The sequence below is a fragment of the Salvelinus alpinus genome, chromosome 17, assembly GCF_045679555.1.
Source record: "Salvelinus alpinus chromosome 17, SLU_Salpinus.1, whole genome shotgun sequence".
Taxonomy (NCBI): domain Eukaryota; kingdom Metazoa; phylum Chordata; class Actinopteri; order Salmoniformes; family Salmonidae; genus Salvelinus; species Salvelinus alpinus.
In genome coordinates this window covers 45,078,276-45,212,624 of record NC_092102.1, presented here as the reverse complement: position 1 = coordinate 45,212,624, position 134,349 = coordinate 45,078,276, and the positions used below count along the sequence as shown (strand labels likewise).

The following is a 134,349-nucleotide window of genomic DNA, read 5'->3' as shown; positions in this document are numbered from 1 at the left end:
ATCAACACAAAGTTGCACAACTCAAATAATTTGCCAAACAACATTTAGAACCTTGTTGTGGAATGATACAAATAACAAAAAAGTCATGATGTTGACATTTCATGCTTCTCACCTGACCAGGTAATGTCACAAGGACGCAGCCAACTGATATACACTGCGTGTACAAAACATTAGGAACACCTGCTCTTTCCATGACATAGACTGACCAGGTGAATCCAGGTGAAAGCTATGATCCCTTATTGATGTCACTTGTTAAATCTACTTCAAATCAGTGTAGATGAAGGGGAGGAGACAGTTTAAGGAAGGATTTTTAAGCCTTGATTCAATTGAGACATGGATTGTGTATGTGTGCCATTCAGAGGGTTAATGCGAAAGACAACATATTTAAGTGTCTTTGAATGGGGTATGGTAGTAGGTGCCAGGCGCACCGGTTTGAGTGTGCCAAGAACTTCTTCGCTGCTGGGTTTTTCACGCTCAACAGTTTCCCATGTGTGTCAAGAATGGTCCACCACCCAAATGACATTCAGACGACTTGACACAACGGTGGGAAGCATTGGAATCAACATGGGCCAGCATTCCTGTGGAAGGCTTTTGACACTTTCTAGAGTCCATGGCCCGACAAATTGAGGCTGTTCTGAGAGCAAAAGTGGTGCAACGCAACATTAGGTGTTCCTAATGTTTTGTAAACTCAGTGTAGTTGAAGATAGCAAGAGTAGCGGCTACACTTATCCTAAACCATTTCATTATACACAAACAAATAACTATCATAAAGGATGTCAAACAGTTTGTCACAATGTTTCTCTGGGTTTATCGGATTTAAAAACGAGTCATTCCTTCATGAAACGGAACGTTTGTGTCCTTAAAGCTCCCGTAGTCGCCATAATTGTCAGTATGTCTTATCAACATGAAGCTATTTAAAACAGCTGCAAAAGTATTTGCACACTTGGACACCTGCCAGCAACGATGGAGAGTGCTGCACAGAGAGTTCACATTGATGACAAAGTTGTGTGTGTGTGTGTGTGTGTGTGTGTGTGTGTGTGTGTGTGTGTGTGTGTGTGTGTGTGTGTGTGTGTGTGTGTGTGTGTGTGTGTGCGTGCGTGCGTGCGTGCGTGCGTGCGTGCGTGCGTGCGTGCGTGCGTGCGTGCGTGCGTGTGCGTGTGCGTGTGTTTGTGTGTGTGTACATACTCTGAACCCTGTATCATGGTGGGGACCAAGCGGACTGATGATCTAATGTTCTGGCAAAAAACTGCATAAATTAACTAATTCAATATGACCTAGACTCAAAGAAGATAGTGAAGTGTTTTTCTCTCTCCCCTTCATTATTTACGTGTGTACACATAGGAAAGAGGAAAGAACACTTGCTTCTCTGTTCCTGTGGGGGGGAAAATACATTTATTATTCTCAGCAGAAACCTACATTAATATATTTCTTGCTTCCATTATTCAATTTGGGAAGAGAAGCAAAAACCTTTGAATAAGGGGGCCTAGAATACCCTCAAGGGGGCCTAGAAGACTCTCACACAACAAAGATGATTTAATTGGTATGTTTGCCACATCAAAGATTAGACAGGATAAGGAATAGGAGAGAGAGAGAGAGAGAGAGAGAGAGCGAGAGAGTGTGTGTGTGTGTGTGTGTGTGTGTGTGTGTGTGTGTGTGTGTGTGTGTGTGTGTGTGTGTGTGTGTGTGTGTGTGTGTGTGTGTGTGTGTGTGTGTGTGTGTGTGTGTGTGTGTGGATGGGCCAAGAGGGGGCTCTGAAGAAACCTGTATCAGATACTCACTGTAGATGGCTCATGGATGCATCTATCAAATCAAATCAAATGTTATTAGTCACATGCGCCTAATACAACAGGTGTAGACCATACAGTGAAATGCTGACTAACGAGCCCCTAACCAACAGTTTATCGTTTATTTAAAAAAAAATATGAATAAGAATAAGAAATAAAAGTAACAAGTAATTAAAGTGCAAAAGTAAAATAATAATAGTATCTCATAAGCCTATATCCATTAAGAGTTGTTTTTATTTTTTATTTGAATGAAGAGATGTATAGAATGAAGATATGTATAGAATGAAGAGATGTATAGAATGAAGAGATGTATAGAATGAAGAGATGTATTGAATGAAGAGATGTATTGAATGAAGAGATGTATAGAATGAAGATATGTATTGAATGAAGAGATGTATTGAATGAAGAGATGTATAGAATGAAGAGATGTATTGAATGAAGAGATGTATAGAATGAAGAGATGTATTGAATGAAAAGATGTATTGAATGAAGAGATGTATAGAATGAAGAGATGTATAGAATGAAGAGATGTATAGAATGAAGAGATGTATAGAATGAAGAGATGTATTGAATGAAGAGATGTATTGAATGAAGAGATGTATAGAATGAAGAGATGTATAGAATGAAGAGATGTATTGAATGAAGAGATGTATAGAATGAAGATATGTATTGAATGAAGATATGTATAGAATGAAGAGATGTATTGAATGAAGATATGTATAGAATGAAGAGATGTATTGAATGAAGAGATGTATAGAATGAAGATATGTATTTGAATGAAGAGATGTATTGAATGAAGATATGTATAGAATGAAGAGATGTATTGAATGAAGATATGTATAGAATGAAGAGATGTATTGAATGAAGAGATGTATAGAATGAAGAGATGTATAGAATGAAAAGATGTATAGAATGAAGAGATGTATTGAATGAAGAGATGTATAGAATGAAGAGATGTATTGAATGAAGAGATGTATTGAATGAAGAGATGTATAGAATGAAAATATGTATAGAATGAAGAGATGTATTGAATGAAGAGATGTATTGAATGAAGAGATGTATAGAATGAAGAGATGTATTGAATGAAGAGATGTATTGAATGAAGATATGTATAGAATGAAAAGATGTATAGAATGAAGAGATGTATAGAATGAAGAGATGTATTTGAATGAAGAGATGTATTGAATGAAGAGATGTATTGAATGAAGAGATGTATTGAATGAAGAGATGTATAGAATGAAGAGATGTATTGAATGAAGAGATGTATTGAATGAAGAGATGTATAGAATGAAGAGATGTATTGAATGAAGAGATGTATTGAATGAAGATATGTATAGAATGAAAAGATGTATAGAATGAAGAGATGTATAGAATGAAGAGATGTATTTGAATGAAGAGATGTATTGAATGAAGAGATGTATTGAATGAAGATATGTATAGAATGAAAAGATGTATAGAATGAAGAGATGTATAGAATGAAGAGATGTATTTGAATGAAAAGATGTATAGAATGAAGAGATGTATAGAATGAAGAGATGTATAGAATGAAGAGATGTATAGAATGAAAAGATGTATTGCCTTAAAAAGGCATGTAGCCTCTACCCTATAGGAACATTTTCCCTATTGCCGACGTCTGTAACTTCAACTCGTTAATTAGACACAAAACAGTGGAGGGCATCAGGCTGATTATGATGGACGAGCATGGAAAGAGGAGTGACAGTGCTGATGTTGACGACACCACCCACCTCAGACACCAGCCTTAATAGTCCTCATTAGTGACAGCCACTCTCAAGGCCATTGTGCACAGCAGTTGAATCTGTTAGGAGGAGGGAGGAACGGGCAGAAAGGACAGATCTCAGAGAACCACTGTAGACAAAGGACTGAGTCCGTAAGGTCCTTGGCTCTGACTCCTGTCTGCCAAACCCTCTTCATGGTGTGACACATACACTATCACCCCCCCCCCCCCCCCCCCCCCAAACTGGGACAGAGCTCCTGTCAATGCTCTATGGAGTTTCAGTAGACGGAGAGGAGACTTAATGTATAATAAAGGGAAATGCTGGGGATTTTAGGTCATTTAGTGAAGCAAAAGATAAATGTCTTGTGGTTATGTTGTGTAATCTGTATGACTAAATGCGTGGAACAAGGATAGGGATGTATAGTACTGTACTTCCTCCTCGGTAGAAACGACTGTACGTCAGTGACAGGCAGTTCCTCATTTTTGCGGGTTCCATCATTTTATGATCTTTAGCTGTTTTATCTCTCACACCTGGACGCCTAAACATTGGACATTCTTTACAAATATGTGAGAAATACAGTGCTTGGAAAGGTCAAGAAGACACAGGGTTAAAAATACACAGTATTTCCTTACTGTTAAATATCATGCTCAAACTGAGACAGATTTCCAAGTTAGTTCCTTTCTTAGGCAACACAACTACATCCAAAATGAATGTTTTCCACACCACATCCAGTCGAGGACCAATAAAACACTTGGGGGCCTAGCTATTGCAATGCACCTTAGCCAGATGATTGTGTATTCAATGATTTCCAGTTAACTGGAGGGAACCTCATCACTGATCCCAGGTGACCCGGAGCCAAGGAGCTGGACAACACTAAGGAGGAAATCCTTCAAGGCCCTCTGTGGAAACACAGTGTGGTCACTTCCTTCAACTTGGCTGTTTCTTTTAACCCCCGGGATGTGACTGGACATGTTTCTCACAGACAACAGTGTTTTTATTTTGGTTCCAGAGAGCTGCCCTCGCATGAACCAGCCCCGCCCGCATCTCACAAATACGTAATTAGTTGGGTGTTGTGATAAGAAGATTTATGTATCTCTTCCTGTAGCTCATAATTTTGGGCCCTCAACGATGGTTAGTGGGTTTCAGGACAACACATGATTAGGGGCGGGAAGGTAGCCTAGTGGTCAGAGCATTGGGCCAGTAACCGAAAGGTTGCTGGATCGAATCCCCGAGGTAAAAATCTACCCCTGAGCAAGGCAGTAACCCCCCTGTGTGCTGTGGATATTGATGTCCCCCCCCCTCCTCTGTGATTCAGAGGGGTTGGGTTAAAATGCAGAAGATGCATTCAGTTGTACAGTAATGAATATGTAGATTTATGGTTAATGGCTTGTAAGTAAGCATTTCACTGTACAGTGTTCTGTTGTATTTGGTGCTTGTGACAAATATGATTTGATGTCCAAAACAATGTGAGAAAAGTTCATTAATTTTAATCATATTTCATACTCATCCTGGTATCCTGATTTCAATGAATAGGAGTCCTGAGTTTGTAGAGAATGCAATCAAGGATAAAGGAAGACAACTCATTGACATGAGGGGGAAACAAGTCTAGGTGGAGTAAACTTTTCCCCTGAGTGTTTTTCACAAAGGCAATCCGTTTTCATTAGAAGTGAGAGGAGGAAAGGAAGGATGAATACTTTCCATTGTAGAGATATGATCAGGGGCAGGGCATGGACCAAAACAAGTCAAGCAAAGCCTCCTGGCTGGCTTGGTAGGCTGTGGTAGGCTCCAGCATTCCAGTCTGATCGGGTTTTCTATCAGCAGGCATCAGCAGGCAACATCAGTCATAGGCATCCGCTGTAATCTGGCATAATGTAATCTGGCATAATGTAATCTGGCATAATGTAATCTGGAATAATGTAATTTGGCATAATGTCATTTGGAAAATCATAATGTTTTGGTACGTATCTAATTGGACCTCTTTTGATGTGTGTGACCTGTTGCTCCCTTGTCTACAGTGCCTTCAGAATGTATTCATACCCCTTGACATTTCATATCCCTCCACATTTTGCTGTTACAGCCTGAATTCAAAATGTCCTCACCCATCTACACACAATACCCCATAATGACGCAGTAAAAACGTGTTTTTAGAAATGTTTGTAAATTTATTGAAAGTGAAAGAAATACACAAATATCTAATTTACATAAGTATTCACACCCCTGAGTCAATACATGTTAGAATCACCTTTGGCAACGATTACAGCTGTAATTCATTCTGGTTAAATCTCTTTGCACACCTGGATTGTACAGTACTTGCACGTTATTATTATCTAAATTCTTCAAGCTCTGTCAAGTTGGTTGTTGATCATTGCTAGACAGCCATTTTCAAGTCTTGCCATAGATTTCCAAGCCGATTTAAGTGAACACTGTAACTAGGCCACTCTTGAACATTCAATGCTGTCTTGGTAAGCAACTCCAGTGTATATTTGGCCTTGTGTTGTATGTTATTGTCCTGCTGAAAGGTTAATTTGTCTCCCAGTGTCTGTTGGAAAGCAGATTGAACCAGGTTTTCCTCTAGAATTTTTCCTGTGCTTAGCTCTATTCTGTTTTTTTTCCGTAAAAAAAACTCCCTAGTCCTTGCCGGTGACAAGCATACCCATAACATAATGCAGCCACCACCATGCTTTAAAATATGAAGAGTGGTACTACATAACACTACTTTATATTCAGGACATTTCTTTGCCACATAATTTTTTTCCGTTTTACTTTATTGCATTATTACAAACAGGATGCATGTTTTGGAATATTTTTAATCTGTAACGGTTTCCTACGTTTCTCTCTGTCATTTAGGCTGGTATTGGGAAGTAACTATAATGTTGTTGATCCATCCTCAGTTTTCTCCTATCACAGCCATTACACTCTCTAACTGTTTTAAAGTCACCATTGGCCTCATGGTAAAATCCTTGAGAGGTTTCCTTCGTGGTTGAATCTGTGTTTAAAATTCACTGCTCGACTGAGGGACCTTATAGATACTTGTATGTGTGGGGGACAGAGATGAGGTACCCTTTTTTTCCAATTTTCGCTTATAATGACATACCCAAATCGAACTGCCTGTAGCTCAGGACCTGAAGCAAGGATATGCATATTCTTGATACCATTTGGAAGGAAGCACTTTGAATTTTGTGGAAATGTGAAATTAATGTAGGCGAATATAACACATTAGATCTGGTAAAAGATAATACAAACCAAAAAACATGCATTTTTAATATATTTTCTACCATCTTTGAAATGCAAGAGAAAGGTCATACTTTCAGATAGGAGTCTAGGTGTAATTTAGATTATGCCCACCAGTTGTAGCAGTGTGTGTGCAAAGTTTCACGGATCCAGTGAAGAATTACATTACTGCACAATATTATGTATCAAGTCTGCCAGGAGTTTGCCCAAATGTGCCGAATTGGTCAATTGATACATTGTTACATAACTATAGAGAGCATGCAAAATGCTATGGTAATAAAACATTTAAGTTTACACACTCCCAGGAATGTCATACATGATGGGATCATTAGCTTCCCTACAGAAAATACACTAACCTTTACACATCTAGACGGCCGGGCCGGGTGGGTGTGGAGCCAGAGACAGTGGTGGGGTCATAGTGTAGAACCCAGTTCCTACATTTGAACATAAAGATAGATTTTATCAAACAAAACTATGCTACATTTTATCTCTGGGACCCTCAGGATGACAAATCAGAGCAAGATTAATGAATGTAAGTACATTATTTACCTTCAGAGGTGAATGTATCAAACCAGTATCCATGATAAAAGTTTTGTTGTTGTACACTCTCCTAAAACAATATAAAATACCATGCTCACTGTAATAGCTACTGTTAATCGGACACTGCAGTTAGTTTAACAATAATTTAAGCTTTCTGCCCATAAAAGACATGTCCATGTCCCGGAAAGTTGTCTGTTGTTTACAACGTCATTCTAGTCACATTAGCGCACGTTAGCAACAACCGTCCCGGTTTAGGGACACCCATCCCATAGAGGTTTTAAACACCATTACTGCACAAAGAGTGAGTCCATGCAACGAACTATGTGACTTATTAAGTAAATTTTTTGCTCCTGAACTTATTTGGGCCATAACACAGGGATTGAATACATACTGACTCAAGACATTTAAACTTTTCATTTTGTATTAATTTGTAAACATTTCTAAAAACATAATTCCACTTTAACATGATGGGGTATTGTGTGTAGGCCAGTAACAAAACATCTTCATCTAATCCATTTTAAATTCAGGCTGTAACACAACAACATGTAGAATAAGTCAAGGGGTGTGATTACTTCCTGAAAGCATTGTACCTGTGGGGTTGTTTTTATCTCTCTACTCAATCAGACCTTAACCGATATTTATACTGCTGGTTTCCTTGTGTTCTCAGGCTGTGTAGCCGGGTCTGAAGGCCAGGACGCTGGTACTCTGTCACAGCTGACAGCTCTTCTCTCTGTGGGCTTCTGTCTGACTCACAACCCCCTGGTTTTCTCCTTCTCTTTGTTCTTCCCTGGTATTTATAGCACGTGCTGTAAATGCGGGTCAAAAGTAATGCCTTTGTTTTGATGTTGTTTTTATTGCATTACATAATCACAACACTTTTCTTGGATATCAATAATCTAATTCTTGGAATCTATAATTATTGGGATCTAGCATAAATCGTGCACAGTTTTTGTAACACTCCTGCTTCCTTAACACCAAGGAGTCTAATTTGTGTCAAAACATACCACAACAAGCAATTATTGTCCAGGAACTATTATTGAGCATGAAGAAAAAATAACAGTAAGTTACAGTAACCCAGAGCAGAGAGATAAAACCGGTCAGACAAGAAAAAAAACATCAACCCACAAACCGATGACAGACTTGACACAAAACAGACAGACTCTCAGGCAAAACAGGGATACAGTCCACACTAGAGCTGAAGAAACAGAATATTTGGTTTGGGTTTCTAACATGTGAGCTGAAAAGAAAATGCCCCAGGAGCACGCGGGCGTCCCGGAGAACCACAGAGAGTTCTTTAGGGTTTTATAATAGCAGAGTTCTCTTACCTTCACACACTGGAATATGACAGAATGGAAACATTGACACACAGAAAACACACAATCCCATATCCACCCATTTAAAAACCAAAAACAAGTTTAACAACATGAGGAAACAATGTCAAGGGCTGTGGTGGAATTACCCTTACCCTGACTGACAGTCCCCTCACCCTATCACCAACCACCATCCCCTGTCCAATCCCCCTCCAGCAGAGGCGGGACTGCATCTCCTTCCCCATCCTTAAATACCCACACCTGTCACTAATCAATGTGGCAGAACCGCTAGTAAGGGTTGGTTGCGTTCCACGAGGTGATTGGATGCTGAGTCGGAATCAAGCAGCGCGTCGAGCAAATTTGGTGAAGACGAATGTTCTGAGTGGACAATAGTAGTATCGAAAACTGGAACAACAAGGGAAATTGTCTAAAATTGAAGTGGAGGATACGTGTGTGAATGATAATGAATCACTTCTTGTTGGGAATCGTTTCTTGAGTAAGAATGCATATGTGGGAAACCCGTTTGAGGTGTCAAATATTGTGAAGTATGCGCTGGGAAAAGCGGAGTCTATCAGAGTGACCAGGAGTGGTCTTATTCTGATTTATTGTATTTCTGAAGAACAGAGGAAGATTGCAGTGGGCCTCAAAAGAATCGGAACAACAGAAGTTTTGTATTTTGAACTTCGGAGTAGATCACCCGTCAAAGAAGTCATCTCAGGGGTGACAATGGATGTTCAGGTTGAATACCTGAAGAGAATTCCCGGTGTGGTTGGTGCCCGGCGTCTGTCCCGCTGGGTGAATGGAGAAAACGAAGAAAGCCTGTTGGTCCTGTTGTTTTTTGATAAAGAGCAAATACCTACGCATGTGAAACTTGGTTATGTAAGATACGCTGTAAGAGCTTTCATCCCCAAACCATTGCAGTGTAAGAATTGTAAAGGATTTGGCCATGTTTCCGTAAGGAGCTACAGAGGGTAGTGCATACAGCCCAGTACATCACTGGGGCAGAGCTTCCTGACATCCAGGACCTCTATACCAAATTACCTTGACTGACCTGTACCCCCACACATTGATTCGGTACCGGTACCCCTTGTATATAGCCTCCACATTGACTCAGTACTGGTATCCCCTGTATATAGCCTCCACATTGACTCAGTACCGGTATCCCCTGTATATAGCCTCCACATTGACTCAGTACTGGTATCCCCTGTATATAGCCTCCACATTGACTCGGTACCGGTACCCCCTGTATATAGCCTCCACATTGACTCGGTACAGGTATCCCCTGTATATAGTCTCCACATTGACTCGGTACTGGTATCCCCTGTATATAGCCTCCACATTGACTCGGTACCGGTACCCCCTGTATATAGCCTCCATAGTGACTCGGTACCGGTACCCCCTGTATATAGTCTCCACATTGACTCGGTACCGGTCCCCCTGTATATAGTCTCCACATTGACTCGGTCCCCCTGTATATAGTCTCCACATTGACTCGGTACTGGTACCCCCTGTATATGGTCTCCACATTGACTCTGTACAGGTACCCCCTGTATATAGCCTCCAAATTGACTAGGTACTGGTACCCCCTGTATATAGTCTCCACATTGACTCTGTACAGGTATCCCCTGTATATGGTCTCCACATTGACTCTGTACTGGTACCCCTGTATATAGTCTCCACATTAACTCGGTGCTGGTACGCCCTGTATATAGTCTCCAAATTGACTCAGTACCGGTATCCCCTGTATATAGTTCCACATTGACTTGGTACCGGTACCCCCTGTATATAGTTCCACATTGACTAGGTACCGTAACACCCTGTATATAGTCTCCACATTGACTAGGTACCGTAACACCCTGTATATAGTCTCCACATTGACTAGGTACCGTAACACCCTGTATATAGCCTCATTATTGTAATGTACATTTATTGTGTTACTTTTGATTCGATTTTTTTACTTTAGTTTATTTATTAAATATTTTCTTACCTCTTTTTCTTGAACTACATTGTTGGTTAAGGGCTTGTAAGTAAACCTTTCACGGTAAGGTCTACACCTGTGTATCTGGCGCATGTGACAAATAAAAATATTTGATTTTGATTTGATTTAAGTGTGTGCAGATGAACTGCAGTATACTGTAGAACGGTGTGTAGAAGGACGACAGTGTTGTAAATGTGGTGGGGGATCATGATCCTGAGTTCCTGGAGTGCCCTGTAAGGGCGGAGGAGATGTGGCAAAAGTTAGAGGTCAATTAAATGTCCTATGCGGAGGCGATATTAAAAGAATTGAGAAAAAAAGTGATGCTAGTGAAGATATGGTAGTGGATACACCACAGCATGTATGTAGTAAATGTCTGTTAGACAAAATAAACCCTGTGTGTTTAAAAGGGTGAATTGTTGTTGCGTTCATTGCCACAGTTATAAATTGTACAGCACAAGTCTCAATGAAATCATAAGAAACTGGATATTGTTGTGGCTGCGGCAGAAAGGTTTTTGGGGACTTAAGGATTTTACATCTGAAGACTTGCAAAGGGGTACTGGCGCCAGAAGACCCGGCCTCCCAGGTTCCCCTTGAGCCCGTGTAGGGATCAGATCTGGTAACAGGCCTGCTTGTCGCTGGGGTTAAAGGTCAAGGTCCTGTCAGTTTAGGGTCAGGCGATCAGAGTTGCGACAGATGGAGATGTACAGTACAGCTGGTTGGCAGCAGGTTTCCCACTAGAGCCTTCAGACATGCGGAAGGGGACCTGAAGACAAGTACGGTTATGAAGATAGTTATGGGTAAAGATCTACATGCAGAAGGGGACCTGAAGACAAGTACGGTTATGAAGATAGTTATGGGTAAAGATCTACATGCAGAGGGGGACCTGAAGACAAGTACGGTTATGAAGATAGTTATGGGTAAAGATCTACATTGCTACAATCTATGCTTGCAATCTCAACTAAAGTTTAAAAATATATATTTAGAGGTGCAAAACATAAAAAAACAGAAACCCATCAATTACATTTCTAGATATTTCTATTGAACTTGAGTCCGTGATTCTTATCATAATTATATTTGCATAAAAGGTGACAGTAGATAATAAGAAGCCTACAAAGACTGATACATGTAAAACAACTAAAGAGTATGCCAGGGTGACATCTGACAAGAGCACAAATCTGTGCCAAAACAAACTAAATAAGATAAATGTTTAGATTTTTTTCCCTCTATTTCAGCCACACGCCCCTCTGTGCCTTCCCTCCACTTCCCTTCTCTCTCCAGATAACCAGCTGCTTCTCCATCTGAGTCAGAGCAGTGCCCCAAGAGAGATGGAGGGAGCGGATTGGTGCGACTAGACGCCTCAGGTCGGAGGTCAGATCTGCATGCGCCGGGGATCTTTGTGTTCGATCTCTGTGATGTCACCTAACCCCCAAGCACACTAACACACTCCCCCTCAAACTGTTGATCTGCCCTGACACACACACACACACACACACACACACACACACACACACACACACACACACACACACACTCATTACTGAGTCGTTCAGCAGAGACAGGGTTCAGAACCCAAGGGACTGGGCCGTGGTCACAAAAGGGGCCCTGAAAAATATATATAATGATCACCCCCCTCCGTTATCGTTAACCCCTCCCTCCCTCCCTCCCTCCCTCCCTCCCTCCCTCCCTCCCTCCCTCCCTCCCTCCCTCCCTCCCTCCCTACGTCCCTCCCTCACCAGAACACACAATCACCCACTCCTCTCTTTCACTCTCTCCATCCTTCTTTAATCTAGGACAGATGATTCCCTGTGTGTGTGGCAGGAGTAAGGTGCTGCCGTGGTGACCCCATGCATAAGAGCACTTAACCAAATCATGAATTATGAACCATAAAGAAATGAATAATAGATCAGAGATAATGTCTTTGTCCTGAAGCTGAAGAGATAGGACTGTAGAGATAGGACTGCAGAGATTGAACTGCAGAGATAGGACTGCAGAGATTGGACTGCAGAGATAGGACTGCAGAGATAGGACTGCAGAGATTGGACTGTAGAGATAGGACTGCAGAGATAGGACTACAGAGAAAGGACTACAGAGACAGGACTGCAGAGATAGGACTACAGAGATAGGACTGCATGTGTTAGAGGAAGCAGATGGTTTACCAGGCAGAGGCAGGGGTGAGATAGGAGAGAGGGACCAGAGGGAAAGTAGACCAGCTGTGGGAAAGAGGAAATGGGTAATGAAGGCTTGGTTCATGGGACTGTCCTAACTGCTTCACAGGAGACAGTCCCCCAGGAGACAGTCCCACAGGAAACAGTCCCACAGGAGACAGTCCCACAGCAGACAGTCCCTCAGGAGACAGTCTCACAGGAGACAGTCCCTCAGGAGACAGTCTCACAGGAGACAGTCCCTCAGGAGACAGTCTCACAGGAGACAGTCTCATAGGAGACAGTCCCTCAGGAGACATTTACATTTACATTTAAGTCATTTAGCTGACGCTCTTATCCAGAGCGACTTACAATTTGGAAAGTTCATACATATTCATCCAGTCCCTCAGGAGACAGTCCCATAGAGCAGGGTTTCCCAAAGTCGTTCCCCACGTTTAGTTTTTTTGCCCATAACAATACACAGCTGATTTAAATAATCAAAGATTGATGATGAGTTGATTATTTTAATCAGCTGTGTAATGCTAGGGCAAAAAAACGAAATGTGCACCGGGGGGGCAGGACCGAGTTTGGGAGACCCTGGACGAGGGATCATCATCACGGGATGATTTTACTCTTGAGCGGATGGTCGAGGGACCGGAACATAATTACTAATCATTTGAAGACTGTAAATTAACCCGCAAGAAGATCAAACAGATATTTTACTAAAATGTCATCATGTCATTCCTTGCTTACATTTAATCATAATAATAATAATTGATTGGAATAGCACTTTTCTACCAACTGAGATAGTCAAAGCGCTTTACGTAGTAGCAGGAAACTCACCTCATCCACCACCAATGTGTAGCACCCACATGGGGGAATCACAGCGACCTTTTTTTTGTGCCAGAATGCTGACCACACAGCTGAGTGATATATGCCAATTAGGAATGAGGAGATTAATTAGGTGGCCATGATGGAATTTTGCCATGACACCCCTACTGTACTCTTAGAGCCATGGGATTTTGAATGACCACAGAGTCAGGACACTTGTTTAACATCCCAAAGACAGCACCCTATGCAGGGCAATGTCCCCTTTACTGCCCTGGGGCATTTAGATCTCCTTAGACCAGAGGGAAGACTGCCCCTACTGACCATCTAACCTCCAACAGCATCTGGTCTCCATTCACGTGAAGCTGATTTCCTGGTGTTTTTACAGTCTTTAAAGTCCAACAATACAAATAAATAAATATCGATCTTTTTTTGTTTGCTTAAACAACATGGGGGACAAATAAAACCAATTAAAGCCCTTGGTTGGGGAACCCTGCCATTGACCAAGAAGGCTGTTTCACTCATGTATTCCTGGGGGAATTCACTATGCCAGTAACCAGTCCAACATGTGAACAATTTCATCATTGAGATACAAAATGAAGCAATTTTATGCAAAACATACAGTGGAAGTGTCTTTCCATTCTAGCCTGCATAGTACAAACCACCCTGGGCACTAGTCTGCCTTTCCCAACCTCCTGATCTCTCTCCAGGTCACCTGTCTCAAACCGTGATCTAACAACATTCCACAGAGAATTCTTGGTTATTTTCCAGCCTCTCATTTTCTCCTTTATGTGTGATGCGTGGGAGGTGCCAACATGTGGCTAGCATGTAACTATTTGTTTGAGTGTATTCAGGTTAATGTGAGGGTACATAGGTAGAGTGGCTGACTTTGTGTGAATATTGAATGCGATGAGTGAGTGTCTGTGTGAGTCTATGAGTGTATATGTTCTGCGTATTAATCGCTACAGTTGTACTTTGACACCCAGGACCAGTTCAGGACTAGATTAGGACCAGTTCAGGACCAGATTAGAACCAGATTAGTACCAGTTCAGAACTAGATTAGGACCAGTTCAGGACCAGATTAGAACCAGATTAGGACTAGTTCAGGACCAGATTAGGACCAGTTCAGGACCAGATTAGAACTAGATTAGGACTAGTTCAGGACCAGATTAGGACCAGTTCAGGATCAGATTAGGATCAGATTAGGACCAGATTAGGACCAGTTCAGGACCAGATTAGAACCAGATTAGAACCAGATTAGGACCAGATCAGGACCAGATTAGGACCAGATTAGGACCAGTTCAGGACCAGTTCAGTAGGTTTTAAATCGAGCCCCTCTGACACAGAAACGTAAATCCACACACACACACACACACACACACAAACTCTATTTTTAGAATGGATATTGAGTCTCTATATTTAGTGTATATTTTTTTTGTTTTTTTGTCCCCTTTTGTCCCCAATTTTCGTGGTATCCAATCACTAGTAATTACTATCTTGTCTCATCGCTACAACTCCCGTACGGGCTCGGGAGAGACGAAGGTCGAAAGCCATGCGTCCTCCGAAGCACAACCCAACCAAGCCGCACTGCTTCTTAACACAGCGCGCCTCCAACCCGGAAGCCAGCCGCACCAATGTGTTGGAGGAAACACCGTGCACCCGCCCCCCTCGGTTAGCGCGCACTGCGCACGGCCCGCCACAGGAGTCGCTGGAGCGCGATGAGACAAGGATATCCCTACCGCCCAAACCCTCCCTAACCCGGACGACGCTATGCCAATTGTGCGTCGCCCCACGGACCTCCCGGTCGCGGCCGGCTGCGACAGAGCCTGTGCGCGAACCCAGAGACTCTGGTGGCGCAGCTAGCACTGCGATGCAGTGCCCTAGACCACTGCGCCACCCGGGAGGCCCCTTTAGTGGATATTAAGTCTCTATTTTTAGTGGATATTGAGTCTCTATTTTTAGAGTAGATATTGAGTCTCTATTTTTAGAGTAGATATTGAGTCTCTATTTTTAGAATGGATATTGAGTCTCTATTTTTAGAATGGATATTGAGTCTCTATTTTTAGAGTAGATATTGAGGCTCTATTTTTAGAGTAGATATTGAGGCTCTATTTTTTGTGGATATTAAGTCTCTATTTTTAGAGTAGATATTGCGTCTCTATTTTTAGAGTGGATATTGAGTCTATTTTTAGAATGGATATTGAGTCTATTTTTAGAATGGATATTGAGTCTATTTCTAGAGTGGATATTGAGTCTATACTTTTAGAGTGGATATTGAGTCTCTATTTTTAGAGTGGATATTGAGTCTATTTTTAGAATGGATATTGAGTCTATTTCTAGAGTGGATATTGAGTCTATACTTTTAGAGTGGATATTGAGTCTCTATTTTTAGAGTAGATATTGAGTCTATTTTTAGAATGGATATTGAGTCCATTTCTAGAGTGGATATTGAGTCTCTATTTTTAGAGTGGATATTGAGTCTCTATTTTTAGAGTGGATATTGAGTCTATATTATAATTTTTTTCTCCCAACATTTATTCTGTACATACAGCAACAGTGGCATACCAGTGACCCCCCCCCCCCCCCCCATCACTATAATTGTGGCGTCCTGGGGCCTGTGGTGGCATCCTGACCTGTGGTGGCATCCTGACCTGTGGTGGCATCCTGGTCTGTGGTGGCATCCTGGTCTGTGGTGGCATCCTGGTCTGTGGTGGCATCCTGGCCTGTGGTGGCATCCTGGTCTGTGGTGGCATCCTGGCCTGTGGTGGCATCCTGGCCTGTGGTGGCATCCTGACCTGTGGTGGCATCCTGGTCTGTGGTGGCATCCTGGCCTGTGGTGGCATCCTGACCTGTGGTGGCATCCTGACCTGTGGTGGCATCCTGGTCTGTGGTGGCATCCTGGTCTGTGGTGGCATCCTGGTCTGTGGTGGCATCCTGGTCTATGGTGGCATCTTGACCTGTGGTGGCATCCTGGTCTGTGGTGGCATCCTGACCTGTGGTGGCATCCTGGTCTGTGGTGGCATCCTGACCTGTGGTGGCATCCTGGCCTGTGGTGGCATCCTGACCTGTGGTGGCATCCTGGTCTGTGGTGGCATCCTGGCCTGTGGTGGCATCCTGACCTGTGGTGGCATCCTGGTCTGTGGTGGCATCCTGGTCTATGGTGGCATATTGACCTGTGGTGGCATCCTGGTCTGTGGTGGCATCCTGGCCTGTGGTGGCATCCTGGCCTGTGGTGGCATCCTGACCTGTGGTGGCATCCTGGCCTGTGGTGGCATCCTGACCTGTGGTGGCATCCTGGCCTGTGGTGGCATCCTGGCCTGTGGTGGCATCCTGACCTGTGGTGGCATCCTGGCCTGTGGTAGCATCCTGACCTGTGGTGGCATCCTGGTCTGTGGTGGCATCCTGGTCTGTGGTGGCATCCTGGTCTGTGGTGGCATCCTGGTCTATGGTGGCATCTTGACCTGTGGTGGCATCCTGGTCTGTGGTGGCATCCTGACCTGTGGTGGCATCCTGGTCTGTGGTGGCATCCTGACCTGTGGTGGCATCCTGGCCTGTGGTGGCATCCTGACCTGTGGTGGCATCCTGGTCTGTGATGGCATCCTGGCCTGTGGTGGCATCCTGACCTGTGGTGGCATCCTGGTCTGTGGTGGCATCCTGGTCTATGGTGGCATCTTGACCTGTGGTGGCATCCTGGTCTGTGGTGGCATCCTGGCCTGTGGTGGCATCCTGGCCTGTGGTGGCATCCTGACCTGTGGTGGCATCCTGGCCTGTGGTGGCATCCTGACCTGTGGTGGCATCCTGGCCTGTGGTGGCATCCTGGTCTGTGGTGGCATCCTGGTCTGTGGTGGCATCCTGACCTGTGGTGGCATCCTGGCCTATGGTGGCATCCTGGCCTGTGGTGGCATCCTGACCTGTGGTGGCATCCTGGCCTGTGGTGGCATCCTGACCTGTGGTGGCATCCTGGTCTGTGGTGGCATCCTGGTCTATGGTGGCATCTTGACCTGTGGTGGCATCCTGGTCTGTGGTGGCATCCTGACCTGTGGTGGCATCCTGGTCTGTGGTGGCATCCTGACCTGTGGTGGCATCCTGGTCTGTGGTGGCATCCTGACCTGTGGTGGCATCCTGGTCTGTGGTGGCATCCTGGTCTGTGGTGGCATCCTGGTCTGTGGTGGCATCCTGGTCTATGGTGGCATCTTGACCTGTGGTGGCATCCTGGTCTGTGGTGGCATCCTGACCTGTGGTGGCATCCTGGTCTGTGGTGGCATCCTGACCTGTGGTGGCATCCTGGTCTGTGGTGGCATCCTGGCCTGTGGTGGCATCCTGACCTGTGGTGGCACCCTGGCCTAGATCGTCAGTACTTAGAGGGTGCAGAAAGAAACACCAGTGACTTTTCAACATTCCTGCCTCACTTTAGAGCAATTCAATACTTCTAAGTAGATTAAACCTGATTCATTTCCACCACATTTCCTTCGCTGAACCCTTTTAAAAACAAAGAGTGACAGAATGGGGGGTTTGTCCTGTAGATTCATTGGGATAAAGTTAATTAGAACATTGCCCCAGAACCTCTGGTCCCTTCTCCCTGCATTGTGTCCCAGGTGATTAGTCAGAGGCGCAGGACACTCTCCGACACCCAAAGGAAGTCCCCCAAACTCTGAGGCCATGCACAGAATGGACCCTATACGCTGCCTTGGCAACGGCCACAATCCTGCAGAGACCAACTCCCCCGGAATACTAAAGACTGAAGAAAAAAAGTCCCTGGCAAGTTCAACTGCTGCTTTTTACTTAAAGACGAATATGGTTGATTTGGTGCTGAAGTTTTATAGCTCTAAAGATCGTCTATTTTTATTGACGTGTGATGTAATACGATGTAATGTAACGGCACGTTATTAAAAATCTATGAGAAACCGTAGGCTAATCTGATACGGAGCAAAACCACATTCTGCAGGCCCACTGGGCACAGACATCAAATTCAACGTCTATTCCACGTTGGTTCAACGCAATTTCATTGAACTAACGTGGAAACAGTGTTGACTCAGCCAGCGTGTGCCCAGTGAGGGAGCCACATCCAGTAGAACCGAGGACACTATGCTGTGCACTCAGGCGAGATGCTTAAGATGCTTAGGTAGATAATACGTATAACTGCAAGCTAGGTTACTTGCCCTGGATAAGAGTGAATGTGCCAAGTACACAAATTAAACTGACAATGTTATCGTGGTGCACCAGACGTTCCCTTCCGTTAGTGCATCAGTGGAGAAACAGAGAGAAAACAAAGCAACGCACGGGGATCAGGAACTAATCCATGTCATCACTAGCGGCTCCGTGGCACGCTGGTTCATCGTTATCGGGGACACACCCCCTCTCCTCTATGGCACGCTGGTTCATCGTTATCGGGGACACATCCCCCTCTCCTCTATGGCACGCTGGTTCATCGTTATCGGGGACACATCCCCCTCTCCTCTATGGCACGCTGGTTCATCGTTATCGGGGACACATCCCCCTCTCCTCTATGGCACGCTGGTTCATCGTTATCGGGGACACATCCCCCTCTCCTCTATGGCACGCTGGTTCATCGTTATCAGGGACACATCCCCCTCTCCTCTATGGCACGCTGGTTCATCGTTATCGGGGACACATCCCCCTCTCCTCTATGGCACGCTGGTTCATCGTTATCGGGGACACATCCCCCTCTCCTCTATGGCACGCTGGTTCATCGTTATCGGGGACACATCCCCCTCTCCTCTATGGCACGTTGGTTGATCGTTATCGGGGACACATCCCCCTCTCCTCTATGGCATGTTGGTTGATCGTTATCGGGGACACATCCTTCTCTTCTCTATGGCACGTTGGTTCATCGTTATCCAGGGACACACCCTTCTCTTCTCTATGGCACGTTGGTTCATCGTTATCCAGGGACACACCCTTCTCTCCTCTATGGCACGTTGGTTCATCGTTATCCAGGGACACACCCTTCTCTCCTCTATGGCACGTTGGTTCATCGTTATCCAGGGACACACCCTTCTCTCCTCTATGGCACGTTGGTTCATCGTTATCGAGGACACATCCTTCTCTTCTCTATGGCACGTTGGTTCATCGTTATCGGGGACACATTCCCTATCCTCTATGGCACGCTGGTTCATCGTTATCGGGGACACACCCCCCTCTCCTCTATGACACGCTGGTTCATTGTTATCGGGGACACATCCCCCTCTCCTCTATGGCACGCTGGTTGATCGTTATCGGGGACACATCCTTCTCTCCTCTATGGCACGCTGGTTGATCGTTATCGGGGACACATCCTTCTCTCCTCTATGGCACGCTGGTTGATCGTTATCGGGGACACATCCCCCTCTCCTCTATGGCACGCTGGTTCATCGTTATCGGGGACACACCCTTCTCTTCTCTATGGCACGCTGGTTGATCGTTATCGGGGACACATCCTTCTCTCCTCTATGGCACGCTGGTTCATCGTTATCGGGGACACATCCCCCTCTCCTCTATGGCACGCTGGTTCATCGTTATCGGGGACACACCCTTCTCTTCTCTATGGCACGCTGGTTCATCGTTATCGGGGACACATCCCCCTCTCCTCTATGGCACGCTGGTTCATCGTTATCGGGGACACATCCCCCTCTCCTCTATGGCACGCTGGTTCATCGTTATCGGGGACACATTCCCTATCCTCTATGGCACGCTGGTTCATCGTTATCGGGGACACATCCCCCTCTCCTCTATGCACGTTGGTTCATCATTATCCAGGGACACATCCCCCTCTCCTCTATGCACGTTGGTTCATCATTATCCAGGGACACATCCTCCTCTCCTCTATGCACGTTGGTTCATCATTATCCAGTGACACATCCCCCTCTCCTCTATGCACGCTGGCTCATCATTATCCAGGGACACATCCTCCTCTCCTCTATGCACGTTGGTTCATCATTATCCAGGGACACATCCCCCTCTCCTCTATGCACGTTGGTTCATCATTATCCAGGGACACATCCCCCTCTCCTCTATGCACGTTGGTTCATCATTATCCAGGGACACATCCCCCTCTCCTCTATACATTACTATCCCCTGTGAAGCAGCGCCAGGGAAGCAACAATCCCAAAAAGAGCACACAGCAACAGGGAAGAATAAGGCAGCAGAAGGAAAACAAACATGAACCAGCCTCGGAGTGCCCACGATGGGAATCTGACCCACTTACCCATTTTGCCTCAGGGCTTCAATGGAGGGGACGGTCCTGTGCTGCCAGGGCCATGGGAGCCCGCGCAGAGCACAAGCTCTACAGCAGAGACGAGACAGCCCAGCGAGTCTGGGCATGTAAGTGCCACCATGGCAGCCTTGGTTAAAGCTGCTCCAAGAGATAGGCTGGGCCTCCACTCTCCTTCAACCCACATACATGAGCAGGAGAATGTTCTGTACAGTCTGATAAAACATCCTGATTCCCATGGCTGACTGAGGAAGCAGACTACACTGATGCGTGGAAGAAGATCAATAGCCCATACACTGACTACAGAGCCCTGATGTGTTCTGTCTCTGACTATAGAGATCTGATCTGTTCTGTTTCTGACAATAGAGCCCTGATCTGTTCTGTCTCTGGGATGCTGCCGACCCTGACTATAGAGCCCTGATGTGTTCTGTCTCTGGGATGCTGCCGACCCTGACTATAGAGCCCTGATGTGTTCTCTCTAGGATGATGCCGACCCTGACTATAGAGCCCTGATGTGTTCTCTCTGGGATGCTGCCGACCCTGACTATAGAGCCCTGATGTGTTCTCTCTGGGATGCTGCCGACCCTGACTATAGAGCCCTGATCTGTTCTGTCTCTGGGATGCTGCCGACCCTGACTATAGAGCCCTGATGTGTTCTCTCTGGGATGATGCCGACCCTGACTATAGAGCCCTGATGTGTTCTCTCTGGGATGCTGCCGACCCTGACTATAGAGCCCTGATGTGTTCTGTCTCTGGGATGATGCCGACCCTGACTATAGAGCCCTGATGTGTTCTCTCTGGGATGATGCCGACCCTGACTATAGAGCCCTGATGTGTTCTCTCTGGGATGATGCCGACCCTGACTATAGAGCCCTGATGTGTTCTGTCTCTGGGATGCTGCCGACCCTGACTATAGAGCCCTGATGTGTTCTCTCTGGGATGATGCCGACCCTGACTATAGAGCCCTGATGTGTTCTGTCTCTGGGATGCTGCCGACCCTGACTATAGAGCCCTGATGTGTTCTCTCTGGGATGATGCCGACCCTGACTATAGAGCCCTGATGTGTTCTGTCTCTGGGATGCTGCCTACAGTGTTTTCCATCAGCTTCTCCTAAACGGAGATAAAAAAAATAAGCTGTGATAATTTGATGCCTGCTGGATATAGTGAACATTACACAATGTGTGATGATGAGGTGTCGTTCTGCCCCTGAACAAGGCAGTTAACCCACTGTTCCCCGGTAGGCCGTCATTGTAAATAAGAATGTGTTCTTAACTGACTTGCCTCGTTAAATAAAGGTTCAATTAAAATGTTCACGAAAGAAAACAAGTGATAGACGACAATAACAGATGAAAACCAAAAAACTGTGTGCAGGTTGGAAACCCAAGGGCTTATACAAAAATCACACCGCAAAATATATATATATATAATACATAAGTAGAAAAATAAAAAGGTTTGTTATAACAAAACCCACTAATTATAAATGTATAAATAAACCGATCCTGCTGGATAACTCTCTGACGTAAACAGATAGTCCATCGTATTCACTCTCTCAAACAGGAAGATGACACAAAACACTATTCTGGAAGCGAAGTGAATAAAATAAAAGCTGTATTTTTAATGAATAAAGGACCAGATAATGGAGACCTTCAGAGCGTTGCTCTTATAGCAGCCGTCACTCTGAAGAGACATCAGTAACCAGTGGATTGATTATCCATTACCTCGTTACATGTCAGAGGGGGGTGGTGGAGGGACAATAGGGGCATCGACTTGGGGTTGGGGTGGATGTGTGCACCGTCACGGCATGTACTTAATTTTCATGAATGAATCAAGGGGACATGTGCCGCCTTGTTTGGGGGTGTTTGTTGGAGGGGTCCACGGCCTGTGACATTTATGTCAGCTCTATGTCTTGTCCTCCCAGTTATTATGGTAATATCCTCCCAGTTATTATGGTAATATCCTCCCAGTTATTATGGTAATGTCCTCCCAGTTATTATGGTAATGTCCTCCCAGTTGTTATGGTAATGTCCTCCCAGTTGTTATGGTAATGTCCACCCAGCTGTTATGGTAATGTACTCCCAGTTGTTATGGTAATGTCCTCCCAGTTGTTATGGTAATGTCCACCCAGCTGTTATGGTAATGTACTCCCAGTTGTTATGGTAATGTCCACCCAGCTGTTATGGTAATGTCCTCCCAGTTATTATGGTAATGTCCTCCCAGTTATTATGGTAATGTTCTCCCAGTTATTATGGTAATGTCCTCCCAGTTATTATGGTAATGTCCTCCCAGTTGTTATGGTAATGTCCTCCCAGTTATTATGGTAATGTCCTCCCAGTTATTATGGTAATGTCCTCCCAGTTATTATGGTAATGTCCTCCCAGCGTAAAAATACCTCAATAGAATTGTATTTATTCTTATTTCACCTTTATTTAACCAGGTAGGCCGGTTGAGAACAAGTTCTCATTTACCTGGCCAAGATAAAGCAAAGCTGTGTGACAAAAACAACAACACAGAGTTACACATAAACAAATGTACAGTCAATAACACAAAAGAACATTTTAAAAATGACTCAAGTAAAAGTGAGTCACCCAGTAAAGTACTACTTGAGTAAAAGTCTAAAAGTATTTGGTTTTAAATATACTTAAGTATCAAAGTAAAAGTGTTAATCAATTCAAAGTCCTTATATTAAGCAAACCAGACGGCACAATTTTCTTGTTTTTCAATTTAAGGATAGCCAGTGGCACACCAACACTAATTTACTAACAAAGCATTTGTGTTTAGTGAATCTGCTAGATTACAGGCATTAGGGATGACCAGGGTTTTTTCTCTTGATAAATGCGTGAATTATAATAACCAATCAGTCTGTCATGTTCCACCACAGGTCGAAATATAAAGCTGATCATCCACTTCAGTTGTAGCCATCACACCACCGTTTGAGAAAGCTTGTTTAACTAAACATTAGGACTCATTCCCAATATCTCTCATGGATCCGCCTCAGTCTTTCCACGAAACCCAGAGAAATACAAATCTCAGTAGCCTAATCTTCCTTTCCACAACTGGAGCTCTGTGAGTACTGTTTTTTGGTCTCTGACGGCCTCCTTAAGTTAATATAATGCCAACAGAAAAGGCCTATATCCATTTTAGACCTACTTGATAAACCTACAGCGCTTCACCGATAATCCAAGGCGATACTATTGATTCTGAAGTTATGTACATGCTGCCACCTTGTGTCTAAATGTGGTAACCACAACATTGCGGGACCATTGAGTAGCTATAGTCTGAATTCAAAATAACCACCTTCCCCTCGCCGCTCCATTTTTGCGTTCATTTGCACAAGTGTCCCAAAGCTGAGGAAGGGTTAATATCGTGTAAAACCCCAAGGGGATTTGGCAATTTAAATGTTATGCTCGTTTTATTAGTTAAAATTGGGAACATGAATTGCATCATTCAATTCACGAGTTTGCCCCGAAGTTGATGGGTTTATTGATCCCATCGCAACTATCTGGTCATTATCGGAGTTTCGTCAGCAACACGTGACAACGGAAAGCCCTCGGAGCAAGTTAGTAGGAGCGGGGGGTTGGTAGGAGCGAGAGGGGGGGGGGGGGGGTAGGAGCGAGGGGGGTTGTTAGGAGCGGGGGTTGGTAGGAGCGGGGGGTTGGTAGGAGCGGGGGGGGGGGGGGGTTGTTAGGAGCGGGGGTTGGTAGGAGCGGGGGGTTGTTAGGAGCGGGGGTTGGTAGGAGCGGGGGTTGGTAGGAGCGGGGGTTGTTAGGAGCGGGGGTTGGTAGGAGCGGGGGTTGGTAGGAGCGGGGGGGGGTTGTTAGGAGCGGGGGTTGGTAGGAGCGGGGGTTGGTAGTAGCGGGGGGGTTGGTAGGAGCGGGGGGTTGGTAGGAGCGGGGGTTGGTAGTAGCGGGGGGTTGGTAGGAGCGGGGGGTTGGTAGGAGCGGGGGGTTGGTAGGAGCGGGGGTTGGTAGGAGCGGGGGTTGGTAGGAGCGGGGGGTTGGTAGGAGCGGGGGGGGGTTGTTAGGAGCGGGGGTTGGTAGGAGCGGGGGTTGGTAGTAGCGGGGGGTTGGTAGGAGCGGGGGGTTGGTAGGAGCGGGGGTTGGTAGTAGCGGGGGGTTGGTAGGAGCGGGGGGTTGGTAGGAGCGGGGGGTTGGTAAGAGCGGGGGTTGGTAGGAGCGGGGGGTTTGTGGGAGCGGGGGGTTGGTAGTAGTGGGGGTTGGTAGGAGCGAGGGGGGGGGGGGGGGTTGGTATGACAAAGTATGACAATTGGGTACTTTTTCCACCACTGCTGAAAGGCATCCAACTACATACTGTATATTTATTCAAGTCTACCATTGCAGTCAAATATACTTAGTCCTGTGCCGGTGAAAGATTGGCAAGCAGATTGAATGTACTTTTATATATACAAACCATGAAGATATTAAAGAAGCAGTAAGAGTGTTTGTCCAAGTAAGGTGGACTCTGATGGTTACGTAATGTACCAGCAACAACTCTGTTTATCAGAGGGAAGTTACTCTTTAACAGACTGTCTGAATCCATTGCACTGCTCTGTGTTAATATGGATTGAAAACCTACTACTACTAGACTCTAGCTGTTAGTACTTCTGTCATTTCTTTACCGTGTTCTGCTGAAATAGGTTGGTCAAATGTGCTACCAAAGTGGGTATAGTTGATGCTAACATTGACCTAATAAAGCAACCTGGCACATTCGCCTGCAGTTTATAAATATTTTCATGCTGGTCAAGTGAGAGAGAGAGAGAGATAATGACAGAAATACAGACAGAAAGACAAGTGCCTCTGAGTTAAGAGCTGCTGTCTACATTTGCTTGTCACTCCCCCTCCTCTCCCCTCAGCGCCCACACCGTTGGTTGCCCTCCTGTGGATCACATACCAGCAGCCGAACAACTGTCAGGGGTAATGGTGGTTCGGGTCCTAAACCTAAATCAGGTCTGAACTTGAGCCCATCTTGTCTCTTTCCCTTTTTCTAACTCCCACTCTTCCTCCTCAAATACCGAGGTTCACATCTCACTCTTTTTCTTACCCTCTCTCGGTCTCTCTCGGTCTCTCTCGGTCTCTCTCTTTCAACCTTTCACACGGTCTCTCTCGGTCTCTCTCGGTCTCTCTCTTTCAACCTTTCACACGGTCTCTCTCGGTCTCTCTCGGTCTCTCTCTTTCAACCTTTCACACGGTCTCTCTCGGTCTCTCTCGGTCTCTCTCTTTCAACCTTTCACACGGTCTCTCTCGGTCTCTCTCTTTCAACCTTTCACACGGTCTCTCTCGGTCTCTCTCGGTCTCTCTCTTTCAACCTTTCACACGGTCTCTCTCGGTCTCTCTCTTTCAACCTTTCACACGGTCTCTCTCGGTCTCTCTCGGTCTCTCTTGGTCTCTCTCGGTCTCTCTCTTTCAACCTTTCACACGGTCTCTCTCGGTCTCTCTCGGTCTCTCTCTTTCAACCTTTCACACGGTCTCTCTCGGTCTCTCTCGGTCTCTCTCTTTCAACCTTTCACACGGTCTCTCTCGGTCTCTCTCGGTCTCTCTTGGTCTCTCTCGGTCTCTCTCTTTCAACCTTTCACACGGTCTCTCTCGGTCTCTCTCGGTCTCTCTCTTTCAACCTTTCACACGGTCTCTCTCGGTCTCTCTCGGTCTCTCTTGGTCTCTCTCGGTCTCTCTCTTTCAACCTTTCACACGGTCTCTCTCGGTCTCTCTCGGTCTCTCTCGGTCTCTCTAGAGATGTTTTTCCATTTCCTCTTCACTGTTAAAGCAACTCTTTTCTAAGACCCTTCGTTCTTAAAATAAAACTGACCTAAAGTGACCCTTTCTGCATTCCAGAGGCTCCCTGTTTCTGTCACAGTGGAGTTCTCTGTAAGATCTGTGAAGGTGGAAAGGAGAAAATGACTAAAGAGAGAGTGAAATATATATTTTACAGTGCAATCCTATCCCTGCTCTAGTCTGCCAGTAGTGTCACATGCTTTCTCAGATTGTTTACTTGTACTGGTTTAGTCTGTCTAAGCTCTCACACACCCCCTCCCTGCCTTCAGCTCTCACACACCCCCTCCCTGCCTTCAGCCCTCCCATTTTCTCACCAAGAACCAAAGCTGAGACACGGCAACAGTGCGCCAAAGCAGGCAATCGCTGAAGATCGGGTGAACTTTTTTGTCCATATTGTTTTTCTCAAGGTCCACTCTCTCAGGACAAATGTGAGTACCCGATGATTTCAGAACCTTTAGGGTCAGAGAGGACTAGCTATTTGGGTCAGACAGGGGCTGGGTTGGGGGGGTATTTAGACCCTTGGGAAGGTGAGAGGGGTATCTAGACTTCTAATACAGAATGTGCAGACAGAGACTTCTACAAACAGACAAAAATGTTTTTAAAGGTATGAGCATTGGTACTATTCCTCGTCAGGCTGTTGAGAGAGGAAAAATGATTGTATTAATGGTATGCAATACTGTATTTGGATACAAATAATTGTAATCTCTCTCAATGCCTTTTGAAATGATGCATTAGGCTATTAGACGACCAATGCCCTATGTGTTAACTCAATTCTCCACAAGTTTAATTTGTAAACATTTGTGCTTTAAAAGACAGACGCAACTTCATATTTGGAGAACAAATCACACTGTACTCCTTGATAAAAATATGTCTGCACAAAGGATTTTGCATAAATGTCTCAAAGTGTGTCTCATAAATGTGTAATGGTCCGTGTCTGTTTGTCTGTCCGTCTGTGTGTGGAGGTCATTTAGATCCTGCTGATGTTGACCAACTGCCAGTTTCCAAAAATGTTCCTGGCTGGGCTGGTGTGTGTGTGTGTGTGTGTGTGTGTGTGTGTGTGTGTGTGTGTGTGTGTGTGTGTGTGTGTGTGTGTGTGTGTGAGAGTATTACTCTTGCAATACAAATAAATCTCCTAAATTAGCTGGTATTCCCAGCCTTTCTGAATCCTCCCCTGGTTTTAGTTTAGTCTAAGACTGGAGTGTAATTAAGGGCGCTTTCCCATATCCCCTGTATGATCCAGATCCTGGAGCGTTCGGTACCCTGATCCGCGCTATAAAGCATATATGAAACGTAAACTAATCCTGGACAATGCCTGGTCTGTGGATCCAAGATTTAGGACCAGGGTAGCAGGTAATGTTACCGGCAACACGTGTCGTGAACTTTTAAAATACAAAGATGCAACACAAGCGATATTCGTTATTTTCTGTTGGTCATTAAACTTTTGTTAGCCAGTTAACTTTAGGTAGACATACTATTAAATAGCTAAAAATACAAAAAAGTGTTCAAATAAGGGCAAAGGTGCGACGTGGACAGTATGTGAAATGGAGACCATACTAGAGATCTGGGGAGATGAGAGTATCAAGGCGGAATTGTCAAAGAAACGTATGGGAAACATTTGCGAATGTATGGGAGCAAAAGGCTATTTAAGCAATGCAGACCAGTGTAGGACAAAGATTTTTGTTCAATTTCAGGCAATGAACAGTTCGTCATTTGAAATGGACGATTCCTTCCCCAGTGGTAAATTGACAGTAGGCTATGCATAGCAATGGTACACTGTACGTTAACGTGCGCTAGCTAGCAAAACATTATAACAACGTTAGGCCAAGTAACATTAGCCTGTGATTAGTCCACTGATGATGCACATATCCATTACACTACGGTACGTAGGCTATGCAACGCAATGATACGCAATGATACACTGTTGAAATGGCAATGGTGCAACTGTAAGTTTCCGGTAGCTAGCTAATAAACGAATAACATTAGGCCGTGTAACGTTAGGATAGGCTTTGAGTAGTCCCATTGATGATGCACAAGTCCATTGGATTACTTAAATATGTTGTTTTTCTAAAACATAAAAAACAAGACTAAGCCAATTCAATATTTTGTTCATTTAATTATTTTTTTTTCTTTAAGTCTTGGCTGATTTCTTTTGATTTTTACATGATGTCAAGCAAAGAGGCAGTGAGTTTGAAGGTAGGTCTTGAAATACATCCACAGGTACACCTCCAATTGACTCAAATTATGTCAATTAGCCTTTCAGAAGCTTCTAAAGCAATGACATAATTTTCTGGAATTTTCCAAGCTGTTTTGAAGGCACAGTCAACTTAGTGTATGTTAACTTCTGACCCACTGGAATTGTGATACAGTGAATTATACGCGAAATAATCTATCTGTAAACAATTGTTGGAAAAATTACGTGTGTCATGCACAAAGTAGATGTCCTAACCAACTTGCCAAAACTATAGTTTGTTAACAAGAAAGTTGTGGAGTGTTTGAAAAACGAGTTTTAATGACTCCAACCTAAGTGTATGTAAACTTCCGACTTCAACTGTACGTCAGAATGCTGTTCATTGACTATAGCTCAGCATTCAACACCATAGTACCCTCAATGGTCATCATTAAGCTCGGGGCCCTGGGTCTGAACCCCGCCCTGTGCAACTGGGTCTTGGACTTCCTAACGGCCGCCCCCAGGTGGTGAAGGTAGGAAACAACATCTCCACTTCGCTGATCCTCAACACAGGGGCCCTACAAGGGTGCGTGTTCAGCCCCCTCCTGTACTCCCTGTTCACCCATGACTGCGTGGCCACGCACGCCTCCAACTCAATCATCAAGTTTGCAGACAACACAACAGTAGCAAGCCTGATTACCAACAATGACGAGACAGCCTACAGGGAGGAGGTGAGGGCCCTAGGAGTGTGGTGCCAGAGCGAATTTAAGAACGGACCACTTCGCTAAGCTATGAATGACGTGAATAATCAAGTCAACAAACATTGGGTAGTTAGTTAGATAGCATAAAGTAAATATACTGGCAAGTTCAATGTACTAGTAGTCAACATACCCGGTATATACTGCTGTGATGTGGTTCATAAACAAATTGTCTGCCAACATATCGTGTAACGTAACTTATTTTGAAAAGTCATTACTTTATTACATTGCTCAACAGCTTCTTAACATTTGTCATAATTAGTTAAAGCAACAAATTTGTATCCTCTCTCTTCGGTCTTCGGCTGCATAATTTCCGCCATTTTCTTCACATCTGAAAATGTTGTGAAGCCACGCCCATTTTCTGAAGAATTGTATTATGGGCCCTAAAAGCACGGAAATACTGTCCATTGCTTGTATACTTTGTATTTTGGTGACTTTACTATGTCATCCGGGAACTTTTGGCATGCTAACTATATCCATACTATGACTAATAAGCATACTACAAACTCAATTTACGTCACATTTACAGTTAGTGCAGCTAGTATGAGTATTCGAACACAGCTCTTGTGTGCCTATGCTACTATATCATAGCCTCTCTTTCGCAAAGTTAAATGTTTGTTTTCTTTTTTGTAAACCCACATTAAAAAATACTACAGTTTACAATAGAATATTACAGCACTTACTATAGAATTCTGCAGTAAACTGTAGTACACTGTAGAATACTATACTACACACTATCCCTCGATCATGTGTAGTAATTACTATATAATGTTGTAATATACTGTAGAATACAATAGTAAATACTACAGTATACTACATACCACAAAACACCACAGTAAATACTACAATAATGTTCACAAAAACACTACAGTCCGCAAAAACACTACAGTAATTACTATGGTATATACTACAGTATACAATTTGCATATACCCCGCCCATTCCTCTCCCCCATATCCCAATTTGTGTCACCCATAAGTGAGAAACCTACTGTACATGCCAAGTATAGACCATATATTGTGTTCCCTACAGGCTACATTCAGACCTCAGTCTTATCTACCTACCTACAGGTTATGGAAAATGTGCTCTTTGAGTATTTTGTCCAGTAGGGTTCCTCAAGGACAAGCCCCCACTGCTATGTCAAAGACAATAAAACAAAAATGCAACAGTAATGTCCACAAAAACACTACAGTAATTACTATAGTATATACTACCATTTTTTTTCTTACTAGAGTATTTAGACTGTAGTAAACTATAAATACTACAGTATACTACATTTCCGTAAAACTACAGTAAAATACTACAGTATCCACTTTAGTGTTTTTGCGGACTACATTAGGATTTTTTCATGTGGGAATGTACCTCTTCAGAGTCATTGTATATTTTGTTTCATCCCTTGCTGCTGCTCTAATGGACTTCTTACCCCCCAAAAAACTACTTAAGTGGTACCTTAAAGTATTTTTACTGAAGTACATTACACCACTGCTAGAAACAAGGGGTAGCTTAACTAACCCTTTGGCTCAACTTACCCCACTCTCCCCTAGCGTAGTTACTTAGCCTAACTTGCTTTGCTTTGAAGTCCCTAAAGAAGCTAGGCTTTTCCATCAACCTTTGTTTTTACGGCATTGCGCAGAGGATACGTTTTGGCTTATTGTTAAAGTACCTGGTCACTTTAAAATGAAAGAGGGAGCCTCCCCAGTGAGCAGAATTACATTGAAATGACCACTAAAAGACATATACGCTGAAAATCCATTATTTTTTGTTACTTGTTTCTATGGACAAATTTCAACCACTCATACGTTACCTTTGATCTACTAGTCAATAAAGAAAGCATTATATAATATGTATTATTGCTCTTACCTGTCACATGCACTTATGTTAGCTTTTTCAAAAGCTTTACAACTGATAATGATCATGTTAAAATGTATTGCACTAACAGACAAAAAACAACAGCGCCCTGTTGTCTACTTCTCAAGAATGTTATGGATTTTGTTGTTGTTGTGCTATGCGTGTAATATGTGGTTGTTTTATCTACATTTAGTCGAATGCACTGACTGTAAGTTGCTCTGGATAAGAGCGCCTGCTAAAAACCCAAAATGTAAATGTAAAAAAAAAATGAACACTTGCAAAGCACACTGGGTATTATTCTAAACAAGACACAGGTCTTGCTCCCCTGCTCAGACGTTGCTGACGCATACCAGATCTTAAAACGTCTGAACCAATATAGACGTCTATGTTTCACAAGTTTGGACAACAGTAGAGTACAGCAGAGCAGGGGTTCCCAAACTTTTTTACTCAGGCCCCCCTTACGCACAGTTTGGGAACCAATGCAGTCGAGCACAGAGTGCATTACAGTAAAGTACACGATTTAGTTCAGTACATTAGAGTTTGAAATAAACATAGACTATCTATAATTGGTTCACATTTGGACAGTAAAGAAAAGTAGAGTATAGTTCAGTACAGTAGGGTACAGTACAATAGAGTACATAATACTGTACTTTACTATGTTCTGTACTGTAATGTACTTTACTGTACTGTACTGAACTATACTCCACTTTTCTTTACTGTACTGTCCAAATCTGAACCAATTATAGATAGTCTATCTTTATTTCAAATGTTTTGTCCAGCCTGGACCGGATGTCTGTGGATGTTAAAATCAAGATGGACCAAATATCGTCGTCTTTTCAACGTCCATGGACAACAGCGTCAGACCATGCTCACTGGGTCCGGATGGAATGATCAGTTATGTAGAGACATTTTGTTGAGGTATAAATCTTGTTCTGTCTCTATTCCTCACCTGTCAGATGCTTCGCCTGACAGCAGGACGAGTGGGGTGCTTGCTTTCCAGGCGCGCCGTGGTGGGACTGACCAACAGTGGTGCGAGGATGTCAAGCCATAGCCACCACGGTATTCTTTGACGTTGCACTGCATGCATAATTGTCTGTAGGAAAAAACATTTATTTTCAGTATAAATGTATCCATTTCTTTTTATCACAATACACATATCCTAGTTTGTTGTGTAAAACCACATTTTATTCGAGCAAGTTGAATTTGAAATGGCATGGCCTACTGCGCCATTGCATGTATTATCAGCAGATGGCGTTGTTGGCTTTAAGTGGTGAATGGTTTTTACAAGCGCAAGGACCTGAGGTCTTACCACCCAGTGTAATGTCTACTTCTCTAACGTCTATAAACCTCTAAACCCCACCTTACAACTCCCTTTACCTCAGCCTCCCACTCACATAATCAATCATGTGCCCTATCGCTCCTGTACTGTAGAGGTATCTGACCAGGTGGACATGTCCCAGCCAATGTACTGGGATCGTCTGGACACTCCTCTGCCAGACAGAGCATGGATTGATGTCCTCGATTCTAAGGATAAGAGCCTGAAACAGAAGGAGAAGGGGCCATGGACTGCACTGTCCAAGGAGGAAAAAATCGCCTGTAATCCCCTCTCAATTCAATTAAAATAGCTTTATTGTGGCATGGGAAACATACTGAATGTTTACATTGCCAAAGCAAGTGGAATATGTACTGTCTCATTCCTTCTCATTTTACAGCTTTTCATCCTGCTAGCCTTAATATTTGTCCTTCTCTGTCCCAGTGTACAGGCTGAAGTTCAACCACACCTACCCCGAGATGAAGAAGCCGTCCCATGAGTGGAAGACTGTGATTGGTGGGATGTTCATCTTCTTCGGCATCACTGGTCTGGTGGTGTTTTGGCAGGGCCACTATGGTAAGAATTCTCATGGTTGATTGCTAAACTTGATAGACTTCCTCGAGCCTATCACACATGTTCTATCCTCAAAGCTGCTGTTCTCTTTCTCCTCTGTGTCCCACAGTGTACCCACCTCAACCTCACACTTTTGGTGAGGAGTGGCAGGCTAAGCAGATCCAGAGGATGCTGGACATGCGGGTCAACCCAATTGAGGGCTTTTCTGCCAAGTGGGACTACAAGAACAAACAATGGAAGTAAATGAAGTAAGGGAATAGACGGGATACTGTACTGAAATGAGGAGCGGTTGGACTTGACAACACCTTGAGCCTCTGTTTAGCCAACAGCCTCTCCTTCAAACGTAGTGGCAAGCTACCCATCTGAATCCATCCCCATACTGTTTAGCCAACAGCCTCTCCTTCCACCGTAGTGGCAAGCTACCCATCTGAATCCATCCCCATACTGTTTGAGTAAAAAATTACAAAAACGGTTTGCTTTCTTCTCTCTCCATCTATCTGAGAAAATATGTCTTAACAATATGGGCTGCTTGTCCTAATTTCTGCTTTAGCATTTCCAGTGGTATTGTGTCTGGTTTGGCCCTAAAGGAAGTGAGTATTGCGGGTTATACAATTGCCTTGGTGGTCCCTGTGGTTCAGATACACTCAACACTAACAAAAAACACAGCCTAGTATACTTTTGTTTTATCCCATAACTGTGAAACACATTAAAGACATGCTCTGATACTTTGGCTTTAAAAGACATGCACCGGTACTTTGGCTTTAAAGACATGCACCGATATGTTGGCTTTAAAGACATACACCGGTACTTTGGCTTTAAAGACATGCTCTGGTACTTTGGTGACAAATAAGTATTTTTTTTTAGACCTCCCACTTTGGACTGGATGTGTCAATGTGTAGTTCATACATGCATAATCTGAGCAACATTACTGTGTTACCTCAATTAGCCATGAAATCCATAGTTTGAAAGACTGTTTTCTAGAAGCTGTGCTGCACCATATTCCCTACATTTCCTCCCATGTGGGCGAGCCCCCAAGAAATTACAGTTTGAGCCAATGAGATTCAGCCCTTCGCCATTTGTGACAGCTTGCGAGACTCACCCACAGCAGAGGGAGAGAGAGCAATGGCGTGGTGCACGTACAGTTGAAGTCGGAAGTTTACATACACCTTAGCCAAATACGTTTAAACTCAGTTTTTCACAATTCCTGACATTTAATCCTAGTAAAAATTCCCTGTCTTAGGTCAGTTAGAATCACCACAAAATTTTAAGAATGTGAAATGTCAGAATAATAGTAGAGAGAATGAGTTATTTCAGCTTTTATTACTTTCATCACATTCCCAGTGGGTCAGAAGTTTACATACACTCAATTAGTATTTGGTAGCATTGCCTTTAAATTGTTTGACTTGGGTCAAACGTTTTGGGTAGCCTTCCACAAGCTTCCCACAATAAGTTGGGTGAATTTTGGCCCATTCCTCCTGACAGAGCTGGTGTAACTGAGTCAGGTTTGTAGGCCTCCTTGCTCGCACACGCTTTTTCAGTTCTGCTCACAAATGTTCTATAGGATTGAGGTCAGGGCTTTGTGATGGCCACTCCAATACCTTGACTTTGTTGTCCTTAAGCCATTTTGCCACAACTTTGGAAGTATGCTTGGGGTCATTGCCCATTTGGAAGACCCATTTGCAACCAAGCTTTAAATTTCTGACTGATGTCTTGAGATGTTGCTTCAAAATATCCACATAATTTCCCTCCCTCATGAGCTATCTATTTTGTGAAGTGCACCAGTCCCTCCTGCAGCAAAGCACCCCCACAACATGATGCTGCCACCCCTGTGCTTCATGGTTGGGATGGTGTTCTTTGTCTTGCAAGCCTGCCCCTTTTCCCTCCAAACATAACGATGGTCATTATGGCCAAACAGTTCTATTTTGATTTCATCAGACCAGAGGACATTTCTCCAAAAAGTATGATCTTTGTCCCCATGTGCAGTTGCAAACCATAGTCTGGCTTTTTTATGGCGGTTTTGGAGCAGTGGCTTCTTCCTTGCTGAGCGGCCTTTCAGGTTATGTTGATATAGGACTCGTTTTACTGTGGATATAGATACTTTTGTACCTGTTGCCTCCAGCAACTTCACAAGGTCCTTTGCACTTTTCGCACCAAAGTACGTTCATCTCTAGGGAAACAGAACCCGTCTCCTTCCTGAGCGGTATGACGGGTGCGTGGTCCCATGGTGTTTATACTTGCGTACTATTGGTTGTACAGATGAACGTGGTTACTTCAGGCATTTGGAACTTACTCCCAAGAATGAACCAGACTTGTGGAGGTCTACATTTTTTTCTGAGGTCTTGGTTGATTTCTTTTGATTTTCCCAAAGAGGCACTGAGTTTGAAGGTAGGTCTTGAAATACATCCACAGGTACACCTCCAATTGACTCAAATGATGTCAATTAGCCTATCAGAAGCTTCTGAAGCATTTTATGGAATTTTCCAAGCTGTTTAAAGGCACAGTCAACTTAGAGTAAGTAAACTTCTGACCCATTGTAATTGTGATACAGTGAATTATAAGTGAAATAATCTGTAAACAATTGTTGGAAAAATTACTTGTGTCATGCACAAAGTAGATGTCCTAACCGACTTGCCAAAACTATAGTTAGTTAACAAGAAATTTATGGAGTGGATGAAAAACGAGTTGTAATGACTCCAACTTAAGTGTATGTAAACTTCCGACTTCAACTGTATCTGCACGTACACTATATACACAAAATTATGTGGACACCCCTTTCAGCCACGTGCAGGTGTATTAAATCGAGCACACAGCCATGCAATCTCCATAGAGTAAAACATTGGCAGTAGAATGGCCTTACTGAAGAGCTCAGTGACCTTCAACGTGGCACCGTCATAGGATGCCACCTTTCCAACAAGTCAGTTTGTCAAATTTCTGCCCTGCTAGAGCTGCTCCAGGTCAACTGTAAGTGCTGTTATTGTGAAGTGGAAACGTCTAGGAGCAACAACGGCTCAGCCACGAAGTGGTAGGCCACACAAGCTCACAGAACGGGACCGCCGAGTGCTGAAGCGCGTAAAAATTGTCTGTCCTCGGTTGCAACACTCACTATCGAGTTACAAACTGCCTCTGGAAGCAACGTCAGCACAATAACTGTTTGTCGGGAGCTTCATGAAATGGGTTTCCATGGCCCGAGCAGCAGCACACAAGCCTAAGATCACCACGTGCAATGCCAAGAATCAGCTGGAGTGGTGTAAAGCTTGCCGCTATTGGACTCTGGAGCAGTGGAAACATGTTCTCTGGAGTGATTAATCACGTTTCACCATCTGGCAGTCCGACGCACAAATCTGGGTTTGGCGGATGCCTTGAGAACGCTACCTGCCAGAGTGCATAGTGCCAACTGTAAATTGTGGTGGAAGAGGAATAATGGTCTGGGGCTGGTTTTCATGGTTCCCTTAGTTCCAGTGAAGGGAAATCTTAACGCTACAGTATACAATGACAGTCTAGACGATTCTGTGCTTCCAACTTTGTGGCAACAGTTTGCGGGAAGGCCCTTTCCTGTTTCAGCATGACAATGCCCCCAAAAACAAATCGAGGTCCATACAGAAATGGTTTGTCGAGATCGGTGTGGAAGAACTTGACTGGCCTGCACAGAGCCCTGCCCTAAACCCCATCAAAGACCTTTGGGATGAATTGGAACGCCGACTGCAAGCCAGGCCTAATCGCCCAAGACCAGTGCCCCACCTCACTAATGCTCCTAGCTGAATGGAAGCAAGTCCTCGCAGCAATGTTCCAACATCTAGTGGAAAGCCTTCTCAGAAGAGTAGAGGCTGTTATAGTAGCAAAGGGGGACCAACTCCATATTAATGCCCGTGATTTTGGAATGAGATGTTTGACGCGCAGGTGTCCACATACTTTTGGTCATGTAGTGTATGCAATGTATTACATCATTTTCGGGACCACTTTTGCTCGTGAGCGCTACTTTCAGAACTACTGTCGAAAAAGTATACAGAAGTACCGGAGAATCCCTTTTAAGGCAGCATTTTCAGTTCTCACAAAAGGGAATTTCCACTATAAAATGGTTCATTGTAGCATTTATGTATCAAAAGATTATTACTCAATGACAACAAAAAAATAAAATCAAACCTTGTACCTTTTTGTGTGCTTTCCTTACTTGTAGTGATGATGCTCAGAGCCTCCGACCGTACCTGATCTTTAACTTGTTTGTCATCTATACTCTCTACTACAAGCATAATCTAATAATTTTCTACAGAAAATACTGCTATTCATTGCAATGTTAGGACTAATTTTAGGTAAGGGACAGCATCAAGCCTGTTAAGGCAGCAATCAGCAATTGAAAAACGAACAAAGCCTCCTCCCCATCCCTGTTTTGGTAAAAAGCTGAGGGATGGGGCTGGAGATATGTAACCACTCTCAAATTCATAGATGGATGCAAAGACTGCCCATCCATGATGTCAAAATTATAGTTTTAACCATGAAGTTATATATTGTTTGTTTACATTTACTTTGTTTATAAACATTGGAGTAAAATAAGCTCATTTTGGGTTCCGATGGGGCACGAAAGTTGAACTAAGCTCATGAGGCATTTATTTATAAGTTATATTCTTCAAGAATCAATGGGTGCATATTCATTTATAATAAAACCGATGTACAGTACCAGTCAAAAGTTTGGACACGCCTACTCATTCAAGGTTTTTATTAGATTTGACTATTTTCTACATTGTAGAATAATAGTGAAGACATCAAAACTATGAAATAACACATATGGAATCATGTAGTAACCAAAAAACGTGTTAAACAAATCAAAGTGTATTTTAGATTTCAGATTCTTCGAAGTAGACACCCATTGCCTTGACAGCTTTTCACACTCTTGGCATTCTCTCAACCAGCTTCACCTGGAATGCTTTTCCAACATAGTAAAATTAAAGAAAAACCTTGGAACGAGAAGTCTAGGCACTATTTAGATTTTGGCTACTAGATGGCAGCAGTGTATGTGCAAAGTTTTAGACTGATCCAATGAACCATTGCATTACTGCTCAAAATGTTGTCAACTGGGGGTGTTAAATGAATTTACAGAATAATATATTCATTTGGATGTTCTCTCCTTTAGGATCAAGTCTAGCTAACAGATTGTAAAGGGATAATGTGATGCTGCATTAGCAGTTACAGGATACGTACTGTTTGGCATAGCACAGGAAATTTTCGACCAACCTTAACTTGGCGATACTTCCACAATTCCCGACTTGGAAGACAACCAATGTCTTCTAAACATCCATGTCTAGTTGCAGGGGGTTTGTTTGACAATGTGTAAGTCGCATTCTTGTCTATTTCAAATCTTCGGTCATTGATCAAGACACATGAGTGTCATTACATGTGAGACTTTGGGGTGAACACTCACCCGTCTCAATCAATGAGAGAAGATTTTTTTTAAAGACAAGATGGCGGCGTACACATGGTTGGATTACTTCTAAATTCAAACGAATCCCCTGCAACTAGACACGGACGTTTAGCAGACATTGGTTGTCTTGAATGGAGTCTGGAATTGAAGTTGGTTGAAAATTCTGTCCTACTTTAACATGTTCAACAACTAGATCAAAAGTCATGAACGTTTGAGTTTTCCTCAAATGATGTCTTCTGGCCTTTTCCCCTCATCCCTCCCAAAATGAAAACTCTGAAATCTCTCCATGTTCCACATTGGTCTTTTATTCAGTTGCATGTAATCTAAGACATAGAAACAGACCATTAGACATGGCATTGTTTTCCTCCTTTACCCTCTCAATATTCTATTAGCAGTTAAAACCCAAAACATTAACAATGAAATAGAAAGTACACATCAATGCAAATATGGAATTTAATAAGGCAATTTGAAGGGACACTTTACACCAAATATCATAAATAACATCAAAGTCAGCTCGCTGTTTTTTTTTTAATGTTAGTAACTATGATACTATTCTAATGATGGTTTAAACAACTAGTACATAGTGTCAATGCTGCTTCAATTCATTCTTATGCCTCCTGCAAAACCTTTTCCATACAACACGAATGCACACACACACGGAGGGAATTTCTTCATGTGACAAAGATCACATTGCAGGAAAAGCCCGCAAGCAGCTTTTTGTTAGCCTGGTTTTGACAATTCTATAAGGAGTCGGCAAGAGAGCAGTAACAGACTGGCACCCAGGCTAGTGGATTAGACTGGCATCCAGGCTAGCGTTTTGTGGGGCACACACTAGAAACATATATTACTGTCTTGGAATGTATAATCAAATCAGGTCTGTGATGAAATGGTTCATGATCAGTTGGCAGGTATTCATCTATAGCAGGGCTCTCCCACCCTGTTCCTGGAGCAGCCAGGTCGTTCAAGTTTGGTGTCGAAATTGGACGTTGATCCACGTCCTAAAATGTTGGGAAGTGCCTTCAAAACCGGCCACTAGGGACAACAGTGAGCACTATTACCATCAAGTAGGCCTGGGTTTTGCCAGGGTGTTGTGGATGGCCAAAATCCCATGACTCTGGATCAGAAGGCTGTGTGTTCGATCCCAGTTGAGGACAATATCCCCAAACCTTAACACTTACCTTAACCATTCAGAATGAATCCCTAGACTGAACCCTTAACGTTTGGAGAAATGGAGCGATACACTTTGAAATTTGATGTTTGGAGCAACGTGGCCAGCTTCTTGCCTGGAGAGCAACCATCCTGCAAGTTCTCACTCCAACCCTGTTCCTGGAGAGCAACCATCCTGTAGGTTTTCACTCCAACCCTGTTCCTGGAGAGCAACCATCCTGTAGGTTTACACTCCAACCCTGTTCCTGGAGAGCTACCGTCCTGTAGGTTTTCACTCCAACCCTGTTCCTGGAGAGCAACCATCCTGTAGGTTTACACTCTAACCCTGTTCCTGGAGAGCAACCATCCTGCAGGTTTTCACTCCAACCCCAGCTGTAACTAACCTGATTCAGCTTATCAACCAGATAATTCAATTCAGGTGTGCTACATTAGGGTTGGAGTGTAAACCTACAGGACAGTAGCTCTCCAGGAACAGGGTTGGAGTGAAAACCTACAGGATGGTTGCTCTCCAGGAACAGGGTTGGAGTGTAAACCTACAGGATGGTTGCTCTCCAGGAACAGGGTTGGAGTGAGAACCTGCAGGATGGTTGCTCTCCAGGAACAGAGCCCTGATCTATAGTATATTCATAAGTAAAGAGAAAACCTTGTCCCCAGAGAATCAAATAATATGGTGTTCTTGAGATATCAAACAGAAAATAATTAGGAGAGGAGAGCATCAAGATCCTAAGCAGGGTGACGGTGGACCTGAACAAACTGTTGTTAACTAAATACTCTGGAGGGCCCGGTACTGGAACTAAATACACTGGAGGGCCTCGTACTAGAACTAAATACCCTGGAGGGCCCAGTACTGGTACTGGAACTAAATACCCTGAAGGGCCCAGTACTGGAACTAAATACCCTGAAGGGCCCAGTACTGGAACTAAATACACTGGAGGGCCCGGTACTGGAACTAAATACCCTGAAGGGCCCGGTACTGGAACTAAATACCCTGAAGGGCCCAGTACTGGAACTAAATACCCTGAAGGGCCCAGTACTGGAACTAAATACCCTGAAGGGCCCAGTACTGGTACTAAATACCCTGGAGGGCCCAGTACTGGTACTAAATACCCTGGAGGGCCTAGTACTGGTACTAAATACCCTGAAGGGCCCAGTACTGGTACTAAATACCCTGGAGGGCCCAGTACTGGAACTAAATACCCTGAAGGGCCCAGTACTGGAACTAAATACACTGGAGGGCCCAGTACTGGTACTAAATACCCTGGAGGGCCCAGTACTGGAACTAAATACCCTGGAGGGCCCGGTACTGTAACTAAATACACTGGAGGGCCCAGTACTGGTACTGGAACTAAATACCCTGGAGGGCCCAGTACCGGTACTGTAACTAAATACACTCGAGGGCCCGGTACCGGTATTGTAACTAAATACACTGGAGGGCCCAGTACCGTAACTAAATACACTGGAGGGCCCAGTACCGGTATTGTAACTAAATACACTGGAGGGCCCAGTACTGGTATTGTAATTAAATACACTGGAGGTCCCGGTACTGTAACTAAATACACTGGAGGGCCCGGTACTGTAACTAAATACACTCGAGGGCCCGGTACCGGTATTGTAACTAAATACACTGGAGGGCCCGGTACTGTAACTAAATACACTGGAGGGCCCAGTACCGGTATTGTAACTAAATACACTGGAGGGCCCAGTACCGGTATTGTAACTAAATACACTGGAGGGCCCGGTACTGTAACTAAATACACTGGAGGGCCCGGTACTGTAACTAAATACACTGGAGGGCCCGGTACTGTAACTAAATACACTGGAGGGCCCGGTACTGTAACTAAATACACTGGAGGGCCCAGTACCGGTACTGTAACTAAATACACTGGAGGGCCCAGTACCGGTATTGTAACTAAATACACTGGAGGGCCCGGTACTGTAACTAAATACACTGGAGGGCCCGGTACTGTAACTAAATACACTGGAGGGCCCGGTACTGTAACTAAATACACTGGAGGGCCCGGTACTGTAACTAAATACACTGGAGGGCCCGGTACTGTAACTAAATACACTGGAGGGCCCGGTACTGTAACTAAATACACTGGAGGGCCCGGTACTGTAACTAAATACACTGGAGGGCCCGGTACTGTAACTAAATACACTGGAGGGCCTGGTACTGTAACTAAATACACTGGAGGGCCCGGTACTGTATGAGCTGCTTGGAGGGTGTTGGCAGTCGGATAAATGTTTCCTGATGAAACCCAAGTTATTAAATCTGCAATTGAGAAAAGCAGGCAAAAAAAACATAAGATTTTAAATCAACAATATTAAGCAGGAAATGCATAGCAAACGTGGGGTAAATAAACTATAAACTAACAGGGCTTTGACATAAAATAAAGCATATAAACGTTGACATGTCTCTAAAGTTTAACACAGGTCTGCTACACTGTTCAAATAAAATGTGGAAAAACCACAGCAAGTGAGACCTCATTCCAGTTTTGAAACGCAGGACACCGCTGCAAAGTCTCAAAGGCTGGGTTTACAACCGTCTACCGGTCACACAAGAGGAGCCCTACTTCCCTAGGACGCCGTTCCCTGAAGCAGAGGGTCAGAATGTGGGTGGGGCGTTGCACCCGTCTCGCCTCTCTCCTCCCACCCTCCTTCTCATCCTCCTACTTCCGCCTGAATGAAGCTAACTGACAGCTCACAGAGCGTGACACTATGAAAACGCCAGACTACAAACACCCTCCTGACTTACTGACGCTGTGTTTAAATTAAAGACGTTTGGAAACCAAGGAATCGTTTTCCTCAGTCTCTGTCGACTAGGTTTGACAGGTGTGCTCTGAACAGCAGGTTGAGTGACGCACGCCATCAGCTGATGTGACAGGAAGGAGATCAGAAATGAATGTGCCACGTGTGAAAACTAAGGCAGACAGAGGTGGCAGGTTGAAGGGGTCCGACCTTGAAGTTGGCCTGACAACATTTTCTCATGTCTTAGATCTATCTATATGAACGTCAGAAGTCTCAATCTGTAATCTCACTAAATAAGGTTTCTGCTTCATTCATCTTCAATCTTATTAGCTAAAATGATCACAAGGTTGTGTTGTAAGTTTTAAATACTGAACGTTTTCTCCAACTGAGCCTCTATCCCCAGCAGCTAGATAAATAATCTTCGTCACTGGCTAGTGGTTTGTTGTGCACGTTGTGTGTTCTGTGTGCCAGGTATTTGACCACCATCACAACAGGAAATGATCACGTGGGTTTTAATGGTAAAAAAAAATACAAAATAAAAACAAACCAATGAACAACACACGACAAATTAAATTACCTCACTAATTTCAGGCCAATGCGCCTAATATGATGCGCTAGCTTGTTTCTGAATCACTTTTACATTTGTAAAAACTAATTAATACAGCAATTGGAGAAAAGGTCAACAGGAAAGAGTAGACAAAAGGAAAAAGAGGAAGGTTTGGCCCAAGACACTTCTAGATTCCTCCCTCCATTTTCTTGTGTTTTAGGGTGTTGCAGGGAGGTCTTTGATGAGGGTAACATAAGTGACCATCACGCTCTCTTCAACAGTTTGTCAGAGTCCTCAGTGTATGGTGGGATGTAAGATTCAAACATAATGTATTTTCTTGGAAATTAAAGGAGAAATAAGAAAAGTCAACCAATTCCTTCATTTCCCCGCCTACAAGATGGCGTCTGTTGTGGCTGTCGTCCTCACAGGCGTTTCTGAGCGAAGAGTGACCCTACGACGACTCCTGTGACCAGGGTCATCCCCGCCAGAAGCCACTTCTTAAAGCTCTCCTGAGACTTCCTGCTCTCGGCTGCAGCGTCCATCCCAAAGATCTCTGCAAACCGGTCCTGGAGATAGAGAGAAGGGAGTTGGTGAACAAAATGAGGTATAACCCAAAACAAAACCTAAAATGACTATACCTTTATTATATAATTCACTTATTTTAAAATCAGAGCCAAATAAATGTTTCCAGCACGTCCACAACAAGAAAACCTCCCTGTGTGGAACAGCAGTAACCCCCCTGTGTGGAACAGCAGTAACCCCCCCCTGTGTGGAACAGCAGTAACCCCCCCCTGTGTGGAACAGCAGTAACCCCCCCCTGTGTGGAACAGCAGTAACCCCCCCTGTGTGGAACAGCAGTACCCCCCCCCCCTGTGTGGAACAGCAGTAACCCCCCCTGTGTGGAACAGCAGTAACCCCCCCCCCCCCCCTGTGTGGAACAGCAGTAACCCCCCCCTGTGTGGAACAGCAGTAACCCCCCTGTGTGGAACAGCAGTAACCCCCCCCTGTGTGGAACAGTAACCCCCCCATGTGTGGAACAGCAGTAACCCCCCCCCTGTGTGGAACAGCAGTAACCCCCCCTGTGTGGAACAGCAGTAACCCCCCTGTGTGGAACAGCAGTACCCCCCCCCCCTGTGTGGAACAGCAGTAACCCCCCCTGTGTGGAACAGCAGTAACCCCCCCCTGTGTGGAACAGCAGTAACCCCCCCCTGTGTGGAACAGCAGTAACCCCCCCCTGTGTGGAACAGCAGTAACCCCCCCCCCTGTGTGGAACAGCAGTAACCCCCCTGTGTGGAACAGCAGTAACCCCCCTGTGTGGAACAGCAGTAACCCCCCCATGTGTGGAACAGCAGTAACCCCCCCATGTGTGGAACAGCAGTAACCCCCCTGTGTGGAACAGCAGTAACCCCCCCTGTGTGGAACAGCAGTAACCCCCCCTGTGTGGAACAGCAGTAACCCCCCCTGTGTGGAACAGCAGTAACCCCCCCCTGTGTGGAACAGCAGTAACCCCCCCCTGTGTGGAACAGCAGTAACCCCCCTGTGTGGAACAGCAGTAACCCCCCCTGTGTGGAACAGCAGTAACCCCCCCTGTGTGGAACAGCAGTAACCCCCCCCTGTGTGGAACAGCAGTAACCCCCCCCTGTGTGGAACAGCAGTAACCCCCCCCTGTGTGGAACAGCAGTAACCCCCCTGTGTGGAACAGCAGTAACCCCCCCTGTGTGGAACAGCAGTAACCCCCCCTGTGTGGAACAGCAGTAACCCCCCCTGTGTGGAACAGCAGTAACCCCCCCCTGTGTGGAACAGCAGTAACCCCCCCCTGTGTGGAACAGCAGTAACCCCAAAGTGAATCCCTTTCACTGTTGACATTCTCCTCACCATCAGGGTCATCTTGAGCCCACCCCTTCCAGTAAATCATTTGAGAGAACGTGCCAGAACGCTGACATAAAGGTCTGCACTTCTGGCTACAGCCACAAGAGGGAAGAAGCTCACATTGGATGATTCATCCGATTCCATCTGGCACTGATGTTCCGGCTGGCTGAGGTTGTTTTCAGTGCAGTGAGTGAATAGTGGACTTAACTGGCCAGTAAAACAAATAGTTCTCAAACAATCTAATATCAAGACTGATGACTATATAAACCAAGTAGTTGACATTTCTATTTGTGTAACCTTCGTAACTTAACATTCAGATGGTCAGACAGAGAGTCTTTGTCCCGCTGCTGGAATGAAAGTAAGATAGAGTCATTCCAGAGACATTCCAAACATGTTGCTTTGATTACAGATGGGTGGTGTGCACATCTCCCACACCACTCTCTTCCTTCCTCTCTAACAGGGTGATACCGTCATCACTCATTCAAATACAGAAGAATACTTAACAATGGAGCCGGGAAGACGGAAGCACAGAAACAGCATTAAAATAGCCAAGACGGCTGTGTTTCACTTAACAGGATTTGTGACTGACGTCATAGCTGTGAAGGTGTCTGGTAAAAAGCGGGGGCGGGGCATGGCAGGGTCAGATAACAGCACACTGGGCACAGGCGTCAATTCAACGTCTATTCATCAGTCCTGAAGACCTCAGCTAGCTAGCACTGCCAGAGACAGACACTACTGTTGGCCTACAGATAAACACTGCCAGAGACAGACACTACTGTTGGCCTACAGATAAACACTGCCAGACAGACACTGCTGTTGGCCTACAGATAAACACTGCCAGAGACAGACACTGCTGTTGGCCTACAGATAAACACTGCCAGAGACAGACACTGCTGTTGGCCTACAGATAAACACTGCCAGAGACAGACACTACTGTTGGCCTACAGATAAACACTGCCAGAGACAGACACTGCTGTTGGCCTACAGATAAACACTGCCAGAGACAGACACTACTGTTGGCCTACAGATAAACACTGCCAGACAGATATAATACTGTAGACCAGGGGGGGGCGACTCCAGTCCTCGGGGACCTGATTGGTGTCACACTTCGGCCCCAGCCCCAGCTAACACACCTGACTCCAATAATCACCTAATCATGATCTTCAGTTTAGAACGCAATTATACTGAACAAAAATATATAAACGCAACATGTAAAGTGTCAATCCCATGTTTCATGAGCTGAAATAAAATAAAAATAAAATGAGCTGAAATAATCGTTTCATACGCACAAAAAGCTGATTTCTCTCAAATGTTGTTTTACATCCTTGTTAGTGAGCATTTCTCCTTTGCCAAGATAATCCATCCACCTGACAGGGGTGGCATATCAAGAAGCTGATTAAGCGGCACGATCCTTACACAGGTGCACCTTGTGCTGGGGACAATAAGAGGCCACTAAGATGTGCAGTTTTGTCACACAACACAATGCCACAGCTGTCATGTTGAGGGAGCGTGTAATTGCCATGCTGACCGCAGGAATGTCCACCAGAGCTGTTGCCAGAGAATTTCATGTTAATTTCTCTACCATAAGCCACCTCCAACTTAATTTTAGAGAAATTGTTGCACGTTGCGTTTCTATTTTTGTTCAGTATAGTAAAAAAAATTGCTGTGTTTGCTAAGGATGGGGATAAAGTGTGACATGACTTCGGCCTCCGAGGACTGGAGTCGCCCCTCCCTGGTCTACAGTATTATGTCTGTCTGGCAGTGTTTATCTGTAGGCCAACAGCAGTGTCTGTCTCTGGCAGTGTTTATCTGTAGGCCAACAGCAGTGTCTGTCTGGCAGTGTTTATCTGTAGGCCAACAGCAGTGTCTGTCTCTGGCAGTGTTTATCTGTAGGCCAACAGCAGTGTCTGTCTGGCAGTGTTTATCTGTAGGCCAACAGCAGTGTCTGTCTCTGGCAGTGTTTATCTGTAGGCCAACAGCAGTGTCTGTCTCTGGCAGTGTTTATCTGTAGGCCAAACAGCAGTGTCTGTCTCTGGCAGTGTTTATCTGTAGGCCAAACAGCAGTGTCTGTCTCTGGCAGTGTTTATCTGTAGGCCAACAGCAGTGTCTGTCTCTGGCAGTGTTTATCTGTAGGCCAACAGCAGTGTCTGTCTCTGGCAGTGTTTATCTGTAGGCCAACAGCAGTGTCTGTCTCTGGCAGTGTTTATCTGTAGGCCAACAGCAGTGTCTGTCTCTGGCAGTGTTTATCTGTAGGCCAACAGCAGTGTCTGTCTCTGGCAGTGTTTATCTGTAGGCCAACAGCAGTGTCTGTCTGGCAGTGTTTATCTGTAGGCCAACAGTAGTGTCTGTCTCTGGCAGTGTTTTTCTGTAGGCCAACAGCAGTGTCTGTCTCTGGCAGTGCTAGTTAGCTGAGGTCTGACCCTCCCTGCAGAGTAGACCTACTGATACAAACCCACTGCAATGAATACTGTATATTACACCCATAGTGTTCACATTCATCACTCAATGATTCCGGTGCAAACACTGTCCAAACAAACCCACCACAGCCAGACCAAACTACAGTAGGTGAAGTCTGTAGTCTGTCTGCAGAGTCTAAGGAATGTCAACATGTAAGGCTAACTGTAGACTGTCTGCAGAGTCTAAGGAATGTCAACATGTAAGGCTAACTGTAGACTGTCTGCAGAGTCTAAGGAATGTCAACATGTAAGGCTAACTGCAGAGTCTAAGGAATGTCAACATGTAAGGCTAACTGCAGTCTGTCTGCAGAGTCTAAGGAATGTCAACATGTAAGGCTAACTGCAGAGTCTAAGGAATGTCAACATGTAAGGCTAACTGCAGTCTGTCTGCAGAGTCTAAGGAATGTCAACATGTAAGGCTAACTGCAGTCTGTCTGCAGAGTCTAAGGAATGTCAACATGTAAGGCTAACTGCAGTCTGTCTGCAGAGTCTAAGGAATGTCAACATGTAAGGCTAACTGCAGAGTCTAAGGAATGTCAACATGTAAGGCTAACTGCAGAGTCTAAGGAATGTCAACATGTAAGGCTAACTGCAGTCTGTCTGCAGAGTCTAAGGAATGTCAACATGTAAGGCTAACTGCAGAGTCTAAGGAATGTCAACATGTAAGGCTAACTGCAGAGTCTAAGGAATGTCAACATGTAAGGCTAACTGCAGAGTCTAAGGAATGTCAACATGTGAGGCTAACTGCAGAGTCTAAGGAATGTCAACATGTAAGGCTAACTGTAGACTGTCTGCAGTCTAAGGAATGTCAACATGTGAGGCTAACTGCAGAGTCTAAGGAATGTCAACATGTGAGGCTAACTGCAGAGTCTAAGGAATGTCAACATGTAAGGCTAACTGCAGTCTGTCTGCAGAGTCTAAGGAATGTCAACATGTAAGGCTAACTGTAGACTGTCTGCAGAGTCTAAGGAATGTAGGCCAAACAGCAGTGTCTGTCTCTGGCAGTGTTTATCTGTAGGCCAAACAGCAGTGTCTGTCTCTGGCAGTGTTTATCTGTAGGCCAACAGCAGTGTCTGTCTCTGGCAGTGTTTATCTGTAGGCCAACAGCAGTGTCTGTCTCTGGCAGTGTTTATCTGTAGGCCAACAGCAGTGTCTGTCTCTGGCAGTGTTTATCTGTAGGCCAACAGCAGTGTCTGTCTCTGGCAGTGTTTATCTGTAGGCCAACAGCAGTGTCTGTCTCTGGCAGTGTTTATCTGTAGGCCAACAGCAGTGTCTGTCTGGCAGTGTTTATCTGTAGGCCAACAGTAGTGTCTGTCTCTGGCAGTGTTTTTCTGTAGGCCAACAGCAGTGTCTGTCTCTGGCAGTGCTAGTTAGCTGAGGTCTGACCCTCCCTGCAGAGTAGACCTACTGATACAAACCCACTGCAATGAATACTGTATATTACACCCATAGTGTTCACATTCATCACTCAATGATTCCGGTGCAAACACTGTCCAAACAAACCCACCACAGCCAGACCAAACTACAGTAGGTGAAGTCTGTAGTCTGTCTGCAGAGTCTAAGGAATGTCAACATGTAAGGCTAACTGTAGACTGTCTGCAGAGTCTAAGGAATGTCAACATGTAAGGCTAACTGTAGACTGTCTGCAGAGTCTAAGGAATGTCAACATGTAAGGCTAACTGCAGAGTCTAAGGAATGTCAACATGTAAGGCTAACTGCAGTCTGTCTGCAGAGTCTAAGGAATGTCAACATGTAAGGCTAACTGCAGAGTCTAAGGAATGTCAACATGTAAGGCTAACTGCAGTCTGTCTGCAGAGTCTAAGGAATGTCAACATGTAAGGCTAACTGCAGTCTGTCTGCAGAGTCTAAGGAATGTCAACATGTAAGGCTAACTGCAGTCTGTCTGCAGAGTCTAAGGAATGTCAACATGTAAGGCTAACTGCAGAGTCTAAGGAATGTCAACATGTAAGGCTAACTGCAGAGTCTAAGGAATGTCAACATGTAAGGCTAACTGCAGTCTGTCTGCAGAGTCTAAGGAATGTCAACATGTAAGGCTAACTGCAGAGTCTAAGGAATGTCAACATGTAAGGCTAACTGCAGAGTCTAAGGAATGTCAACATGTAAGGCTAACTGCAGAGTCTAAGGAATGTCAACATGTGAGGCTAACTGCAGAGTCTAAGGAATGTCAACATGTAAGGCTAACTGTAGACTGTCTGCAGTCTAAGGAATGTCAACATGTGAGGCTAACTGCAGAGTCTAAGGAATGTCAACATGTGAGGCTAACTGCAGAGTCTAAGGAATGTCAACATGTAAGGCTAACTGCAGTCTGTCTGCAGAGTCTAAGGAATGTCAACATGTAAGGCTAACTGTAGACTGTCTGCAGAGTCTAAGGAATGTCAACATGTAAGGCTAACTGCAGAGTCTAAGGAATGTCAACATGTAAGGCTAACTGCAGTCTGTCTGCAGAGTCTAAGGAATGTCAACATGTAAGGCTAACTGCAGAGTCTAAGGAATGTCAACATGTAAGGCTAACTGCAGTCTGTCTGCAGAGTCTAAGGAATGTCAACATGTAAGGCTAACTGCAGTCTGTCTGCAGAGTCTAAGGAATGTCAACATGTAAGGCTAACTGCAGTCTGTCTGCAGAGTCTAAGGAATGTCAACATGTAAGGCTAACTGCAGAGTCTAAGGAATGTCAACATGTAAGGCTAACTGCAGAGTCTAAGGAATGTCAACATGTAAGGCTAACTGCAGAGTCTAAGGAATGTCAACATGTGAGGCTAACTGCAGAGTCTAAGGAATGTCAACATGTAAGGCTAACTGTAGACTGTCTGCAGAGTCTAAGGAATGTCAACATGTGAGGCTAACTGCAGAGTCTAAGGAATGTCAACATGTGAGGCTAACTGCAGAGTCTAAGGAATGTCAACATGTAAGGCTAACTGCAGAGTCTAAGGAATGTCAACATGTAAGGCTAACTGCAGAGTCTAAGGAATGTCAACATGTAAGGCTAACTGCAGCACAGGAATCAGCAGCACTCTGAAGTCAGCCAAGTGGTTAGAGCATTGGGCCGGTAACCGAATCCCTGAGCTGACAAGGTAAAAATCTGTCGTTCTGCCCCTGAGCAAGGCAGTTAACCCACTGTTCCCCGGGCGCCGAAGACGTAGATTATGGCAGAGATGGTGGGTTAATGAATGCATTCAGTTGTACCACTGATTAGGTATCTCCCTTTCACTGAGAGGTGAAGCCACAGAGAGTATCGCTCCCTGTGAGAACACCACGAAGGGGAATGACAGGAATGGTGTGGGTGTAGAAAATAAAGATGGCGGTTTGCAATGACACAACAGATGTGTTAAAGCATATCAAAATAAAGAATGAGTGACAGGTGAAACCAAAAGCCTTAAAAAAAGATATATAATATAATACTTCCCCTCTCCTGAACAGCCTCCCTGAAAGAATATTAATAAAATACATTTGATTTTTAACACACTGGCTCATCTTTCTACCGTATAATCTAGGTTCATCTTCAATGTCTCTGCCCAGGTCTGTCTCAGCTCTACACTGCTTCCTGTGGTCTGTAATCATGGCAGGCAGCAGCATAATACTCCACCCTGTAGTCATCCGTGCTTATTGATCTCCGGAGGTCTCATGTGTATTCTACCTGCCCAGGCATGACTATACCACACACCCCGACACAGTCCACATACTGTAGAACCACACCGTTCTAGTGAACTGGGGTCTAAATGTTAAAATGACTGGTAGTAAATCACACAGGCACATTGTAATGTTTGTCATTCTCCATGTCTGAGTGGTTCTGTCTCAGTCCCCTGTGAGATACCTAGCCCTAAACCTACTCTCACTCCAGTGTTTTCCACTTGTTCCCCAGAGATGGCAGGTGCTAAGCAGCAGCCACTCTAAGATGTTCTCCAGCCTCTGTTTAAAATAATAAAATAAAAAATGTAATCGATAGCTGAAGAGAGAAGGGATGGAGAAGTCCGTGGGGCAAAGGAAAAAAATTAACCATTTCATTATACGGTTGCCACGGTTACCAGAGAGCAGCTGATCGGTGTGTCTGATAGATTATCCAAAGCTACATGGCTGGGAGGAAAGGACCAGCAACACCACCGGCCCCTGAGTCAGTTCTAACAGGTTACCCCACTGTGTTTCACCACCATCATGACCTCTAACAATGTCTCCTTAGTGAAACACTAAGTCAGAATACTTCTCTTTTCTTCTTCTCTTAATCAATGAAAAGGGGCTATTTTAGAGAATGTAAGCAATATTTAAGATCGTTTTGAGGTTTAGACTAAAGTGTTTCTCTTCATAATTTAGAGCCCGTAGGTCCCCAGAGAGAGAATCTGAATTGACCAGAGCCTTTCAAAGAATTCAGCCTCAGCTGATCTGGGCAGGTCTATTTGAATAGAGGCCTCAGCTCAGTTTGGCAAGCTGAAAGACAATACGCAGAGGGAACACAGTTACCAAACAGACTTGAAACAATGCTACTTGGGGAGTGTTCCATTCAAATGCAGAAAGGAATCCAGAATGTTCAGCTAGCCTAGTTCTGTGAATTACAGAATACTGGCATAGCCCTGGGAACACAGAAGCCTCTGAATAGAACTACAAAACAAAAAAGGCCAGATTCCGCTTTAAACCAGCCCAACGAAAGATAATGGAAGGTTGCAAAACCCCTTGGTCACACTGGACGGATTTCCTGTCAAACTCTGCATTCTTCAGTGATGACGCAGGACCTCTAGATTGTATCATTCCAGTACTTGAGTAATAAGTTATCACCTCATGTCTCAGACATGCCTCTCTGATGTTAAAGTCTGACCTTTGCTGAGTCATAAGGAAAACACTGGATGTGTTGTGCTTCTGGGGCAAAAGTGCAATTCCACATCAGTACGTCTTGTTTGTTGAGTAAACTCAGATAAACAAACTGTTGCGTTAGATTACATTTTTGAGTGACCTCAAAGGACAGCTTTTAATCTTTACCGCTGGTCAAACATGTTGAATATTACTCACATTGACCACAGTTGGACCTCTTATCTGCCATCGTGATGCACACAGGCAGGGCAGGACTAGGCTAAAGTTGACAGCTAAGACACTGCTCCCAGTCCCACCCTCAGAAAACAACTCCTCATGCCTGTCAGCAGATCATCCCATAGGGCGGCGCACAATCAACCCAGCATCGTCCAGGTTTGGCCGGGGTAGGCCGTCATTGTAAATAACAATTTGTTCTTAACTGACTTGCCAAGTTAAATAAAAGGTTCAATAAATGTAAAAGAAGGTCATATGACAACTGGCACAGAGTCATCCTCCAGAGTGTGAAGGTCGGGCTTTGAGCCAAACCATAGAGCACCGGGACACTGCAGCATGGGGAGGGGTTAATACACCTGGCAAAGCCCTAGAGCACCGGGACACTGCAGCATGGGGAGGGGTTAATACACCTGGCAAAGCCCTAGAGCACCGGGACACTGCAGCATGGGGAGGGGTTAATACACCTGGCAAAGCCCTAGAGCACCGGGACACTGCAGCATGGGGAGGGGTTAATACACCTGGCAAAGCCCTAGAGCACCGGGACACTGCAGCATGGGGAGGGGTTAATACACCTGGCAAAGCCCTAGAGCACCGGGACACTGCAGCATGGGGAGGGGTTAATACACCTGGCAAAGCCCTAGAGCACCGGGACACTGCAGCATGGGGAGGGGTTAATACACCTGGCAAAGTCCTAGAGCACCGGGACACTGCAGCATGGGGAGGGGTTAATACACCTGGCAAAGCCCTAGAGCACCGGGACACTGCAGCATGGGGAGGGGTTAATACACCTGGCAAAGCCCTAGAGCACCGGGACACTGCAGCATGGGGAGGGGTTAATACACCTGGCAAAGCCCTAGAGCACCGGGACACTGCAGCATGGGGAGGGGTTAATACACCTGGCAAAGCCCTAGAGCACCGGGACACTGCAGCATGGGGAGGGGTTAATACACCTGGCAAAGCCCTAGAGCAAGGCTCTGTTCTGCCTTTAACTTCTCCTGCTCAAATAGCTAGAGTACTATGTAGCCATAAAGACTGGTGACTGATTACAAACAACAACCCACACTAAGCAACTCTGCCATTCACGCCTCTTTAAACACTAGAGGGGACTACGCAGGCCGAGGCTAGAGGGGACTACGCAGGCCGAGGCTAGAGGGGACTACGCAGGCCGAGGCTAGAGGGGACTACGCAGGCCGAGGCTAGAGGGGACTACGCAGGCCGAGGCTAGAGGGGACTACGCAGGCCGAGGCTAGAGGGGACTGCGCAGGCCGAGGCTAGAGGGGACTACGCAGGCCGAGGCTAGAGGGGACTGCGCAGGCCGAGGGGACTACGCAGGCCGAGGCTAGAGGGGACTGCGCAGGCCGAGGCTAGAGGGGACTGCGCAGGCCGAGGCTAGAGGGGACTGCGCAGGCCGAGGCTAGAGGGGACTGCGCAGGCCGAGGGGACTGCGCAGGCCGAGGCTAGAGGGGACTGCGCAGGCCGAGGCTAGAGGGGACTGCGCAGGCCGAGGCTAGAGGGGACTGCGCAGGCCGAGGCTAGAGGGGACTACGCAGGCCGAGGGGACTACGCAGGCCGAGGCTAGAGGGGACTGCGCAGGCCGAGGCTAGAGGGGACTACGCAGGCCGAGGCTAGAGGGGACTACGCAGGCCGAGGGGACTACGCAGGCCGAGGCTAGAGGGGACTGCGCAGGCCGAGGCTAGAGGGGACTGCGCAGGCCGAGGCTAGAGGGGACTGCGCAGGCCGAGGCTAGAGGGGACTACGCAGGCCGAGGGGACTACGCAGGCCGAGGCTAGAGGGGACTACGCAGGCCGAGGGGACTGCGCAGGCCGAGGCTAGAGGGGACTGCGCAGGCCGAGGCTAGAGGGGACTGCGCAGGCCGAGGCTAGAGGGGACTGCGCAGGCCGAGGCTAGAGGGGACTGCGCAGGCCGAGGCTAGAGGGGACTGCGCAGGCCGAGGCTAGAGGGGACTACGCAGGCCGAGGGGACTACGCAGGCCGAGGCTAGAGGGGACTGCGCAGGCCGAGGCTAGAGGGGACTGCGCAGGCCGAGGCTAGAGGGGACTGCGCAGGGAGACGGCTAGAGGGGACTGCGCAGGGAGACGGCTAGAGGGGACTGCGCAGGCCGAGGCTAGAGGGGACTGCGCAGGCCGAGGCTAGAGGGGACTGCGCAGGCAGAGGCTAGAGGGGACTGCGCAGGCAGAGGCTAGAGGGGACTGCGCAGGCAGAGGCTAGAGGGGACTGCGCAGGCAGAGGCTAGAGGGGACTGCGCAGGCAGAGGCTAGAGGGGACTGCGCAGGCAGAGGCTAGAGGGGACTGCGCAGGCAGAGGCTAGAGGGGACTGCGCAGGCAGAGGCTAGAGGGGACTGCGCAGGCAGAGGCTAGAGGGGACTGCGCAGGCCGAGGCTAGAGGGGACTGCGCAGGCCGAGGCTAGAGGGGACTGCGCAGGCCGAGGGTAGAGGGGACTGCGCAGGCCGAGGCTAGAGGGGACTGCGCAGGCCGAGGCTAGAGGGGACTGCGCAGGCCGAGGCTAGAGGGGACTACGCAGGCCGAGGCTAGAGGGGACTGGGCAGGCAGAGGCTAGAGGGGACTGCGCAGGCCGAGGCTAGAGGGGACTACGCAGGCCGAGGCTAGAGGGGACTGCGCAGGCCGAGGCTAGAGGGGACTGCGCAGGCCGAGGCTAGAGGGGACTGCGCAGGCCGAGGCTAGAGGGGACTGCGCAGGCCGAGGCTAGAGGGGACTGCGCAGGCCGAGGCTAGAGGGGACTGCGCAGGCCGAGGCTAGAGGGGACTGCGCAGGCCGAGGCTAGAGGGGACTACGCAGGCCGAGGCTAGAGAAGGCTACACAGGCTGACCTAGTTGGCTCGGGGATTCAAACCAGCAACCGTTGAAAGAAAAATAGAAAAAAGGGAAAATAGAAGAAAAAAAAGAAAGGAGAGAAAGAAAGAGGGAAAGAAAGAAAGAGAAAAAAAAGAAAAGAGAAAGAGAAAGAAAGAGAAATAATGGAGTGACAGAGGAAGAGATTCATGAGAGTGAGGGGTGTAATGGGATAGGAGACTAGGAGAGGAAAGACAACATTAAAATGCACCTATAACATTTACTTATTTTTATTTAACTAGGCAAGTCAGTTAAGAACAAATGATTATTTACAAAACGTTTATATAAAAAAAAAATGTATTTAATCTTTATTTAACTAGTCTACACATGAAGGAGCAATGACGGCCTACCCCGGCAAAACCCTAATGACGCTGGGCCAATTGTGCGCTGCCCTATGGGACTCCCAATCACGTCCAGTTGTGATACAGCCTGGAATCAAACCAGGGTCTGTATTGATGCCTCTAGCACGGAGATGCAGTGCCTTAGCCACGCTGTGCCAATCGGGAGAACCAAATATTGCTCTTATTACATTGCCGCCAATTCGAAACAACAATGACCATGATGATCACAAGTCAGCTTAATCATATTCATTACAGCGCTTTCAGATTCTGGAATATTTGCTGGGCACCGTAGCCCCTCACCCCATGTCAGTTTAATAGATCACAGCTACCACACTAATCGCATAGAAGTCTCATAATCTGATATCAGTTTCTATACACGCACACAGAGACCGAGAGAGAGAGCGACCGAGGGAGGGGTAATGGGGAGGAAATGCAGGCCTATACAGCCAACCTAATAAAGATGGAGAAACTGCAAGTAAGATAAAAAAACAGGCCGAGGGACAGAGAGAGGCCGAGGGACAGAGAGAGGCCGAGGGACAGAGAGAGGCCGAGGGACAATGGGGAAATGAATCCTGACCTGATTTCCCACACTAAGCCAGCTCAGAACTGGAGCAGAGAGAGCAGCAACCACAGTGTTTACACTGAGAATACACCAAAACACACACACAGACCACTGCTCTAGTTCCTCTACCAACACACACAGACCACTGCCCTAGTTCCTCTACCAACACACAGACCACTGCCCTAGTTCCTCTACCAACACACAGACCACTGCTCTAGTTCCTCTACCAACACACAGACCACTGCTCTAGTTCCTCTACCAACACACACAGACCACTGCTCTAGTTCCTCTACCAATACACACAGACCACTGCTCTAGTTCCTCTACCAACACACAGACCACTGCTCTAGTTCCTCTACCAACACACACAGACCACTGCTCTAGTTCCTCTACCAACACACACAGACCACTGCTCTAGTTCCTCTACCAACACACAGACCACTGCCCTAGTTCCTCTACCAACACACAGACCACTGCTCTAGTTCCTCTACCAACTAACAGACCCCAGACCACTGCTCTAGTTCCTCTACCAACACACAGACCACTGCTCTAGTTCCTCTACCAACTAACAGACCCAAGACCACTGCTCTAGTTCCTCTACCAACACACACACCCAAGACCACTGCTCTAGTTCCTCTACCAACACACACAGACCACTGCTCTAGTCCCTCTACCAACACACAGACCACTGCCCTAGTTCCTCTACCAACACACAGACCACTGCTCTAGTTCCTCTACCAACACACAGACCACTGCTCTAGTTCCTCTACCAACACACAGACCACTGCTCTAGTTCCTCTACCAACACACAGACCACTGCTCTAGTTCCTCTACCAACACACAGACCACTGCCCTAGTTCCTCTACCAACACACAGACCACTGCCCTAGTTCCTCTACCAACACACAGACCACTGCTCTAGTTCCTCTACCAACACACAGAGACCACTGCTCTAGTACCTCTACCAACTAACAGACCACTGCCCTAGTTCCTCTACCAACACACACAGACCACTGCCCTAGTTCCTCTACCAACACACAGACCACTGCTCTAGTTCCTCTACCAACACACAGACCACTGCTCTAGTTCCTCTACCAACACACAGACCACTGCTCTAGTTCCTCTACCAACACACAGACCACTGCTCTAGTTCCTCTACCAACACACAGACCACTGCTCTAGTTCCTCTACCAACACACACAGACCACTGCTCTAGTCCCTCTACCAACACACACAGACCACTGCTCTAGTTCCTCTACCAATAAACACAGACCACTGCCCTAGTTCCTCTACCAACACACAGACCACTGCTCTAGTTCCTCTACCAACACACAGACCACTGCTCTAGTTCCTCTACCAACACACAGACCACTGCCCTAGTTCCTCTACCAACACACAGACCACTGCCCTAGTTCCTCTACCAACACACAGACCACTGCTCTAGTTCCTCTACCAACACACAGAGACCACTGCTCTAGTACCTCTACCAACTAACAGACCACTGCCCTAGTTCCTCTACCAACACACACAGACCACTGCCCTAGTTCCTCTACCAACACACAGACCACTGCTCTAGTTCCTCTACCAACACACAGACCACTGCTCTAGTTCCTCTACCAACACACAGACCACTGCTCTAGTTCCTCTACCAACACACAGACCACTGCTCTAGTTCCTCTACCAACACACAGACCACTGCCCTAGTTCCTCTACCAACACACAGACCACTGCTCTAGTTCCTCTACCAACACACACAGACCACTGCCCTAGTTCCTCTACCAACTAACAGACCACTGCCCTAGTTCCTCTACCAACACACACAGACCACTGCTCTAGTTCCTCTACCAACACACAGACCACTGCTCTAGTTCCTCTACCAACTAACAGACCCCAGACCACTGCTCTAGTTCCTCTACCAACACACACAGACCCCAGACCACTGCTCTAGTTCCTCTACCAACACACAGACCACTGCTCTAGTTCCTCCACCAACACACAGACCACTGCTCTAGTTCCTCCACCAACACACAGACCACTGCTCTAGTTCCTCCACCAACACACAGACCACTGCTCTAGTTCCTCTACCAACTAACAGACCCAAGACCACTGCTCTAGTTCCTCTACCAACACACACAGACCACTGCTCTAGTCCCTCTACCAACACACAGACCACTGCCCTAGGTCCTCTACCAACACACAGACCACTGCTCTAGGTCCTCTACCAACACACAGACCACTGCTCTAGGTCCTCTACCAACACACAGACCACTGCTCTAGTTCCTCTACCAACACACAGACCACTGCTCTAGTTCCTCTACCAACACACAGACCACTGCTCTAGTTCCTCTACCAACACACAGACCACTGCTCTAGTTCCTCTACCAACACACACAGACCACTGCTCTAGTCCCTCTACCAACACACACAGACCACTGCCCTAGTTCCTCTACCAACAAACACAGACCACTGCCCTAGTTCCTCTACCAACACACAGACCACTGCCCTAGTTCCTCTACCAACACACAGACCACTGCTCTAGTTCCTCTACCAACACACACAGACCACTGCTCTAGTTCCTCTACCAACACACACAGACCACTGCTCTAGTTCCTCTACCAACACACAGACCACTGCTCTAGTTCCTCTACCAACACACACAGACCACTGCTCTAGTTCCTCTACCAACACACACAGACCACTGCTCTAGTTCCTCTACCAACACACAGACCACTGCCCTAGTTCCTCTACCAACACACAGACCACTGCTCTAGTTCCTCTACCAACTAACAGACCCCAGACCACTGCTCTAGTTCCTCTACCGACACACAGACCACTGCTCTAGTTCCTCTACCAACTAACAGACCCAAGACCACTGCTCTAGTTCCTCTACCAACACACACAGACCACTGCTCTAGTCCCTCTACCAACACACAGACCACTGCCCTAGTTCCTCTACCAACACACAGACCACTGCTCTAGTTCCTCTACCTACACAGACCACTGCTCTAGTTCCTCTACCAACACACAGACCACTGCTCTAGTTCCTCTACCAACACACAGACCACTGCTCTAGTTCCTCTACCAACACACAGACCACTGCTCTAGGTCCTCTACCAACACACAGACCACTGCTCTAGTTCCTCTACCAACACACACAGACCACTGCTCTAGTACCTCTACCAACTAACAGACCACTGCCCTAGTTCCTCTACCAACACACACAGACCACTGCCCTAGTTCCTCTACCAACACACAGACCACTGCTCTAGTTCCTCTACCAACACACAGACCACTGCTCTAGTTCCTCTACCAACACACAGACCACTGCTCTAGTTCCTCTACCAACACACAGACCACTGCTCTAGTTCCTCTACCAACACACAGACCACTGCTCTAGTTCCTCTACCAACACACACAGACCACTGCTCTAGTCCCTCTACCAACACACAGACCACTGCTCTAGTTCCTCTACCAACACACACAGACCACTGCCCTAGTTCCTCTACCAACACACAGACCACTGCTCTAGTTCCTCTACCAACACACAGACCACTGCTCTAGTTCCTCTACCAACACACAGACCACTGCTCTAGTTCCTCTACCAACACACAGACCACTGCTCTAGTTCCTCTACCAACACACAGACCACTGCTCTAGTTCCTCTACCAACACACAGACCACTGCCCTAGTTCCTCTACCAACACACAGACCACTGCTCTAGTTCCTCTACCAACACACAGAGACCACTGCTCTAGTACCTCTACCAACTAACAGACCACTGCCCTAGTTCCTCTACCAACACACACAGACCACTGCCCTAGTTCCTCTACCAACACACAGACCACTGCTCTAGTTCCTCTACCAACACACAGACCACTGCTCTAGTTCCTCTACCAACACACAGACCACTGCTCTAGTTCCTCTACCAACACACAGACCACTGCTCTAGGTCCTCTACCAACACACAGACCACTGCCCTAGTTCCTCTACCAACACACAGACCACTGCTCTAGGTCCTCTACCAACACACACAGACCACTGCCCTAGTTCCTCTACCAACTAACAGACCACTGCCCTAGTTCCTCTACCAACACACACAGACCACTGCTCTAGTTCCTCTACCAACACACACAGACCACTGCTCTAGTTCCTCTACCAACTAACAGACCCCAGACCACTGCTCTAGTTCCTCTACCAACACACACAGACCCCAGACCACTGCTCTAGTTCCTCTACCAACACACAGACCACTGCTCTAGTTCCTCCACCAACACACAGACCACTGCTCTAGTTCCTCCACCAACACACAGACCACTGCTCTAGTTCCTCCACCAACACACAGACCACTGCTCTAGTTCCTCTACCAACTAACAGACCCAAGACCACTGCTCTAGTTCCTCTACCAACACACACAGACCACTGCTCTAGTCCCTCTACCAACACACAGACCACTGCCCTAGTTCCTCTACCAACACACAGACCACTGCTCTAGTTCCTCTACCAACACACAGACCACTGCTCTAGTTCCTCTACCAACACACAGACCACTGCTCTAGTTCCTCTACCAACACAGACCACTGCTCTAGTTCCTCTACCAACACACAGACCACTGCTCTAGTTCCTCTACCAACACACAGACCACTGCTCTAGTTCCTCTACCAACACACACAGACGACTGCTCTAGTCCCTCTACCAACACACACAGACCACTGCTCTAGTTCCTCTACCAACAAACACAGACCACTGCCCTAGTTCCTCTACCAACACACAGACCACTGCTCTAGTTCCTCTACCAACACACAGACCACTGCTCTAGTTCCTCTACCAACACACAGACCACTGCCCTAGTCCCTCTACCAACACACAGACCACTGCCCTAGTTCCTCTACCAACACACAGACCACTGCTCTAGTTCCTCTACCAACACACAGAGACCACTGCTCTAGTACCTCTACCAACTAACAGACCACTGCCCTAGTTCCTCTACCAACACACACAGACCACTGCCCTAGTTCCTCTACCAACACACAGACCACTGCTCTAGTTCCTCTACCAACACACAGACCACTGCTCTAGTTCCTCTACCAACACACAGACCACTGCTCTAGTTCCTCTACCAACACACAGACCACTGCTCTAGTTCCTCTACCAACACACAGACCACTGCCCTAGTTCCTCTACCAACACACAGACCACTGCTCTAGTTCCTCTACCAACACACACAGACCACTGCCCTAGTTCCTCTACCAACTAACAGACCACTGCCCTAGTTCCTCTACCAACACACACAGACCACTGCTCTAGTTCCTCTACCAACACACACAGACCACTGCTCTAGTTCCTCTACCAACTAACAGACCCCAGACCACTGCTCTAGTTCCTCTACCAACACACACAGACCCCAGACCACTGCTCTAGTTCCTCTACCAACACACAGACCACTGCTCTAGTTCCTCCACCAACACACAGACCACTGCTCTAGTTCCTCCACCAACACACAGACCACTGCTCTAGTTCCTCCACCAACACACAGACCACTGCTCTAGTTCCTCCACCAACACACAGACCACTGCTCTAGTTCCTCTACCAACACACAGACCACTGCTCTAGTTCCTCCACCAACACACAGACCACTGCCCTAGTTCCTCTACCAACACACAGACCACTGCCCTAGTTCCTCTACCAACACACAGACCACTGCCCTAGTTCCTCTACCAACACACAGACCACTGCTCTAGTTCCTCCACCAACACACAGACCACTGCTCTAGTTCCTCCACCAACACACAGACCACTGCTCTAGTTCCTCCACCAACACACAGACCACTGCTCTAGTTCCTCCACCAACACACAGACCACTGCTCTAGGTCCTCTACCAACTAACAGACCACTGCTCTAGTTCCTCTACCAACACACAGACCACTGCTCTAGTTCCTCCACCAACACACAGACCACTGCTCTAGTTCCTCTACCAACACACAGACCACTGCTCTAGTTCCTCCAACAACACACAGACCACTGCCCTAGTTCCTCTACCAACACACAGACCACTGCCCTAGTTCCTCTACCAACACACAGACCACTGCTCTAGTTCCTCCACCAACACACAGACCACTGCTCTAGTTCCTCCACCAACACACAGACCACTGCTCTAGTTCCTCCACCAACACACAGACCACTGCTCTAGTTCCTCCACCAACACACAGACCACTGCTCTAGTTCCTCCACCAACACACAGACCACTGCTCTAGTTCCTCCACCAACACACAGACCACTGCTCTAGTTCCTCCACCAACACACAGACCACTGCTCTAGTTCCTCTACCAACACACAGACCACTGCTCTAGTTCCTCTACCAACACACAGACCACTGCTCTAGTTCCTCTACCAACACACAGACCACTGCTCTAGTTCCTCTACCAACACACAGACCACTGCCCTAGTTCCTCTACCAACACACAGACCACTGCTCTAGTTCCTCTACCAACACACACAGACCACTGCCCTAGTTCCTCTACCAACTAACAGACCACTGCCCTAGTTCCTCTACCAACACACACAGACCACTGCTCTAGTTCCTCTACCAACACACACAGACCACTGCTCTAGTTCCTCTACCAACTAACAGACCCCAGACCACTGCTCTAGTTCCTCTACCAACACACACAGACCCCAGACCACTGCTCTAGTTCCTCTACCAACACACAGACCACTGCTCTAGTTCCTCCACCAACACACAGACCACTGCTCTAGTTCCTCCACCAACACACAGACCACTGCTCTAGTTCCTCCACCAACACACAGACCACTGCTCTAGTTCCTCTACCAACACACAGACCACTGCTCTAGTTCCTCCACCAACACACAGACCACTGCTCTAGTTCCTCTACCAACACACAGACCACTGCTCTAGTTCCTCCACCAACACACAGACCACTGCCCTAGTTCCTCTACCAACACACAGACCACTGCCCTAGTTCCTCTACCAACACACAGACCACTGCTCTAGTTCCTCCACCAACACACAGACCACTGCTCTAGTTCCTCCACCAACACACAGACCACTGCTCTAGTTCCTCCACCAACACACAGACCACTGCTCTAGTTCCTCCACCAACACACAGACCACTGCTCTAGGTCCTCTACCAACTAACAGACCACTGCTCTAGTTCCTCTACCAACACACAGACCACTGCTCTAGTTCCTCCACCAACACACAGACCACTGCTCTAGTTCCTCTACCAACACACAGACCACTGCCCTAGTTCCTCTACCAACACACAGACCACTGCCCTAGTTCCTCTACCAACACACAGACCACTGCTCTAGTTCCTCCACCAACACACAGACCACTGCTCTAGTTCCTCCACCAACACACAGACCACTGCTCTAGTTCCTCCACCAACACACAGACCACTGCTCTAGTTCCTCCACCAACACACAGACCACTGCTCTAGTTCCTCCACCAACACACAGACCACTGCTCTAGTTCCTCCACCAACACACAGACCACTGCTCTAGTTCCTCCACCAACACACAGACCACTGCTCTAGTTCCTCTACCAACTAACAGACCACTGCTCTAGTTCCTCTACCAACACACAGACCACTGCTCTAGTTCCTCTACCAACACACAGACCACTGCCCTAGTTCCTCTACCAACACACAGACCACTGCTCTAGTTCCTCCACCAACACACAGACCACTGCCCTAGTTCCTCTACCAACACACAGACCACTGCTCTAGTTCCTCCACCAACACACAGACCACTGCTCTAGTTCCTCCACCAACACACAGACCACTGCTCTAGTTCCTCCACCAACACACAGACCACTGCTCTAGGTCCTCTACCAACTAACAGACCCCAGACCACTGCCCTAGTTCCTCTACCAACTAACAGACCCCAGAGCTGACATTCACGGTGTCGCTAGCAGAGTTATTCTGGCCCTCGTAGTAGCTAGCCAACGCTGCTCAAACAGCCCTGGTTGTAGGATAGGCATACATGTCTTCAGGGACAAACTGTAGCTACACTGCTGTAGTCCTGTTGATGAAACTGCTTTACAGTACATGATGCCCAGACCGTGTCTGCTGAACACCAAGCCCCTCCTCCCTCCACGCTGCTGAACACCAAGCCCCTCCTCCCTCCCTGCTGCTGAACACCAAGCCCCTCCTCCCTCCCTGCTGCTGAACACCAAGCCCCTCCTCCCTCCACGCTGCTGAACACCAAGCCCCTCCTCCCTCCCTGCTGCTGAACACCAAGCCCCTCCTCCCTCCCTGCTGCTGAACACCAAGCCCCTCCTCCCTCCCTGCTGCTGAACACCAAGCCCCTCCTCCCTCCCTGCTGCTGAACACCAAGCCCCTCCTCCCTCCCTGCTGCTGAACACCAAGCCCCTCCTCCCTCCCTGCTGCTGAACACCAAGCCCCTCCTCCCTCCCTGCTGCTGAACACCAAGCCCCTCCTCCCTCCCTGCTGCTGAACACCAAGCCCCTCCTCCCTACACGCTGCTGAACACCAAGCCCCTCCTCCCTCCCTGCTGAACACCAAGCCCCTCCTCCCTACACGCTGCTGAACACCAAGCCCCTCCTCCCTACACGCTGCTGAACACCAAGCCCCTCCTCCCTACACGCTGCTGAACACCAAGCCCCTCCTCCCTCCCTGCTGCTGAACACCAAGCCCCTCCTCCCTACACGCTGCTGAACACCAAGCCCCTCCTCCCTACACGCTGCTGAACACCAAGCCCCTCCTCCCTCCCTGCTGCTGAACACCAAGCCCCTCCTCCCTCCCTGCTGCTGAACACCAAGCCCCTCCTCCCTCCCTGCTGCTGAACACCAAGCCCCTCCTCCCTACACGCTGCTGAACACCAAGCCCCTCCTCCCTGCTGCTGAACACCAAGCCCCTCCTCCCTCCCTGCTGCTGAACACCAAGCCCCTCCTCCCTCCCTGCTGCTGAACACCAAGCCCCTCCTCCCTCCCTGCTGCTGAACACCAAGCCCCTCCTCCCTACACGCTGCTGAACACCAAGCCCCTCCTTCCTGCTGCTGAACACCAAGCCCCTCCTCCCTCCCTGCTGCAGGTCCCCCTTTCACATCACTGGATGATAGAGGCTATAAATAGAGGAGAGAGGGGGAGTTGCCACTAAATGGACTGCTCCATCGGGCAAGACCCCATTACACATGTACATACACAGATGTGCATAGACAGTGTTTTTTTTCTCCCAGCTACATACTCCCATCTCATCCAGTCTGTAGTGCACACGTGATGGTGGCTGGATCCCCCTGCAACCCTGGAGGAGTGGAACATCCCAACCTTCCTTGAAGGCGAGTTGAGCCCCCCCACCCCCTGCAACTCTGGAGCAATGGAATGGCCCAATCTCTCTCTCTCTCTTCAGCATCAAACCTACTGTCCCAGACTGACGGTTTTGTGACAAGGCTGAGGGAGACAGAATCACACCATCTGTTTACTGACATTTTCACTCAGTCACTGACATGCCATCAACCACAAACAACCCCCACACAGACAATGCAGTGTGTGCAAGACTGAACACATAAGGAAATGCTTTATTGCAAAAGACAAAACAAACTTGAAAGTGTCCGTGTGCACGTGTGGGTAAGCAACCGCAGGGGTGCATGTGACAGGTCTAGTGCAATAGTGCCTAGGTAGAGGTAAGTTGCATGCCCGCTTACCATGTGCTTGCTAACAGCTCGCTGCCGCCGGCTAGCCCTTGTTATGAATTGGGGAGCAGCTTCATACACAAGTCTCCACTCACGGCAGTACACGTTAACTGGTTGTCTTGAAACTCCAGGCTAACCGGCAGGGGATCTCGGAGCAGCAGTGGGCCCCACTCTGTGTGGACACATCCTGGCAGCCATCAATCACTGTCCCGCTGCCTTGTGGGTTAGTCTGGTATGACAAAGGCTATGTGAGCACACCCCTGAGACAAAAGCAGTGCTGGCGGCGAGCAGTGGGCGGTCGCCGACAGACTGGACCCGGCGGCCTCCTGTGGAAGATACTGGGCGTCCTGGGTTTCCCCTTCCGACAGTGAAGCAGTGCTGTTGGTATCCACTATCCACTTCTGACCTCGGTGAAGCCATCAACTAGAAACCGGACTAAAGTCTGGCGGCGTTGGGGTATCTGGTGACGGGGATGCACCGGGAGCCCCTGCACGCCAGCGACACAGGACTATTATGGCCGCCAGCAGTTGGGACTTGAGTGGCAGCTGCTCTCGGCAGACCCCTGTGTGACTGAGCAGCCCTATTTAGGAGCCACACTGCTCACCCCAGCTGGGGAGAGGCCGAGGAAAAGGTGGCCTAAAAATTGCCCACTCACTCCATCCTGGATAGGCTACCGAACCTATCGGGAGTTTCACTCAGCGGTCAAAAAATGCTAAAGAAAATAATTCCTCTGAAACTGGCAACATGGAACATCAGAATTCTTTTGGACAATGACGATAATAACGATAGACCCCAAAGGAGAACAGCTTTGATTGCTGCAAAACTAAGGCTCTACAACATTGACATGTCCGCCCTGAGTGAAACCAGGTTCCTGGATGAAGGTTCCCTGAAAGTGGAGGGAGAAGGCTACACCTTCTGGAAAAGGTTACCCTCCGGGTGGACAACATCAGCACAGTGTGGGACCGGCAATTAAGAACAGCCTTTTACCCAGCCTCACCAAAAAGTGAAAGACTCATGTCTCTCCGTATCCCCCTAGCCAAGATGCATTATGCTACACTTCTCAGTGCATAAACACTAAAGGTCGACCGATTAATTAGGGCCGATTTCAAGTTTTCATAACAATCGGTAATCTGCCTTTTTGGACGTCGATTACATTGCAATCCACGAGGAGACTGCGTGGCAGGCTGACCACCTGTTACGCGAGTGCAGCATCAAAAGGACCTTGTGGCTGCAAGGAGCCAAGGTAAGTTGCTAGCTAGCATTAAACTTATCTTATAAAAAACAATCAAACCTCACATGGTTGATGATATTACTAGGTTAACTAGCTTGTTTTCCGTTGCATATAATCAATGCCGTGCCTGTTAATTTATCATCGAATCACGGCCTACTTCAACTTCGCCAAACGGGTGGTGATTTAACAAAAGCGCATTTGCGGAAAAAGCACAATCGTTACACAAATGTACCTAACCATAAACATCAATGCCTTACTTAAAATCAATACACAAGTATATTTTTTTAAACCTGCATATGTAGTTAAGAAATTCATGTTAGCAGGCAATATTAACTAGGGAAAGTGTCACTTCTCTTGCGTTCAGTGGAAGCAGAGTCAGGGTATATGCAGCAGTTTGGGCCGCCTGACTCGTTGTGAACTGTGTAAAGACCGTAATTAATTTGCCCGAATTTTACATAATTATGACATAACATTGAAGGTCGTGCAATGTAACAGCAATATTTAGACTTAGGGTTGCCACAGAAAGAATAAACGTTTTGTTTTTTCGAAATGATAGTCCGGATTTTACCATATTAATGACCAAAGACTTGTATTTCTGTGTGTTTATTATAATTAAGTATATGATTTGATATAGTAGTCTGACTGAGCGATGGAAGGCAGCAGTAGGCTCGTAAGCATTAAAAAAAACAGCACTTTACTGCGTTTGCCAGCAGCTCTTAGCAATGCTTGAAGCACCTCGCTGTTTATGACATCAAGCCTATCAACTCCCGAGATCAGGCTGGCAATACTAACGTCTGTATAAGAACATCCAATAGTCAAAGGTACAGTTAAAGTCGGAAGTTTACATACACCACACCTTACCTTAGCCAACTACATTTATAAACTCAGTGTCACAATTCCTGACATTTAATCCTAGTAAAAATTCCCTCTCTTAGGTCAGTTAGGATCACCACTTTATTTTAAGAATGTGAATGTCAGAATAATAGTAGAGAGAATTATTTATTTTTGGGAAGCCTTCCACAAGCTCCCCACAATAAGTTGGGTGAATTTTGGCCCATTCATCCTGACATAGCTGGTGTAACAGTGTCAGGTTTGTAGGCCTCCTTGCTCGCATACGCTTTTTCAGTTCTGCCCACAAATCTTCTATAGGATTGAGGTCAGGACTTTGTGATGGCCACTCCAATACCTTGACTTTGTTGTCCTTAAGCCATTTTGCCACAACTTTGGAAGTATGCTTGGGGTCATTGCCCATTTGGAAGACCCATTTGCAACCAAGCTTTAACTTCCTGACTGATGTCTTGAGATGTTGCTTCAATATATCCACATCATTTTCCTCCCTCATAATGCTATCTATTTTGTGACGTGCACCAGTCCCTCCTGCAGCAAAGCACCCCCACAATATGATGCTGCTACCCCCGTGCTTCACGGGTGGGATGGTGTTCTTTGGCTTGCAAGCCTCCCCCTTTTTCCTTCAAACATAACGTTGGTCATTATGGCCAAACAGTTCTATTTTGATTTCATCAGACCAGAGGACATTTCTCCAAAAAGTACAATCTTTGTCCCCATGTGCAGTTGCAAACCAGCCTGGCTTTTTTTATGGCGGTTTTGGAGCAGTGGTTTCTTCCTTGCTGAGCGGCCTTTCAGGTTATGTCAATATAGGACTTGTTTTACTGTGGATATAGATACTTTTGTACCTGTTACCTCCAGCATCTTCCCAAGATCCTTTGCTGTTGTTCTGGGATTGATTTGCACTTTTCGCACAAAAGTAAGTTAACCTCTAGGAGACAGAACGAGTCTCCTTCCTGAGTGGTATGGCGGCTGTTTGGTCCCATTATGTTTATACATTATGTTTATACACAGATGAACGTGGTACCTTAAGGCGTTTGGAAATTTCTCCCAAGGACGAACCAGACTTGTGGAGGTCTTGGCTGATTTATTTGGATTTTCCCATGATGTCAAGCAAAGAGGCACTGAGTTCGAAAGTAGGCCTTGAAATACATCCACAGGTACACCTCCAATTGACTCAAATCATGTCAATTAGCCTATCAGAAGCTACTAATGCCATAACATTTTCTGGAATTTTCCAAGCTGTTTAAAGGCACAGTCAACTTAGTGCATGTAAACTTCTGACCCATACAGAAATACTTGCTAAGACCAACTGCAAAAGTATGGAGGCCATGGTCACCAACACCAACTGCACTGGCTTGGGCAGGTCATTAGAATGTCTCAGGAGTGCTTGCAGCGTAAGATCCTGTATGGCCAGCTACATCTTGGCCGGCAGTCTGTAGGGGGGGGCAGATGAAGCACTACAAGGACCAGCTGAAAACGTTGCTGAAGAAGTGCAGCATTAAACCCACAGACCTAGAGGTTGCAGCTGCCGACCGTTCCACGTGGCGGCAGCTCTGCCAGAGCGGTGTACAGAGGAGAGGAGCACAAAGAAACAGGAGACATCCAACTGTGGCTGCCCCCGTCAACACACACTGCATACGCCCCACCTGCAAAAAAGTTTGTGGACCTCGGATTGGACTCCGCAGTCACCGTTAACTCAGAAGTGGAAGTCATCATTGGATACGATGGACTACCATAACGTGTACAGACAATGGGGGTCATTGTTTTTGAGCACACAATAGTGGTTAGTAGGGTTGCAAAAGGTCCGGAATTTTCCCGGAAATTTTCCATGGGATGTTAAGCCATGGAATTTGGGGAATTTTGCTTAAATGTATGTAAAAAGTTAGCTTGTAACAGTGAACCTTTTTTTGGGATAGACAAGGTAAGGTCTTGTGGCATATTTTGGTTAAACTATCCCCAATTCAATGGAATTGCAACCCTCTGCACTCTTCCTTCACATGTACAGCTGATTCTCAAGATCTTGCATACTAATGAGATGCTATTGAGCCCAAACTACTACACTGTCTGAGCCAAGGACTACATGCTTTCTGTTAAGCTTTGATTACAATACTGGGTGGGGTGAATATATTTTATATGACATACATAATTTTTTGTTAACTAGTAAATAGTAGCCTACAGCAAAGTGTGTTTAAATAATTTCTAACTTGTTAACAATTTCTGCTAGTTATTTTTAGCTACCATGTGGGTTTTAGCTTGCTTGAGCCTGCTAACTGAGGAGTGTTAATTCACCTGTTTCCATACATGTTTCATTTTAAAACATTAGGAGTTGTTTAATCTAACTGCTTAACTATTTATCTGTACATGGAATTGTATTTATTATTATTTTTACTCATTTCTTCCCTAATCTTTACAGGAAATTGCCAGGGGCACTATCTGATGTGTGGAGACATTTCACTGCAGCTAATGTAGAAGGAAAACTGTGTACATGTGCAAAAACGGTGCCAAATCATGTGAAGAATGCAACAAAGATGCAGAAACATCTGGCCAAGTGCATAAAGTTCCCTCAGTGCTCACAACAAGCAACCTCTGACAAAAGTCCCTCTACTTCTATTCGAGGTGAAAATGATGAATCAGACACCTTGTCGATAGCAACGGCCCATGGTCCTCCTGGAATCAGACGTTTTTTTGACTCAATGGAGGAACGTAGTCAGAGAAATGCTGATGTCTTGCTCAAGCTGTGTATGCAACTGGTTCACCTCTGATGCTCACAGGCAATGAGTATTGGAAGAGATTTCTGAATGTTCTTCGCCCAGCATACACCCCTCCAACCAGACATGCTTTATCTACTCATTTGCTGGATGCAGAGTTCAACAGAGTTCAAGTGAAGGTCAAGCAAATCATAGAGAAAGCAGACTGTATTGCAATCATCTCTGATGGATGGTCGAATGTTCATGGGCAAGGAATAATGAACTACATCATCTCCACCCCTCAACCAGTATTCTACAAGAGCACAGACACAAGGGACAACAGACACACCGGTCTCTACATTGCAGATGAGCTGAAGGCAGTCATCAATGACCTTGGACCACTGAAGGTATTTGCACTAGTGACAGACAATACTGCCAACATGAAGGCTGCTTGGTCTAAAGTGGAGGAGTCCTACCCTCACATCACACCCATTGGCTGTGCTACTCATGCATGGAATCTGCTCCTCAAGGACATCATGGCACTGAAAACAATGGAAACACTCTATAAGAGAACCAAGGAAATGGTTAGGTATGTGAAGGGTCATCAAGTTATAGCAGCAATCTAAATCACCAAGCAAAGTGAGAAGAATAAGAGCACCACATTGAAGCTGCCCAGCAACACCCATTGGGGTGGTGTTGTCATCATGTTTCAAATCAAATCAAATTTATTAGTCACATACACATGGTTAGCAGATGTTAATGCGAGTGTAGCGAAATGCTTGTGCTTCTAGTTCCGACAATGCAGTAATAACAACAAGTAATCTAACCTAACAATTCCGCAACTACTACCTTATACACGCAAGTGTAAAGGGATAAAGAATATGTACATAAAGATATATGAATGAGTGATGGTACAGACGGCATAGGCAAGGTGCAGTAGATGGTATAGAGTACGGTATATACCTATGAGATGAGTACTGTAGGGTATGTAAACATAAAGTGGCATAGTTTAAAGTGGCTAGTGGTCCATGTATTACATAAGATGGCAAGATGCAGTAGATGATATAGAGTACAGTATATACATATACATAAGAGATGTGTAATGTAGGGTATGTAAACATTATATTAGGTGGCATTGTTCAAAGTGGCTGGTGGTACATTTTTACATAATTTCCATCAATTCCCATTTTTAAGGTGGCTGGAGCTGAGTCAGTTTGTTGGCAGCGGCCGCTAAATGTTAGTGGTGGCTGTTTAACAGTCTGATGGCCTTGAGATAGAAGCTGTTTTTCAGTCTCTCGGTCCCTGCTTGGATGCACCTGTACTGACCTCGCCTTCTGGATGATAGCGGGGTGAACAGGTAGTGGCTTGGGTGGTTGTTGTCCTTGATGATCTTTATGGCCTTCCTGTGACATCGGGTGGTGTAGGTGTCCTGGAGGGCAGGTAGTTTGCCCCGGGTGATGCGTTCTGCCGACCTCACTACCCTCTGGAGAGCCTTACGGTTGTGTGCGGAGCAGTTGCCGTACCAGGCGGTGATACAGCCCGACAGGATGCTCTCGATTGTGCATCTGTAGAAGTTTGTGAGTGCTTTTGGTGACAAGCCGAATTTCTTCAGCCTCCTGAGGTTGAAGAGGCGCTGCTGCGCCTTCTTCACAACGCTGTCTGTGTGGGTGGACCAATTCAGTTTGTCCGTGATGTGTACACCGAGGAACTTAAACCTTTCCACCTTCTCCACTACTGACCCGTCGATGTGGATAGGGGGGAGCTCCCTCTGCTGTTTCCTGAAGTCCACAATCATCTCCTTTGTTTTGTTGACGTTGAGTGTGAGGTTATTTTCCTGACACCACACTCCGAGGGCCCTCACCTCCTCCCTGTAGGCCGTCTCGTCGTTGTTGGTAATCAAGCCTACCACTGTAGTGTCGTCCGCAAACTTGATGATTGAGTTGGAGGCGTGCATGGCCACGCAGTCGTGGGTGAACAGGGAGTACAGGAGAGGGCTCAGAACGCACCCTTGTGGGGCCCCAGTGTTGAGGATCAGCGGGGTGGAGATGTTGTTACCTACCCTCACCACCTGGGGGCGGCCCGTCAGGAAGTCCAGGACCCAGTTGCACAGGGCGGGGTCGAGGCCCAGGGTCTCGAGCTTGATGACGAGTTTGGAGGGTACTATGGTGTTAAATGCTGAGCTGTAGTCGATGAACAGCATTCTCACATAGGTATTCCTCTTGTCCAGATGGGTTAGGGCAGTGTGCAGTGTGGTTGCGATTGCGTCGTCTGTGGACCTATTGGGTCGGTAAGCAAATTGGAGTGGGTCTAGGGTGTCCGGTAGGGTGGAGGTGATATGGTCCTTGACTAGTCTCTCAAAGCACTTCATGATGACGGAAGTGAGTGCTACGGGGCGGTAGTCATTTAGCTCAGTTACCTTAGCTTTCTTGGGAACAGGAACAATGGTGGCCCTCTTGAAGCATGTGGGAACAGCAGACTGGGCTAAGGATTGATTGAATATGTCCGTAAACACACCAGCCAGCTGGTCTGCGCATGCTCTGAGGACGCGGCTGGGAATGCCGTGCGAGGGTTAACACGTTTAAATGTTTTACTCACCTCGGCTGCAGTGAAGGAGAGCCCGCAGGTTTTGGTAGTGGGCCGTGTCAGTGGCACTGTATTATCCTCAAAGCGGGCAAAAAAGGTATTTAGCCTGTCTGGGAGCAAGACATCCTGATCCGCGACGGGGCTGCTTTTCTTTTTGTAATCCGTGATAGACTGTAGACCCTGCCACATACCCCTTGTGTCTGAGCTGTTGAATTGCGATTCAATTTTGTCTCTGTACTGGGACTTAGCCTGTTTGATAGCCTTGCGGAGAGAATAGCTACACTGTGTGTATTCGGTCATGTTTCCGGTCACCTTGCCCTGGTTAAAAGCAGTGGTTCGCGCTTTCAGTTTCACGCGAATGCTGCCGTTAATCCACGGTTTCTGGTTTGGGAATGTTTTAATCGTTGCTCTGGGTACGACATCGTCAATGCACTTCCTAATGAACTCGCTCACCGAATCTGCATATTCATCATTGTTGTTGTTGGACGCCGTGCGGAACATATTCCAATCCGCGTGATCAAAGCAGTCTTGAAGCGTGGATTCAGATTGGTCGGACCAGCGTTGAACAGACCTGAGCGCGGGAGCTTGTAGTTTTAATTTCTGTTTGTAGGCTGGAATCAACAAAATGGAGTCGTGGTCAGCTTTTCCGAAAGGAGGGCGGGGGAGGGCCTTATATGCGTCGCGGAAGTTAGTATAACAATGGTCCAGAGTTCTGCCAGCCCTGGTCGGACAATCGATGTGCTGATAGAATTTAGGGAGTTTTGTTTTTAGATTAGCCTTGTTAAAATCCCCAGCTACGATGAATGCAGCCTCAGGGTGTGTGGTTTCCAGTTTACAGAGAGTCAGATAGAGTTCGTTCAGGGCCATCGATGTGTCTGCTTGGGGGGGAATATATACGGCTGTGATTATGACCGAAGTGAATTCCCTTGGTAGATAATGCGGTCTACATTTGATTGTGAGGAGTTCTAGATCAGGTGAACAGAATGACTTGAGTTCCTGAGTGTTGTTATGATGGTCACACCACGTCTCGTTAATCATGAGGCATACCCCCCCGCCCCTCTTCTTACCAGAAAGATGTATGTTTCTGTCTGCGCGATGCGTGAAGAAACCAGCTGGCTGCACCGACTCCGTTAGCGTCTTTTCAGTTAGCCATGTTTCCGTGAAGCAGAGCACGTTGCAATCCCTGATGTCTCTCTCGAATGTTACCCGTGCTCGGATTTCATCGACCTTATTCTCAAGAGACTGGACATTGGCGAGTAGTATGCTAGGGAGTGGAGCGCGATGTGCTCGTCTCCGAAGCCTGACCAGGAGACCGCTACGTTTGCCCCTTTTTCGGCGTCGTGTAGCTTCGCCGGCTGGGATCAGGTCCATTGTATTGGGTGGAAGGCAAGACACTGGATCCGTTTCGGGAAAGTCATATTCCTGGTAGGAAGGGTGGTTAGTTGACGTTAATCGTATATTCAGTAGTTCCTCCCGGCTGTATGTAATGAAACTTAAGATCACCCGGGGTACCAATGTAAGAAATAACACATAGAAAAACAAAATACTGCATATTTTCCAAGGAACGCGAAGCGAGGCAGCCATCCTGTTCGGCGCCGGAAGTCCAAAAAAACAGTCTCCTGGAGGGGAAGGAGTCTCTCCAAGAAATGGCCATATCACAGTCTGCCGATATGGACAGCCCCATCAAGAGGATCCTCCTGGATGATGTATTTTGGGAGGGAGTGGTAAAGCAACCTGGAACTCCTGAAACCTATAGCAGTAGCCATTGCACAGATTGAGGGAGACAATGCAATCCTGATGTTCAGACTGCTTGCAGATGTAAGAAAAGAAATCCGTACTGCCCTGCCCACTTCACTGTTGCTCCAAGCAGAGAAAACTGCAGTTCTGAAATATATCAAAAAGCACGAAGACTTCTGCCTGAAGCCCGCAGTGTACACTTTGGACCCCAAGTATGCTGGCAAGAGCATCCTGTCTGGTGCAGAGATCAACAAGGCCTATGGTTTCATCACTACCGTGTCTCGCCACCTTGGTCTGGATGAGGGCAGGGTTCTTGGCAGTCTGGCGAAGTACGCTTCCAAGCAAGGGCTTTGGGATGGAGATGCAATATGGCAGTCATGCCAACATATCTCATCAGCCACCTGGTGGATCTGAGGCTCTTTCCCCTCATCCTCCAAATTCCACCAACATGAGCCGCCTCAGAGCGCAACTGGTCTTTTTTTGGTAACACACACACCAAAGCATGCAACAGGCTGACCAATAAAAGGGTTGAAAAATTGGTGGCCATCCGGGCAAATGTGAGGCTTTTAGAGCCTGACAACGAGCCATCCTCAACAAGGTTGGAAAGTGACAATGAAGAGGAGGCCTCAGAGTCTGATGTTCAAGAGGTGGACATTGAGGAGGTCCAGAGAGAAGACATGGAAGCCTGAGAGGAAGACAACCAAAGCTTTAGTTTCTAGACTATCATTTGACAGATGTATGTTGAAAATGTTTTTGGGAGATGCGATGGATCATTGGGGGATCATTCTATATTCCCTTTCTTTTGTTGTTCAGTGAAATCATCCCATGTGAAGTCAACTCATTTAATTTAAGTTAAATTTGTAACTAAATAGATTTTTACATTTCTATTGGAAGGATTTAATCATTTGCAATTAAGTCTACTTATGATAAGGTAAAAGGCTTATGTTTCTGTCTCCATATGATATGGTAAATATATCCAATGTCAAAAAACATCTACATTTAAAATGGTATTAATATTAATTCCCATATATTCCCACGGAAAGTCTCCACCTCTGAATATTTCAACCCTAGTGGTTCCCATTGAAAATCCAAAACAGAGTTGTGAGGATTCTGTGCCATTGTGGAGGTTAGAAAAACAGACAGGAAATGGCCAACCCAAGTTAAGATCTACGCATCAGAATGTCTGTTACTGTTCACATGGTCCTCCACCCATCAGAATGTCTATTACTGCGCGTTTACATACCAGCATGTTACCTGTGGGGACGGCTGGGCACAGCAGATAGCAACACACATTACTGTGTGTGTGTGTGTGTGGGGGGGGGTTACACATACACTTGTCTGTACGTGTGCGCACACCCAGAGGTCCTTTGTTTAAGGTGGTCACGTGAACAGGTCTAGGACACTGTTCAATCCATTGTATCAAAGCACTGTACGACACAACTATAAAAACAGCCTACTTCAAAAACACATTCACTTAATTTAGCATTTTCATTTCAGAAACATACCAGCACTACTCATTTGAAACGTACACTTGAAAATGTTACCAAAATCCCCATGGTGACCAGGTATAGACAAGACATTCGGGAAGATGGGGATGGGAGGGATCTGAGACGTCATCTATCAGAGGGAGGACACAGTCAGCCGTGATTGGTGATCATGTCAAACGGATTGAAGGAAATTAGGAAACATGGATGGTTGGGTAAACAAACGAGTGTACACGTGACGGTGAGTGCACACACACCACGGTGATGCTGGCGTGTTGTTGCTTGTCTGGTCTGCAACACGACTGCTAGTGTGTGGTGGTTGGGGGAGGGAGGACGAGAGAGGGAGGGAGGGAGTGTTGATGGGTCCCAGGGGTACCGTCTCCTTGTCCTTTCCTTTAGGGCAGTCTGACATACAACGGCAGGGAATAGGCGTGACGTGTGGATCAGGCAGTGTATCCTATGTGCAGTGTTTATGTATTCGTTGAAAGGGCTCGACTGTCTAGAACAAATATGTGCTGCCTATGAAATGTCCACAAAAAAGACAAAATAGCAAGAGCTCAAGTTCTCCAGTCACAGAGTATAGGACATGAACACATTAATGTGGTATAAGAGTCAAATATAGCCTGTATGATGTTTAAGCAATAAGGCCCGGGGGGGGGAGGGGGGTTTATGGCCAATATACCACGACTAAAGGCTGTTCTTAAGCACGACGCAACGCGGAGTGCCTGGACACTATAAACTGGTTACCAACATAATTAGAGCAGAAAAAAATTATAATTTTGTCCTACACGTGGTATACGGTGTGATACAGCACGGCTGTCAGCCAATCAGCATTCAGGGCTCGAACCACCCAGTTGTATAATATGTGTTACGTAGCGGCTTGGAGGGGATGGAGCCTACAGTTGAGGTGTGGCACTCTCACAGACACAAAGGAGATAAGCAGGACATAAAGGAATAGTTTATCTTTCTTCTCTACTAGCGTCCTCCCACCCTCCCAGTTCCAACTATCATCCTCAGACCTGCCCTCTCCCACTGACGGTCCAAATGAGTTATCCGTTATTATTCTGTCAGAACCGCATGTCCAGATATTATTCAACCATAATTGGTACTAACCCAAACCCCCTCAGGCATTCTCATCCCTCACTGCCCTCCCTCCACCATACTGTTACAGTGTAACAGTAGACTACATTCTCTCCCTCCACCATACCGTTACAGTGTAACAGTAGACTACATTCTCTCCCTCCACCATACCGTTATAGTGTAACAGTAGACTACATTCTCTCCCTCCACCATACCGTTACAGTGTAACAGTAGACTACATTCTCTCCCTCCACCATACCGTTACAGTGTAACAGTAGACTACATTCTCTCCCTCCACCATACCGTTACAGTGTAACAGTAGACTACATTCTCTCCTTCCACCATACTGTTACAGTGTAACAGTAGACTACATTCTCTCCCTCCACCATACTGTTACAGTGTAACAGTAGACTACATTCTCTCCCTCTACCATACTGTTACAGTGTAACAGTAGACTACATTCTCTCCCTCCACCATACTGTTACAGTGTAACAGTAGACTACATTCTCTCCCTCCACCATACCGTTACAGTAGACTACATTCTCTCCCTCCACCATACTGTTACAGTGTAACAGTAGACTACATTCTCTCCCTCCACCATACCGTTACAGTAGACTACATTCTCTCCCTCCACCATACCGTTACAGTAGACTACATTCTCTCCCTCCACCATACCGTTACAGTGTAACAGTAGACTACATTCTCTCCCTCCACCATACCGTTACAGTGTAACAGTAGACTACATTCTCTCCCTCCACCATACCGTTACAGTGTAACAGTAGACTACATTCTCTCCCTCCACCATACCGTTACAGTGTAACAGTAGACTACATTCTCTCCCTCCACCATACCGTTACAGTGTAACAGTAGACTACATTCTCTCCCTCCACCATACCGTTACAATGTAACAGTAGACTACATTCTCTCCCTCCACCATACCGTTACAGTGTAACAGTAGACTACATTCTCTCCCTCTACCATACTGTTACAGTGTAACAGTAGACTACATTCTCTCCCTCCACCATACTGTAACAGTGTAACAGTAGACTACATTCTCTCCCTCTACCATACTAACAGTAGACTACATTCTCTCCCTCCACCATACTGTTACAATGTAACAGTAGACTACATTATCTCACACAATTTGTTTCGAAATGATGCTCTTTGGCACTGTTTACTTTCCAACCTCCTTCACCACTGAGGTCAGAGAGAAAAGTTCAAGGGGGATTCCACCTATCATTCCTTAAATGTGCTGTTCCCGCCATTCACTTTAACCTCCTTCACCACTGAGGTCAGACAAATAACCAACCGTTGACTCAAGGGGGATTCCACCTGTCACTCAGTCTTCATAACTTAATCTGCTGTTCCCTCCATTAACTTTCAACCTCTGTCGTTCTTCTCAGTTAATTTCTCTAACACAAATCAGGACCGAATATGTTATGAAGCAGAAATGGGATGAAAAGCGGTCAGGGAGAACTGAATGAACATGTTTGTTAGGTAGGACAGCAGTAAGTCATCCTGTGCTGTAACAGGGTGTGGCCTCCCCTAAGCAGCTGGCTAGTTCTCTATCTAACGCCACAATACAATCAGGTAATAGGACACACCCACTCTATACATCGTACAGCTGCCAACGGATCGGTGTGTTTTAGAGAAAGAGCCTACGTGTTTCAGGAGAAAAAAGGAGGACAGAGACAGAAGTGTGTAGGTTAGGTTTGTAATGAAACATGAGCGAAATGGGTAAACAAGAGGGCATTTCTTTCTGGTAAATATGGGGTACATTTTAATAGATTCCTCTGTGGTGTGGGGATGTCCCAGGTCCTTACCAGTCGTCGAAAAAGTACCCAAAAGTCATACCTAAGTAAGATTACTTATTAGAAAATTACTCAGGTAAAAGTGAAAGTCACCCAGTGAAATACTACTTGAGTAAAAGTATTTGGTTTTAAATATACTTAAGTATCTAAAGGAAAAGTATAAATAATTTCACATTCCTTATATTAGGCAAACCAGAAGGCACGATTTTCTTGTTTTTTCTCCTCTTCCATTTACAGATAACCAGGGGCACATTCAAACATCATTTACAAACGAAGCAGTTGTGTTTAGTGAGTCTGACAGATCAAAGGCAGTAGGAATGACCAGGGATGTTTTCTTGACAAGTGTGTAAATTGGACCATTTTCGTGTCCTGCCAAGCACTCAAAATGTAACAAGTACTTTTGGGGGTCAGGGAAAATGTATGGAGTAAAAAGTACAATATTTTGTTCAGGAATGTAGTGAAGTAAATGTAAAAGTTGTCAAAAATATAAATAGTAAAGTACATATACCCCAAAAAACTACTTAGGTAGTACTTTAAAGTAATTTTACTTAAGTACTTTACACCCCTGGTGCTCACTGAGGGATGTGTGTGTTTCTTCTCTTCATTACACATAGAAACCACAACAGACAAATTCAAATCTGAGCAAAAGTGTTATGTGCACTCCTGTGTAAAGTATGGAATGATAAGATACATCAATATACTGTTTATCTGTGTTATGGTGTGTGTGTGTGTGTGTGTGTGTGTTACGCGTGTGCTCGGTCTAAGGCATGCACATGATCCAATAGTATGGCATGGCTAGAACGCCAAACATTGAACCGGTAACGTTAGTTAGGATGTGTGTGTATTAACAAAGCACACACAGGGAGGACACAACATGTATGGAGGCCCTATTCAAATACCACAAGGAGAACAGAAACAAAACTACTTGACTGAATCTGGTTGATTGAACACACAAGTCCATTCAATATTTAGGCCGTTCACGTCTTCCACTCAGAGCAACATTCAACATCCGATGACATAAACAACGTTCAAATTCGCTAAGGTGCTCAGGTGGTTGGGCATGTGTTTCATCAGAATATTGTTCAGAAATAACACAGACAACAGACTGTTTACACAGAGGTCCTGTAAGTGATGAGTTACTGTTCCCGTTAAAATCTTCCAGTGGTTCAAGGTGTTGATTCTGGTGTTTCTGGGTGTGGTGGTGGCATATGAGCTGTCAGTAACCAAGTCATCTGCCTGTTTCAACTCTTAAAATTAAAAATCAATTTAAGCTCTGCAACAGCAGAAAGACAACCCAATCAGATGGCCCCTCCACATACAACGTACCCAATCAGATGCCAGTTTCCATAGGACCCATCCCTTTCGAGACTGTTTCAACATCCCCTCCCCATTCCAATCCACACCCCATCATGTGTCAGCCCACACAAAGGAAGAGGTGACCTTAACAGTGTCCTTCTCACATCCCATAACACACCCACCTACCAGGAACAGGACAAGCCCTCTCTCTGCTGACCTGAGAGAACACTGCTTTCATCTGAAGGCTGCTGGCTCAGAACAGAGGAAGACGTGGAAAGCAACCAGGGGAAAACAAAGGTTGATCTATAAAAGCTCAAGCCTATACTTGATTCCCCCATGAAGACTTTGATCCCATCCAACAGAGCTCACTTCGATTCAGCTGAAAACTCAATAAGACTGATCAATGGCCAGCTGACTAGAGGCAAACATCTCAGGCGGTCTTATCGCCTGTCTTTCACCTTGGCTGATCTGGAGCCAACCGCACCCCGTCTCAAGAGAGACCAGTCACTAAAAACAGAACAGTCTCAGGTCCAAGAGCTGACAAATCAGCCTCTGAGACCAGAGGTCAGGCGTGAAATACAGTACACAGCTCAGGCAAACTGACGCGACATACAACGGGTGCTAATGTGCAGAATCAACAGTTAAACTATCCAGGTACCAACGACCTCTAGAACTGACGCTTCATACAACAACCCACATTGAGCTAAATGACCCATGACCCTTCCCTACCCCCATGCACACATCTTTCAGTCGTGACTCACCCATCCTCCTTGGCTCTGGATCCAGGGCTGGATGTGGTTGTCCAGGTAGACGGTCATCCAGTCTGTGATTCTTCCCACCAAGGGGTTCATCTCCTTGTCCACACACTCTAGACAGAGGGCCCCTCCGAAGGCAAACAGGCCCACCACCCGTCCCCAGTTGACACCGTCGCGGAACACCTCGTCCATCACGTTCTCAAAGCTCTGATAGGCTGTGGACGGCGTGATGTGTAGCTGGGAGGACAGGTCGCTGAAAGCTCTGGCATAACGCAGCTCAAACTCGTTGGCAGAGTCCCGCAATGCCTCTTTCACTGCGTCCAGGCCCGCTGTCCGCCGAGGGGAGGGGGGCGACTGCCGTGGTGGACTCGTCCCGTTGACGTATGTCATGACTGCCGCATCCCCTTCCACCTGCCCCCCCTCAGTCCGATTCTGGGCTTCTGTGAGCTCCATGTGGTTGAAGGGGTAGTCTCTCTGTGATAGTTTATAGGTGATATAGTATACCACCAGTTCTCTGTTGTTGTAAGTCATCATTCCTTGTCTTGTCTTTCTTCTTTGCCCCAGGCTCTCGGTTTTACCTGCTCGTGACACACCTCTTTGGATCAGTCCTCTGTGTTTAAGCCAATCGGTGTCATTCTGGGTTTGCAGAAAATAGACGTCTTGAAGACAACAAAAACAAGGCTGGTGCAATGGCTCAGGCCCTGTGGTAAGAGAACAACGAAGGTCTTATTAAATGAGCATAATTCATCACAATAAGCATAGGTGGGTTGGGGGAGGAGGGGAGCTGGAGGGGAACTATAGTGGTCAAAATTAGATCGACAGGTGGGGTCAAAGGGCATCACTTTAATTGGAGATTAAACAGATGGCAATGGTTGTCGTTACCTGCCTGCCCCCACAAACAACCTTCCTTAGGCCTGTGGCTTCAGAACAGTCATGACAGGGCAAGGTGCTCTGACAACCAACTGACAAAAACAGCAGGTCGTTTGTGACAGAGGTTAAATATATGATCATCATTTATTTACCAGTTAGGTTGACTCAGAACACATTTGCATTTGTAATTGCCAGTATGTATATTATGGAGATATATATATATTCTATGAACACATGATAATTGTTAACCTAATGTTACTTAGTAACACGTAATCAGAAATATTAACAATATATTAAATTTTTCATTTTCACAAGTAACCCCCAAAATTAAGAATAAAATGATATTTCTTGATAAAACACAAGTGATTTCTTAAATCCCTTTGTGCTTGCGCGTCAGCGTGGACAGGAGGGGACCCCTGTTGTTCTAACAACTTCACAAGAACCCCACGTGGGAGAAACGAAGCGCATATATTCAATTTCTTCAGTTGTACCCACCGAACCAGACCTTTCCTTATAGTGACATTTAAGACTCTATGGTATAAAGAGTTACCTGTGACTCGCGACTTGACAGGTGGGAACAATCCCAAAAATGATGACATCGAAAATAGCAGTAGAAAGTGGGGAGCTACTTTGTTGCCTAGGCTGTATAAAGCATATGTTTACAGTAGCCACAGCTAACCAGCACGTGTCGCTAGCCACCAGGGCTACACGGAATTCCATGGAACAATCTAGCCCGTCCATATCATTTTGAAGGCAAATAATACTGAAAGATTTAAATACATCTCCCAACTTGATCAAAACACATAGCTACAGTAATTCGTTTTAGTGATGTTTCAAAGTGGCCATTTTTCGTTTAGGCAATTCTACAGTAACAGAATAATGCGGAGACTAAGAATTGCACAATAAAATTTATGCCAAACCCCAAAAACCAATGATTGCAAAGTTAAACCACAACTATGCAGCATAAATCGTCATTCTGTTACCAAACTGCATCTGCACTGTTTTAACCAAATAAATTCGTTTTTGGAAAAATGTCAGTGGAAATTGTTCTCTTTGAGTTGTGGAAACAAGTTGTAATGGAAACTCAGCATAAATGTATTACCATGGAATTGCATAGCAATGTATTGATAAACAAGCCAGCTAAATACATATTTAACATAACAATAAACGAATCTAATTATATTGTCACGTATAAACAATCATAATTGTCTACAATTGACATATTCTTACCTAGTCAACGGCAACACTCTTAGCGAGTGGCTTTAATCCTATTTTCTGAAAACGTATCAGTCCCGCTGTCAAAATCCGAGGAGAGAAGTGAAATGTCCTAACGCCAAAGATGATGGAAAAATAAAGATAGTTCACTCAAGCCGTTTACCAATGGAAATAAAATGCTCCGTTCCGGTCTGCTTAACGGGGAGGTTCTCCCATAGACAATGCTGCTCGGTCTGGTTTGCTTAGTTCTTTGACTGAATGTAACCAGAAAAAATGAGGAAGTAGTGTGTCGCGCTTCCTCTTCCGGCTACTGCTACGTGACGCGCGTGTCTCCTCTTACCGTCTCTGCTACTGCTACGTGATGCGCGTGTATTGGGTATGCGGCGTTGTAGACAACTCGGAAATTGGTCGATTCTGATACTTTCCACAACGAGTTACCCCGATTTGAATGTGAGACAATATATCCACAGGACAGTATAACTACAACTTCTCAACGCGCTAGTAGCGTGTTCATATTTCTATCACCTGAAGCATGCGCAGAACCATAAAAACACGCGTCTCGTGCATGCATTTATCTTGTGTGCATGCTTCAGGTGATACAAATCTGAAATTACTAACATAGCTTTGAAAAGTTAATGTAATTATACTTTCCTGTGGATATTGTCTCACATTCCACCTCACAACTACAGTACTACAGTACCAGTCAAAAGTTTGGACACACCTACTCATTCAAGGTTTAAAAAAAATATTTTCTACATTGTAGAATAATCGTGAAGAAATCAAAACTTTGAAATAACACATATGGAATCATGTAGTAACCCAAAAAGTGTTAATAAAAAAAAAAAAGATTCAAAGTAGCCACCCTTTGTCTTGATGACAGCTTTGCACACTCTTGGCATTCTCAACCAGCTTCACCTGGAATGCTTTTAACAGTCTGGAAGGAGTTCCCACATATGGTGAGCACTTGTTGGCTGCATTTTTCTTTAAATACATTTTTATTTAACTAGGCAAGTCAGTTAAGAACAAATTCTTATTTACAATGACAGCCTACACCGGCAAAACCCAGACGACGCTGGGCCAATTGTGCGCCGCCCTATGGGCCTACCAATCACAGCCGGTTGTACAGCATGGAATACAGCATGGAATCGAATCAGGGTGTCTGTAGTGACTCCTCAAGCACTGAGATGCAGTGCCTTAGACCGCTGCGCCACTCAGGAGCTTTTCCTTCACGCTGCGGTCTAACTCATCCCAAACCATCTCAATTGGGTTGAGGTTGGGTGATTGTGGAGGATGCAGCACTCCATCACTCTCCTTCTTGGTCAAATAGCCCTTACACAGCCTGGAGGTGTGTTGGGTCATTGTCCAGTTGAAAAACAAATGATAGTCCCACTAAGCCCAAACCTGATGGGATGGCATATCCCTGCAGAATTCTGCGGTAACCATGCTGATTAAGTGTGCCTTGAATTCTAAATAAATCACTGACAGTGTCACCAACAATGCACCCCCACACCTCCATGCGTAACGGTGGGAACTACACATGCAAAGATCATCCGTTCACCCACTTTGCGTCTCACAAAGACATGGTGGTTGGAACCAAAACTCTCAAATTTGGATCATCACACCAAAGAACAAATTTCCAGCAGTCTAATATCCATTGTTCGTGTTTCTTGGCACAAGCATGTCTCTTCTTCTTATTGGTGTCCTTTATTAGTGGTTTCTTCGCAGCAAATCGACCATGAAGGCTTGATTCACACAGTCTCCTCTCAACATTTGATGTTGAGATGTGTCTGTTACTAGAAATCTGTGAAGCATTTATTTGGGCTGCAATTTCTGAGGCTGGTAACTCTAATGAACTTATCCTCTGCAGCAGAGGTAACTCTGGGTCTTCCTTTCCTGTGGCGGTCCTCATGAGAGCCAGTTTCATCATAGCGCTGGATGGTTTTTGCGACTGCACGTGAAGAAACTTTCCAAGTTCTTGAAATGTTCCGGATTGACTGACCTTCACGTCTTAAAGTAATGATGGACTGTTGTTTCTCTTTGCTTATTTGAGCTGTTCTTGCCATAATATGGACTTGGTCTTTTACCAAATAGGGCTATCTTCTGTATACCACTCCTACCTTGTCAAAACAACTGATTGGCTCAAATGCATTAAGAAGGAAACACCTTTTAAACACACACCTGTTAATTGAAATGCATTCCAGGTGACTATCTCATGAAGCTGGTTGAGAGAATGCCAAGAGTGTGCAAAGCTGTCATCAAGGCAAAGGGTGGCTACTTTTTAGAATCTAAAATATATTTGTATTTATTTAATACTTAGTTTACTACATTTCCAACTTTCTAACATAGGCAGAAGAGTCATGCCGAGTTTCCCACTTGGGAGGTACCAGAATCAACCAATAGGAAGCTCTACGTCTATGCAAATAACCTACTTACATTTGAACTCAGAGGTCCCGAGTTTGAGATGACGTGAATGCAGCATAAGGCTGCTTTTACACAAGTTACCCAATTTATATTTCTTCCGCTAATTGGTCTTGATCACCAATCAATTACAGATCTTTTTCGGGGCTTATCTGGTTATTAAAACAAAAGATCAGAACTGGGCTGTCAGTGTAAACGCACCCTAAAATCCACCGGAATATGGCTTGTTGGATATCAACTCAGTTTTGCGCAATCGTCACTTGCTAGAGAAACACATTTAGTTACACTTTACAATTTCAACATAAAAAAGGTACAGTAGTTTATTAAATTGGCGTATTGAAAATGTAACTAAGTCATTCCCCCAAGTAGTTATAATTCGTAGGCAGTCGGCGTTATAATCTTGGTCAAATATCCTGGGTTTGTAATTTGCATTTAATGTCTATTTGGCTACTGAAACTAGTAAAAAAAAAAAAAAAAAACTAGGACAGCGAATGTAGTTAGCTTGTTTGGCTCGCTTAAGTTTAACATATATCATCTTTCCTCTGAATAGTTTGCTAGCTAACATCTTTCCCATTCCGATTTGGTAAAAATAGCTAGTGTGGTTGTGCATCTTTAGCTAACGTTCTCATACAGCTCCTAGAAACTGAACATTAAACCTGATTAAACTACGTTAATCGATATGAAACACTTACCGCAACTTGAATGGTTGGCACAAAGTCCACAACGAAATCCAAACATCAGCAGACAGGATCATATTCGGCATTTCTGCTGGAGCAAAAGGAGGAGCGCTGACTGGATAGCTAGCTAATCTTGCTAATTTTAGCAAAAATTGCCATTACTAACTCGCTGTTCTGCCCGCTGACATTGAATGGCGCTTACTTCATCCAACTAGATGTGTGTACATCTAAACGCCTGCTATGTTAGCGAGGTTATTAGCCAACTACATTAAGTTTACAGTTTACGTTAGCAGCCTAACAGGGTCAATCCCATCTTCTTTGACCTAATTTTAGTTTGCTAAAATATTAATATGACTTTCTTGATAAACGTTGTCGGTTTTCTTCGTAAGTAAATTAAACACAGTACAGCTTTACGAGAACGTAAAATATTTTTTTATATCAGTCTTTACAGCCCAAAACAAAACAAAGGATGTTTCACATCTCCATGGTAACCTTTGTTACCCCCAAAATTCCCTTTGATACATTCTAACGTTTGAGGTTTACAGCGCCACATCGTGGTCAACTTTAGAAACGCATTGTCAAAAGGCCACACCAGTCAGTAGCTGCTACATTACAGCGATGACAGTATTTAACTTTCCAGTGAACCAACAAAAGCAGTGCTGCTATAGATCTGAATTCAAGGTTTATTGATTACTTCACCAAATGCTTGGGAGATTACATCACAATATGTATAGCACTTCATTTTCTATTTTACATGAAAACTTTACACAATGTATTTCTCCATATACTGTATAGTTCCCCTTAAGGGAAAAGTAGACATCCATAGTGTTAAGGTAGAGGAATGCTAATCAAAAATATTTAAATGCACTTCAAATAATTATATACATCCTTGTTAAAAAAAAAAAAAATGCAGACAGGATTAAACTGCAAATGGTGAAGATGGTAGCGATACCCTGACATATTTAGGAGTAACGTTTGATAACTCTTCATTCTTACTCCCGTCACTGACAATACTGACAGGCATTCCACTCTGAGAAAGTACTGGACAGTTAATACATGAGCGATCTGTTGCAGGCTCCATTAGGTGCAACATAGAACTGTCTGACAGGAGAAGATCATTTCGTCCTTGCTATATAATACCATGGGCGTTGCATTGTAGACTTCCTTTTTACGTGACACCAGATTCATTCTAGAAAATAGCTAGTCATTCCATTTTGCTCTCAGAACATAGGGAATGTGCCGTAGCCTTTCAACAAGTAAACTGGCATGTAAATGTTGCTTTAAAATAAGTATAAAAATAAATAAATACAAGTCAAATTAGGACTCATAACAGGCTATAGTGATTCACATGATAGGATCAATGGGGAATGGTGGCAGGGGAACAACCGGCCATACTTGCTCATCCATTAGGGAGCAAGCCATTCCCACTAATGGTAATCCTAGGGTAGGATGCTGAATACAGGTGGTGCTACGAAAACACTGGAGGCCAACCACCAATAACATCAAATTAAGAGTGGATTGAACATAACAAAAATGGGACAGTAATAAGGATAGGTCTTGTTATCAGGCCTATCAGTTGTTACAATATCGTTTGATCAGAGCATCAAGTACATCACAACTAGAGAAACACATGAGGATACTTTAGTGTCACGTCACTGTCATGTTTCCAATGTGCTTTTCTGCCAGTGGTACTTTTCAGATTATTCAGAACTGGTATTCTTCATTTGCGTTAGCATTTGGATATGCGTGTTTGTTCAGTCTTAAAAATCAACAAATAGGAGAAACAAAATCAGGTAGAAGATATATATAAAACCACATCAATTAATTGTTGTGGTTCATTTTCCATACATTTGACATTAACGTCAGTGTTGAGAAACAGTCAGAGCTCTGTTCTTTCACAGAGCTTTTTACCCAGCAGAGGTTCTAAGGGGAGTCAGTCTTAAGGGGCACCAGACCTTATTACCAACTCTTGAAGCCTTTCCTTTGCAGAAGATAAACAGGAACTGAGGACTTTCAAAGCATCTTTCCCTCATGGTAACAGAATTTTTGCGTCAATCTACATCCTCCATCCCTTCGCACTGCCTTACTCCCGATAGGGGAGCTCTCGCCTCAGTCTTCATACACCTCAGCGTTCCACCACCCACCAGTGCCCCCCCCCCCCCTCACACAGACCATTCCATCTCCAGACCCTCCTAGGGCGGGTTGGCCTAGCCCATCTCAGGAGCAGCGATGTGGAAGACTGAGCCGATGCGGAGGAAGAACCGGCGCAGAACGGCACGGAGCTCTGGTATGAGGTCAAACTGCATCATCTCACACAGGTGATGGTAGTAACAGGAGGCATGAAGCTTGAACTGAGGACAGAAAGGGACAAAGAACAGACTATTTAGCATCAAACAGATAGATGCACACACAAACTGCAATTACGCCTAGGGTGAGTGGAGTGTGATATCAAAGAGTGGATTGTTTGAAGTATGGCCAAAGTTAAATATCAACGTTGTTTGTTTAGAAGCTACTACGTACACCTGAAGGTGGGATGAGGAAACATTTTAGTCAAACTCAAAATAACCCGTAAGGCTGCACATTTCCTGTTTATCTGATTGGCATCTAAGCTAACAGTGTCCTTCCTTTAGTTACCCATTCTCAATGAGACTGAACCAGGCTAAGGATAACAGACTGTAAGCTCTATACGGGAAATCTGCACTGAATCGGGTCTAATTCATAGATCCTTGATGTAGCAGAGGTAGCCCAAGGCCCCTGGTCTGCCTGCACACAGCTGATGGCCTCTTACATACCAAGATTCATTACAAGCTGTTAAATAATCAGTGTCCCTTCCTCTACAGAATTCAAATTCATTGCCGGAGGGGAAAGGAGGCCAGTGAGAGGCTGTCCTACTGCTCGTTATTCAAACCATTTGACCTATTAGATACGTCAATTGGACGTTAGGGGAAATGGACTGTCTTCTTTTCCTACTGCCTACTCAGGCGAGGTATATAGAGTTGAAATGGTGCTGGCAGACACGTGTTCACAAACAGTCTTCCAAAAAAACAGATCGCACTTGTCACTGCAAGCCAAACCCAGTTGTCAGTGTGTGTGTGTGTGTGTGTGTGTGCAAACGAGCAAATATTTCAGTCCATGTGGATGTAGGTGTGTGTGTAACCTTATCGTCGGTCAGTCGCAGGGTCCTGCTGAGCAGTACTAGGAGCAGGCTGGTCCAGGCCTCCCTGTGACTCTCTGAGGTCAAGCTGATGAAGTAGGACAGAGCCTCGCTGCATACCCTGAGGACAGGACCGGACCAACATTACCACATATTGCACTGCCGGGAGTGAAACATCCGTACAAACCAATGCTGAAGAACCTGTTACAGCTTGACCAAGCAGGGAGGCAGCCAGAGGACTAAGGATGACATGTTGGAATCAAATTTACATTTCATTTGTTGTTGTTCAGGTCACACAGAATACTGTATCCACTTTTACCGAGAATTTAACACATTGGGGTTTCCCCCAGGCTGCTGCCTCTACATCATTGGTGTGAACACATGCTTTTATATCTTTAATTATATAGTGCTTTAAAAAGGAGCCAAAGTCACATTACAATTGTCAAGGTTTTTCACACCATGATCCCCCCAGTCTTTCCTTCCCCAGGACACTCACAGCAGCAGCCTTGTCTGGATGTCAGGCCAGGAGTCCTGGAGCTGCCGGTCACAGTACATGCGGAACAGAATACGCAGGCTACAGGCTAGACTACTAGTCTCCTGCTTCAGCAGATTGGGCTTCGACTTCCCCTTAAATCCTGAGACAGAGCCAGGCAGACAGACAGATGGATGGACAGAGAGACAAGAGCATCCTATATCAAAACATTAATATGACAGCCTGGCCGATTAGCTCATTTGATAAATACTGTAAACACACCTGCTCTCCAGAGTGCAGTCCTCTGCTCGTTGTTGGAGTTGAAATCTCTGGCGAAGGTGTGCGACTCCAGCAGGCAGTCCAGCAGCTTGAAGAGGTGCTGGGAGGAGAGGTGTCTGTACATGCCCTGCTCCCCCTGTCCAGGGTCCCCCTCCTCTACAGCCTCCTCCAGGGCATCCCTCTTGGACAGACACAGCACAGAGCCTCGGTCAATTCCCCAGCAACATGTGTTTTGGGTGTAGGGTATCAAAGCCATAATTAACTACATGTTAATAAACATCATGACTTTATATTCATAAAGGACAGACATGGTTGTGATAAACCTGTGCCGCAGCCATATTGTCTGCATCCTCCTTCTTGCTGGTTGCCGGGTAGAAGACGATGTTGTCAATGGTCTGGATCAGCTCCAACTGCACAACACACTTGATGAGCAGCCCTGCAAACAGCTTCTGGTCTGACATCCCTGACACAGAGCAGAGAGGCATCAGGTCTGACATCCCTGACACAGAGCACAGAGGCATCAGGTCTGACATCCCTGACACAGAGCACAGAGGCATCAGGTCTGACATCCCTGACACAGAGCACAGAGGCATCAGGTCTGACATCCCTGACACAGAGCACAGAGGCATCAGGTCTGACATCCCTGACACAGAGCACAGAGGCATCAGGTCTGACATCCCTGACACAGAGCACAGAGGCATCAGGTCTGACATCCCTGACACAGAGCACAGAGGCATCAGGTCTGACATCCCTGACACAGAGCACAGAGGCATCAGGAAGATGACACGGTCACCCTGTTTATAGCTCCTAGCCAACTTTGCAGTATTATTATTATTATTATTATTTTAAACATTATTTGCTCAGAACGTTTCTTACATTGCTCTTTCTGATATTTATTTTAATTTGGGGGATTTGTGTATATTGTTAGTTATTACTGCACTGTTGGAGCTTGAAACATAAGCATTTCCCTGCACCTGCAAAATATAGGTACGCGACTAATAATACTTTTATTTGAATAAGAGGGACCAAAGAGAGACTGGGGTCAAACGTGGAAAATGACATGAAGGATAATGAGGTAGAGAGAGAAATGTGAATTGAGGGGCGAGGGCCAAATATTTCTGCAACCCGTTGCTTACTGGCGTGGGGTTTCCCTTTCCAGGTGTCATCGCTGGCGGTGGATATCTGGCTCTGCCCTCCTTTCTCCGACAGGGCCCTGTCATAGCTGTTCTGAGACTGGGTGTCAAAATCTACATCCTGTAAACAAACAGACAAATACAGCCAATGAGATGAGAAGGTTCGATCTGCATGTTTGTTTAAGAACTCATGTCATAAACAACAGGACCAGATCAATTTACAAGAGTCAAATCGCTGCCCTTTCTCTTGTTACTGTCTGTCTAATCAGGCTCAAAGGGAACTCTTGTCAGATGGTTCATAAATGTTATTGTTTGCTCACCATGTGTTTCCCATCACCAGCCTCCTCTTCCTGACCAGCCGGTCGCCATGTCAATAGGCTGTTGAGAAGTGCAAATAGAAATGTGCAAATCGTCAGTCATGTGGTCTGTGGGAGTAAGTGTTTCCTGTGTTCTGGCTGGCCACATGATGTGTTCATGAGTCACCATGGCCTGCAACAAGTTCTGCTCATGACTAGACAACATCTGACAGCACTGTTAATGCGCACACACACGCACACGCTCCTCATCTTCTCTAACAGTGTGTTTTCTGTTAATATATAAAACACACAGAATATATTACTGTTACGTTCATGGTGATGGGTTGCTGAAGTTGTGAGAACATCAAGGTGACAGACAGGCCGGCCGGCAGCAGAACTCACACGTGTGGGCTGGTGGTCTGGAAGATGTCCAGCATACAGGAGCAGGTGACGTTCCATACCTCTGGGCTAAACTTCTCCCCATTCAGGATGACCAGGTTTTCCAGGCAATTAATCCCTGACCGGGCCAACTGCTCATTATCTGCGGGAAGAGAAAATACTGATGTCATTCACCATTACGTCACCTAACTTTACATTTCTGGTAAAATGTTACACATATAATTTTACGGTAGATATTTAATTAGTTAGGGGTGTGTGTGTGTGTGAGTCAGCTGTGTTTTTCCTCCCCATCACTGTTGAGAGGAAGGCACCCACCTTGTCTGACGCACCACTGCAGCTGAGTGAAGATGTCAGCCAACAGGACCTCACTAAGAGGTTCATAGAACTGGGTGAAGACGTCACAGATGGCGTACAGAGTGTGGTTACAGGTCGTGGTCATCCACTCATGCTTCTACAAGAAGTCACAAGACACAAAAAAATATAAATGCAACATTTCAGAGTCAGCCAGTCACAGTTCAGGTAATCAGTCACTTGAAATAAACTCAAAGCCCTAATCTATGGATGTCACATGACTGGGAATACAGATATGCTTCTGTTGGTTAGATAATTTAGAAAGAAAAAAAAGTAGGGGCATGGATCAGAAAACCAGTCAGTATTTGGTGTAACCACCATTTGCCTCATACAGCATGACATATCTCCCTCACATAGAGTTGATCAGGCTGTTGATTGTGGCCTGTGGAATGTTGTCCCAATCCTCCTCAATGGGTGTGCAAAGTTGCTGGATATTGGCGGGAACTGGAACATGCTGTCGTACACATCAATCCAGAGCATCCCAAACTTGCTCAATGGGTGACCTGTCTGGTGAGTATGCAGGTCATGGAAGAACTGGGACTTTTTCAGCTTCCAGGAAATGTGTACAGATGTTTGCGACATGGGGAGGTGCATTATCATGCTGAAACATGAGGTGATGGCGGGCGAATGAACAGCACAACATTGGGCCTCAGGATCTCATCAGAGTATCTCTGTGCATTCAAATTGCCATGGATAAAAGGAAATTGTGTTAGTTGTCCGTAGCTTATACCTGCCCATACCAGTGGGGTTATTGACATCAGCAAACCGCTCGCCCACAGGTCTGTCATCTGCCCGGGTACAGTCGAAACTGGGATTCATCCATGAAGAGCACATTTCTCCAGCGTGACAGTGGCCATCGAAGGTGAGCATTTCCCCACTGAAGTTGGTTACGACGCCGAACTGCAGTCCGGTCAAGACTCTGGTGAGGATGACGAGCACCCAGATGAGCTTCCCCGAGACGGTTTCTGACTGTTACACGTGGTCTGCTGTTGTTAGGCTAGTTGGACATACTGACAAATTCTGACAAACAGCTTATGGTAGAGAAATGAACATTAAATTCTCTGACAACCGCTCTGGTGGACATTCCTGCAGTCAATATGCCAATTGCACGTTCCCTCAAAACTTGAGACATCTGTGGCATTGTGTTGCATGACAAAACTGCACATTTTAGAGTGGCATTTTATTGCCCCCAGCACAAGGTGCACCTGTGTACTGATCATGATGTTTAATCAGCTTCTTGATATGCCACACCTGTCAGGTGGATGGATTATCTTGGCAAAGGAGAAATGCTCACTAACAGGGATGTAAACAAACTACAGCATTTGAGAAATAATATTTTTGTGCATATGGAACATTTCTGAGATCTTTTATTTCAGCTCATGAAACATGGGACCAACACTTTATGTTTATATTTTTGTTTAGTATAATTCCAGCAGAAACTCCCATAGGGCCACAAGCTTTTTTGTCTTGGACAAGGCTTACTTAACTACTTACGTAAGGACAATAACTTTAGTCACCCACCTCGGTCTGCTACTCAGGGAGCTTCATATTGTGGAAGATACGGAAGGACAATAACTATAGTCACCCACCTCGGTCTGCTACTCAGGGAGCTTCATATTGTGGAAGATACGGAAGGACAATAACTATAGTCACCCACCTCGGTCTGCTACTCAGGGAGCTTCATATTGTGGAAGATACAGAAGGACAATAACTATAGTCACCCACCTCGGTCTGCTACTCAGGGAGCTTCATATTGTGGAAGATACGGAAGGACAATAACTATAGTCACCCACCTCGGTCTGCTACTCAGGGAGCTTCATATTGTGGAAGATACGGAAGGACAATAACTATAGTCACCCACCTCGGTCTGCTACTCAGGGAGCTTCATATTGTGGAAGATACGGAAGGACAATAACTATAGTCACCCACCTCGGTCTGCTACTCAGGGAGCTTCATATTGTGGAAGATACAGAAGGACAATAACTATAGTCACCCACCTCGGTCTGCTACTCAGGGAGCTTCATATTGTGGAAGATACGGAAGGACAATAACTATAGTCACCCACCTCGGTCTGCTACTCAGGGAGCTTCATATTGTGGAAGATACGGAAGGACAATAACTATAGTCACCCACCTCGGTCTGCTACTCAGGGAGCTTCATATTGTGGAAGATACGGAAGGACAATAACTATAGTCACCCACCTCGGTCTGCTACTCAGGGAGCTTCATATTGTGGAAGATACAGAAGGACAATAACTATAGTCACCCACCTCGGTCTGCTACTCAGGGAGCTTCATATTGTGGAAGATACAGAAGGACAATAACTATAGTCACCCACCTCGGTCTGCTACTCAGGGAGCTTCATATTGTGGAAGATACAGAAGGACAATAACTATAGTCACCCACCTCGGTCTGCTACTCAGGGAGCTTCATATTGTGGAAGATACAGAAGGACAATAACTATAGTCACCCACCTCGGTCTGCTACTCAGGGAGCTTCATATTGTGGAAGATACGGAAGGACAATAACTATAGTCACCCACCTCGGTCTGCTGCTCAGGGAGCTTCATATTGTGGAAGATGCGGAAGACGATGCGGAAAAGGTCGTGCCACCAGTGCTTTTCAAAGGTGTGTCCGTAGCTCTTCATAATCTCAAACATCACAGTCAGACCCCTGTGACAGAGAGACGCACATAATCATACATGAATATCTATTGGGCTCAAAGCATCAAAGTTGGTTACAGCCAACTATAGAGCCAAACGTCACGTTCGAATGATGCGCGCATACTAGCAAACAACAATCCTCGTAGCAGATAGCTAACTAGACACTGATGTCAGAACCATGGTAAACTTAGCAGTGAGTGAAGACCATGAAAAACACAGACTGACGAGTATAGCCATGTTCAACAAGTATATCATTCTTCTGGCTTTATCTAGCTGTATTTGGGATATGTTACCTTGCCTCGCTGGCTTGCTTGGTAATCAAATCTGCGATGTTATAGACATTAACCATCTGTTTACGTGTTTGCAAACTTGCAAAAGCTGCATCTGAAGTCGGACATGATCGTGCTTACTTCCAAGTAAACAAACCACGTTCCGATTTGGAACTGCGTGCGTTACCTTTGGCGACGCGGACAGGAAATGGGTCTATACCTGTACACAGACCTGAGGTCACATGTTTTACCTGGTCCTTATGTCCAGCTTGCAGCGGTTGATGATGCAGGACAGCTCAAAGAGGATAGGGAACCAGCCTCTCACCCACACCCGGTCCCCTGGGGCCACGTTCATGTCGTCACTGGTGTACTCCCGCAGAGCCTGGGGACAGACCGGGAAGACCCTCAGAGGAATGTAACAGGAACACCGTGATGCAACATTCTCAGATGGCGTACAGTGCAGGCTTGATTAGAGAGCAATGTAGCAGTTTGTAATCTAGGTCTGGGATGTACTTGGGGATTCTGTGTGGTACCCTACCCGTGGCCCGTGTGGTACCCTGCCCGTGGCCCGTGTGGTACCCTGCCCGTGGCCCGTGTGGTACCCTGCCCGTGGCCCGTGTGGTACCCTGCCCGTGGCCCGTGTGGTCCCTGCCTGTGTGGTCCCTGTTAACTCCAAATGACAACTAGGTTTCAGTGGCTGTTGAACGTTTTCCTCATTTGAACCCTCAACAGTATTACCTGTCATGGTTGAAGGTCTCTGCTCCATTTCCTGTGTCAGTTTCAGTGTCTATATCAGTGGCTGGAGACATCTAGTAGGTCCTGGGCCTATTAATATGTCATTTTCGATAGGAGGCTGATTCTCAGCAACAGCCCTTCCAACTGGTTGATCATTTACTTTTCACAATCTTGAGAGATGCACTCTGACAACGGTGCAGCCCAGGCCTCACAAATATCACCACACCTTCTTGGCCAATGACTACTCCCGGTCCTTTCCACTCGACAGTCAACTCGTTTGTAGTACACTTTGTTTCCAGTCTCATCTGAGGGGACGAAGCTGCGAATTCTCTCTGAACACTCTCTGCTTCAGTGAACGCTTTACTCGCTGCATGTAGTGCTGAAAGGTGCCGTCCCAACCTCACACTGGTCCCTTCTAGTTTGTTTATGTGTCAATGACTCCCATAAGGGATGGTCTGCCAACAGGCAATTTCATTTCTCTTTGTATTATTTTTCAATCATTCAGTAAGGGGATATCTGCTGGGACCACCTATGTTTTAATGTGACACTTAATCTGACCTATTTTTGCTGGTATCATGATTTTCACATGGTGTACTTCTTTCATATTTAGTTGACTGACATTGCTATCAAACCATTTAGCACCACACACACACACTGTGCGTGTACACACAGTATGACTCACAGCAGGTCCTATAGGACTCAACTATAAAGACCTGTGTCAGAAGCAGACTGTTTTGAAAACAGAGTTACACTGCTCTCTCTGACATTTTCCTGTTAGTTTTTATGAGGACAATCATGTTAATCTTTAACCCATTGGTAAGTGCTTTGACAAATAGCACATTTTGATCTCCTTCCATAACTGTCAAGTGGATTTGTGCAGGGCAATGGCGCCCTCGTCTGGTTGTCTTGAGAACGTGACTTGTTGGCACCTTTTCTCTGCTGCTCGGTGTGGTATACCTTGTCACTCACTTGCATTCCATCTGTTATTATGACAGCCATCTTTTACACCCATTTTTTTTTTGTACCAACTTCATTGATGCAAAAATTAGCACAGTACAAACAGTCAAAGCCAACTTTCTCCCTACCATCCATACAGGCAGTATCTACCAATGTGAAAGCTGACAGGCAGACTACCCCGCTCGCGCAAAATAAATGTAGAAATCTATATTATTTAATTATTGCACCCACACTGCTCGCGCCCGCCAATGAGCGTCTGCGATGCCAAGGGCTAAAATAGAAGTCAGTTCTATTTCTGACACACATCACGCTGCAAGTCCTGCCTCTCCCATCTCCTCATTGGTTTATAGAAGCAGGTACCCACGTGCCATCTCCTCATTGGTTATACCCACGTGGGTGACTGAAAGACGAACGAGGTCGGTGGTGGTAATGCACCTAATTTATGAAAGTTGCCAATCGCAATATAAAGTCAAGAGAATAAAAAGCCTAGGAGGAGCGATGACGAAAAACGAGTCGGTTGACCATTTTATGTGTGGATTAATTGTCGGAGTAGAGGACCATGTGCATTTCAGGTAAAATAACAACTCAATGTTTATATCCCAGGACAAATTAGCTAGTAAGTGCAAGCTAACTAGCTAAATTTCCATAAATGTTTAATGCTTTTTGACCTGTCCCCAAATTAATATAATTGGTTCAGAGTTTGTTTTGATATTTTAACCTGCGTGTCGTGATCGTGTTTGGTGTGGGGGGACAATGCTTGATGGTGCACGCGCGCAGCCGGTTTGGGCTCCGTGTAACACTGCATCCGGAAGAACCACGTCGTACTTGCACATCCTATTTTACCTCTGTTCGAAATCAATTATGTCGTCCGTCATTGCAACCAACAGTGGTGTAAAGAACCTAAGTAAAAATACTTTAAAGTACTACTTAAGTAGTTTTTTGGGGTATCTGTACTTTACTATTTATATTAAAAAAGGAACGTAACCACATTCCTAAAGAAAATATTTTACTTTTTACTCCATTAATTTCCCCTGAAACCCAAAAGTACTTGTTACATTTTGAATGCTTAGCAGATCATGAAAATAGTCTAATTCACACACTTATCAAGAGAACATCCTCGGTCATCCCTACTGCCTCTGATCTGGCGGACTCACTAAACACATGCTTCCTTTGTAAATTATGTCAGCGTTTGAGTGTGCCCCTGGCTATCTGTAAATAAAAATTGTGCCGTCTGGTTTGCTTAATAAGGAATTTGAAATGATTTATACTTTTACTTTTGATACTTAAGTATATTTAAAGCCAAATACTTTTAGACTTTTAGTCAAGTAGTATTTTACCTTGAGTCATTTTCTATTAAAATGCATCTTTACTTTTACTCAAGTATGACAATTGGAAACTTGTTTCACCACTGGCAACCGAAATGTCTCTAGTAACACTGTCAAAGTTTGAATATGCCTCGTAGGTACTGCTTTTCTCTTCTTTAAGACACACAGAATCTAGTGCTCTAATCAGAGTTCCCATACCATCATCCTGGTTCAAATCCTTGGTGGATATTTCCAGTGCTGTATCTCTTGCTCTCCCTTCGAGCGTTAATACCACCACAAGTGCTTGCTTTTTCTAGTCCAGATTGGTAACCCATGTCCAGATTTCAAGTTCCTTTTTCCAACTGTTTTTTTACCCTACCTGTGTGGTGCCCACCCTACCCGGGGCCTGTGTGGTGCCCACCCTACCCGGGGCCTGTGTGGTGCCCACCCTACCCGGGGCCTGTGTGGTGCCCACCCTACCCGGGGACTGTGTGGTGCCCACCCTACCCGGGGCCTGTGTGGTGCCCACCCTACCCGGGGCCTGTGTGGTGCCCACCTGCGGCCTGTCTGCGACATATTTAGCACAGTGGCGGATGAGCCGGATGGCCTCCATACTGGTGTCAGGAAAGGCAGCGTTGCACACAAACTCAGACAGACACTTGACCGCATCCTGGAAGGAGTCTATGGCTGCTGCAAAGTGCTGCTGAAACGTGATCACTGTGGAGGGAGAGAGAAATTGTTAAATCAGCAGTCCATTTCTCTACAGAGTTGGCCGTCGACTGTCAGTCAAAATGGTTAGCCACAGTCCTGATGTGACTGACGGTACTCACTGACTATGTGGCCAGTAGTCTGGAAGGCCAGCTCCACAATGGTCTCGTCGTGATCCGAGGCGGCCTGGTGGAACACAGAGAAGATGTTCTTCCAGCCGGAGCGGATATTGGCTGCCTGAGAGTTTACCATCTGGGCCACACAGCGGATCACCATGTCCCTGATAGTGGGAGACCTGTGGAGGAGAGGGGGTCAAACAGTCAATGGTTTGTTGTGAGTGTGTAGAGGGAGGGTATTCCCTCATCATATCCTCAAAATTGACCCAAATCACCTCTGCCTCTGTCATTTTACTCCCTTCACATGACCTATTTCAAGAACTGTCCCTTCCCCCTGGTCCATCTCTACCTGTTCTTCTTCACGATGTGTTCAAATGGCCGGAGGAAGTCCTTCTGGAAGCGGAAGTTAGCCAGCTCTCCTTTCTCCAGGAACTTCATTGACAGCTGCCTCAGAGCGTCCACCGCAAAGATGGCCACATCCTCGTTGGGGTTGCAGCCCACCTGGCAGAGTAGCAAACACACAGGCATAGATCCACAGTCAATAGATAGGCTACGTCTTTGCATAATCAGGTTAGATTAATAGATTAAAGGGATATTTTGGCAATGAAGTCCTTTATCTACTTCTCAGAGTCAGAGGAACTAGAGGATGCCGTTGTTATGTCTCTGTGTCCAGTACGAAGGAAGTTGGAGGTAGTTTCACGAGCTAATGCTAGGAAGCATAGGCGCAATGACTGCAAGTCTATGGGAGTCTGCTAGCATGCTACCGCTAACTTCCTTCATACTGAACCCAGAGACAAAAATGGTATCCAAAGTATCCCTTTAATACTATCGATGGACTAACAATGCTCAATGCAGAGTCTCCACTAAAAGTGTTTCTTAGTCCAGAAGTAGGCTTAATCTGGTTCTGGGAAACCGTTCTTACTTTAGGTAGTCACTCACCTTGTTGAAGTGGTCTCCAATGACCTGCCAGATGCGTGACCACTGCAGACGGATGCGGTTCATGTTGTAGTAAGATATCTCTACTATCTTCTGCAGACTGAACATCCTCGGCTGGTGAGCAGAGGCCAGCTCATCCATGGAGACCGCACACAACCACCGCACAAAGTCCACTAGGAATAGGACACAGGACGACGTCAAGAGACACATGCACACTGCCAGATACAGAGAAACACACAGAGAAACACACAGAGAAACACATGCACACTGCCAGATACAGAGAAACACACAGATCCACTTACCGACTGCATTTCCATCTAGCTTTGTGGAACCAGTGAAGATCCTGCAAACAAAGCAAAAGGTAGGTCATGTACTTCCAAATAGCACAATCCAGATCAGATGGCATACAGTACATGACAAAGTATAGATGTCTGACTGCAGACATGGTGTATGATGATCATGTGTTATGGCTGGGCGGTGGCCAAAATACAATATCTTTCACATTTGATGGTGTTTGACAGTTTTTGAATAATACAAGTTCTAAATATGCTTGATGACCAGTGTATGGTAAGGTGTCAACACATACTTTCTAAGTTACTTTAAAATGGGGCTTTCACCATTCGGATTGTATTTATACTGTTCCAATAAAACTTTAACCAAAAGTTGTAATATAGTGGGGACTTTGAATACAGTGTTGTTTGACATGACAACGAATGAAAAAGCCAAGGAGGGGTTATTGTGACAGGGTAGGAACCAAAGTGTTGGTCAGTGTTTCCCCAGTGGATCCTAATTAGATGTTACATTAAATGTTTGCTATTACTGTAGCTTTGATGTTGCTAACTAAGTGTAATTATAGAACCCTTGTGGATTTATATTAAGAAGCAATGTGGAAATCAGCATCGTTGTCATGAATATCTGCAGCATTGACCATGCAGACTGTCACTGTCACTGACTCGTGGTAGTGCAAAAACTGCTCTCCTTGAGTGACAGGGGGCGGGGCTTGGTGTGTGTGGAAAGAGAGAGTGAGAGAGACAACTCAAGTAGCAAATGTAGTAAACTATAAAAATGGACATTAAAACATGCGCAGGAGTGGCGTAACACATTTAACAAACCAAACATTGAAATACCGTTACACAAGGTAAGGTAAATACCCAAACCAGTCCGTGCATCAATACCGGAATATAGTAAAATACGGTATACTGTCCAGCACTGTATCGCATCTCTCTCACCTGTCCACAGCCACCATTACTCAGAGAGCTGGTCTCTCACCTGTCCACAGCCACCATTACTCAGAGAGCTGGTCTCTCACCTGTCCACAGCCACCATTACTCAGAGAGCTGGTCTCTCACCTGTCCACAGCCACCATTACTCAGAGAGCTGGTCTCTCACCTGTCCACAGCCACCATTACTCAGAGAGCTGGTCTCTCACCTTTCCACAGCCACCATTACTCTCAGAGAGCTGGTCTCTCACCTGTCCACTGCCACCATTACTCTCAGAGAGCTGGTCTCTCACCCGTCCACAGCCACCATTACTCTCAGAGAGCTTGGTCTCTCACCCGTCCACAGCCACCATTACTCTCAGAGAGCTTGGTCTCTCACCTGTCCACAGCCACCATTACTCAGAGAGCTTGGTCTCTCACATGTCCACAGCCACCATTACTCAGAGCTAGGTCTCTCATCTGTCCACAGCCACCATTACTCTCAGAGAACTGAGATGTGTTCGCATACCCATACTAACATACTGTATACTTAATGAGTATATAGTACATACTATTTAGTTCATTTTAGTACACTGTAAACAAACAGTATCCTTTCAGTTGAGCGTACCTGCTCGTCGCCTGTCTACCGGAAGTTGATGCTGTTGCTATGCAACCTATTGCTAGCTTTTTAGCGTAACAAATTACTAGTTAGACATTTTATGACTTTGGTTGTGTTCTAAAATTCAATCTGGAGTGCCAGAGTGCGCTCGTAAATTCAGAGCGTTTCGCACTCGCAGCGCACACTGGACGCTCTGGCCGACGAGTAGGGTTTATTTGAGCGTTCTGACCTTACAAAGGCAGTCAAGCACACAAGATAATGTTGGCTAGCTTGCTAGCTACTTCCAGACACAAATGAGACCACTGACCATTTTACTCGCCCTAGCAGAGCTGGTTAGGCAGTTATGTTATCCAGAGCGTTGGTGACTAACTGTGCTACTGGCAACAATTTAATTACGCTTTTTTGCCGACTTTTACGGACACTGGCCATATTCGGGTGTTGAGTGCTCGTATATTCATTATTCTGTGCTCTGGAATCGAAGTAGATCGCCAGAGCGAATTTACGAAAGCACCCGAAAGTCCCTTGAGAACGCACAACGACTATACCATTTAGCTAAGCTAACATGCTGACCAGACAGGACACATCGCGTGCGCGTCGCAAAATAAATTTAGAAATCAATGTTATTCAATTATTGCACCCACACTGCTCGTGCACGCCAACAAGCGTCTGCGATGCCAAGGGCTAAAATAGAACTCCTTTCTATTTCTGACGCAGATCGCGCTGCAAGTCCTGCCTCTCCCATCTCCTCATTGGTTTATAGTTTACAATTGGCTCATTCATCCCCCTCCTCTCCCCTGTAACTATTCCCCAGGTCGTTGCTGCAAATGAGAACGTGTTCTCAGTCAACTTACCTGGTAAAAAAAATAAAAAAAAAATAAAAAAAAATAGAAGCAGGTACCCACGTGCCATCTCCTCATTGGTTATACCCACGTGGGTGATTGAAAGATGAACTGTTCTGCCGATTGTCGTGGTAATACTATGAAAGTGTAGATGCCGATCACCATATAAGTTCAAAGATGAAAAAGCCTGGAAGGAGGAGAGATGACTAGAAACGATTCGGTTGGCCGTTTTATGTGTGGATTAATTGTCGGAGTAGAGGACCTTGTGCATTTCAGGTAAAATAACAATGTTTATATCCCAGGACAAATTAGCTAGCAACAGCAAGCTAGCTAAATAGGACAAATTATCTAGCAAGTGCAAGCTAACTAGCTGAATTGCCATACATGTTTGTTTAATGCTTTCGACCCGTCCTCAAATTAAATGTCATTGGTTCAGAGTTTGTTTTGATATTTTATCCAGCGTGTCGTGTTCGCGTTTGGTGTGGGGGGACAAAATAAATTTACGCGCGCAGCCGGTTTGGGTTCCGTGTAAGAATGACAGGAATAATCAAGTCAGTAAACGTTGGGTAGTTAGTTAGATAGACAATATTCTGGCAAGTTTGATGTATAATTAAGCCAACTAATGTTAGGTAACATTAGCTAGCTAACATACCGGAAAATACTGCTGTAATGATATGTGGTTCATAAGAACAGCGTAGCGAACAAATTGTCAGCCAACATAACCTGTAACGTAACTTATTTGAAAAGTCATTACATTGTTCAACAATTTCTTAACCTTTGTCATAATTAGTTAAAGCAATGAATTTAAATCCGCTCTCGTACTTCGGCTGCATATTTTCCGCCATTTTCTTCAAATCTGAAAACGATGTGAAGCCACGCCCATTTCCTCTAGAATTGCATTATGGGCCCTAAAGTACGGAAATAGTGTCCTCTGCATGTATACTTTATATTTTGGCGAATTTAGTACGACATCCGGGAACTTTTGGCATACTAACTATATCCATACTATGAACAGTAAGCATACTATATACGCAATTCACGTCACAAATAGTACAGTTAGTGCAGTTAGTATGAGTATTCAAACACATCTCTGGTCTCTCACCTGTCCACAGCCACCACTACACTCTGAGAACTGGTTTCTCCCACTGACTCCTGGATATGAGCCATCTGCCTCCGGTCTGGACCTCCAACCAAGGTCCCTGCAACAGGAAACACATTTAACACACCAGTTACTTGCCAAACGGCACCCATATCCCCTACATAGTGCACTACTTTTGATCATGGTCCATAGATCCCTGGTCAAAAGTAGTGCACTATTACAGGGAATAGGGTGCACTTTGAGACACTAACTCTGTCTTGAAACACCATTTACACAGTCAATGTCCTTGATGTTCAAGAGCCCTGTGAGACCTACCCAGTCCCAGGGTCATGAACTCCTCTCCCCCGGTGGGGAAGCCCTTGATGCCGGCCTGGCTATCCCGAACCACTCCAGAGATGTAGCGTGTCTTCACCCCCGTGCCAATCAGCTGGGCCAACTCCAGCTGGCTGATACACCGCAGGATCTGCAGAGAGAGAGAGTTAGGGCCCAGAGGTGAGCCTCAATGTTCTGTTTAAAATGTCTCTACCAAGTGCTACAGTATATAACATGGGTTGGATTCCTGACTAACAGAAGAGATGAGAGGCAGGGTTGGGAGAAGCCCTCTGACCTACCTCGTGCCAAGAGTTGCCCAGGTAGTTTCCGTCTGTGTGGGCCACAGTGATAAGGGTCTTGATGGTGTCGATGTTCTTCTGCTTCATCTCAGTGATGCTGGAGCTGGCTGTGAGCAGGGTGAACCGAGCCAAGGCTTGGACATATGCATCCCTCTCCAACTACACAGAGACAGACAAAGCCACAGACAGACGGGTAATTAATGTTAAAGATGAACATATAAGACACAAAACTGTCTCTTCTAGGTTATTTAAGTTCATGTTAAGTCTAGAACTATGTTTGATTGGGGGGGGGGGGAATCAACAACAAAAATAATATTTGGTAAGTAAAGTGTATAAGGCTGTGTTTACACAGGCAGCCCACGAATTGGCAAAAGAGCTGATCTGATTGGTACAAAAAAAACTATTAGTGGAAAAAGATCAGAATTGGGCTGCCTGTGTAAACCTAGCCTAAGGTTGCTACATTAGATGTTTTAGAAGCGGAGGTCTAGCTGTGTAGCCAGGGGAGACAACTAACCTGCATACTGAAGATGCATGCAATCCTGACAGCACAGCGGATCCCCTCCAGACACAGAGAGGCCACCTCCTGGTCGTCACAGTCCTGTAGGCCCACACTGAAAGCTGCCAGGAGAGGGGTCCACGCCAGCTGAAATACACAGGCAGGTAGAGCACACAGGTTTGAATCCTTTAACTTCGTAAAGAACATCGGTCACACACACACACAGGGTGAAGTCATCTTCTGGCACAGGTGATAGTCTGGGCTTCTGCATCTACATTTCTTGCTCATCTACTCATAGTGGTGTCAGAGGAAGGCACAGAGCATCAAGGACCTCGGACCTCCCAACCACCAGCTGTGCTCTCCCTTACCGTCAGGCAGATGCGAGGTCTGATATAAACTGTTTCTGAGCCTGTTGGTATCTACAAGCCATCAGACTTCTGAACACTGCAACCGAACTGACCACCTGGTCTGATTCTTTGCACCTTAGTACACATGTACACACACCGTGTACAAAACATTAAGAACACCTTCCTAATGCATTAGCATCGAACAGCCCCCGTGATATGCAACTTCTCAGGGAAGTTACGAACAAATATACACAGGCAGTTAGGAAAGTTAAGGTTCGCTTTTTCAAGCAGAAATGTGCATCCTGTAGTACAACCTTAAAGTTCTGGGACACTGTAAAGTCCATGGAGAATAAGAGCACCTCCTCCCAGCTGCCCACTGCACTGAGGCTAGGAAACACTGTTACCACCGATAAATCCACTATAATTGAGAATTTCAATAAGCATTTTTCTACGGCTGGCCATGCTTTCCACCTGGCTACCCCGGTCAACATCCCTGCGCTCCCCACAGCAACTTGCTCAAACCTCCCCACTCCTCCTTCACCCAAATCCAGATAGCTGATGTTCTGAAAGAGCTGCAAAATCTGGACCCCTACAAATCAGCCAGGCTAGACAATCTGTACCCTCTCTTTCGTATCGTCTGAGATCCCCATAGATTGGAAAGCTGCCGCGGTCATCCCTTTCTTCAAAGGGGGAGACACTCTAGACCCAAACTGCTACAGACCTATATCTATTCTACCCTGCCTTTCTAAGGTCTTTGAAAGCCAAGTTAACAAACAGATCATTGACCATTTCGAATCTCATCTTCTCCGCTATGCAATCTGGTTTCAGAGCTGGTCATGGGTGCACCTCAGCCACGCTCAAGGTCCTAAACGATAACATAACCGCCATCGATAAGAGACATTATTGTGGAGCCTTATTCATCGACCTGGCTAGGGCTTTCGACTCTGTCAATCACCACATTCTTATCGGCAGACTCAATAGCCTTGGTTTCTCAAATGACTGCCTCGCCTTGTTCACCAACTACTTCTCAGACAGAGTTCAGTGTGTCAAATCGGAGGGCCTGTTGTTCGGACCTCTGGCAGTCTCTATGGGGGTGCCAAAGGGTTCAATTCTCGGGCCGACTCTCTTCTCTGTACATATCAACAATGTCACTCTTGCTGCTGGTGATTCTATGATCCACCTCTACGCAGACGACACCATTCTGTATACCTCTGGCCCTTCTTTGGACACTGTGTTAACTAACCTCCAGATGAGCTTCAAAGCCTTACAACTCTCCTTCCGTGGCATCCAACTGCTCTTAAATGCAAGTAAAACTCAATGCATGCTCTTCAACCGATCGCTGCCCGCACCTCCCCGCCCGTCAAGCATCACTACTCTGGGCGGCTCTGACTTAGAATATGTGGATAACTACAAATACCTAGCTGTCTGGCTAGACTATAAACTCTCCTTCCAGACTCACATTAAGCATCTCCAATCCAAAATTACATCTAGAATCGGCTTCCTATTTCACAACAAAGCATCCCTCACTCATGCTGCCAAACATACCCTCGTAAAACGGACCATCCTACCGATCCTCGACGTTGTCATTTACAAAATAGCCTCCAAAACCCTACTCAACAAATTGGATGCAGTCTATCACAGTGCCATTTGTTTTGTCACCAAAGCCGCATATACTACCCACCACTGCGACCTGTATGCTCTCGTTGGCTGGCCCTCGCTTCATACTCGTCGCCAAACCCACTGGCTCCAGGTCATCTACAAGTCTTTGCTAGGTAAAGCCCCACCTTATCTCAGCTCACTGGTCACCATAGCAGCACCCACCCGTAGCACGCGCTCCAGCAGGTATATCTCACTGGTCATCCCCAATGCCAATTCTCCTTTGGCTGCCTCTCCTTCCAGTTCTCTGCTGCCAATGACTGGAACGAACTGCAAAAATCTCTGAAGCTGGAAACACTTATCTCCCTCACTAGCTTTAAGCACCAGCTGTCAGAGCAGCTCACAGATCACTGCACCTGTACATAGCTCATCTGTAAATAGCCCATCCAATCTACCTCATCCCCATACTGTATTTATTTATCTTTCTCCTTTGCACCCCAGTATCTCTACTTGCACATTCATCTTCTGCACATCCTACCATTCCAGTGTTTAATTGCTATATTGTAATTACTTCGCCACCATGGCCTATTTATTGCCTTACCTCTCTTATCCTACCTCATTTGCACACACTGTATATAGATTTTTCTACTGTATTATTGATTGTATTTGTTTATTCCATGTGTAACTCTGTGTTGTTGTATGTGTCGAACTGCTTTGCTTTATCTTGGCCAGGTCGCAGTTGCAAATGAGAACTTGTTCTCAACTAGCCTACATGGTTAAATAAAGGTGAAATAAAATATTGAGTTGCACACACTCCCCTCAGAACAACCTCAATTCGTCGGGGCGTGGACTCTACGTGTCAAAAACGTTCCACAGGGATGCTGTCCCATGTTGACTCCAATGCTTCCCACAGTTGCGTCAAGTTGGCTGATGTCCTTTGGGTGGTGGACCATTCTTGATACACACGTGAAACTGTTGAGCGTGGAAAAACCCAGCAGCGTTGCAGTTCTTGACAAACTGATGTGCCTGGTACGTACTACCACACCCCGTTCAAAGGCACTTAAATCTTTTGTCTTGCCCATTCACCCTCAATGGCAAACACACAATCCATGTCTCAATTGAATCAAGGCTTAAAAATCCTTCTTTAACCTGTCGCTTCCCCTTCATCTACACTGATTGAAGTGGATTTAACAAGAGACATCAATAAGGGATCATAGCTTTCACCTGGATTCACCTGGTCAGTCTATGACATGGAAAGAGCAGGTGTTCCTAATGTTTTGTACACTCAGTACATTCCTGCTACACACACAAACAACTGTTGCTACCAGACTTATTATACTGTTCAGTTTATACACTGACCCCCCATTCCCCAAAAGACGTGGAAATATTGCTATAAATTGTGCCTTCCTGTATTATACTTATGCAAAAAAATATATATATATTCTGCCATTATATTCGTATTTTTATCTAATAATATTTGTTCATGTTTTTGCATTGTCGAGAAGGAACCTGCAAGTAAGCATTTCATTGGACGATGTATACCATGTGTATCCCGTACATACGACTAATAAAACGTTCAACTCTCTGGGGCTTTAGGTTGCGTATCTGTAAAGCTCTTTGGGGTTTTAGGCTGGGTATCAGTAAAGCTCTTTGGGGTTTTAGGCTGGGTATCTGTAAAGCTCTTTGGGGTTTTAGGCTGGGTATCAGTAAAGCTCTTTGGGGTTTTAGGCTGGGTATCTGTAAAGCTCTTTGGGGTTTTAGGCTGGGTATCAGTAAAGCTCTTTGTGACAACTGCTGATGTAAAAAAAGGTCTTTATAAAACACATTTGGTTTGATTGAGGCTGACTGACGCTGCAGTACCTTGAACATGGGCCGGACGTGCTCCAGGTGGGTGGCGCTGAAGAAGGGGGCCTGGGCGTGGCTTACAGCCTCCATCAGGGCCTTGGCTGTCTTCGCCATCTGTTCCATCTCAACGTCATACAGCAGACGACGCTGCTTCTCATTGGCTACGCCTGCAAAGAGAGACCGCCCACATTATCACAACTAATCTCTCGTGGACAGACAACTTAAAAACATCTGATAAAATGATGTAAAATATTAGGTCTGGGTTGACAGTATCACATGACCAACACCTATGTTTCCTAGGCAACCCGTAGGGCTACAATTCCCTCTGGGCAGGTTGGCGTAGGGGTTCAGCTGACACATAATACATACAGGATTAGATAGTTTGTCAGAGAGACATGTGTTCAGACAGTTGGGACATTGAGGATTCTGCATGTTAAAGGTCATTAACATGACACTACAACAGCCATGTTAGAGCCCCATTAACATGACACTACAACATTATATAACATTCATGTTAGAGCCCCATTAACATGACACTACAACATTCATGTTAGAGCCCATTAACATGACACTACAACATTCATGTTAGAGCCCCATTAACATGACACTACAACATTCATGTTAGAGCCCCATTAACATGACACTCCAACATTCATGTTAGAGCCCCATTAACATGACACTCCAACATTCATGTTAGAGCCCCATTAACATGACACTCCAACATTCATGTTAAAGCCCCATTAACATGACACTCCAACATTCATGTTAAAGCTCCATTAACATGACACTCCAACATTCATGTTAAAGCCCCATTAACATGACACTCCAACATTCATGTTAAAGCCCCATTAACATGACACTCCAACATTCATGTTAAAGCCCCATTAACATGACACTCCAACATTCATGTTAAAGCCCCATTAACATGACACTCCAACATTCATGTTAAAGCCCCATTAACATGACACTCCAACATTCATGTTAAAGCCCCATTAACATGACACTCCAACATTCATGTTGAAGCCCCATTAACATGACACTCCAACATTCATGTTAAAGCCCCATTAACATGACACTCCAACATTATATAACAGCCATGTTAAAGCCCCATTAACATGACACTACAACATTCTATAACAGCCATCTTAGAGCCCCATTAACATGACACTCCAACATTCTATAACAGTCATGTTAGAACCCCATTAACATGACACTCCAACATTCTATAACAGTCATGTTAGAACCCCATTAACATGACACTACAACATTCTATAACAGCCATGTTAGAGCCCCATTAACATGACACTCCAACATTCATGTTAGAGCCCCATTAACATGACACTCCAACATTCATGTTAAAGCCCCATTAACATGACACTCCAACATTCATGTTAAAGCCCCATTAACATGACACTCCAACATTCATGTTAAAGCCCCATTAACATGACACTCCAACATTCATGTTAAAGCCCCATTAACATGACACTCCAACATTCATGTTAAAGCCCCATTAACATGACACTCCAACATTCATGTTAAAGCCCCATTAACATGACACTCCAACATTCATGTTGAAGCCCCATTAACATGACACTCCAACATTCATGTTAAAGCCCCATTAACATGACACTCCAACATTATATAACAGCCATGTTAAAGCCCCATTAACATGACACTACAACATTCTATAATAGTCATGTTATAACCCCATTAACATGACACTACAACATTCATGTTAGAACCCCATTAACATGACACTCCAACATTCTATAACAGTCATGTTAGAACCCCATTAACATGACACTACAACATTCTATAACAGTCATGTTAGATCCCCATTAACATGACACTACAACATTCTATGGCAGCCATGTTAGCTCACCATTAACATAAGGGGAATATTTAAAACAATAACAAAAAGTCTAGAATCAAAATAATATTCTAAATGTTGGCTCAACTCTAAATATATGGCTCTTTGTCATACCCTGGCTCCTCTACTTACTGTGCTTGCTAGCCTTGGGTGTGATAGTGTGCTCCTTGCTGTCCTTCATGGCGATCTTCTTGCCAGCGATCTCATGGTATATGGAGGACAGGTACTCCTCAGGCAGGTCCTTACTGTCGTTGATGCCACGGTTCATTCTGATGTACTGTTCCTTGGTCATTTTGTTCTTCACCTGTAACACAACACAACGGTGGGGACCTCAGTTAACAAAAACAACTGGCCGTAGGTAGGTATGAACAGGCTAAATGACAGTCTGGTCGAGTTGTGGTGGTGGGTTCACAAAGGAAGGGTTGGGAGTTCAAATCCCAGATAGCAATGCATGGTAACTTTTTGGGCCTTTGTAGCTCAGTTGGTAAAGCATGTAACTCCAGGGTAGTGGGTTTGATTACCGGGACCACCTATACGTAAAATGTATGCATGACTGACTAAGTCGCTTTGGATAAAAGTGTCTGCTAAATAGTCAAGTTTGGACAACTACTCATTCCAGGTATTTTTTTTATTTATTTTTTTACATTGTAGAATAACTGTGTAGACATAAAAACTATGAAATAACACATATGGAATCATGTAGTACCCAAAAAGTGTTTACAAATCAAAAATATATTTTATATTTGAGAGTCGTCAAAGTAGCCTCACTTTTTTTTTTGATGACAGCTTTGCACACTCTTGGCATTCTCTCAACCAGCTTCATGAGCTAGTTACCTGGAATGCATTTTAATTAACAGGTGTGCCTGGAATTTATTTTTCTTAATGCGTTTGAGTCAATAAGTTGTGTTGTGAAGTCCATATGGCAAGAACAGCTCAAATAAGCAAAGAGAAACAACAGTCCATCATTACTTTAAGACATGGTCGGTCGAAGCGGAAAATTGAAATCACTTTTAAAGTTTATTCAAGTGCAGTTGCAAAAATCATCAAGCGCTATGATGAAACTGGCACTCATGAGAGGAAGACCCAGAGTTACCTCTGCTGCAGAGAATAAGTTCATTAGAGTTAACTGCACCTCAGAAATTGCAGCCCAAAGAAATGCTTCATAGTTCAAGTAAGACACAACTCAACATCAACTGTTCAGAGGAGACTGCGTGAATCAGGCCATCATGGTCAAATTGCTGCAAAGAAACCACCAAAGGACATCAATAAGAAGAAGGGACTTGCTTGGACCAAGAAACATGAGCAATGGACATTAGAGTGGTGGAAATCGGTCCTTTGGTCTGATGAGTCCAGATTTTTGGTTCCAACCTCTGTGTCTTTGTGAGATGCAGAGCAGGTGAACGAATGATCTCCACATGTGTGGTTCCCACCATGAAGCATGGAGGAGGTGTGATGGTCTGGGGGTGCTTTGCTGGTGACACTGTCAGTAATTTAGTGCTGCATCAGATGACCTGGCCTCCACAATCACCCGACCTCAACCCAATTGAGATGGTTTGGAATGAGTTGGACCGCAGAGTGAAGGAAAAGCGTGGGAACTCCTTCAAGAGTGTTGGAAAACCATTCCTCATTAAGCTGGTTGAGAGAATGCCAAGAGTGTGCAAAGCTGTCGTCAAAGCAAAGGGTGGCTACTTTTTAGAATCTCAAATATATAAAATATTTTGATGTGTGTAACACTTTTTTGGTTACTACATGATTCCGTACGTGTTATTCCATAGTTTTGATGTCTTCACTATTATTCTACAATGTAGAAAATAGTTAAAATAAATAAAAACCCTTAAATGAGTAGGTGTCCAAACTTTTGGCTGGTACTGCATTTTTGGACTATGCGCATATACACACACACACACACAGTCAAAAGTTATCGAACACCTACTCATTCAAGGGTTTTTCTTTATTTTACTATTTTCTACATTGTAGAATAATAGTGAAGACATAAAAACTATGAAATAGCACATATGGAATCATGTAGTAACCAAAAAAGTGTTAAACAAATCAAAATATATTTTAATTTCTGAGGCTGGTAACGCTAAGCCAGTTTCATCATAGCGCTTGATGGTTGTTGCAACTGCACTTGAATAAACTTTCAAAGTTCTTGAAATGTTCCGTCTCGACTGACCTTCATGTCTTAAAGTAATGATGGACTGTCGTTTCTCTTTGCTTATTTGAACTGTTCTTGCCATAATATGGACTTGATCTTTTACCAAATAGGGCTTCTGTATATCATCCCTACCTGGTCACAACACAACAGATTGGCTCAAATGCATTAAGAAGGAAAGGAATTCCACAAATGAACTTAAGGCACAGCTGTTAATTGAAATGCATTCCAGGTGACTATCTCATGAAGCTGGTTGAGAGAATGCCAAGAGTGTGCAAAGCTGTCATCAAGGCAAAGTGTGGCTATTGGAAGAATCAAATAGGTTTGATGTCCTCACTATTATTCTACAATGTAGAAAATAGTAAAATAAAATAAAGAAAATCCCTTGAGTGAGTAGGTGTTCTAAAACTTTCGACCGGTAGTGTATATACATAAACCCAGACTGACTGATTGGTTGGTGTTCTGACCTGTGGACTGTGCAGGTCTGTGGTCAGCATGATGATGGAGAAGGCCAAGACGTAGGCTGTGTCTGCACTGGCAAACTCCCCCTGTCTGCAGGGGCAAGATCATGTGGTGTCACATCAATGTAACACAGGGGGTGGGGTAGCGCATCAATATAACACGGGGGGGGTAGCGCATCAATATAACACGGGGGGTAGCGCATCACTATAACACGGGGGGGTAGCGCATCAATATAACACGGGGGGGGTAGCGCATCAATATAACACGGGGGGGTAGCGCATCAATATAACACGGGGTGGAGTAGCGCATCAATATAACACGGGGGGGTAGCGCATCAATATAACACGGGGGGGTAGCGCATCAATATAACACGGGGTGGAGTAGCGCATCAATATAACACGGGGTGGAGTAGCGCATCAATATAACACGGGGGGGTAGCGCATCAATATAACACGGGGGGTAGCGCATCAATATAACACGGGGGGTAGCGCATCAATATAACACGGGGGGGTAGCGCATCAATATAACACGGGGGGTAGCGCATCAATATAACACGGGGGGGTAGCGCATCAATATAACACGGGGGGTAGCGCATCACTATAACACGGGGGGGTAGCGCATCACTATAACACGGGGGGGTAGCGCATCACTATAACACGGGGGGGTAGCACATCACTATAACACGGGGGGGTAGCGCATCACTATAACACGGGGGGTAGCGCATCAATATAACACGGGGGGTAGCGCATCAATATAACACGGGGGGTAGCGCATCAATATAACACGGGGGGTAGCACATCAATATAACACGGGGGGTAGCACATCAATATAACACGGGGGGTAGCACATCAATATAATACGGGGGGTGTAGCACATCAATATAATACGTGGGGTGTAGCACATCATTATAACACGGGGGGTGTAGCACATCATTATAACACGGGGGGTGTAGCACATCAATATAACACGGGGGGTAGCACATCAATATAACACGGGGGGGTAGCACATCAATATAACACGGGGGGGTAGCGCATCAATATAACACGGGGGGTAGCACATCAATATAACACGGGGGGTAGCACATCAATATAACACGGGGGGGTAGCGCATCAATATAACACGGGGGGTAGCACATCAATATAACACGGGGGGGTAGCACATCAATATAACAGACATTAAAAACGCAACATCCACACAGTATCTATAATTGAGGATGTTCTTCATTACATACTGTAAAGTCCATGGAGAACAAGAGCACCTCCTCCCAGCTGCCCACTGCACTGAGGCTAGGTAACACGGTCACCACCGATAAATCCGTGATAATCGAAGACTTCAACAAGCATTTCTCAATGGCTGGCCATGCCTTCTTCCTGGCGACTCCAACCTTGGCCAACAGCCCCGCCCCCCCCGCTGCTACTCGCCCAAGCCTCCCCAGCTTCTCCTTTACCCAAATCCAGATAGCAGATGTTCTGAAAGAGCTGGAAAACCTGGACCCATACAAATCAGCTGGGCTTGACAATCTGGACCCCCTATTTCTGAAACTGTCCGCCGCCATTGTCGCACCCCCTATTACCAGCCTGTTCAACCTCTCCTTCGTATCATCTGAGATCCCCAAGGATTGGAAAGCTGCCGCGGTCATCCCCCTCTTCAAAGGGGGAGACACCCTGGACCCAAACTGTTACAGACCTATATCCATCCTGCCCTGCCTATCTAAGGTCTTCGAAAGCCAAGTCAACAAACAGATCACTGACCATCTCGAATCCCACCGTACCTTCTCCGCTGTGCAATCCGGTTTCCGAGCCGGTCACGGGTGCACCTCAGCCACGCTCAAGGTACTAAACGACATCATAACCGCCATCGATAAAAGACATTACTGTGCAGCCGTCTTCATCGACCTGGCCAAGGCTTTCGACTCTGTCAATCACCATATTCTTATCGGCAGACTCAGTAGCCTCGGTTTTTCTAATGACTGCCTTGCCTGGTTCACCAACTACTTTGCAGACAGAGTTCAGTGTGTCAAATCGGAGGGCATGTTGTCCGGTCCTCTGGCAGTCTCTATGGGGGTACCACAGGGTTCAATTCTCGGGCCGACTCTTTTCTCTGTATACATCAATGATGTTGCTCTTGCTGCGGGCGATTCCCTGATCCACCTCTACGCAGACGACACCATTCTATATACTTCCGGCCCTTCCTTGGACACTGTGCTATCTAACCTCCAAACGAGCTTCAATGCCATACAACACTCCTTCCGTGGCCTCCAACTGCTCTTAAACGCTAGTAAAACCAAATGCATGCTTTTCAACCGTTCGCTGCCTGCACCCGCACGCCCGACTAGCATCACCACCCTGGACGGTTCCGACCTAGAATATGTGGACATCTATAAGTACCTAGGTGTCTGGCTAGACTGCAAACTCTCCTTCCAGACTCATATCAAACATCTCCAATCCAAAATCAAATCAAGAATCGGCTTTCTATTCCGCAACAAAGCCTCCTTCACTCACGCCGCCAAACTTACCCTAGTAAAACTGACTATCCTGCCGATCCTCGACTTCGGCGATGTCATCTACAAAATAGCTTCCAACACTCTACTCAGCAAACTGGATGCAGTTTATCACAGTGCCATTCGTTTTGTTACTAAAGCACCTTATACGACCCACCACTGCGACCTGTATGCCCTAGTCGGCTGGCCCTCGCTACATGTTCGTCGTCAGACCCACTGGCTCCAGGTCATCTACAAGGCTATGCTAGGTAAAGTGCCGCCTTTTCTCAGTTCACTGGTCACGATGGCTACACCCACCCGCAGCACGCGCTCCAGCAGGTGTATCTCACTGATCATCCCTAAAGCTAAAACCTCATTTGGACGCCTTTCCTTCCAGTTCTCTGCTGCCTGCGACTGGAACGAATTGCAAAAATCTCTGAAGTTGGAGACTTTTATCTCCCTCAACAACTTTAAAAATCTGCTATCCGAGCAGCTAACCGATCGCTGCAGCTGTACATAGTCCATCTGTAAACTACCCACCCAATTTACCTACCTCACCCCCCATACTGCTTTTATTTATTTACTTTTCTGCTCTTTTGCACACCAGTACCAGTATCTCTTCTTGCACATGATCATCTGATGATTTATCACTCCAGTGTTAATCTGCTAAATTGTAATTATTCGATTTATTGCCTACCTCATGCCTTTTGCACACATTGTATATAGATTCTCTTTTTTTCTACCATGTTATTGACTTGTTTATTGTTTACTCCATGTGTAACTCTGTGTTGTCTGTTCACACTGCTATGCTTTATCTTGGCCAGGTCGCAGTTGCAAATGAGAACTTGTTCTCAACTAGCCTACCTGGTTAAATAAAGGTGAAATAAAAATAAAATAAAAAAACAGGTTTCCAGAGAGTGTATAAAATCTCAATGGCTCCCCCTGCAGGTAGCATACAGCCACTGACAGCCATATTCCTTACCCCTGGTTACACTCCAGATATCGGGCAGCAAACTTCTCCATGAGCCTGTCAATCTTCTGGGCCTCTCCTGGGAGCCGGAAGCCCTCCAGGAAAGCCCTCAGAGCAGAGACGAAGTCCCGGCCACAAAAGTCCAGCTGGTCCACATAGTTGTACATCACCTCCTTGTTGAAACGGATATTCTCCCCCAAGTACTCCCCTACCTGGGTCTATAGAGAGGAGAGTGGAGAGAGGAAATAAAAAGTTGTGTAAGAGTTTATTTTATTTAAGCTTTATATAACCACGGAAGTCCGTTATATACAACAGCATTTACAATGACAACATATTTTTGTACAAAGTAAAGACTGAGCACATCACAAAACCATCCTAGAGAGGATACTGAATCCAAGTTCTCCATGTTTGCCCAGTGATACAAGTCGGGTGAAGGGTTATGAGGTTGTGGTGAGGAGCTCACCGTATCCAAGCGCTCCTCTTGATGCAGGAACTGGGCGATTTCTTCCGCTGTGGTTCCCAGCATGCCTTGGTCTTGTAAGTACTGGACACCTCGCTTGGGCTTTTTGTTGAACCTTGAGAGATGGTGACACAAATAATCTATGGCTACTACAGATATATCATATCATTAGATAGGCCACGAGACATCTCCCTGACTGATAGACAGATACAGAGAAAGTCAGAGGGGAGGACAAAGGGAGTGCGACTCACAGCTCAATGCCATGCTCAATGACGTCCTTTTGTTGTTTGATGACCTCATACTGTTCTGGGTGGTCCGGCTGGGAGGACTGGACACTAGATGACACGGTAGAGTCCAGAGAGCTGACGCTGTCTCTACGAGACGCCAGCTGGTCGGGAAGCTTGAGCTCCGCACCCTCACCATCCGACGGCTGCTCCTGGCCTGGGTCACACACACACACAGCAGGGTCAAGACACACACCTAGTTGTTCACAGCTAGACACACACACAGCTCATTACACTCACCGAGGTTGGCCTGCAGGTTGGGGTTGACATACATGTCTCTGCTCCACTCCACCATGCATTTCAGAATGGACACCAGACACTCCAGGCCCTTCTTACGCAGACTCAACTCCTGGGAAAACACAGTACCAGTCAAAAGTTTGGACACCTACTCATGCAAGGGTTTTGTGTTCTTTATTTTTACTATTTTCTACATTGCAGAATAATAGTGAAAACATCAAAACTATGAAATAACACATATGGAATCATGTAGTAACCAAAGTGTTAAACAAATCAAAATATATTTTAGATTCTTCAAAGTAGCCACCCTTTGCCTTGACAGCTTTCCACACTCTTGGCATTCTCTCAACGAGCTTCCTGAGGTAGTCACCTTGAATGCTTTTCCAACAGTCTTGAAAGACTTCCCACATATGCTGAGCACTTGTTGGCTACTTTTCCTTCACGTAGAGTTCCAATTCATCCCAAACCATCTCAATTGGGTTGAGGTCAGGTGATTGTGGAGGCAAAGGTCATCTGATTCAGCTCTCCATCACTCTCCTTCTTGGTCAAATAGCCCTTACACAGCCTGGAGGTGTTGAAAAACACATGACAGTCCCACTAAGCCCTAACCAGATGGGATGGCGTATCACTGCAGAATGAGGTGGTAGCCATGCTGGTTAAGTGTGCCTTGAATTCTAAATAAATCACTGACAGTGTCACGAAACAAAGCCTCCCACACCATCACACCTCCTTCTCCTCCATGCTTCACGGTGGGAACCACACAAGCGGAGATCATCCGTTCACCTACTCTGCGTCTCACAAAGACATGGCCATCGGAACCAAAAATCTCAAATTTGGACTGAGACCAAAGGCCAGATTTCCACCGTTCTAATGTCCATTGCTCGTGTTTCTTGGCCAAAGCAAGTCTCTTCTTATTGGTGTCCTTTAGTAGTGGTTTCTTTGCAGCCATTCGACCATGAAAGCCTGATTCACGCAGTCTCCTCTGAAGAGTTGACGTTGAGTTGTGTCTGTTACTAGAAATCTGTGAAGCATTTATTTGGACTGCAATTTCTGAGGCTGGTAATTCTAATGAATTTATCCTCTGCAGCAGAGGTAACTCTGGATCTTCCTTTCCTGTGGCGGTCCTCATGAGAGCCAGTTTCATCATAGCGCTTGGTTTTTGTGACTGCGCTTAAAGAAACTTTTAAAGTTGTTGACATTTCCCAGTTTAAGACGTGAAGGTCAGTCAAAGTAATGATGGACTGTCGTTTCTCTTTGCTTATTTGAGCTGTTCTTGCCATAATATGGACTTGGTATTTTACCAAATAGGGTTATCTTCTGTATACCACCCCTACCTTGTCACAACACAACTGATTGGCTCAAATGCATTAAGGAAAGACATTCCACAAATTAACTTAAGGCACACCTGTTAATTGAAATGCATTCCAGATGACTACCTCATGAAGCTGGTTGAGAGAATGCTAAGAGTGTGCAAAGCTGTCATCAAGGCAAAGGGTGGCTTGTTTGAATAATCTAAAATATGAAATATATTTTGATTTGTTTAAAACTTTTTTGGTTACTACATGATTCCATGTGTTATTTCATAGTTTTGATGTCTTCACTATTATTCTACAATGTAGAAAAAAGTCAAAGAAGAAAAGATAAACCCTGGAATGAGTAGGTGTGTTCAAACTTCTGACTGGTACTGTACATCTCCTGTTAACGGTCGGTGACATCATTTACAGAGCTCAAAAACAAAGAAACAGATAAATGACTGAAAATCCAACCATGATTTTGTATATAATGTATAACTCTGTGTAAATTCCTCTGTCTGTATTCTGTCTCTAAATGTTGTCTATCACTAGCAGCACCATACCACCAGGTCAAATTCTGACTGTCAATGTATTTGGTGAATAAAAGTGATTCTAATTCTGACCATATTTGGTAGGTAACTACTGACAGGTCAGTGTGAGGTCACCTGTAGAGGGGTCATCCCCAGCTCCTGGCCACTCCTTCCCATGGCAATCTTAGACAGGTCATTCACCAGACGCTCAAAGATGTTGGCAGCGTTCAGGTCACAGTCGTAGTTCACATAGATATCCACCACACACTGAGCATCTGGGGTGAAGGGTTTGAAGAGGGGGAGGGAAGATTAAAATGAGACGGGTCTAAATGAGGGTTGAGTGGTATATGGTACATAAACAGCAGCATGTGTTTTTACTTGCACATATCCGTGTCAGGGTTTGAATGACCATCCACTTGTGTTCAAAGGAGCTGGATGACGTTTCCAGGATGGTCAGGAAAATCTCCCTGAAGAACACCTGAGTTCGAGAGAGTGAGGAAGGGAGGGGAGGGAGGAGAGAGTGAGGGGAGGGAAGGGAGGAGAGAGTAAGGGGAGGGAGGAGAGAGTAAGGGGAGGGAGGAGAGAGTAAGGGGAGGGAGGAGAGAGTGAGGGGAGGGAGGAGAGAGTGAGGGGAGGGAGGAGAGAGTGAGGGGAGGGAGGAGAGAGTAAGGGGAGGGAGGAGAGAGTAAGGGGAGGGAGGAGAGATTAAGGGGAGGGAGGAGAGAGTGAGTGAGGGGTGGAAAGAGAGTGAGGGGTAGAGAGAGAGTGAGGGGTGGAGTGGAGTAGAGAGAGTGATTTATTTTAATTCCCTGTTGCCTATTCTGAACTGAATGACAGGACTCTAAATAAAATCCCAGATTAAATCTCTATTTAACTCCTGCATCTCACACCTCAATCTGCATCTTGAGGTGGACTTTGAAGTGGGAGAGCAGGGTGAGGAAGATGGCGAGGGAGAGCTCGAACACCTCTGGCACAGAGGAGACACCGTTCTTCGAGAGGGCCACACACAGGTACTGCTTGATGGCGTTGACAAACATCTCGTGGGTGCGGAAGACAGGCCCCGCCCCCTGGAGCACAGACAGCAGCAGCTGCAGGGACACCACCTTGGAGCGCAGCTCATGAGACCTGAGGGCGAGAGAGAGAGAGGGCGAGAGATTGCGAGAGAGAGGGCGAGAGATTGCGAGAGAGAGATTGCGAGAGAGAGAGAGAGAGAGAGGGCGAGAGAGAGGGCGAGGGCGAGAGAGAGAGGGTAACAAAAACAGTGGAGAGGAAGAGGGGAAAGAAGAAGTTGGATAAAGGAGAGATGGAGGACAAACACAGGAAAAAGCCAGAGGAGATGGGGGGTGTAAATATTCAACAGTGTAGTATATGAATGTCTTGTACAGTCTATAGCCTCAGTTGAATATAGTTTTTTAGGTTTAAAGTAGAACACGTCCCTCTTATGTTTGGAAGCAGTGATCAGGCTCAGCATTCGTCTATTCAGACTCCCAGCCTCAGGGTTTGACATTAGAGACACTGAAGACACTCCGTCTAGAACTTAAAACCTCCAGAAAACCTCAGGATCTTTAAACACTAGTTATATCAAGCAAGTGGCAGCTAGTTATATAGTCCTGTATTCGGGCCTGGTGGTCTTCTGTAGCTTAGCTAGTAGCGAATGAACTTTGCAACACCCGTATAGTTGGTTCAATTCCCGGGACCATCCGTACGCAAAATGTATGCATGCACACATGAGTAAGTTGCTTATGGATAAAACAGTCTGCTAAATGACATTATTGTGAACAGAAAGCAGAAAATGTGGCCTTGGTTTAGGTGATGAGACCAAGGGAAAGGTGAAGTTGTGGGTGTGAACAGAGGGGAAGAAATGGCTGAAAGGCTAGTGGATGATGTCTCACTTTGGGTCAGGGGGTCCGTCCGCCAGCGGCTTCATGGAGAGCTTACAGAGGGATCGGAAGACCAGGAAGGCGTCTTTCTGCAGGATGTGTGAGAAACGAACAGCGTTCTGGCCACCCTGCATGGACTCTAAATCCTAAAAGACACAACGAGAAAAAAAATTACTAAAACAGAACAGCTTTAACTGTACCATGCAATTGTCAATACATAACTAAAAATGAGCATAACTACGTATAATTAATAAAGGGCAAAAATCATCAGGAATCACTGTTCCCATAAAACCTTTGATGTGACACATCCTCATTCCAAGATAAGAGATCACTCACCAAGATGTCTGTAGAGGACACAGAACCATGGTCACCCATAATGCCGTTCATCTGGTTCCTAACTGTCCTGGGTGTAGGGGGCGTCAGATCAGGGTGCTCTGGGGGTATGTGTGGGGGATAGTCCCCTGCTGTGTGGAGGGGTGGAACAGACCAGTCAGATACAATCAAATGTATTTTATAAAGCCCTTTTTACATCAGCAGATGTCACAAAGCGCTATACAGATACCAGCCTAAAACCCCAAACAGCAATGCAGAAGCAGAAACACAATGGCCTGGAAAAACTAGAAAGCAGGAACCTTGATACAGGTGTGTAAATGACAGACAAGCCCTGATTAACAAACTCTGTCCAGTCACTCCGATCACAACCAATTACTGACCTTGTGCAGTTTGGGTCTGTGGTTCTGGTTCTGCGGCCACTTCCTCCACCACATCAGTCGTTGGTTGCTCTGTTCGCTTTGAATCGACCTGCCCTCGTCCAGATGTCCCCCTCTCCCCTAATTCTGATCCCCCTCCCACTTCATTCCCTTCCTCTACTGACTGTGTTACCGCTGGTGGTGTTTCTGGAAGTAGATCATTAAAAACTATTGATGAGGAAAAAGACCAAGTGTAAAATTAATGAGGATGATGTGAGCTTCAGAAATGTCTTACAATAAAATCATGATCTACGGCAGGGCACTCCAACCCTGTTCCTGGAGAGCTACCCTCCTGTAGGTTTTCACTCCAACCCTGTTCCTGGAGAGCTACCCTCCTGTAGGTTAACTCCAACCCTGTTCCTGGAGAGCTACCCTCCTGTAGGTTAACTCCAACCCTGTTCCTGGAGAGCTACCCTCCTGTAGGTTTACACCAGGGCACTCCAACCCTGTTCCTGGATAGCTACCCTCCTGTAGGTTTACACCAGGGCACTCCAACCCTGTTCCTGGAGAGCTACCCTCCTGTAGGTTTTCACTCCAACCCTGTTCCTGGAGAGCTACCCTCCTGTAGGTTTTCACTCCAACCCTGTTCCTGGAGAGCTACCCTCCTGTAGGTTTACACTCCAACCACAGTTGTAAATAACCCGATTCGTCTCATCAACCAGAAAATGATTAACATGAAGTGCGTGGGCCTTCCGAATGGTGCAGCGGTCTAAGGCACTGAATCGCTTGAGGTGTCACTAGAGACCCGGGTTTGATCCCAGGCTATGTCACAATCGTCTGTGACCGGGAGTCCCATAGGGTGGAGCACAATTGGCCCAGCGTCGTCCAGGTTTGGGGAGGGTTTGGCCGGGGGGATTACTTGACTCACCGAGCTCTAGCGACTCCTTGTGGCAGTCTAGGCACCTGCAGGCTGATTTCGGTCGTCAGTTAAACAGTGTTTCCTCCGACACATTGGTGCAGCTGGCTTCAGGGTTAAGCGAGCGGGTGTTAAGGAGCGCGGTTTGGCGGGTCATTACTCAACTGTCGCCTCTCCCGAGCCCGTTGGGAAGTTGCAGCGATGAAACAAGATCGTACTTGAAAATGGGAGGGGAAAAAGGGGGTACATTTTTTATAATACATTTTAAAAATCAAGTGCGCTAGATTAAGGTTGGAGTGTAAACCTATAGAACGGTAGCAGGGTTGGAGAGCCCTAGTGTAAAGCTATAGAATGGTAGCCCCCCCCCAGGAACAGGGTTGGAGAGCCCTAGTGTAAAGCTATAGAATGGTAGCCCCCCCCCAGGAACAGGGTTGGAGAGCCCTAGTGTAAAAGCTATAGAACGGTAGCTCTCCGGGAACAGGGTTGGAGAGCCCTAGTGTAAAGCTATAGGACGGTAGCTCTCCGGGAACAGGGTTGGAGCCCTAGTGTAAAAGCTATAGAACGGTAGTTCTCCGGGAACAGGGTTGGAGAGCCCTAGTGTAAAGCTATAGAATGGTAGCTCTCCGGGAACAGGGTTGGAGAGCCCTAGTGTAAAGCTATAGAACGGTAGCAGGGTTGGAGAGCCCTAGTGTAAAGCTATAGAATGGTAGCCCCCCCCAGGAACAGGGTTGGAGAGCCCTAGTGTAAAGCTATAGGACGGTAGTTATCCGGGAACAGGGTTGGAGAGCCCTAGTGTAAAAGCTATAGAACGGTAGCTCTCCGGGAACAGGGTTGGAGAGCCCTAGTGTAAAGCTATAGAACGGTAGCTCTCTGGGAACAGGGTTGGAGCCCTAGTGTAAAAGCTATAGAACGGTAGCTCTCTGGGAACAGGGTTGGAGAGCCCTAGTGTAAAGCTATAGAACGGTAGTTCTCCGGGAACAGGGTTGGAGAGCCCTAGTGTAAAGCTATAGGACGGTAGCTCTCTGGGAACAGCACAGATCGATGCTAAGTATGAATACAAACAAGGCCAATACCTGGAGGTGGTGTCTCCTCTCTGTTCTCCTCTGTAGCAGCCACATCCTCCTCAGTCTTGCACTCCTCCGGTTGGCCATTGATGGTATTAAGGTCCGGTGTGCTGGCTGCAGGAGAAGGGGTCCCGTTGAGGTCTGGGGTGGAGTCTGACCGGGAAAAACCACCAGACATCTGCCCAGGGGAAGGGTTCTGCTGGGGCAGACATAGTCTATCCTTCTCCTGAGCCTCTATAGCCTGTATAGATGCAGGGAAATGAACAGACCGGCCATGATCAACACAACTAGTCAGACCACCAAACTAACAGCATGTCAATACCAAACAACGAACCAGTCAACTAACAGGACTAGGAGACACAGGCTGTCCCACCCTGACTCAGGAAGGAGACACAGGCTGTCCCACCCCGACTCAGGAAGGAGACACAGGCTGTCCCACCCCGACTCAGGAAGGAGACACAGGCTGTCCCACCCCGACTCAGGAAGGAGACACAGGCTGTCCCACCCCGACTCAGGAAGGAGACACAGGCTGTCCCACCCCGACTCAGGAAGGAGACACAGGCTGTCCCACCCCGACTCAGGAAGGAGACACAGGCTGTCCCACCCCGACTCAGGAAGGAGACACAGGCTGTCCCACCCCGACTCAGGAAGGAGACACAGGCTGTCCCACCCCGACTCAGGAAGGAGACACATAAACTAATGGAGAAATCGAGATACAAGGAGTGTATCCATTTCTCGTCTAGTTCCAGAGTCTAGTTTCAATCCAGATATTTCCATTCCCATTAGTCAATCAGCTTGCTCTAAGATGATACACACCAGCATCTATGATTGAGTCAAAGTGCTTGTTATAGACGACTGTGTACATATGAGAGTGATATGGACTGGTCTGGACTAGTCTGGACAGTAGTACACTGACCGCCTGCGTCTCCATGTGGGTGAAGATGACATTGACCATCTGTGTGAGCGTGGCCTTGGCGGTGGTCTGGTTGATGAGGTTACGGCTGGCCAGGTAGATGTTGTAACAGGTACGCACTGTCAGCAGAACCGTTCCCTCGTGGATCTCAATGTGAGGGGAGGTCACTGCCGTCAGCAGAGCCTACAGGAGAACAGAGAGGGGTCAGAACTAGGAATGCACAATTCCGGGAACTCCCCCCCCCCAAAAATCCCTGATTTTCCTGAACTCCTGGTTGGAGGGTTCGCAGAATCAGAAGGGAATAAGAAGGTTAATCTATAATCCTCCAACCAGAATTTCTGGAAAACCAGGGAATGTATTAAAAAGTTCCCGGAATTTTGCAACCCTCGTCCTGACAGACAGGGGACAGAGAATAAATACTGTCTTTAACTACCTTTGTGAATTATAGAAGAATTATCTTCTATACAGTATCTTTATATGTCGTAGGAATGTTTGTCAGTCCAATAAAACCTGTTATCAACCGTGATAATAGTGGCGGGCAGCTTGTTTGAACAAGACAGACTTTGGACCCTCAACTCTGGAGCTCCACTATGGGAAGCTGAAATGAGCTCTGGTTATGCATCATGTCTACTGTAAGAGACGGATGTGGCACCGGATATATCTGTAGTATCACTATGGGGACTGGGATGTGGAAAATAATGGGCAGGAATTTGTTCTGAGAGGCAACTAGGAGATATATACAGTACCAGTCAAAAGTTTGGACACAACTACTCATTCCAGGTTCTCTTTATTTAAACTATTTTCTACATTGTAGAATAATAGTGAAGACATCAAAACTATGAAATAACACATATGGAATCATGGAAACCAAAAAAGTGATAAACAAATCAAAATATATTTTATATTTGAAATTCTTCAAAGTAGCCACCCTTTGCTTTGATGACAGCTTTACACACTCTCGGCAATGTAGAAAACAGTAAAAATAAAGAAAAACCCTTGAATGAGTAGGTGTGTCCAAACTTTTGACTGGCACTGTATAAATAAGTAGCTATTCATAACAGGAGAGGTTTAAGATGGATGGGGTCCCTGCCAGACCTTGACGATCTGCAGTTGCACCCCCTCGTCTGTCTGTGGGCCCTGGAAGCAGTTACAAATGGTCTCCAGTAACCGGTCGATGAGCCTCTTCCCTGGAGCACTACTGTCAGAGGCATTGCCCGTGATGTGGCCATACGCAATGAGCTTCTGCCATGGGGAGAGGGGAGAGATTGTGGAGAGAGTGAGCATCTGTGGCATTTAGAAGGAGTCGGACATCCACACAAGTCAGACATTTCTGAGGAGACACAACAGGTGTACCAACACTAAGTCCTCCACCATGTGGCATTTACAAGAAAAAAAATCTAACAGACACGTACACAGTTTACAGCACGTATAAAAGGTGCAGTGAAATGCTTGCGTGCCAGTTCCCTAAACATTGCAGTACAATAATTGACATCAACAATAAATCAAAAAGTCAGATAAGAAATATGACACACAATAGGATATACAGTATAGAACTAGATTATAATAAATAATCTGATAGGAGGAATATAAGCACCTATTTCACACATGTAGAAGCATGTTTTATTAGTATTAAACATGTGTGAATTGGAAGTATGTTTGTTGCATATCCCAACTCCCCTTGGAAAGTGGGGTCAGGGCCAGGGTCAGGGCCAGGGTCAGGGTCAGGGCCAGACATTATCAACGGCGACCCTGGAGCAATTAGGCTTAAGTGTATTGCTCAAAGGCACGTCGACAGATTTTTCCCCTTGGGGATTTGAACTAGCGACCTTTCGGTTACTGGCCCAAAGCTCTAACCACTAGGCTACCTGCTGCTATGTCAAGTAAGACAGTGAGACAATAGGACAGTGACAATAGGACAGTGAGACAGACAGTAGGATAGTGACAAAAGGACAGTGAGAAAGTAGGACAGAGACAGTAGGACAGTTGAATAAGCTGTATATAATAGAACAGTGTGTGGTTGTGTGATAGGGACAATTTTACCTCTCTCCCACAATTCAAAACAAATCACATTTTATATCATATGTACCGAATACAACAGCTGTAGACCTTACAGTGAAACACTTACTTACGCTCCACACCTGTTGTATTCGGCGCATGTAACAAATAAAAGGTGATTTGAATTGTAATACGTATGGGTGTTGGTGTGTTTAAGTCCTTAGATGTATAAACTTGTGTACCTGTAGGCAGTCCAACGAGGTGCTGACAACGCGTGGGGACTTTGATTGACAGGCGAGCTCAAAAGGCAGTACATATTTGTCAGCTTCAATGTAGTTTGCTCGGGGCGGGACCACTGAGCCATCTCTGTAGAAAGGAGCCACAGCACGAGGTTATGACGACATGCAGGCTCAGGACATCACAAGCTTAATAACCACTAATGACAGCGGTGACTGCTTAAAAAGGATAGAGCATGACAGCTGTTTCCTGTAGCCTTCTAGTCGTTGTGCTAACACTAGATAGCAAAGGCTCCAGAAACTAACTTAAAAGTCCCGCAAACTGCACGCAGATATAATACTGCTAAAATATGTGTCACAAGATCCCTTTAATAAGTGCATCAAACCAAACACCTGTCCATGAGCTGCAGATACTTCTGGAGAGAAAGGGGTTTGAACTTACTTTTGCTTCTCAAGCTCGACTTTGATTTCATCTGTGAAGTGAAAAAAAAAAAGGAACAAGATTAGTAAGGTCTGAACTTTGACCTTTAGACCCGATGAACGCGTTTCTATCTGTATTTTAGGCATAACTGATCATTCATTTCACTAGCATAAAAATACCAGTATCAACATACAATGAATACAGTTAGAATTAGCAAAAACAAATCAACAAATGAAATGCAGTCATCAAACATCAAACAACCTCAAAACCCATAAACCTCTTGCTAATGACCAAAGACAATCTTATCGCCTTAACATTGGTGACAGCTTTGGGCAGAGCAAAGATCCTGTGTTCGAAGCAGATCTGTCAGAACAAGCTGAAATGCACCACTGGAAGTCACCATTTTCCTTATCTAGCCTAGTAGGTCTAAGCATTAGCAATAGTGCATACATACAAGGCCAGACGTGATGTAACCAAGTTGGGCTGTAGTATCCCAGAACTTCACATGCTGAGATGCTTGGCAACTGCTGACACACAAGACCCAAAGTTGTTCATCAAGGCAGGCCCACGAGGTAGAACAGGGAGCATCGAGTCCACCCTGTAGGTCTCAAGGCAGGCCCACGAGGTAGAACAGGGAGCGTCGAGTACACCCTGAGGAAATAGCCTACAGCCATTGTCGACTCAACCGCAGCTTGGCCCTGTGCGTCTTACTGTCTGTGTGATATCGGGAGGGGGGGGGGTTGAGAAATGAAGAGAGGAGAAGACAGAATTCCCACTGTTCGCTGCAACGATGAACATTAAAGTTGTGTTGTATAGTAAATATGAAAAAAGAAAACTGCCGACTCTTCCAAGGCTCATCTGGGATCCATAAACAAACCATTAGCTGTGGAAGCAGCATTATAGCCTAATTATTGCACCACTGGACATCTCCAGTTGCTCATCTCATCTCCCCTTAACAGCAAATAGAACTTGTGCTATAGTCTACATTTCATAATCTAGGACTGGGGTTCCCAAACTTTATCCACTCGGGGCCCCCCCTTCCAGCATTGGAGAACATCCTGCCCCCCCCCCCTAACTCCAGCGCATTCTACCATTACAACTTTCAAGAGAATATTTAAATCCGGACTGAGTTCCTGTTTTGGGGTGGGAACCACTGATCTAGGATACAGCACAGTAAAAAAGCACACAAAACAACTATGGTGCCAGTGTCTAGGACATTTAATTTCTCAATGGGGGAACCACAGTCAATTGGCCACTCACAGTTTGTGAAAAAGACCGGCTAATTTTAGTCAAAGGATGAGGATCCATTGAGGCATACTCATCGAGTGATTCCATATGAAACCAAGACAAAATAAATAACATTATTTGGGGGATTTTGTCTGGGTTTTGTATGGAATCACTCCATTATAAACATGTTATCGGATTAATGAAGCCCAAATCAAATCAAACTTTATTTGCCACATGCGCCGAATACAACAAGTGTAGACTTTACTGTGAAGTGCTTACTTACAAGCCCTTAACCAACAGTGCAGTTCAAGAAGAAAATATTTACCAAGTAGGCTAAAATAAAAAGTAATAATAAAAAGTAACACAATAAGAATAACGAGGCTATATACAGGGGGCACCGGTCCCGAGTCAGTGTGCGGGGGTACAGGCTAGTTGAGGTACTATCCTGTACCCACCCATCATCATAAAGAATTTGGGCTAAAACCAGGCAAGGAGGTTCTCCCGTCATAAACCAAACCACAAAGGACGCAACATCCGTGCCAATGAGAAAGGTATGCAATGAACAGAGCCTAAGTAAACTTAGTGTACAGTGTGCTGAATATGAGAGTCTATGAGTGGGCTGGGCAATGTCAATATGGGAGAGATTAATTTATTTGAAGCGAGCAAGGTCAACATTAACCCACCAGATGAATATGGTACTACTTCTGTACAGGGTTACCTGGCTGTGACAAAGATTCCAGTCGAGTCAATCAATACCTAACATTATCCATTCTGACCTTTGCCACCTAGGAAATGTGGACCTTCTCAAATAGTAATTGATTGCTGCTGATCTAGCTAGAAGTTCCCGCCATAAAGACGTAGGGTTTCAGACATTTTTGGAAGATGGGCAGGGACGCTATATCTCATACTAAACTGGAAGTAATAATGACCATTCATTTACAGTAAAATGTCACACATTATCCTTAATTTTACAGTAAAAGGTATACAGCTGGAACGTATCCTATTCAGATGACCAAAGACAAGTTTACAGGATGTATCTCTCAACAAACACAAGATTGGGTGGTGTGTAAAACTAACGTTATCCCTCCACTGCTCAATGGAAAAGAACAGACGTCCGAGTATCCTGGAGTTAATGTCGGGTTCACGTGCTAGTCGGAACAAGGAATTTCTGAAATGTCCCACTTGATAACTTGTTGTATTTAGGTAAAGGGTGATACCTAGTCAGTTGTACAACAATGCATTCAACTGAAATGTGACTTCTGAATTTAACCCAACCCCTCTGAATCAGAGAGGTGCGCTGGGCTGCCATAATCGATATCCACCTCTTCGGCGCCCGGGGAACAGTGGGTTAACTGCCTTGCTCCGGGGCAGAACGACAGATTATTACCTTGTCAGTTCGGGGTTTCGATCCAGCAACCTCTCGGTTACTGACCCAACGCTCTAACCACTAGACTACTTAGCCACACGTGCCGCGTTCAACAAATCCACAAGTCGGACATTTCCGAGTTTACTAGTTCCGACTAGCATCTGAATGCGGCATAAGTTGCCAGTTGATTTAGTTAGGTGGCAATGCTATGTGCTGTACAATGAATGGTCCAATGGCTAGGTATCACGGTAACTAGCCAGCCAGCCAGCTGTTAAAGTTGACAGTGATGAAAACATAGGACTCAGATCTATGACAAGGCACCCACTATAAACCAGTCAGCGTTCAAAAACTGAAGCGTTGAACATTATGCGGCGTTACAGCATAACGTTACACCGAACTGGCTAGCAAACTATAGTAGCTAGCTTGACAGTCAGGAGGCCATTACGAAATGAGTACCCAGTACTGTGTTAGTTAGCACGCAAGGGTTACCTAAAACATTGCATTGAAGAAACAAAACATGCCTATGGGTGCAATGTCCTGGAATAAAAATACAACTCACGTACCAAGTGCCACTTGACAAGCTTTACGCAGCTGGCTGTGCTGGCTCCGCTTCACCTCCTTATCCGATAGGATTTTTTCCAGCGCCCTAGACAGAAACATGCTCTTGGTTTTTGTGCTTTCTGCCTGCTTCTGGTGTTGTTGTTGAGCAATACGTTGCTGTTGCATCTCTTGATATAACTTCTGCTATCTCAGGCCGTCATCTTCGGCCTGGCACTGCGTAGATGCAAGCGAGAGAAAGACTAACGAAACCGAACTATCGGTGTCTTGTCGATTCACCGAGTTTGTTGATGATGCTAACTCAGCAGAGTCGCCATGTTGGTTACTACACGTCACGTCACGTGATTTTCAGCTGATTTTATTTGGCCGTTTTGTCCCATCTACTGGATCGAACGACTCCTTGGTTTTCCCACTAAAACCTTTACTATTTAACTTGGCAAGTCAGTTAAGAACACATTCTTATTTACAATGACGCCCCGGACGACGCTGGGCCAATTGTGCGCTGCCCTATGGGACTCACAATCACGGCCGAATGTGATTCAGCCTGGATTCGAACCAGGGACTGTAGTGACGCCTCTTGCACTGAGATGCAGTGCCTGAGACCGCTGCGCCACTCATGCTGATAATCAAAGTTTCATCATACACATTTCTTACAGACAGTATTTACCCTAGACGTAACTTAACTTTTTTTTATTTTTATTTTGATTCTTCTGAAGGCAGCAGATGGCTAAGAGATCTCTCGGGTTCTCTAGCTAGATTTGTTTTTGTATTTTTTTTTTGGGGGGGGGGGGGGGGGGTTCAAAGAAACCATTAAAAAAATTGCATGAAAATTGTAATTTTGAAGTAAAGCTCGGAACTGAATGATGATCTCTGGTCCAATATGTTGGACAAATCGAACGCTCGCACTGAAATAAAAACACGACTTATCCACCAGGTGGGGATAATAGACAACCAGACACATACTAGCTTTTATGTCCCCAACCCTGTTTAGTGTATTCTCTAACACATCCAGGAGTCTCCCATCCTGTTTAGTGTATTCTCAAACACATGCAGGTTCTCTCCCATCCTGTTTAGTGTATTCTCTAACACATCCAGGTCTCTCCCATTCTGTTTAGTGTATTCTCTAACACATCCAGGTCTCTCCCATCCTGTTTAGTGTATTCTCTAACACATGCAGGTTCTCTCCCATCCTGTTTAGTGTATTCTCTAACACATCCAGGTCTCTCCCATTCTGTTTAGTGTATTCTCTAACACATCCAGGAATCTCCCATCCTGTTTCGTGTATTCTCTAACACATCCAGGAATCTCCCATCCTGTTTAGTGTATTATCTAACACATGCAGGAATCTCCCATCCTGTTTAGTGTATTCTCTAACACATCCAGGAATCTCCCATCCTGTTTAGTGTATTATCTAACACATCCAGGAATCTCCCATCCTGTTTAGGGTATTCTCAAACACATCCAGGAATCTCCCATCCTGTTTAGTGTATTCTCTAACACATCCAGGAATATCCCATCCTGTTTAGTGTATTCTCAAACACATCCAGGTCTCTCCCATCCTGTTTAGTGTATTATCTAACACATCCGGTTCTCTCCCAGGAATAGAGGAAAAAGTATGTCATGCTGTATTTTATACCAACTATTGCATCTTGCCTATGCCGCTCTGTCATTGCTCATCCATATATTTATATGTATATATTCTTATGCCATTAATTTACTTAGATTTGTGTGTATTAGGTAGTTGTGGAATTGTTAGATTACATGTTGGCTATTGCTGCACTGTCAGAACTAGAAGCACAAGCATTTCGCTACACTCGCAATAACATCTGCTAACCATGTGTATGTGACTAATAACAATTGATTTGATTTGATGGTGAGTCACAATCTACACCCCTAGAAGCTGCTTGTACAGAAAAAAACCACAATTTAAATCAAATCACCTTTAAAGGTCAAGAAGATGTAACTTCCAGGACTAGATGACATAATAAACTTCAACCATGAATCAACACATTGGATCCGTTATAACACGTTAAAATGTTTACTGACTTAGCAATGAATATACTGAAACATGATTTTAAAAATAGTTCAAATCAAATCAAGTTTATTTTATATAGCCCTTCGTACATCAGCTAATATCTCGAAGTGCTGTACAGAAACCCAGCCTAAAACCCCAAACAGCAAGCAATGCAGGTGTAGAAGCACGGTGGCTAGGAAAAACTCCCTAGAAAGGCCAAAACCTAGGAAGAAACCTAGAGAGGAACCAGGCTATGAGGGGTGGCCAGTCCTCTTCTGGCTGTGCCGGGTGGAGATTATAACAGAACTATGCCAAGATGTTCAAAATGTTCATAAGTGACAAGCATGGTCAAATAATAATCATGAATAATTTTCAGTTGGCTTTTCATTAAGAGTTGAAAATAGCAGGTCTGGGACAGGTGGCGGTTCCATAACCGCAGGCAGAACAGTTGAAACTGGAATAGCAGCAAGGCCAGGTGGACTGGGGACAGCAAGGAGTCATCATGCCCGGTAGTCCTGACGTATGGTCCTAGGGCTCAGGTCCTCCGAGAGAGAGAAAGAAAGAGAGAAGGAGAGAATTAGAGAGAGCCAAGATTTTCAAAATGTTCATAAATGACAAGCATGGTTAAAAAATAGTTGTCGTTACGATCCCCATGTCCTGTGTAGTTAAAACAACAATGCATTTACAGATTTCAAAAAATCTTTCCATTCAAAACATCACTCATCATGCCTTGAATGTTTCACAACTGTTTGGAATGAGAGGGAGAGAGAGCGAAAGCAATCCCAACTCTTCTACACCCTGTACCAAAACAGAGAATAGAGTAGTACTGTACCTCACAGTATGAAAAGGAGGGGGAGTTGAGTTCCCATGATACCCTACTCTGGGTAGATGGCATGTCTGATAGGGAGAGGGGAGTTGAGTTCCCATGATACCCTACTCTGGGTAGATGGCATGTCTGATTACAGTGATCCAGTGTTTAGGATTCTCATCAGGTATTTCTGCAGGTAAGACCCATTGCAGTCAGACTGAGGAGGGGAGAGGGGAGTGAGTGAGGCAACTGTTCCCAGTACATTTTGCTTCCCCATCAGAGAGTATTGCAAAAAGCAATAGGAGAAATGATGGACATCAATGCACCATCTGCTCTCAGTAGAGTCTGTTAGCTTCTATTAATGTTTACATGTTGAGTACAGACTTAGTCTAAATTCCCATTATACTTCACAACAGCTCACTGGCAACTAAACACACAGAATAAAACTACAATCTATTGGAATGAGGATGTTCTGCAGTGCAGTACTATCCTGTCTAGTGTTTTGGGGAAGTCTGTTGGCTCTACATTCCTGACATTCTAAATCCCTTTGCTGGTGTTG

General features: G+C 45.6%; 4 protein-coding genes across 11 annotated transcripts; 1 reads left to right on the top strand and 3 right to left on the bottom strand.

Moving 5' to 3' along the window:
• Positions 1–16,140: 16,140 nt before the first annotated feature.
• LOC139541885 (serine-aspartate repeat-containing protein F-like) lies at positions 16,141–17,946 on the bottom strand. The gene has a single exon (XM_071346769.1). It carries the CDS (start codon positions 17,944–17,946, stop codon positions 16,141–16,143), a length of 1,806 nt encoding a protein of 601 aa, XP_071202870.1.
• A 7,427-nt stretch (positions 17,947–25,373) lies between these two features.
• On the top strand, positions 25,374–33,651 carry LOC139543027 (cytochrome c oxidase subunit 4 isoform 2, mitochondrial-like). 2 transcript variants are annotated; one of them, XM_071349127.1, is made up of 6 exons: positions 25,374–25,701; positions 26,821–26,951; positions 32,251–32,353; positions 32,726–32,890; positions 33,051–33,182; positions 33,289–33,651. In XM_071349127.1, exons 3-6 carry the CDS (start codon positions 32,251–32,253, stop codon positions 33,420–33,422), a joined length of 534 nt encoding a protein of 177 aa, XP_071205228.1. In that variant the 5' UTR covers positions 25,374–25,701; positions 26,821–26,951; the 3' UTR covers positions 33,423–33,651. The 2 variants fall into 2 exon arrangements, with proteins under 2 accessions (XP_071205228.1, XP_071205227.1); XM_071349126.1 differs by having other exon boundaries at positions 25,559–25,701; positions 26,793–26,951.
• A 5,224-nt stretch (positions 33,652–38,875) lies between these two features.
• Positions 38,876–86,964, bottom strand: LOC139543026 (bcl-2-like protein 1). Of its 2 annotated transcripts, none has more exons than XM_071349124.1 (3): positions 86,559–86,964; positions 81,370–82,064; positions 38,876–43,620 (listed from the first exon to the last, which is right to left on the bottom strand). In XM_071349124.1, exons 1-3 carry the CDS (start codon positions 86,602–86,604, stop codon positions 43,477–43,479), a joined length of 885 nt encoding a protein of 294 aa, XP_071205225.1. In that variant the 5' UTR covers positions 86,605–86,964; the 3' UTR covers positions 38,876–43,476. The 2 variants fall into 2 exon arrangements, with proteins under 2 accessions (XP_071205225.1, XP_071205226.1); XM_071349125.1 differs by lacking the exon at positions 86,559–86,964 and adding an exon at positions 83,464–83,873.
• A 248-nt stretch (positions 86,965–87,212) lies between these two features.
• Positions 87,213–131,310, bottom strand: LOC139543025 (brefeldin A-inhibited guanine nucleotide-exchange protein 2-like). 6 transcript variants are annotated; one of them, XM_071349117.1, is made up of 39 exons: positions 130,974–131,310; positions 127,839–127,869; positions 127,403–127,526; positions 126,261–126,407; positions 125,169–125,348; positions 124,262–124,493; positions 122,297–122,500; positions 121,920–122,047; positions 121,596–121,729; positions 120,594–120,828; positions 120,082–120,181; positions 119,839–119,978; positions 117,885–117,993; positions 117,612–117,801; positions 117,364–117,475; positions 116,913–117,118; positions 113,457–113,541; positions 110,967–111,138; positions 108,980–109,131; positions 105,195–105,323; positions 104,681–104,839; positions 104,385–104,532; positions 104,073–104,169; positions 100,616–100,656; positions 100,317–100,486; positions 99,727–99,878; positions 99,384–99,556; positions 99,110–99,270; positions 95,809–95,939; positions 95,169–95,298; positions 92,592–92,727; positions 92,280–92,418; positions 91,902–91,959; positions 91,585–91,702; positions 90,757–90,947; positions 90,452–90,629; positions 90,194–90,332; positions 89,701–89,818; positions 87,213–88,894 (listed from the first exon to the last, which is right to left on the bottom strand). In XM_071349117.1, the coding sequence occupies exons 1-39, from the start codon at positions 131,134–131,136 to the stop codon at positions 88,751–88,753; spliced, it is 5,556 nt and encodes a 1,851-aa protein (XP_071205218.1). In that variant the 5' UTR covers positions 131,137–131,310; the 3' UTR covers positions 87,213–88,750. The 6 variants fall into 6 exon arrangements, with proteins under 6 accessions (XP_071205218.1, XP_071205221.1, XP_071205220.1 ...); XM_071349120.1 differs by having other exon boundaries at positions 90,772–90,947; XM_071349119.1 differs by having other exon boundaries at positions 121,920–122,044.
• Between the last annotated feature and the right edge of the window lie 3,039 nt (positions 131,311–134,349).

Coding starts and splice junctions, on each gene's coding strand:
- LOC139541885 (XM_071346769.1), bottom strand. CDS start 17,946: ATGTTGAAAAGTCACTGGTGTTTCTTTCTGCACCCTCTAAGTACTGAC.
- LOC139543027 (XM_071349126.1), top strand. CDS start 25,672: ATGGTGGTTCGGGTCCTAAACCTAAATCAG. Junction 25,702..26,792: donor GGGTCCTAAACCTAAATCAG/GTCTGAACTTGA, acceptor CCCTGCCTTCAG/CTCTCACACACCCCCTCCCT. Junction 32,891..33,050: donor CAAGGAGGAAAAAATCGCCT/GTAATCCCCTCT, acceptor TCTCTGTCCCAG/TGTACAGGCTGAAGTTCAAC.
- LOC139543026 (XM_071349124.1), bottom strand. CDS start 86,604: ATGTTTGGATTTCGTTGTGGACTTTGTGCCAACCATTCAAGTTGCG. Junction 82,065..86,558: donor TGCCAACCATTCAAGTTGCG/GTAAGTGTTTCA, acceptor CTCTTACCACAG/GGCCTGAGCCATTGCACCAG. Junction 43,621..81,369: donor TCCAGAGCCAAGGAGGATGG/GTGAGTCACGAC, acceptor CTCTATCTCCAG/GACCGGTTTGCAGAGATCTT.
- LOC139543025 (XM_071349117.1), bottom strand. CDS start 131,136: ATGCAACAGCAACGTATTGCTCAACAACAACACCAGAAGCAGGCAGAA. Junction 99,557..99,726: donor CACATCGTGAAGAAGAACAG/GTAGAGATGGAC, acceptor TCTCCTCCACAG/GTCTCCCACTATCAGGGACA. Junction 99,271..99,383: donor GACTACTGGCCACATAGTCA/GTGAGTACCGTC, acceptor CTCCCTCCACAG/TGATCACGTTTCAGCAGCAC.